The sequence below is a fragment of the Oncorhynchus clarkii genome, chromosome 20 (genome assembly GCF_045791955.1).
Source record: "Oncorhynchus clarkii lewisi isolate Uvic-CL-2024 chromosome 20, UVic_Ocla_1.0, whole genome shotgun sequence".
Taxonomy (NCBI): domain Eukaryota; kingdom Metazoa; phylum Chordata; class Actinopteri; order Salmoniformes; family Salmonidae; genus Oncorhynchus; species Oncorhynchus clarkii.
In genome coordinates, this window is record NC_092166.1 from 88,445,278 (window position 1) to 88,589,456 (window position 144,179).

Here is a 144,179-nt window from a genome sequence, read left to right on the forward strand (position 1 = left end):
TGTATCAGGAGGCTGTTAGTGGCAGAGACAGCTGCCACTGTGCCTCACTACTTTGTAACATTTGGTCAACGTGAGGACATCACAAAGAGAGCTGGGCTGTTGAACTCGGTGCACTAATCACAGCAGAACAGATATCATGTGAACTTCAATAGCTAGACGGAGTATTCAGTATGGAGTGTGTGAACCGGCATTGTTAGCATCCCTGCCTTTCATTTCATGTGGATTGATTTGAGACTGGTTCAGCCAGCAAGCAGACACTAGCTATCGAACGGCAACACGTTAGCTACAGTACCAATTACACTACCAATTGCACTACCAATTACAGTACCAACATTTCATAAATACTGATTCTACCACCACAAAACAGCTTAGCTAGATGTAGAATCAGGAGGTAAAGTCTTGCTCATGAAGAGAAATGTCAATATTAGCTACAGATTTGTAGTTTTTGGTAAGATCAGACTTGAGGATGGAAGGGGGTTCAGTGGACGGTGTCACCGCGGTAACGTTTTTAAAAAAATGTTACGACAGCATTATCATATTGTAGCCAAACATATTTTTAGCTATCCCATGAGTGGTTGCAAGTTATCAGACAAATCAGTGCAGACGGACATCGCACTGACGTGAGACAATGGAGGCTGTAGATCTACCAGAAATCTGTTAGTGGGAGGATAGTGTTGGGTCTGACCCCCTCTACCCCCTGTCCCTAGATGGTTCGATCAAATCATTGCAGGGGCTGCTGGCAGATGGTCTGGCTATTTGGAATGACAGAAGGGGGACGGGCTGTTGAGTTGACAGCACAGCAGAGGAGAGGAGTGGAGTGGGGCGGGAGTGGAGAGGAGAGGAGAGGAGAGGAGAGGAGAGAGGGTGGGAGGAGAGGGAGAGGGTTGGAGGAGAGGGGAGAGGGAGGGAGGAGAGGAGAGGGAGAGGGAGGGAGGAGAGGAGAGGGAGAGGGTTGGAGGAGAGGGGAGAGGGAGGGAGGAGAGGAGTGGGGCGGGAGAGGAGAGGGGAGAGGGAGGGAGGAGAGGAGAGGAGAGGAGAGGAGAGGAGAGGAGAGGAGAGGAGAGGAGAGGAGAGGAGTGGGGCGGGAGAGGACAGGAGAAAGGGAGGGAGGAGAGGGGAGAGGGAGGGAGGAGAGGAGAGGAGTGGGGCGTGAGAGGAGAGGAGAGAGGGAAGGAGGAGAGTGGAAAGGGAGGGCGGAGAGGAGAGGAGAGGAGAGAGGGAGGAGAGGGGAGAGGAGGAGAGGAGAGGAGAGGAGTGGGGCGGGAGAGGAGAGGAGAGGAGAGAGGGAGGGAGGAGAGGGGAGAGGGAGGGAGGAGAGGAGAGGAGTGGGGAGAGGGAGGAGAGGAGAAAGGGAGGGAGGAGAGGAGAGGAGAGGGGAGAGGGAGGAGATGAGAGAGGGTGGGAGGAGAGGGGAGAGGGAGGGAGGGAGGAGAGGAGAGGAGTGGGGCGGGAGAGGAGAAGAGAGGAGAGAGGGTGGGAGGAGAGGGGAGAGGGAGGGAGGGAGGGAGGGAGGGAGGGAGGGAGGGAGGGAGGGAGGGAGGGAGGGAGGGAGGGAGGGAGGGAGGAGAGGAGAGGAGAGGAGAGGGGAGAGGAGTGGGGCGGGAGAGGAGAGGGGAGAGGGAGGGAGGAGAGGGGAGAAGGAGGGAGGGAGGAGAGGGGCGGGAGAGGAGAGAGGGAGGAAGGAGAGGGGAGAGGGAAGGAGGGAGGAGAGGAGTGGGGCGGGAGAGGAGAGGAGAGGAGGGAGGGAGGAGAGGAGTGGGGCGGGAGAGGAGAGGAGAGAGGGAGGAAGGAGAGGGGAGAGGGAGGGAGGAGAGGAGTGGGGCGGGAGAGGAGAGGAGAGGAGAGGAGAGGAGAGGAGAGGAGAGAGGGAGGGAGGAACTTTCTTACTTGATCTTTGGCCTTTGACCTTAACGCCTGGTGACCAGGTGGATGTAAACATGCTGATTCAGAACCGTTTTGAAATATAGATTTGCCATTCTGATTTCTGCAATTTATACTTTTATTTTATATGAATCATGTTATACGAAAAATTTGACTTCTAGCAACTAGTAACTGCTTGGTCCTCGCCTGGTAGGAACCAATAGCAGCTTGGTCATCGCCTGGTAGGAACCAGAAGCAGCTTGGTCCTCGCCTGGTAGAAACCAATGGCAGCTTGGTCCTCGCCTGGTAGGAACCAGAAGCAGCTTGGTCATCGCCTGGTAGGAACCAATAGCAGCTTGGTCCTCTCCTGGTAGGAACCAATAGCAGCTTGGTCCTCGCCTGGTAGGAACCTGAAGCAGCTTGGTCATCGCCCGGTTGGAACCAATAGCAGCTTGGTCCTCGCCTGGTAGGAACCAATAGCAGCTTGGTCATCGCCTGGTAGGAACCAGAAGCAGCTTGACCATTGCCTGGTAGGATCCAATAGCAGCTTGGTCCTCGCCTGGTAGGAACCAATAGCAGCTTGGTCATCGCCTGGAAGGAACCAATAGCAGCTTGGTCATCGCCTGGTAGGAACCAATAGCAGCTTGGTCATCGCGTGATATGAACCAATAGCAGCTTGGTCATTGCCTGGTAGGAACCAATAGCAGCTTGGTCCTCGCCTGGTAAGAACCAATAGCAGCTTGGTCATCGCCTGGTAGGAACCAATAGCAGCTTGGTCATCGCCTGGTAGGAACCAATAGCAGCTTTGTCCTCGCCTGGTAGGAACCAATAGCAGCTTGGTCATCGCCTGGTAGGAACCAATAGCAGCTTGGTCATCGCCTGGTAGGAACCAATAGCAGCTTGGTCATCGCCTGGTAGGAACCAATATCAGCTTGTTCCTCGCCTGGTAGGAACCAATAGCAGCTTGGTCATCGCCTGGTAGGAACCAGAAGCAGCTTGACCATTGCCTGGTAGGATCCAATAGCAGCTTGGTCATTGCCTGGAAGGAACCAATAGCAGCTTGGTCATTGCCTGGTAGGAACCAATAGCAGCTTGGTCCTCGCCTGGTAGGAACCAATAGCAGCTTGGTCATCGCCTGGTAGGAACCAATAGCAGCTTGGTCCTTGCCTGGTAGGAACTAATAGCAGCTTGGTCATCGCCTGGTAGGAACCAATAGCAGCTTGGTCATCGCCTGGTAGGAGACTACTCAGCCACTCAGAAGCCGACCATACGGCTGTTAGCTCCTTGGAACTAACATGGTTAATGAGGCTTTCTGGTTTTGTGACGAAGTCATCCTAGGAAGACGTTTACTGTGTTGCAGCTTGAAATTAGAGATACTGTAGACTCTGAACAGTGAGGGTTAGTGGGGGGTTCCTGGGTTTACAGCAGTGGTTCTCAAAATATGGGTCGCGACCCCATGTGGGGGATAGCAGGAGAATTTCCAAAATCCTGAAGAAATATACAGTGGGGCAAAAAAAGTATTTAGTCAGTCACCAATTGTGGACAGTACTCCCGTCTCCTGCCTGGTCATTTCTCCACAACACAAATATAACACCCCCGTCCCCGCAGGAGGCCTTTTGCCTTTTGGTAGGCCGTCCATTGTAAATAAGAATTTGTTCTTAACTTGCCTAGTTAAATAAATAAAAATACTACAAGTTATTTGTCCCTCGCCAATCAAAATAAACCACATTATTTTTCAAATTTTAAATAGCAGCATGCTGCTAGTGTTGTTGCCAGCTAGCCAGCATAAAGTATATAATAGCAACGATTAAAACATTCCCAAACCAGAAACTGTGGATTGATGGCAGCATTTGCGTGAAACTGAAAGCATGAACCACTGCTTTTAATCAGGGCAAGGTGACCGGAAACATGACCGAATACAAACAGTGTAGCTATTCCCTCCGCAAGGCAATCAAACAAGCTAAGCGTCAGTATAGAGACAAAGTAGAATCTCAATTCAACAGCTCAGACACAAGAGGTATGTGGCAGGGTCTACAGTCAATCACGGATTACAAAAAGAAAACCAGCCCCGTCACAACCAGGAAGTCTTGCTCCCAGGCAGACTAAATAACTTTTTTGCCCGCTTTGAGGACAATACAGTGCCACTGACACGGCCCGCAACCAAAACATGCGACTCTCCTTCACTGCAGCCGACGTGAGGAAAACATTTAAACGTGTCAACCCTCGCAAGGCTGCAGGTCCAGACGGCATCCCCAGCCGCGCCCTCAGAGCATGCGCAGACCAGCTGGCTGGTGTGTTTACGGACATATTCATTCAATCCCTATCCCAGTCTGTTGTTCCTACATGCTTCAAGAGGGCCACCATTGTTCCTGTTCCCAAGAAAGCTAAGGTAACTGAGCTAAACGGCTACCTCCCCGTAGCACTCACTTCCGTCATCATGAAGTGCTTTGAGAGACTAGTCAAGGACCATATCACCTCCACCCTACCTGACACCCTAGACCCAACTCCAATTTGCTTACCGCCCAAATAGGTCCACAGACGATGCAATCTCAACCACACTGCACACTGCCCTAACCCATCTGGACAAGAGGAATACCTATGTGAGAATGCTGTTCATCGACTACAGCTCGGCATTTAGGGGTTAAATATGGGTCTGAAGACTCTAAAGGATTAACACAAGAGATATTGAAAAATAGCTGTTAAAAAAAGCCTTATAATATGGTAATGTGGTAACGCCTGTTGATCTGGCCAATCTGAAGCTGAGCCCAGAGCCCGGCCATAGTATTTGCTTCGGGGACCGAGTGGCGCAGCGTCTAAGGCACCGCATTGCAGTGCTAGTGGTGTCACTACAGACCCGGGTTCGATCATGGGCTGTATCACAACTGGCCCAGCGTCGTCCGGTTTAGGGGAGGGTGAGCTCGAGGTAAGCCATCATTGTAAATAACAACTTGTTCTTAACTGACTTGCCGAGCTAAATAAAAGTTAAGTTATTATTATTATTTTTAAATATTTTGAGTCATGGGATGCATCCCAAATAGCACCCTATTCCAATGGGCCCTGGTGAAAAGTAATGAGCAATAAAAGGGACAGGGTGCAGTTTGGGACAGAAACATGTTGGGACACCTCCGTTACCTCTGATGATTGTGTTGGTGGAAACCATTCAGCCAGGCTCTAATTGGAGGGAATCAACCAATTACATGTAACAGTATAACTTTAGACCATCCTCTCGCCCATACCCGGGCGCGAACCAGGGACCCTCTGCACACATCAACAACAGTCACCCACGAAGCATCAATACCCATCGCTCCACAAAAGCCGCGGCCCCTGCAGAGCAAGGGGAACCACTACTTCAAGGTCTCAGAGCAAGTGACGTCACCGATTGAAACGCTATTTAGCGTGCACCACCGCTAACTAAGCTAGCCGTTTCACATCCGTTACATACACATAAACAAGCAGAGAAACTGTTAAGCTTTCACAGATGTTTCCTCTCCTCCTTCACCTCTATAAACAGATAAGTGTGGGTTGTATTTACACTGGTTGCCCTTTTCTCATGGTAACGGACCATCAATTCAAATCTTGCTGCTGTGATTGCACATAGTGGTATTTCGCTTAACAGATATTTGAGTTCATCAATGTTTAAATTGTTTTCAAATTCTTTGTGGGTCTGTGTAATCTGAGGGAAATATGTGTCTCTAATATGGTCCTACATTGGGCAGGAGGTTAGGAAGTGCAGCTCAGTTTCCACCTCATTTTGTGGACAGTGTGCACATAGCTTGTCTTCTCTTGAGAGTCAGGTCTGCCTACGGTGGCCTTTCTCAATAGTAAGGCTATGCTCACTGAGTCTGTACATAGTCACAGTGGTCATGCCACTGTGTACTCTGTTTAGGGACACATAGCATTCCAGTTTGCTCTGTTTTTTGGTTGATTATTTCCAGTGTGTCAAGTAACTATCATTTAGCTTTCTCATAAGTTGGATGTGGCGGGCTGGGAGGTTGTCAGAACCCTGAGGGTTCCTTCCTGTCCTCTCAGTGGGCAGTAGGAGGGTTAACCAGCCCGACCAGTCAGAACCCTGAGGGTTCCTTCCTGTCCTCTCAGTGGGCAGTAGGAGGGTTAACCAGCCCGACCAGTCAGAACCCTGAGGGTTCCTTCCTGTCCTCTCAGTGGGCAGTCGGAGGGTTAACCAGCCCGACCAGTCAGAACCCTGAGGGTTCCTTCCTGTCCTCTCAGTGGGCAGTAGGAGGGTTAACCAGCCCGACCAGTCAGAACCCTGAGGGTTCCTTCCTGTCCTCTCAGTAGGCAGTAGGAGGGTTAACCAGCCCGACCAGTCAGAACCCTCAGGGTTCCTTGCTGTCCTCTCAGTGGGCGGTAGGAAGGTTAACCAGCCCGACCACTCAGAAGGAGAGGCTATACTTTCCACTACCAACAAAGCATTTGCTAAACTCTGCCATCACTGATCCTGCCCATGGCCCAAGCTTCCAGAACAACAGTTGGTGGTTTACCAGTTGTTTTTGACGAGCAGAGCGGTGCTGCAGTTAGACACCTCCTGTTGGGTGTATCAGGTGGCAGAGCAGCAGACACCACGTGTCAGGTTATGAAAAATAAATATGTTGTAGGGGTTGATCCATTTTTCATAAGGGAACGTCTGAAATGTCAGTGGAAATGGCTAACTTCAGAAGCCTTTTAAAACCTCAAATACAGTACACGTTTTACGGTTACTCCATCTGTGAGTCAATTTGTAACAGTTGGCTGTGTTTGTCCCAAATGACACCCTATTCCCTATATAGTGCACTACATAATGACACCCTATTCCCTATATAGTGCACTACATAATGACACCCTATTCCCTATATAGTGCACTACATAATGACACCCTATTCCCTATATAGTGCACTACATAATGACACCCTATTCCCTATATAGCGCACTACTTTTGAGAGTCAGGCGACAGAATAGGCGACCAATCACATGTGTTTTAGGGGTATAAAGAGTGTAAAACATACCACTAAGATAATGATTCAGAAAAAAGTCCAGATGTAGTATCTTAATTTGATCACCCTGTTTCAGGAGAACAATGCAGGAAATGTTTAACTTGTAGTGTATTTGAGGTTTCAAAAAGGCTTCTGAATTCAAAGTCATTTCCACTTTGAAATTTCAGACTTGCGTTTCCCTTACAAGAAATAGATCAACCCCTACAAACATATCCATGATTTATAATCCACAAAATAATTCAAATTTCCTGTTGCTGCAGGATTATTTTCCTACTGGAGCAAACTGGCCCAAATAGAGAGCAATAGTAACGGTGTATTTTTGTAGGCATTAACTTGTAGACATTAACTTGGCCAAAGCCTGGGGAAATGAAGGAGTTTTTTGTAGGGGAACTCACTTCTGGGTTTTAGGACTACAAGCTGGCAAGTTCTATTAAGATTCTACATCTATAGTGGCCTACATAGGGCATAGGGTGCCATTTGGGACCGCCCCTGTGTCTTAGCAGGACCAGATAGATACAGTAGATCAGGGACACAGTGTGTGCTAACCAGTGCTTGACTTGGACTGAAATAAGCACTCATTGTGGGTACCGGCACTGTTTATATGAAGGTGCAGGAGCTCCACTATACTGTTGAGATTCTATAAGAGGAACAGGAGCTCCACTATACTGTTGATCTGATATTCTATAAGAGGAACAGGAGCTCCACTATACTGTTGATCTGATATTCTATAAGAGGAACAGGAGCTCCACTATACTGTTGATCTGATATAAGAGGAACAGGAGCTCCACTATACTGTCGATCTGATATAAGAGGAACAGGAGCTCCACTATACTGTTGATTTGATATAAGAGGAACAGGAGCTCCACTATTCTGTTGATCTGATATAAGAGAAACAGGAGCTCCACTATACTGTTGATCTGATATAAGAGGAACAGGAGCTCCACTATTTTGTTGTTCTGATATAAGAGGACTTGGAGCTCCACTATACTGTTGATCTGATATAAGAGGAACAGGAGCTGAGAGGAATTCTATGAACATCCTCGGGTGGGTCACAAACCATTGCCTTTTGATGTTTGATTGATGGAACTCACATTATCACAAGTGACCACATACTTTGGCAAATCCTCTCTAAACAGACCCCTCTCATCATCCTGGATGAGAGCCCCGTAGAGAGTCTCTAAAAAGTTGAGTAGATGCTGGGTGTTGTATGGCCCTATAAGGGGGATATGGGTTAGGACACCATGCTCCGAAATAGCAGCACACATGGTAATATTTCCTCCCCGTTGGCCTGGCAAATCTATAGTAGCTCTGTGACCGATGATATTCTGACCCCGCCTTCTGCATTTGGTCAGGTTGAAGCCAGCCTCATCCACGTATACAAAGTTGTGAGAGGGTTCACTTGATTCCAACTCCATTATATGCTATATCCCAGAACACACAGTTGAATTTGTTTTGGTAAGGAAGAGTGACATAAAATGTACATATATTGCATGTTCCTTCCACAGCAATGGAAATGTGTGCAGTTTATGCTTACTGTACTATGTATCACTATAAAATGTTGCTGTAAAGTAGTTACATAGATATATATTTTACCTGTACATACTGGTATCGTAGCTCCTTAACTCTGTCCTCATTCCTTTGGAATGGTACACGGTACAGCTGTTTCATACTCATCTGGTTTCTATGCAGCACCCTGTCGATGGTTGAGATGCTAACCATATGGATGTTTTCAAATACATTGTTGTCTTCTATAATGGTCCTTTGTATTTCCCTGAGTCTCGTGGCATTGTTTACTCGGACCATGGTGCAAATAGGCTCCTCCTGTTGAGGTGTGAAAAGGCGTCCTCTGCCACCGGTTTGAGGTAATCTTGCAGTCAGTCCTATGTGGGGAAAAATGCAGTGATGCATCGCACACTTTCACATAGACAAAAACTATGCGAACACACATTTTACTGTAAAACATACAGGTGAGTGCATGTAAGGTGCAGTATGTATCTGTATAGAGTATTTCTGTATGCTGTGAAATACAAAATGGACTACTGTAATATGAAGCATTGTAGGAAGTATACAGTATACTGCTTATATACAGTAACAGTGCACTCACTGTACATTGGTGGACATACCTGTTCTCTCTTCTAAACGTTTTAACTATTGAGGACACGGTTGATCTCCCAATATTCAGCTGCACCCTTCGACCCGCTTCAGCCATTGTAAGGCCATGATTGACAACATGGTCTACAATAGTGGCTCTTATGTCATCAGATATGCGCCTATGTCCTCTTCTGCCTCTTCCTCTGTTTTGCCTTCCACCACGCACCCTTGCTCCTCTTCTTCCTCGTCTTGGCTGTTGACCTGGTCCATCCATTATTGGAAAATTGCAACTCTGTGTTGTTGTCTGTCTATTTATGCTTGCCAATTGATTCTTCATGAGATGCACCTTTGAGCAATTTAGACAACTGGTTGATTGTTGGTTGAACTAGCACTTTACATTCCTTCATGAGTGATGGTCAATTTCACCTGCACGATTCATCAATTCACATGTTTGTACAAAAGATCTAATAGAAATGTGTAAAACTATGCTTGACAGTTTGACAAATACTTAAACAATTTAGCATGTAATGGCTTATGCAAGGAACTAATGCCTAGATGTTTTGAGGGGTAAGACTATTCAAAAGAGAACCATCTACTATATTTTGATCAACATGACATGAGCAATTGATAATGTGGAAAAAAGCTGACACTTGTACATTATCAATTGCAATTTGTTCAAAGGAATACGAAATTGCTTTAATGATGTGCACAAGTGACTAGATTATTTGGAATTTGTACAAGTAGTATCAAGAATTGCACTTTTGATCTAAGAAATGTACCAAAGCGACTGAGAAAAACTGTAATAAATTGCATATTCACAGACTGAAAGGCAACAGCTCCTCATTACATTTTTTATGAGCAGAAGAGATTATAGAGATGGTTCCAAAGTTTAAAAACTGTCTGTCTGTCTGTCTGTCTGTCTGTCTGTATGTCTGTCTGTCTGTCTGTCTGTCTGTCTCTGTCTGTCTGTCTGTCTGTCCACCCGTCCGTCCACATCTGTAGTTAGTGACTGTAGAGTTGTAGACCTTGCATGGAGAGTGGAGCAAAGGCCAGCCTGAAGAGAAGACATTATGGCAAAGCTGGGGCAGCTGTTGCTGGGCAGGTCAGACCATGAGGACAAGAAAATGTCCTCATTGTCCTGCCTGGGCCAGGCTGCAGGCTGCAGGCTGCAGTTGGCATGGTGAGTGAATTCCTCCCTCCCTCCACACAATGAATAAATAACAGCCAGGCTAAGTTCTCTGACCTGGGCAGCAGAGCAGGCAGGGCCAGAGGCAGCTGGAGGAGGTAGCAGACCTGGGATTGGGCTTTCTGGCACACTCCCAGTTGCTCCAGTCAGCAGGTTATATCTGCCTTTCTTAGTATGTCTGTCTTGTCTGTCTGTCTGTTTGTTTATCTGTCTTTCTGTCTGTTTGTCTGCCTTTCTTTCTGTATGTCTGACTGTCAGCCTGTCTGACTGTTTGACTGTTACTACATGATTCCATGTGTGTTATTTCATAGTTTTGATATCTTCACTATTATTCTACAATGTAGAAAACAGTAAAATAAAGAAAAACCCTTGAATGAGTAGGTGTGTCCAAACTTTTGACTGGCAATGTACAGTGTGGGAAAAAAGTATTTGATCCCCTGCTGATTTTGTACGTTTGCCCACTGACAAAGAAATTATCCATCTATAATTTTAATGGTAGATTTATTTGAACAGTGAGAGACAGAATAACAACAAAAAATCCAGAAAAACGCATGTCAAAAATGTTATAAATTGATTTGCATTTTAATGAGGGAAATAAGTATTTGACCCCTCTGCAAAACATGACTTAGTACTTTTTGTCCCACTCCTCTTTGCAGATCTTCTCCAAGTCATTAAGGTTCCGAGGCTGACGTTTGGCAACTCGAACCTTCAGCTCCCTCCACAGATTTTCTATGGGATTAAGGTCTGGAGACTGACTAGGCCACTCCAGGACCTTAATGTGCTTCTTCTTGAGCCACTCCTTTGTTGCCTTGGCCATGTGTTTTGGGTCATTGTCATGCTGGAATACCCATCCACGACCCATTTTCAATGCCCTGGCTGAGGGAAGGAGGTTCTCACCCAAGATTGTCCCTTTGATGCGGTTGATGCGGTGAAGTTGTCCTGTCCCCTTAGCAGAAAAACACCCCCAAAGCATAATGTTTCCACCTCCATGTTTGACGGTGGGGATGGTGTTCTTGGGGTCATAGGCAGCATTCCTCCTCCTCCAAACACGGCGAGTTGAGTTGATGCCAAAGAGCTCCATTTTGGTCTCATCTGACCACAACACTTTCACCCAGTTGTCCTCTGAATCATTCAGTTGATCATTGGCAAACTTCAGACGGGCATGTATGTGTGCTTTCTTGAGCAGGGTGATCTTGTGGGCGCTGCAGGATTTCAGTCCTTCACGGCGTAGTGTGTTACCAATTGTTTTCTTGGTGACTATGGTCCGAGGTGCCTTGAGATCATTGATAAAAATCAAATCAAATCAAATTTTATTTGTCACATACACATGGTTAGCAGATGTTAATGCGAGTGTAGCGAAATGCTTGTGCTTCTAGTTCCGACAATGCAGTAATAACCAACAAGTAATCTAGCTAACAATTCCAAAACTACTACCTTAAAGACACAAATGTAAGGGGATAAAGAATATGTACATAAAGATATATGAATGAGTGATGGTACAGAGCGGCATAGGCAAGATACAGTAGATGGTATTGAGTGCAGTATATACATATGAGATGAGTATGTAGACAGAGTGGCATAGTTAAAGTGGCTAGTGATACATGTATTACATAAAGATACAGTAGATGATATAGAGTACAGTATATACATATACGTATGAGATGAATAATGTAGGGTATGTAAACATTATATTAGGTAGCATTGTTTAAAGTGGCTAGTGATATATTTTACGTCATTTCCCATCAATTCCCATTATTAAAGTATCTGGATTTGAGTCAGTGTGTTGGCAGCAGCCACTCAATGTTAGTGGTGGCTGTTTAACAGTCTGATGGCCTTGAGATAGAAGCTGTTTTTCAGTCTCTCGGTCCCAGCTTTGATGCACCTGTACTGACCTCGCCTTCTGGATGATAGCGGGGTGAACAGGCTGTGGCTCGGGTGGTTGTTGTCCTTGATGATCTTTATGGCCTTCCTGTGACATCGGGTGGTGTAGGTGTCCTGGAGGGCAGGTAGTTTGCCCCCAGTGATGCGTTGTGCAGACCTCACTACCCTCTGGAGATCCTTCCGGTTGTGGGCGGAGCAGTTGCCGTACCAGGCGGTGATACAGCCTGATAGGATGCTCTCGATTGTGCATCTGTAGAAGTTTGTGAGTGCTTTTGGTGACAAGCCGAATTTCTTCAGCCTCCTGAGGTTGAAGAGGCGCTGCTGCGCCTTCTTCACGATGCTGTCTGTGTGGGTGGACCAATTCAGTTTGTCTGTGATGTGTACGCCGAGGAACTTAAAACTACTACCCTCTCCACTACTGTTCCATCGATGTGGATAGGGGGGTGTTCCCTCTGCTGTTTCCTGAAGTCCACAATCATCTCCTTAGTTTTGTTGACGTTGAGTGTGAGGTTATTTTCCTGACACCACACTCCGAGGGCCCACACCTCCTCTCTGTAGGCCGTCTCGTCGTTGTTGGTAATCAAGCCTACCACTGTTGTGTCGTCCGCAAACTTGATGATTGAGTTGGAGGCGTGCGTGGCCACGCAGTCGTGGGTGAACAGGGAGTACAGGAGAGGGCTCAGAACGCACCCTTGTGGGGCCCCAGTGTTGAGGATCAGCGGGGTGGAAATGTTGTTGCCTACCCTCACCACCTGGGGGCGGCCCATCAGGAAGTCCAGTACCCAGTTGCACAGGGCGGGTCGAGACCCAGGGTCTCGAGCTTGATGACGAGCTTGGAGGGCACTATGGTGTTAAATGCCGAGCTTTAGTCGATGAACAGCATTCTCACATAGGTATTCCTCTTGTCCAGATGGGTTAGGGCAGTGTGGTTGAGATTGCATCGTCTGTGGACCTATTTGGGCGGTAAGCAAATTGGAGTTGGGTCTAGGGTGTCAGGTAGGGTGGAGGTGATATGGTCCTTGACTAGTCTCTCAAAGCACTTCATGATGACGGAAGTGAGTGCTACGGGGCGGTAGCCGTTTAGCTCAGTTACCTTAGCTTTCTTGGGAACAGGAACAATGGTGGCCCTCTTGAAGCATGTAGGAACAACAGACTGGGATAGGGATTGATTGAATATGTCCGTAAACACACCAGCCAGCTGGTCTAAGCATGCTCTGAGGGCGCGGCTGGGGATGCCGTCTGGGCCTGCAGCCTTGCGAGGGTTGACACGTTTAAATGTTTTCCTCACGTCGGCTGCAGTGAAGGAGAGTCGCATGTTTTGGTTGCGGGCCATGTCAGTGGCACTGTATTGTCCTCAAAGCTGGCAAAAAAGTTATTTAGTCTGCCTGGGAGCAAGACTTCCTGGTTGTGACGGGGCTGGTTTTCTTTTTGTAATCCATGATTGACTGTAGACCCTGCCACATACCTCTTGTGTCTGAGCTGTTGAATTGAGATTCTACTTTGTCTCTATACTGACGCTTAGCTTGTTTGATTGCCTTGCGGAGGGAATAGCTACACTGTTTGTATTCGGTCATGTTTCCGGTCACCTTGCCCTGATTAAAAGCAGTGGTTCACGCTTTCAGTTTCACGCGAATGCTGCCATCAATCCACGGTTTCTGGTTTGGGAATGTTTTAATCGTTGCTATGGGAACGGCATCTTCAACGCACGTTCTAATGAACTCGCTCACCGAATCAGCGTATTCGTCAATGTTGTTGTCTGACGCAATACGAAACATATCCCAGTCCACGTGATGGAAGCAGTCTTGGAGTGTGGAATCAGATTGGTCGATTGAACAGACCTCAGCGCGGGAGCTTCTTGTTTTAGTTTCTGTCTGTAGGCAGGGATCAACAAAATGGAGTCGTGGTCAGCTTTTCCGAAAGGAGAGCGGGGCAGGGCCTTATATGCGTCGTGGAAGTTAGAATAGCAATGATCCAAGGTTTTTCCAGCCCTGGTTGCGCAATCGATATGCCGCGTGGTTATTATTAAACATCTTTAAGAAAGATGACAACGAACAATACAAAAACACTAAACGTAACGTGAAAAACCTAAACAGCCTATCTGGTGCAAACAAACACAGAGACAGGAACAATCACCCACGAAACACATTTAAAGAATATGGCTGCCTAAATATGGTTCCCAATCAGAGACAACGATAAACACCTGCCTCTGATTGAGAACCACTCCAGGCAACCATAGACTTTCCTAGACTACTTCACTAACCACAATCCCATAACCTACAAAAAAACCCAGACAAGACAAACACATAATTCACCCATGTCACACCCTGGCCTGACCAAAATAATAAAGAAAACACAAAATACTAAGACCAGGGCGTGACAGCATGTGACAAATACAATTTGATTTGAGGACTGTACAAGACAGGTTATTTACTTTACTAAACGCTAGCTAGGTTGTGTTCATTGTTGCATCCCATATACTGTATGTAAAATCATTCCTTGAATTTAGATGATTAGAATTTACCCATGATACATCACGGTTGTGCTCTCGAACACGGCTTCTGACACGGTAGCCGGCAGACGCCTCGGTGGAAACGGAGTCCCTAGAGAAAGAAAGATCAAGATGGTGGAAAAAATAGGAGTTGGTTTGTTAATGAATGAGTCATTGTCTGTTCTTTTGAGTTTTGAAGTTGAGTCTTTACCTGACAAAGAGAAGTTAGGATATATAAGTTGTCCTGTACGAGCGTATGTGCCGAATACATTACGGTGTTATTATGGTCATGTGGCAGCAGTGTGTAGGAGGGAGGGTCCAAGGTGTGAGAAATATGCAGAAGGGAATGAGACAAAGGAATGTGTAGTATTGGGGAAAGTAGTGGAATGTGTGAATTGTAGGGATGCCCATGGAGCTGGTGGATCACACACATCCCGTGCGAGAGAGGCAGGTTGAGGTTTCCAGGGTCAGAGTAGACCAGAAGTTGTCATATGCTGAGGCAGTGAAGAAAGTAGAGGAAGATGGGTTATAAGGGAGGAGTGGTGAGAGTAGTAGAGATATACCAGTACAGAGGGATAGGACAAAAAAATGATGAAGTTTCAGTAAGATTGGATTTTTAGCATTTATAGCTAAACAACCAGGTTGTGGTGGCAGCTGCAGAGAGGTGTTTGGGTGTGTGAGACTTAACAGCAGAACACATGGTGTGTTAAGTGGTGATGTCCCATCCTTTCAGGGTGATGGCATGAGGTAGGAATAAATACTTTTCATTAGTGGAGTAGGGGGGGGGGGTGTTAATTTTATTTTGTATAATTTTGAAAAGAGTGAGTATAGTATTAGATGGTATGCTATTTATTTAGGACATATTTTTTTCTTCAAGTAAAGTATTTAGGGAGTTGTACTCCAGTCTTGTAGGGGGCGGTAATGCAACACATTGGATGCCAAGCGCCGTTAAACCTCAGAAGAAGAAGAAGTTAAACCTCAGAAGAAGAAGACTTCCAGAGGGCCGAGAGGAGAGTGGATCCAGCGTCCAAGGTAACGTCGGTTAACAAACATACATGTTTGCGCTTATACGCTGAGTTACAGCTGTGATTAATACACACACACACATATATATATATATCTGGCTCACCCGTGGAAGTTGGTGATTTCAGTGGTTGAATAGATCTCCCGTTGGTCGTTAGCTTAGCCACCGTGTGGGTTGCTGTCTATTTAGCCACAAAGAAGCTACTTTACAGTTGGACAAAGTTGTATATGCGTTTCCTCTCTAACTAGTTTTTAGTCACGTTCAATGTTGTCTAACGTTAGTTATATCCGAACTAAGGGTAATGTTAGTTAAGTTGGCGAACTAGCTGGTTTACGAAGCTTTCTGGCTTCTATTGATACAGAATGAGGTGTTTGCTAAGAACTCACCTACATTTAGTTGTCTAACTAGAAGTTGTTAGTTAACTGGAAGTTGTTAGTTAACCAGGAACATTTGCTCAGTTGACTGTTTATTCGTACTAGAGTTACTATAGTCGTCAAAATAAGCTGCGTGGACTTTATAAAGATGTGTGAACATTATTATTCAGATGTGTTTAAATATATTATTCCCGATGTGTGGACATTTTTAATCAGTAAAATCAACCTAGTTGGCTGGTTTGCTACTCTAGCCAGGTAACGTTAGATAACATGACCTACTTATGGGCATGTGGCAGCAGTGTGTAGGAGGGAGGGTCCAAGGTGGCAGCAGTGTGTAGGAGGGAGGGTCCAAGGTGGCAGCAGTGTGTAGGAGGGAGGGTCCAAGGTGGCAGCAGTGTGTAGGAGGGAGGGTCCAAGGTGTGAGAAAGCTATATTTATTTGTCAGCTAGCAGCACTGATACACTACAAAATAGGATTAATGAGTTAACTAGGTAACTTTCATAGCTAAACAACCATCAATAACTATGGATTTTTCTGATTTAATTAAGAGAAACTTATGTATTTGGTTGAGTCAATTAGACTATGCCAATTGATTGCACAGTTAATTTAAAGGTTAAATAAAAATGTCAAAATATTTAGGCTAGTTAGGTGTCTAACTCATTGATGCTGCTTTGACACAGACTTTTAGCCAGCTAGATTTTGAAACTCAAATCTTAGCTAGCAGCTATCTGGCTAGATCGTATATTTCTCACAATCATGCTAGCTAGATAGCTGAGGAACCATGTTATTTCCTGAAATCAGTCGGTAGTCGTGCTTTAGCAGGTGACCTGTGGTAGGGGTCTTTCTCCATGAGGTCATCTGGAAATAGAAGGGTGTATTAGTCCTCAGAGGGTTTATTTATGAGCGCTGTTTAAGGTCAGAGGTGGTTGGAACAGCGGAAACACTGGTTGAGAGAGGATCAGAGCTACAGATGTGATTCTCCACTACCCTTACAGGATAGGTTCATTTTCAACCAACTTTAACTTGGCAACGCTATCTTCCTTCTCAAACGTATCTTCTAAAATATCTGTGTCCAGTTTCAGGTTGCTTCTTTGGAATTTAGAAAATGTTGTTATTGTTTTTTGCTCCATGAATGAATTCAGCAATGTGTAAGCTGCCCCCTTGTCTATATTACATCTTCTCTCAAGACTTTCTGTAATAGTGACAAGATACTCGATTGACCATGACGTTTTTTAAAACCAAAAATCGTACCATTCCACATCAATTCACAATGCAGAATAATGATTCTGTTATGTATGTTTGACCTCTAGGGTTGGAAAATGAAATCACGTCTACCTCAAGCCTTCAGACAGAACGCAGTAACAGTCACATGTCAATAGTGACATATGACAACTTTTCAGACGATTAAAAACAGTGCTGCATCAGGTCTTTTTCAGACAGAATTCTGCTCTTGTGTAAAATGTTCTGTAGGGTTTCCTTGATGACAACAATTGCCGCTGCTGTGTTTTCTATACATTTTTTTTTAAAGTTATGATGGCTAGATGTGTTTTATTTCTACTAAATGTCTTGGTAAGTCACGGTATTTAAGTACTTTTTTTAGGAGAGTGGTCTGCGTGCAGTCAAGCAGGCTGCACGCAGCAGCTCAATATTATTTGATTGACAGTTCTGGCTGCCTAGTGATGGACTTTACTTGATGTCACATGTCAGTTAAATCACTAGAGAATATTTTTTGTTGTTGTCGGCATTTAAAGAACGTAGTGTAGCCAACACTAAGAGACAGACATGCCGTAGCCGAGGCGCTTTCAAGGGGCCACATTCCATTATTATGTCTGAAAAGCGTGAGAGAAAACGTAGGGTATGCTCCTCTGGCCCGAAGACATCAGTGCCATGAATAGGCTAGGATATTCTACACTCAACAGACCAGACTGAGCAGACACGGGCACCATTCGTGAAGAGACCTGGCACCATTAGTGAAGAGCACGAGGCCAGTGCGAGGGAGAGGAAGGCAGAAGCCTGCTCATGTTTTGGTAATCTGCATCTCGCAATGTTTTGCATGCCTTGCAAATTCACTAAGTAGCCTAAAGTTGGCCTCTTCTTCCCCTCTGGTTTTATTTGAGTTATACAACTTCCCCTAGGCCTTTATACCCTGTCGGCTGTAACTTCCCCTAGGCCTTTATACTAGAGGTCGACCGATTATGATTTTTCAACACCGATACCGATTATTGGAGGACCGAAAAAGCCGATAACGATTAATCAGCCAATTTTTATTTATTTAATTATTTTATGTATTTGTAATAATGACAATTACAACAATACTGAATGAACACTTATTTTAATATAATGCATCAATAAAATCAATTTAGCCTCAAGTAAATAATTAAACATGCTCAATTTGGTTTAAATAATGCAAAAACAAAGTGTTGGAGAAGAAAGTAAAAGTGCAGTATGTACTATGTTAGATAGCTAATGTTTCAGTTCATTGCTCAGAACATGAGAACATATGAAAGCTGGTGGTTCCTTTTAATGAGTCTTCAATATTCCCAGGTAAGAAGTTTTAGGTTGTAGTTATTATATGAATTATAGGACTATTTCCCTCTATACCATTTTTATTTAATTAACCGTTGACTATTGGGTGTTCTTATAGTCACTTTAGTTTTGCCAGTGTAACAGAATAGCTTCCGTCCTTCTCCTCGCTCCTCCCTGGGCTTGAATCAGCAACACAACGACAACAGCCACCACATCGAAGCAGCGGGAAACAACCACCCCAAGGCTCAGAGCGAGTAGCGCGCGCTAACTAGCCAGCCATTTCACTTCGGTTACACCAGCCTCATCTCGGGAGTTGATAGGCTTGAAGTCATAAACAGCGCAATGCTTGATGCACAATGAAGAGCTGCTGGCAAAACGCACGAGAGTGCTGTTTGAATGTTTACGCACCTGCTTCTGCCTACCACCGCTCAGTCAGATACTTAGATACTCGTATGCTCAGTCAGATTATATGCAACTCAGGACATGCTAGATAATATCTAGTAATATCATCAACCATGTGTAGTTAACTAGTGATTATGATTGATTGTTTTTTATAAGATAAGTTTAATGCTAGCTAGCAACTTACCTTGGCTTACTGCATTTGCGTAACAGGCAGTCAGTCTCCTTGTGGAGTGCAACGAGAGAGAGGCAGGTCGTTATAGGCGTTGGACTAGTTCACTGTAAAGGTTGCAAGATTGGTTCCCCGAGCTGACAAGGTGAATATCTGTCATTCTGCCCCTGAACGAGGCAGTTAACCCACCGTTTCTAGGCCGAATGTGTTCTTAACTGACTTGCCAAGTTAAATAAAGATTAAATAAAGGTGTAAAAAAAGAAGGGGAAAAAATCGGCAAATCGGAGCCCAAAAATACTGATTTCCGATTGATATGAAAACTTGAAATCGGCCCTAATTAATCGGCCATTCCGATTAATCGGTCGACCTCTACTTTATACCCTGTCGGCTATAACTTCCCCTAGGCCTTTATAGACTGTCGGCTAGAACGCTGAAAATGTTTTGTGATAACTGCCTGAAAACGGTTATGGGATTTTTCTTAACGTTAAAGATCCCAACTGCGTTTAAAGTTTTAACATTAAAACGTTCACACCCCTAGTAGAAGTCCTCAATATCCATGTTAAAATGGGTTAAATCCATGATGTGTCCTCTCTCTATAACAACATTGATATCAAGTCGGGTTTTTTTTCAAAGTTTTGCTGAAATGCCACTTATGAGTGCATTCGTAACAACTTCTATTAGATCAAATAATCCAGCAAGGAGCATATTAGAAATTAAATAATTTTGTTGACCACACACTCTCATTGACCTCCATACACAAATTCTTCATTTTGTATGCTTATTTTTCATGGGCAGAGTAAAACCTCTCGCTTCGCGTCTTCCTCTGACTTCTTTCATTGATTGAGACAGGTGATTGTTATCATGACGTGGCACTTTGGGGTGGACCAACCTGTGTCGATCAAAGATTTGAAATCGACCAAACAGCACTGTTGGATTACTTCAGGGAGCGTTTTCAGAGCATTTTCTAAATTCAAACAAACCACCTGCAACTGGACACAGACATTATATATACCCATCTTCTTGAGACATGCAATTGAGATGTCTACCGTCTTAAACATTTTGAAGACATGTCAATGCTATGTCTTGAGACATTTTAGGAATGTTGGACTTTTTGAAATTCATGGAACATTCTTCAGTCAACTCGCAGTTGATGCAAGAAATGACAATCTGTCAAACCTGGAGGATTTACAAACTGTATTTTTTCTACTTGAGGTAAGCAAGCAAAGCATTTTAATGATGGTCTTTTCTGTGTAGTTTTATTAAATAGACTACATCTAAATGTTACATAGAAATAAAATATAGACAGTTGCAGTCGGAAGTTTACACTCAGGTTGGAGTCATTAAATCTCATTTTTCAACCACTCCACAAATGTCTTGTTAACAAACTATAATTTTGGCAAGTTGGGAAGGACATCTACTTTGTGCATGACACAAGTAATGTTTCCAACAATTAGTTACAGACTGATTATTTCACTTATAATTCACTGTATTCACTGTATCACAATTCCAGTGGGTCAGAAGTTTACATGCACTAAGTCTACATGCTTACATGCCTTTAAACAGCTTGGACAATTCCAGAAAATGATGTCATGGCTTTAGAAGCTTCTGATGGGCTAATTGACATCATTTGAGTCAATTGGAGGTGAACCTGTGGATGTATTTCAAGGCCTACCTTCAAACTCAGTGGCTCTTTGCTTGACATCATGGGAAAATCAGAAGAAATCAGCCAAGACCTCAGAAAAACATTGTGGACCTCCACAAGTCTGGTTGATCCTTGGGACCAATTTACAAATGCCTGAAGGTACCACTTCCATCTGGACAAACAACAGTACCCAAGTATAAACACCATGGGACCACGCAGCTGTTATACCACTCAGGAAGGAGATTCATTCTGTCTCCTCGAGATGAAAGTACTTTGGTGCGAATAGTGCAAATTAATCTCAGAACAACAGCAACTGACCTTGTGAAGATGCTGTAGGAAACAGGTACAAAAGTCCTTAAACACGAGTCCTTTTTCGACATAACCTGAAAGCCGCTCTGCAAGGAAGAAGCCACTGTACCAAAACCGCCATTAAATAAAAGCCAGGCCGCGGTTTGTAACTGCACATGGGGACAAAGATTGTACTTTTTGGAGAAATGTCCTCTGGTCTGATGAAATAAAAATAGAACTGTTTGGTCATAATGACCATTGTTATAGTTGGAGGAAAAAAGGGGGAGACTTGCAAGCTGAAGAACACCATCCCAACTGTGAAGCATGGAGGTGGCAGCATCATGTTGTGGGTGTGCTTTGCTGCTGGAGAGACTGGTGCACTTCACAAAATAAATGGCATCATGAGGGAGGAAAAGTATGTGGATATATTGAAGCAACATCTCAAGACATCAGTTAAAGCTTGGTCACAAATGGGTCTTCCAAATGGACAATGACCCCAAGCATACTTCCAAATGTGTGGCAAAATGGCTTAACTTAAGGTATAGGGGGCAGCATTTTCCCTTTTGGATAAATAGAGTGCCCAATTTCAACTTCCTGCTACTCATGCCAGGAATATAAGATATGCATATTATTAGTAGATGTGGTTAGAAAACACTGACGTTTCTAAAACTGTTTGAATCATGTCTGTGAGTATAACATAACTTATGTAGCAGGCAAAACCCAGAGGACTAACTGTTCAGATTTTTTATTTTTTTTGCCTCCCGCTTCCACTGGATGTCACCAGTCTTTGGAATTTGGTTGAGGTTATACATTTGTGCAACGAAGAAGAAGCACATCCTGGAACAACGTTACACTATTGAGAGTTGCGCAAGTAAAAAGGAGCATGGTTTGTTTACTTGCTGTATTGAACACAGATAGCCCCGTCTACAACTTGATCGATTATTAACGTTTAAAAATACCTAAAGTTGTATTACAAAAGTAGTTTGAAATATTTTGGCTAAGTTTATAGGCAACTTTTGAAATGTTTTGTAGTGACGTTGTGTTTTTTGGCAGTTTTTTTTCTAGATCAAACGCGTCAAATAAATGGACATTTTGGATAAATATTGATGGAATTAATCGAACAAAAGGACCATTTGTGATGTTTAGGGGACATTGGAGTGCCAACAAAAGGAGCTCATCAAAGGTAATGCATGTTTTTTATATTTTATTTCAGCGTTTTGTGTAGCGCCTGCAGGGTTGAAATATGCTACTCTCTTTGTTGACAAGGGACTATCATCAGATAATAGCTTCTAATGCTTTTGCCGAAAAGCTTTTTAAAATCTCAAATGTTGGCTGGATTCACAACGTGTAGCTTTAATTTAGTATCTTACATGTGTGATTTAATAAATGTTTGATTTTTATATTATTTGAATTTGCCGCCCTGCATTTTCCCAGTTTTTTTTCCCAAGTGGGACGCAAGCGTCCCCTATACCATGAGAAGTTAAGGACAACAAAGTCAAGGTATTGGAGTGGCCATCACAAAGCCCTACCTCAATCCTATAGAAAATTTGTGTGCAGAACTGAAAAAGTGTGTGCGAGCCAGGAGGCCTACAAACCTGACTCAGTTACACCAGCTCTGTCAGGAGGAATGGGCCAAAATTCACCCAACTTATTGTGGGAAGCCCGTGGAAGGCTGAAACGTTTGACCCAAGTTAAACAATTTAAAGACAATGCTACCAAATACTAATTGAGTGTATGTAGACTTCTGACCCACTGGAATTGTTATACAGTGTAATTATAAGTGAAATAATCTGTCTAAACAATTCATGGAAAAATTACTTGTCATGCAGTAGATATCCTAACCGACTTGCCAAAACTATAGTTTAACAAGAAATTTGTGGAGTAGTTGGAAAAAAAGGGTTCAACTGTGCGTGTGTGTTTATATAAACAGACAGACCCAGTCAAAAATGTACATCATTCAAGGGTTTTTGTTTACTTTTCGATTTTCAACATTGTAGAATAATTGTGAAGACATCAGAATTACGAAATTACACACATGGAATCATGTAGTAACCAAGAAAGTGTTAAACTAATCAAACTATTTTTATTTTAGATTCTTCAAAGGAGCTACCCTTTGCCTTGACAGCTTTACACACTCTTGGCACTCTCTCAACCAGCTTCACCTGGAATGCTTTTCCAACTTTTCCAACAGTCATGAAGGAGTTCCCACATGCTGAGTACTTGTTGGCTGCTTTTCCATCACTCTGCGGTCCAACTCATCCCAAACCATCTTAATTTGGTTGAGGTCGGGGGATTTTGGAGGCCAGGTCATCTGATGCAGCACTCCGTCACTCTCCTTCTTGGTCAAATAGCCCTTACACAGCCTGGAGGTGTGTGTTTGGCCATTGTCCTGCTGAAAAACAAATGATAGTCCCACTAAGCGCAAACCAGATGGGATGGCGTATCGCTGCAGAATGCTGTGTTAGCCATACTGGTTAAGTGTGCCTTGTCACCAACAGAGATCATCGGTTCACCTACTCTGCATCACATAAAGACAGTGGTTGGAACCAAATATCTCCAATTTGGATTCATCAGACCAAAGGACAGCTTTACACCGGTTTAATGTCCAGTGCTCGTGTTTCTTGGCCCAAGCAAGTCTCTTCTTATTGGTGACCGTTAGTAGTGGTTTCTTTGCAGCAATTTGACCATGACCTGATTCACGCAGTCTCCTCTGCGTACCCTTTTTAGCTTACAACATGATTCCATATGTTATTTAATAGTTTACAATGTAGGAAATAGTAAAAATAAAGAACCCCTCCAATGAGTAGGTGTCAACTTTTGACTGGTAGTGTGTGTGCGCGCCTAAAATAAATTTGATAAATAGCTGATGCATGTATTGGTCAGGATGCCAACCTCGTGCTGCAGACTGGACTTATGACTGCTGAACTCCAAACATGGATAGTCTGATGCAAGACTGGATGCTTATCTGCTTCTTCCTTTTACATGTGCTTTGATAGTTATTGTGTAATGAACACGTCCTATTTGTCTTTTGACAGGATACGAGGATGGAAGACATCAGCTGTCACCCAGCAAATACAAGAGAGCACTGCATTTCAAAAAGAAACATACAATGTTCCCTTCTTCCCATGAGGACAGTGCTTAACTGATTCATGTCAAACAGGAAGCCCTCGGACGGCAAGGCTTTCTGCTTCAGGTGAGCTATTCAGAATTAAGGTACAATAAAATATCAGGTTAGAGGTGGAATTGTTATTGTTGTGTTTGATACGTACTGACATTGTATTTTCCTGCAGGTTAAGAGCAGCTCTGAGATCGCCCAACAAGATGACTATCTGTCTATAAAGACTTGAAGATAGTAGTTGTTGTTTGGTGCTCTGTTATTCTGGTCAATAAATCTTGATTACTTTGATTTGGTGTGCAATACAATTTGTGGATTTGTGACTTCTTGTGTGATTTTGATTTGTATTTATAACTAATAAAACATGAAAATAGCTTCTTGTCATAATGAAACACACTTCTACTTGGCATTTTCTGTATTGACTGACCTTCATGTCTTAAAGTAATGATGGACTGTCGTTTCTCTTTGCTAATTTGAGCTGTTCTTGCCATAATATGGACTTGGTCTTTTACCAAATAGGTTGATGTTCTGTATACCACCCCTACCTTATCACAACACAACTGATTGGCTCCAAACACTTTAGGAGGAATGTGAAATACATTCCACAAATTAACGCTAAATGAGGCACAGCTGTTAATTGAAATGCATTTCAACCAACCAACCAACCATGAAGCTGGTTGAGAAAATGCCAAGAGCGTGCAAAGCTGTAATCAAGGCAAAAGGTGGCTACTTTGAAGAATCTCAAATATAAAAATGAAGTTGATTTGTTTAACACTTATTTGGTTACTACATGATTCCATATGTGTTATTTCATAGTTTTAATGTATTCACTTTTTCTACAATGTAGAGAATATTAAAAATAAAAACCCTGGATTGAGTAGGTGTGTCCATACTTTTGACTGGTACTGTATCTCAGTACCACAGTGCATTTTGAATGTATTCAGACCCCTACCACATTTTGTTATATTACATTGAAGAAATACGTTCTAAAATGAATTAAATAAATTTACACACGATACCCCATAATGCATGTGCAGACCAGCTGGCTGGAGTGTTTACGGACATCTTCAAATGCAGGATGGCCACCATTGTTCCTGTGCCCAAGAAGGCAAAGATCACTGAACTAAATGACTACCGCCTCGTAGCACTCACTTCTGTCGTCATGAAGTTAAGGATCATATCAACTCCACCTTACCGGCAACCCTAGACCCATTTCAGTTTGCACACCGTCCCAACACGTCCACAGACGATGCCATCGCCATCACACTGCCCTTTCCCATCTGGACAAGAGGAATACCTATGTAAGAATGCTGTTCATTGACTTTTGCTCAGCATTCAACACCATAGTATTCTCCAAGCTCATCAGTTTGGAGGCTCAACCCCGCCCTGTGCAACTGGGTTCTGGACTTCCTGACGGGCCACCCCCAGCTGGTGAAGGTACAAAAAACACTTCTCTGATCCTTAACACAGGTGCCCCACAAGGGTGCGTGCTCAGCCCCTTTCTGTACTCCCTGTTCACCAACGACTACCATACAGTAGTGGGCTTGATTACCAACAATGACGAGACAGCCTGAAGGGAGGAGGTGAGGGCCCTCGGAGTGTGATGTCAGGAAAACAACCTCTCACTCAATGTCAACGAAACAAAGGAGAAGATCATGGACTTCAGGAAACAGCAGATATACAGTGCCTTGCGAAAGTATTCGGCCCCCTTGAACTTTGCGACCTTTTGCCACATTTCAGGCTTCAAACATAAAGATATAAAACTGTATTTTTTTGTGAAGAATCAACAACAAGTGGGACACAATCATGAAGTGGAACGACATTTATTGGATATTTCAAACTTTTTTAACAAATCAAAAACTGAAAAATTGGGCGTGCAAAATTATTCAGCCCCTTTACTTTCAGTGCAGCAAACTCTCTCCAGAAGTTCAGTGAGGATCTCTGAATGATCCAATGTTGACCTAAATGACTAATGATGATAAATACAATCCACCTGTGTGTAATCAAGTCTCCGTATAAATGCACCTGCACTGTGATAGTCTCAGAGGTCCGTTAAAAGCGCAGAGAGCATCATGAAGAACAAGGAACACACCAGGCAGGTCCGAGATACTGTTGTGAAGAAGTTTAAAGCCGGATTTGGATACAAAAAGATTTCCCAAGCTTTAAACATCCCAAGGAGCACTGTGCAAGCGATAATATTGAAATGGAAGGAGTATCAGACCACTGCAAATCTACCAAGACCTGGCCGTCCCTCTAAACTTTCAGCTCATACAAGGAGAAGACTGATCAGAGATGCAGCCAAGAGGCCCATGATCACTCTGGATGAAGTGCAGAGATCTACAGCTGAGGTGGGAGACTCTGTCCATAGGACAACAATCAGTCATATATTGCACAAATCTGGCCTTTATGGAAGAGTGGCAAGAAGAAAGCCATTTCTTAAAGATATCCATAAAAAGTGTCGTTTAAAGTTTGCCACAAGCCACCTGGGAGACACAGCAAACATGTGGAAGAAGGTGCTCTGGTCAGATGAAACCAAAATTGAACTTTTTGGCAACAATGCAAAACGTTATGTTTGGCGTAAAAGCAACACAGCTCATCACCCTGAACACACCATGCCCACTGTCAAACATGGTGGTGGCAGCATCATGGTTTGGGCCTGCTTTTCTTCAGCAGGGACAGGGAAGATGGTTAAAATTGATGGGAAGATGGATGGAGCCAAATACAGGACCATTCTGGAAGAAAACCTGATGGAGTCTGCAAAAGACCTGAGACTGGGACGGAGATTTGTCTTCCAACAAGACAATGATCCAAAACATAAAGCAAAATCTACAATGGAATGGTTCAAAAATAAACATATCCAGGTGTTAGAATGGCCAAGTCAAAGTCCAGACCTGAATCCAATCGAGAATCTGTGGAAAGAACTGAAAACTGCTGTTCACAAATGCTCTCCATCCAACCTCACTGAGCTCGAGCTGTTTTGCAAGGAGGAATGGGAAAAAAATTCAGTCTCTCGATGTGCAAAACTGATAGAGACATACCCCAAGCGACTTACAGCTGTAATCGCAGCAAAAGGTGGCGCTACAAAGTATTAACTTAAGGGGGCTGAATAATTTTGCACGCCCAATTTTTCAGTTTTTGATTTGTTAAAAAAGTTTGAAATATCCAATAAATGTCGTTCCACTTCATGATTGTGTCCCACTTGTTGTTGATTCTTCACAAAAAAATACAGTTTTATATCTTTATGTTTGAAGCCTGAAATGTGGCAAAAGGTCGCAAAGTTCAAGGGGGCCGAATACTTTCGCAAGGCACTGTATGTGTTGTTTAAAAAAAAGATACTTCCGTGTATTGATTTTAAGAAAGGCATTAGTGTTTATGGTTAGGTACATTTGTGCAACGAATGTGCTTTTTTCGCAAATGCTCTTTGGTTAAATCATCACCCGTTTGGCAAAGTTGAAGTAGGCTGTGATTCAATGATAAATTATCAAGCACCGCAATGATTATATGCAACGCAGGACAAGCTAGATAAACTAGTAATATCATCAACCATGTGTAGTTAACTAGTGATTATGTGAAGATTGATTGTTTTTTTTATAAGAGGTTTAATGCTAGCTAGCAACTTAACTTGGCTCCTTGGTAGCCACAAGGTCCTTTTGACACTGCACTCGCGTAACAGGTGGTCAGCCTGCCACGCAGTTTCCTCATGGATTGCAATGTAATCGGCCATAATCGGCATCCAAAAACGCAGATTACTGATTGTTATGTGAAATCGGCCATGCAGATTAATTGGTCGACCTCTAGTCTATATAAGGTCCAACAGTTGACAGTGCATGTCAGAGCAAAATCCAAGCCATGAGGTCAAAGGAATTCTGTCGAGGCACAGATCTGGGGAAGGGTACCAAAACATTTCTGCAGCATTGAAGGTCCCCAAGTACATAGTGGCCTCCATCATTGGTAAATGGAAACCACCAAGACTCTTCCTAGATCTGATCTGTCTTCCGGGCCAACCTGAGCAATCGGGGCAGAAGGGACTTGGTCAGGGAGGTGACAAAGAACCCAATGGTGCCTCTGCCAGAGCTCCAGAGTTCCTCTGTGGAGATGGGAGAACCTTCTAGAAGGACAATCATCTTTACAGTTCTCCACCTATCAGACCTTTATGGTAGAGTGGCCAGATGAAGTCACTCCTCAGTAAAAGGCACATAACAGCCTGCTTGGAGTTTGCCAAAAGGCACCTAAAGGTCTCTCAGACCATGAGAAACAAGATTCTCTGGTGTGATGATACCAAGATTGAACTCTTTGGCCTGAATGCCGAGCCTCACGTCTGGAGGAAACCTGGCACCATGACTACGGTGAAGCATGGTGGTGGCAGCAGCATGCTGTGGGGATGTTTTGTAGAGACAGGGACTGGGAGACTAGTCAGGATCGAGGGAAAGATGAACGGCGCAAAGTACAGAGAGATCCTTGATGAAAACCTGCTCAGGACCTCAGACTGGGTCGAAGGTTCACCTTCCAACAGGACAATGACCTTAAGCACACAGCCAAGACTATGAGGAGTGGCTTTGGGACAAGTCGCTGAATGTCCTTGAGTGGCCCAGCCAGAACTCGGATCGAACATCTCTGGAGAGACCTGAAAATAGCTGTGCTGCAACTCTCCCCATCCAACCTGACAAAGCTGACAGGATCTGCAGAGAATTTTTTAAAAACCTTTATTTAACTAGGCAAGTCAGTTAAAGAACAAATTCTTATTTACAACGACGGCCTAGGAACAGTGGGTTAACTGCCTTGTTCAGGGGCAGAATGACAGATTTTTACCTTGTCAGCTTGGGGATTCAATCTAGCAACCTTTTGGTTATTGGCCCAACCCTCTAACCAATAGACTACCTGCCGCCCCGAAAAGAATGGGAGAAACTCCCCAAATACAGGTCTTACCAAAGAAGACTCAAGGCTGTAATCTCTGCCAAAGGGTCTGAATACTTATGTAAATGTGATATTTCATTATTGTGTGTAGTTTGATGAGGGGGAAAAAACGTTTTAATCCATTTTAGAATAAGGCTGTAACCTAACAAAATGTGGAAAAAGTCAAGGGGTCTGAATGCACTATAATATATTTAATCAGATGGGGGCTCCCTTGTCTCGCGGGGGGTGATTGCTCCGTCACTGCTTATAACTAACTATATGTTAACTATCTAAGATTTGTCAAATAAATTATATTCAGCTCAGGGCTCCAACTATGTATTAGGTTTTCTAACTTGCTAGCTAAGCAGCTAGATGTCAAGATCAAGCTTCTTGGTTACAGCAGAGACAATCAATCCCCTCTTGGATCGAGATCCATGCTGCCTAAATTGTTTTGTGTGAACCCCCCCCCGCCCCAAAATACCGGCCCTTTGTGCACTTCCGTTAATACCAAACAACTCTATATGGTAGAGAAACATTATGACATTATGAAAATATAGATACCGCCCAACCCTAATGACCACCTCCTAAAATACCCTCCAATCAGAGATAATGCAGGTCCTGAGGAGCCTGAGTTCCCCTCTGTCTGCATGCTGCCTCCTCCTCAGTGTCCTTTTCTGTTAGAGCCTAACCGTTTCCTTACATATTCCTTACATATCTCCTATACATCTAATCTCTCCTTCTACTCTGACCTCTGATCTCTCCTTCTACTCTGATCTCTCCTTCTACTCTGACCTCTTTCTGAACTCTCCTACTCCTCTGACCTCTGTCTGATCTCTCCTTCTACTCTGATCTCTCCTTCTACTCTGACCTCTTTCTGACCTCTCCTACTCCTCTGACCTCTCTGATCTCTCCTTCTACTCTGACCTCTTTCTGACCTCTCCTACTCCTCTGACCTCTCTCTGATCTCTCCTACTACTCTGACCTCTCCTACTACTCTGACCTCTCTCTGATCTCTCCTACTTCTCTGATCTCTCCTACTACTTTGACCTCTGTCTGATCTCTCCTACTCCTCCGACCTCTCCTACTACTCTGACCTCTGTCTTATCTCTCCTACTCCTCTGACCTCTCCTACTAATCTGACCTCTGTCTGACCTCTACTACTACTCTGACCTCTGTCTGATCTCTCCTACTACTCTGACCTCTCCTACTACTCTGACCTCTGTCTGATCTCTCCTACTACTCTGACCTTTCTCTGATCTCTCCTACTACTCTGATCTCTCCTACTACTCTGACATCTCTCTGATTTCTCCTACTTCTCTGACCTCTGTCTTTGTGTTTCTTTCTTTCCCCAGGTCTGTTTGAGGGTGAATGGGGTGACAGCAGAAGAGAGGGTAATGGACTAGTACAGGGTGACAGGCTGCCAGGGAGCCGAGAGGAGGACGGGTGAAGAGTGGTGCTATTGGAGCTTTAGCTGCTAGCGGAACGCTGTTAGTGTGGGATGTTACGCTGGACGACCCACCTGGAAGGAGGGCCGCGGAGGGTGAACCATGCTGCTGTCTCCGTGGGACACAAGGTGTTCTCCTTCGGAGGGTACTGCTCTGGAGAGGACTACGAGACGCTGAGACAGATAGATGTACACATCTTTAACACAGGTAGGTTACTATTGTAGACTTTCTAAAGAACTGGTATGACTGTCTAGGGCTACATCAGTGCAACTGTGGATAATGTGTGTATGGGGACTGAGGAGCACTAGGATACACTGACACAGATAGATGTAAATGTCTTCAACACAGGTAGGTTGACGGAAATGGTACTGTGAAGGAAGTAGTTCAGGAAGCTATATTGAAACCAGTTAATCTTCATGTATGATTTCTGACATTACTGTCTTCTCTTGACCTAAATCACTAACACATTTTATCCTGAGGTTTTCCTTTACCTGTTGATATGTCTCCCTAAATCACTACCACTCTGGTCAGCTTAACGTGTGTATGTCCTATACCTGTTTATGTCTCCTAAATCACTACCACTCTGGTCAGTTTAACATGTGTATGTCCTATACCTGTTGATATGTCTCCCTAAATCAAATCAAATCAAATGTATTTATATAGCCCTTCGTACATCAGCTGATATCTCAAAGTGCTGTACAGAAACCCAGCCTAAAACCCCAAACAGCAAGCAATGCAGGTGTAGAAGCACGGTGGCTAGGAAAAACTCCCTAGAAAGGCCAAAACCTAGGAAGAAACCTAGAGAAGAACCAGGCAATGTGGGGTGGCCAGTCCTCTTCTGGCTGTGCCGGGTGGAGATTATAACAGAACATGGCCAAGATGTTCAAATGTTCATAAATGACCAGCATGGCCCAATAATAATAAGGCAGAACAGTTGAAACTGGAGCAGCAGCATGGCCAGGTGGACTGGGGACAGCAAGGAGTCATCATGTCAGGTAGTCCTGAGGGCTGGTCCTAGGGCTCAGGTCCTCCGAAAGAGAGAATTAGAGAGAGCACACTTAAATTCACACAGGACACCGGATAGGACAGGAGAAGTACTCCAGATATAACAGACTGACTCTAGCCCCCCGACACATAAACTACTGCAGCATAAATACTGGAGGCTGAGATGGGAGGGGTCAGGAGACACTGTGGCCCCATCTGAGGACACCCCGGACAGGGCCAAACAGGAAGGATATAACCCCACCCACTTTGCCAAAGCACAGCCCCCACACCACTAGAGGGATATCTTCAACCACCAACTTACCATCCTGAGACAAGGCCGAGTATAGCCCACAAAGATCTCCGCCACGGCACAACCCAAGGGGGGGGGGGGGGGGGGGGGGGCGCCAACCCGGACAGGAAGATCATGTCAGTGACTCAACCCACTCAAGTGACGCACCCCTCCCAGGGACGGTATGAAAGAGCCCCAGTAAGCCAGTGACTCAGCCCCTGTAATAGGGTTAGAGGCAGAGAATCCCAGTGGAAAGAGGGGAACCGGCCAGGCAGAGACAGCAAGGGCGGTTCGTTGCTCCAGAGCCTTTCCGTTCACCTTCCCACTCCTGGACCAGACTACACTCAATCATATGACCCACTGAAGAGATGAGTCTTCAGTAAAGACTTAAAGGTTGAGACCGAGTTTGCGTCTCTTGCATGGGTAGGCAGACCATTCCATTAAAATTGAGCTCTATAGGAGAAAGCCCTGCCTCCAGCTGTTTGCTTAGAAATTCTAGGGACAATTAGGAGGCCTGCGTCTTGTGACCGTAGCGTAAAACCTTGAAATCAGCCCTTGCCTTGACAGGAAGCCAGTGTAGGGAGGCCAGCACTGGAGTAATATGATCACATTTTTTGGTTCTAGTCAGGATTCTAGCAGCCGTATTTAGCACTAACTGAAGTTTATTTAGTGCTTTATCCGGGTAGCCGGAAAGTAGAGCATTGCAGTAGTCTAACCTAGAAGTGACAAAAGCATGGATTAATTTTTCTGCATCATTTTTGGACAAAGTTTCTGATTTTTGCAATGTTACGTAGATGGAAAAAAGCTGTCCTTGAAATGGTCTTGATATGTTCTTCAAAAGAGAGATCAGGGTCCAGAGTAACGCCTAGGTCCTTCACAGTTTTCCCTAAATCACTACCACTCTGGTCAGTTTAACATGTGTATGTCCTATACCTGTTGATTTGTCTCCCTAAATCACTACCACTCTGGTCAGCTTAACGTGTGTATGTCCTATACCTGTTGATTTGTCTCCCTAAATCACTACCACTCTGGTCAGCTTAACGTGTGTATGTCCTATACCTGTTGATTTGTCTCCCTAAATCACTACCACTCTGGTCAGCTTAACGTGTGTATGTCCTATACCTGTTTGATTTTGTTTAATAGATTCAATTGTGAAGCCTAGGTCAATAGATTAAATACAGTAGCCTCGTTCAATAAATCAAATCCTGTAGCCTAGTTCAAAAGATTAAATACAGTAGCCTAGTTCAATAGATTAAATTCAGTAGCCTAGTTCAATATATTAAATTCAGTAGCCTAGTTCAATAGATTAAATACAGTAGTGTAGCCTAGTTCAATAGATTAAATACAGTAGCCTAGTTCAATAGATTAAATACAGTAGCCTAGTTCAATAGATTAAATACAGTTGCCTCGTTCAATAGATTAAATACAGTAGCCTAGTTCAGTAGATTAAATACAGTAGCCTAGTTTAATAAATTAAATACAGTAGTGTAGTCTAGTTCAATAGATTAAATACAGTACAGTAGCCTAGTTCAATAGATTGAATACAGTAGCCTAGTTTAATAAATTAAATACAGTAGTGTAGCCTAGTTCAATAGATTGAATACAGTAGCCTAGTTCAGTAGATTAAATACAGTAGTGTAGCCTAGTTCAATAGATTAAATACAGTAGCCTAGTTCAATAGATTAAATATAGTAGCCTAGTTCAGCAGATTAAATACTGTAGTGTAGCCTAGTTCAATAGATTAAATACAGTACTGTAGCCTAGTTCAATAGATTAAATACAGTAGCTTAGTTCATTAAATTACATACAGTTGCCTAGTTCAATAGATTAAATTCAGTAGTGTAGCCTAGTTCAATAGATTGAATACAGTAGCCTTGTTCAATAGATTAAATAGAGTAGCCTAGTTCAATAGATTAAATACATTAGCCTCGTTCAATAGATAATGTAGCCTAGTTCAATAAATCAAATCCTGTAGTCTAATTCAATAGATTAAATACAGTAGTGTAGCCTAGATCAATAGATGAAATACAGTAGCCTCGTTCAGTAGATTAAATACAGTAGTGTAGCCTAGTTCAATATGTTAAATACAGTAGCCTAGTTCAATAGATTAAATTCAGTAGCCAAGTTCAATAGATTAAATACAGTAGCCTAGTTCAATAGATTAAATACAGTAGCCTAGTTCCGTAGATTAAATACAGTAGTGTAGCCTACTTCAATAGATTAAATACAGTAGCCTCGTTCAATATATTAAATACAGTAGTGTAGCCTAGTTCAATAGATTCAATACAGTAGCCTAGTTCAATAGATTAAATACAGTAGCCTAGTTCAATAGATTAAATACAGTAGTGTAGCCTAGTTCAATAGATTAAATACAGTAGCCTCGTTCAATATATTAAATACAGTAGTGTAGCCTAGTTCAATAGATTAAATATAGTAGCCTAGTTCAGTAGATTAAATACAGTAGTGTAGCCTAGTTCAATAGATTAAATACAGTAGCCTCATTCAATAGATTAAATACAGTAGCCTAGTTCAGTAGATTAAATACAGTAGCATAGTTCAATAAATTAAATACAGTAGTGTAGCCTAGTTCAATAGATTGAATACAGTAGCCTAGTTCAATATATTAAATAAAGTTGTGTAGCCTAGTTCAATAGATTGAATACAGTAGCCTAGTTCAGTAGATTAAATACAGTAGTGTAGCCTAGTTCAATAGATTAAATACAGTAGCTTAGTTCAATAGATTGAATACAGTAGCCTAGTTCAATAGATTGAATACAGTAGCCTTGTTCAATAGATTAAGTACAGAGCCTCGTTCAATAGATTAAATACAGTAGTGTAGCCTAGTTCAATAGATTAAGTACAGTAGTGTAGCCTTGTTCAATAGATTGAATACAGTAGCCTAGTTCAATAGATTGAATACAGTAGCCTTGTTCAATAGATTAAGTACAGAGCCTCGTTCAATAGATTAAATACAGTAATGTAGCCTCATTCAATAGATTAAATACAGTAGTGTAGCCTAGTTCAATAGATTGAATATAGTAGCCTAGTTCAATAGATTAAATACAGTAGCCTAGTTCAATAGATTAAATACAGTAGCCTAGTTCAATAGATTAAATACAGTAGCCTTGTTCAATATATTAAATACAGTAGCCTAGTTCAATAGATTATATAGTGTTGCTGTACTCTGTAGTAATACTAGTGTCTCTGTAGTAATACTAGTGTCTCTGTAGTAGTACTAGTGGCTATCTGTAGTAGTGCTAGTGGCTGTCTGTAGTAATACTAGTGTCTCTCTGTAGTAATACTCGTGTCTCTCTGTAGTGATACTCGTGTCTCTCTGTAGTGATACTCGTGTCTCTCTGTAGTGATACTCGTGTCTCTCTGTAGTAATACTAGTGTCTCTGTAGTAATACTAGTGTCTCTGTAGTAATACTAGTGTCTCTGTAGTAATATTAGTGTCTCTCTGTAGTAATACTAGTGTCTCTCTGTAGTAATACTAGTGTCTCTCTGTAGTAATATTAGTGTCTCTCTGTAGTAATACTAGTGTCTCTCTGTAGTAATACTAGTGTCTCTGTAGTAATACTAGTGTCTCTGTAGTAATACTCGTGTCTCTGTAGTAATACTAGTGTCTCTGTAGTAATACTCGTGTCTCTGTAGTAATACTAGTGTCTCTGTAGTAATTCCCGTGTCTCTCTGTAGTAATACTCGTCTCGGTCTCCTCTCTCTAGTTTCTCTGCGGTGGATGAAGTTGCCTCCAGTGAGAACAGGTGGTAGGGAACATGCCAGGGATGTCCCCTACATGCGTTACGGTCACACAGCCGTGCTGCTGGACGATACCATCTACATCTGGGGGGGTCGTAACGACACGGAGGGGGCCTGCAACGTCCTCTATGCCTTTGACATCAGTAAGTACACTTCAACGATTGCTTCGTCTATCAGCCTTCGTTGATGGTGATGTCACAAATTATGGTTTGGCGTATTTGAACTTGACTGCACCGCTGGTGTCTGGCAGCACACAGCAGGGCAGCGCAGTGAGCACACAGCAGGGCAGCGCAGTGAGCACACAGCAGGGCAGCGCAGTGAGCACACAGCAGGGCAGCGCAGTGAGCACACAGCAGGGCAGCGCAGTGAGCACACAGCAGGGCAGCGCAGTGAGCACACAACAGTGCAGCGCAGTGAGCACACAGCAGGGCAGCGCAGTGAGCACACAGCAGGGCAGCGCAGTGAGCACACAGCAGGGCAGCGCAGTGAGCACACAGCAGGGCAGCGCAGTGAGCACACAGCAGGGCAGCGCAGTGAGCACACAACAGTGCAGCGCAGTGAGCACACAGCAGGGCAGCGCAGTGAGCACACAGCAGGGCAGCGCAGTGAGCACACAGCAGGGCAGCGCAGTGAGCACACAGCAGGGCAGCGCAGTGAGCACACAGCAGGGCAGCGCAGTGAGCACACAGCAGGGCAGCGCAGTGAGCACACAACAGTGCAGCGCAGTGAGCACACAGCAGGGCAGCGCAGTGAGCACACAGCAGGGCAGCGCAGTGAGCACACAGCAGGGCAGCGCAGTGAGCACACAACAGTGCAGCGCAGTGAGCACACAGCAGGGCGACATGCCAAGTGGCCTATTCCCTGTTTGCCATAGCAAAATGTTAAATACATGTGGTAACTAGACTTACAGTGCATTCAGAAAGTATTCAAACCCCTTGACTTTTTTCCACATTTTGTTAAGTTACAGCCTATTTTAAAATTGATTAAAAAAATAGAAATCCTCAGCAATCTACACACAATACCCCATAATGACAAAGCGAAAACAGGTTTTTCAAAATATTAGCTAATTTATAAAAATAAATACCTTATTTACTTAAGTATTCAGACCGTTTGCTATGAGACTCGAAATGGAGCTCAGGTGCATCCTGTTTCCATTTATCATCCTTTACGATGTTTCTACAACTTGATTGGACTCCACCTGTGGTAAATTAAATTGATTGGACATCATTTGGAAAGACACACACCTGTCTATATTAGAGGTCGACCGATATGATTTTTTGTCGATACCAATACCGAATATTGGAGGACCAAGAATAGCCGATACCGATTAATCGGCCGATTTTGTGTGTGTGTGTGTGTGTGTGTGTGTGTGTGTGTGTGTGTGTATATATATATATATATATATACACTGCTCAAAAAAATAAAGGGAACACTTAAACAACACAATGTAACTCCAAGTCAATCACACTTCTGTGAAATCAAACTGTCCACTTAGGAAGCAACACTGAAGTGACAATAAATGTCACATGCTGTTGTGCAAATGGAATAGACAACAGGTGGGAATTATAGGCAATTAGCAAGACACCCCCAATAAAGGAGTGGTTTTGCAGGTGGGGACCACAGACCCCTTCTCAGTTCCTATGCTTCCTGGCTGATGTTTTGGTCACTTTTGAATGCTGGCGGTGCTTTCACCCTAGTGGTAGCATGAGACGGAGTCTACAACCCACACAAGTGGCTCAGGTAGTGCAGCTCATCCAGGATGGAACATCAATGCGAGCTGTGGCAAGAAGGTTTGCTGTGTCTGTCAGCGTAGTGTCCAGAGCATGGAGGCGCTACCAGGAGACAGGCCAGTACATAAGGAGACGTGGAGGAGGCTGTAGGAGGGCAACAACCCAGCAGCAGGACCGCTACCTCCGCCTTTGTGCAAGGAGGAGCAGGAGGAGCACTGCCAGAGCCCTGCAAAATGACCTCCAGCAGGCCACAGATGTGCATGTGTCTGCTCAAACGGTCAGAAACAGACTCCATGAGGGTGGTATATGAGGGCCCGACGTCCACAGGTGGGGGTTGTGCTTACAGCCCAACACCGTGCAGGACGTTTGGCATTCGCCAGAGAACACCAAGATTGGCAAATTCGCCACTGGCGCCCTGTGCTCTTCACAGAATGATCTGATATTACTATTGGTGTAATTAAGCATGATACTGGAGAATGATCTGATATCAAAATATCATTATTTTTTTAAACTCATTTTTCAAGGTAAGAAAATGTAGTCAAATCCTTGAATAGCTTTTCTTACTTTGAGAGAAAAAAAGGAGTAGTCTTTTGTAGTTGGGAATAGTAATCTCCAGGTGTCCTGGAAATTATTTGTATAGATTACTCCTTGAATTTGCCTTGTCTGTCAATCTTATCGATTTTGTATGACTTTGGTCACATAAGATAATAGTTCCTGCCTGGATTTCATCAAATATAGCTTCAATTCTATAAAAAAAAAAAAACATATTTGCCTCTCGGGGGATATACAATGAAATCGATGTGTATTTTTCACCATGTATGGTATAATTCAACATCAGAAAACGGCCTTCTTGGTTCATGTGCTGGGATATAAGAGAACATGGTGTATTGTTATTTATCAGGATGCCTACACCACTGCTGTTACTACAGTAGGTGGCAGTATAGGCCTCTCCAACCCAGCTCCTCTTTAAATGTTTGATGTATCCTTTTTTAAATGTAACTCAGGAAAACCACATCTACTGACAAGTCTTCGAAAACCATATGCTTTTTTTTACCCCAACATGAAGCCTGTGAACATTCCATGTATTTTGTTTGTCTTTACTTGTATAAAGTCAGTTAACCTTGTCTATCATCGAAAAAACAAATACAATTTTAGCAGAGGGCGGTAGACATTCCATGGAATGGGAGAGTCATGGTATGAATACGTAGTTATTGTATTCATCAGATAAAAATGTATTAGTTACATGTGACGAATACCTTACAGTGAAATGCTTACATACGAGCCTCTAACCAACAATGCAGTTCAAAAAAAAATATGAGTAAGAATAAGAAATAAAAGTAACAAGTAATTAAAGAGCAGCAGTAAAATAACAATAGCGAGGCTATATACAGGGGGGGTACTGGTACAGAGTCAATGTGGAGACGATATATAGGGGGGTACCGTTACAGAGTCAATGTGGAGGCTATATACAGGGGGTACCAAAACAGAGTCATTGTGCGGGGGCACTGGTTAGTTGAGGTAATATGTACATGTAGGTTGAGTTATTAAAGTGACTATAACAACAGAGAGTAGCAGCAGTATAAAACAGCGGGGGGGGGGGGGGGGGGGGGGCAATGCAAATAGTCTGGGTAGCCATTTGATTAGATGTTCAGGAGTCTTATGGCTTGGGGGTAGAAGCTGTTTAGAAGTCTCTTTGACCTTGACATGACGCTCCGGTACCTCTTGCGGTAGCAGAGAGAACAGTCTATGACTAGGGTGGCTGAAGTGTGATGTACTGGGCCATATGCACTACCCTCTGTAGTGCCTTGCGGTCGGAGGCCGAGCAGTTGCCATACCAGGTGGTGATGCAACCCGTCAGGATGCTTTCGATGGTGCAGCTGTGAAACCTTTTTAGGATCTGAGGACCCATGCCAAATATTTTCAGTCTCCTGAGGGGGAATAGGTTTTGTCGTGCCCTCTTCACAACTCTCTTGGTGTGTTTGGACCATTCTAGTTTGTTGTTGATGTGGACGCCAAGGAACTTGAATCTCTCCACCTCTTCCACTACAGCCTAGTCGATGAGAATGGGGACATGCTCGGTCCTCCTTTTCCTGTAGTTCACAATCATCTCCTTTGTCTTGATCACGTTGAGGGAGAGGTTCTTGTCCTGGCACCACACGGCCAGGTCTCTGACCTCCTCCCTATAGGCTGTCTCATCGTTGTCGATTGTTGTTGTGTCATCGGCAAACTTAATGATCGGGTTAAAGTCGTGCCTGGCCATGCAGTCATGAGTGAACAGGAGGTGCAGGAAGGGATTGAGCATGAACCCTGAGGGACCCCCGTGTTGAGTATCAGCGTGGCGGATGTGTTGTTACCAACCCTTACCACCTGGGGGCAGACCGTCAGGAAGTCCAGGATCCAGTTGCAGAGGGAGGTGTTTAGTCCCAGGGTCCTTAGCTTATTGATGTGCTTTGAGGGCACTATGGTGTTGAATGCTGAGCTGTAGTCAATGAACAGCATTCTCACATAGGTGTCCCTTTTGTCAAGGTGGGATAGGAAAGTGTGGAGTGCAATAGAGATTATATCATCTGTGGATCTGTTGGGGCGGTATGCAAATTGGAGTGGGTCTTGGGTTTCTGGGATAATGGTGTTGATGTGAGCCATGACTAGCCGTTCAAAGCACTTTATGGCTACAGACGTGAGTGCTACGGGTCGGTAGACATTTAGGTACGCTACCTTAGTGTTCTTGGGCACAGGGACTATGGTGGTCTGCTTAAAACATGTTGGTATTGCAGACTCGGACAGGGAGAGGTTTAAAATGTCAGTGAAGACACTTGCCAGTTGGTCAGCACATACTCTGAGTAGACGTCCTGGTAATTCGTCTGGCCCTGCGGCCTTGTGAATGCTGATCTGTTTAAAGGTCTTACTCACATCGGCTGCAGAGAGAGTGATCACACAGTCTTCCGGAACAGCTGGTGCTCTCATGCATGTTTCAGTGTTATTAGTCTTGAAGCGAGCATAGAAGCCAATGACTGATGTGGTGTACTCCTCAATTCCATCTGTAGAATCCCGGAACCTGTGGCTTAGCATCTGCTTCATCTGACCACTTTTTTATTGATCCAGTCACTAGTGCTCCGTGCTTTAATTTTTGCCGCTGTTCCGTCCTGCCGATACAGTGTATAACCGGCCAGCTGTTTGTTGGTAATGTCGTTGTTCAGCCATGACTCCATGAAGTTTAGTAGTTTAATCTTCCGCGTAGGTCATCAATTTTATTTTACAAAGATTGCAATTTTTCTTGCGGAATGGAAGGAAGTGGGGGTTTATTCGATCGCTTACGAGTTCTCAGAAGGCAGCCCGCCCTCGGGCCCCTTTTTCTCCACCTCTTCACGCAATTGACGGGGATCTGGGCCTGTTCCCGGGAAGCAGTATATCATTCACGTCGGACTCGTTAACCTCTAGTGACTCCCCATCCCGCATGAGGGAGCGTAATCATCGACTGACACTAATTCGCATAACGCAACGGATATAAATATTCCTAGAAAATATTCCTATTCATGAAAATCACGAGTGAAATATATTGAGACACAGCTTAGCCTTTTGTTAATCACCCTGTCATCTCAGATTTTCAAAATATGCTTTACAGCCGAAGCTAGACAAGCATTTGTGTACGTTTATCGATAGCCTAGCATAGCATTTTGTCCAGCTAGCAGCAGGTAACTTGGTCACGGAAATCAGAAAAGTAATCAAATTAAATAGTTTACCTTTGATGAGCTTCGGATGTTTTCACTCACGAGACTCCCAGTTAGATAGCCAGTGTTCCTTTTTTCCCAAAATATTATTTTTGTAGGCGAAATAGCTCCGTTTGTTCTTCACGTTTGGCTGAGAAATCGCCCGGAAATTGCAGTCACGAAAACGCAGAAAAATATTCCAAATTAGCTCCATAATATCGACAGAAACATGGCAAACGTTGTTTATAATCAATCCTCAAGGTGTTTTTCAAATATCTATTCGATAGTATATCCACCGGGACAATTGGTTTTTCAGTAGGACCAATTGGAATAATGGCTACCTCTGTATTTTACGCGAGAATCACTCTGGGAGCCATCAGGTGACCAGTTGCGCAATGTAGCCGCTCACGGGTATTCTTCAACATAAATGCATAAAACTACGTCCCAATGCTGTAGACACCTTGGGGAATACGGAGAAAAAGTAATCTGGTTGATAGCCCATTCACTGCTCAATAGGGACGCATTGGAACGCAGCGCTTTCAAAACATGAGGCACTTCCGGATTGGATTTTTCTCAGGCTTTCACCTGCAATATCAGTTCTGTTATACTCACAGACAATATTTGTACAGTTTTGGAAACTTTAGAGTGTTTTCTATCCTAAGCTGTCAATTATATGCATATTCTAGCATCTTGTCCTGACAAAATATCCCGTTATATTTCCAAAAATGAAAATACTGCCCCCTAGTCACAAAAGGTTTAAAGCAAAAAAAAAGGATTCTGCCATTCCGTGGTGAGTAATCGCAGTCTGATGTCCAGAAGTTATTTTCGGTCATAAGAGACGGTAGCAGCAACATTATGTCCAAAAAAGTAAAAACATATGTTACAAACAACGCAAAGAAACTAACAAAGAACTGTGGTCAGTTTGTATTATTTGTGAATGGAATGTAAGTGTTGTGGCTGGTGAGATTCTACTTGGGGAGAGTGAGTCCACCTAGAGACCGAAGTGAGATGAGTTGAGGCACCACACATACTTCAGGGAGTATTTATAAGTGTTTATTAATGTCCTTTAATTGTAAAATGGGCGATTGGGCATAAGGTCCTGCAGCAGTACTTTCAATAAGCAGGAACAAAAAATATAATTATAAATGAAGAGTCGATGTCGGAGTTTTCACACAAACAACTTTATTTTGAATAGCTTACGTATTGTGCATTTATAGAAGTCAACAACAATCAGATGAAACGGTGTTATTTAGCTTATAACATTTTATAACACTTGAATGAACAGTGACTTAGTCTTAAAACGAATAGGCCTTTTATCCTTAAGCTGTGCCTTATCTTATGGGTTAGGGTTAGGGTCCTTAAGCTATGCCTTATCTTATGGGTTAAGGTTAGGGTCCTTAAGCTATGCCTTATCTTATGGGTTAGGGTTAGGGTCCTTAAGCTATGCCTTATCTTATGGGTTAGGGTTAGGGTCCTTAAGCTATGCCTTATCTTATGGGTTAGGGTTAGGGTCCTTAAGCTATGCCTTATCTTATGGGTTAGGGTTAGGGTCCTTAAAACCTCTTGGAACTCCCCATACCGGATCCGGTATCAGGAATACAGACTCAAGCTCATTACCATAACGCAACGTTAACTATTCATGAAAATCGCAAATGAAATGAAATAAATATGCCATCTCGCAAGCTTAGCCTTTTGTAAACAAAACTGTCATCTCAGATTTTCAAAATATGCTTCTCAACCATAGGAAAACAATAATTTGTGTAACAGTAGCTAGCAAACAAAGGATTTAGCGTTAGCATTAGCGTTAGCATCCAGCACGCAACATTTCAACAAAAACATAAAAGCCTTCAAATAAAATCATTTACCTTTGAAGAACTTCTGATGTTTTCAATGAGGATACTCTCAGTTGGATAGCAGATGCTCAGTTTTTCCAAAAAGATTCTTTGTGTATTAGAAATAGCTCCGTTTTATACATCACATTTGGCTACCAAAAAAAAAACGAAAATTCAGTCCTCAAAACGCGAACTTTTTTCCAAATTAACTCCATAATATCGACTGAAAACATGGCAAACGTTGTTTAGAATCAATCATCAAGGTGTTTTTCACATATCTCTTCATTGATACATCGTTCTTGGACACATGCTTTCTCCCCTGAATCAAATGGTAAAGTGGAAGCAGCTGGCAATTGCGCACCGAATTCGACGCAGGACACCAGGCGGACACTTGGAAAATGTAGTCTCTTATGGTCAATCTTCCAATGATATGCCTACAAATACGTCACAATGCTGCTAAGACCTTGGGCGAACGACAGAAAGTGTAGGCTCATTCGTTGCGCAATCACAGCCATATAAGGAGAGAATGGAAAACAGAGCTTCAGAAATTCTGCTAATTCCTGGGTGATGCATCATCTTGGTTTCGCCTGTAGAATGAGTTCTGGGGCACTTACAGACAAAATCTTTGCAGATTCTGAAACTTCAGAGTGTTTTCTTTCCAAAACGGTCAAGAATATGCATAGTCGAGCATCTTTTCGTGACAAAATATCGCGCTTAAAACGGGAACGTTTTTTATCCAAAAATGAAATAGCGCCCCTAGAGATCCAAGAGGTTAAGCTATGCCTTATCTTATGGGTTATGGTTAGAGTCCTTAAGCTATGCCTTATCTTATGGGTTAGGGTTAGGGTCCTTAAGCTATGCCTTATCGCTGTCGAACTGTCAGAATCCTAAATGTACAATCAGATAAAACAAATGATTATTTATAACATTCTTTATAACAAGGAATATAACCCCCGGAGTAGTGAACTCAGCAGGATGACAGACCCTATTAACCTTTTTGCGGTCCTTATCATTGTTCTAGGAGGCTACACCAGATGTACCAAACAGGCCTTATCATTGTTCTAGGAGGCTACACCAGATGTACCAAACAGGCCTTATCATTGTTCTAGGAGGCTACACCAGATGTACCAAACAGGCCTTATCATTGTTCTAGGAGGCTACACCAGATGTACCAAACAGGCTTTATCATTGTTCTAGGAGGCTACACCAGATGTACCAAACAGGTTTTATCATTGTTCTAGGAGGCTACACTTTGGGTCAGTTTGTTTTGTAAGTGAAGATGCATTTTATGAAGAATAAAGCAGTCTAGTTTCCAGTGGAGCTCCAACGTCTCTCTGTATGTCTGTATGTCTGTCTGTGATGATGTGTTTCTCTGTGTGAGGTTAACGTGTCTATTTTGAACTTTAGACAACCACCGGTGGTTCATCCCTAAGATTTCTGGGACAGTTCCGGGGGCGAGGGATGGCCACTCTGCCTGCATCCTGGGGAAGGCCATGTACATATTTGGAGGATACGAGCAGCTGGTGAGTCCTAACCTCTAACCCAGACCCCTTTGTCCTGCTGAAGGCCATGCACTTCTTTGGAGGGTACGAGCAGCTGGTATTAGTGCTGAGCAATTAACCAACATTTTGGTTATTTTTCCTTTTTTAAACAACTAATTGACCCAAGTCAGTTCAATTATTTGAATTCTATTTCATAGAGTTTTTTTCTGTGAGCTTTGTGCTGTAGCCATAAATCAGATCAAGCCTGAACTGTGCGATGTTGTAGTTTATATAATATTCTACAAACTGTAGTTTAGCGCAGAAAACGTAGGAATTAACTACAATGACCATGATCCATTGTGCGGCCGCTTAACTTCTTTCGGATCTTTGGGATGCTAGAGTCCCACCTCGACAACATCCGGTGAAATTGCATTGCGCGAAATTCAAAAAACGAAAGTAGTAATATTAAACATTCAGAAAAATTCAAGTGTTATACACCATTCTTTAGCTTAGAATCTTGGTAATCGAACCGCTTTGTCCGATTTACAATAGGCTTCACGGCGAAAGCATAGCATTTGATTGTCTGAGGACAGCGCCTCACCCACTTCCCACATTAACATGAATTCATAACCTGCACAGGTGTCACAAAACTCAAAAATAGCTAAAATAAATCACTTACCTTTGAAGATCTTCATCTTTTTGCAATCCAAAGGGTCCCAGTTACACAATGAATGGTCGTTTTATTCAATAAAATCATTTATATCCCCAAAAAGTAAGTTTAGTTGCCGCGCTTCATTCAATAATCCACCGGTTTCCCCTCGTTCAAAATACATACAAAATGAATCCCAAACGTTACCAATATACTTCGTCAAAACAAGTCAAACAGCATTCCTAATCAATCCTCAGGTACCCTAATTTGTAAATAAACAATAAAATTTAAGATGGAAAATAGTATGTTCATTCCCGGAGATTAACTTGTTGATGCTACCCATCCCGGTAGCGGGATAATTGTCATTAGCAACCTCTGAATAGCATAGCGCCACAGTCAAATAATATTACAAAAAATATTCATATTCATGAAATCACAAGTGCAATATAGGAAAACAGTTTAACCTTTTGTTAATCCACCTGTGGTCTCAGATTTTGAAATGATGCTTTACAGCGAAAGCAATCCAAGCGTTTGTGTAAGTTTATCCATAGCATAGCATAGCATAACATTATGTACACTAAGCATTAAGTAGCTAGGTCACGAAAATCAGAAAAGCAATCAAAAAAATAGTTTACCTTTGATGATCTTCGGATGTTTTCACTCACGAGACTCCTAGTTACACAACAAATGTTCCTTTTGTTCCATAAAGATAATTTTTATACCCAAAATACTGACATTTGTTTGTCGCGTTATGTTCAGAAATCCACAGGAAAGAGCGGTCACGACAACACAGACGTATATACCAAATAATATCCTTAATGTCCACAGAAATATGTCACGTTTTTTATAATCAATACTCAGGTTGTTTTTAAAATATATATTCGATAATATATCAAGTGTAGCTATTTTTTTTTAAATTTTTTGTTGTTGTTGAATTTTTTACCCCTTTTTCTCCCCAATTTCGTGGTATCCAATTGTTGTAGTAGCTACTATCTTGTCTCATCGCTACAACTCCCGTACGGGCTCGGGAGAGACGAAGGTTGAAAGTCATGCGTCCTCCGATACACAACCCAACCAAGCCGCACTGCTTCTTAACACAGCACGCATCCAACCCGGAAGCCAGCCGCACCAATGCGCCGGAGGAAACACCGTGCACCTGGCCACCTTGGTTAGCGCACACTGCGCCCAGCCCGCCACAGGAGTCGCTGGTGCGCGATGAGACAAGGACACCCCTACCAACCAAGCCCTCCCTAACCCGGGCGACGCTAGGCCAATTGTGCATCGCCCCACGGACCTCCCGGTCGTGGCCGGTTACGACAGAGCCTGGGCGCGAACCCAGGAACTCTGATGGCACAGCTGGCGCTGCAGTACAGCGCCCTTAACCACTGCGCCACCCGGGAGGCCGTGTGTAGCTTTTTCAATAGTACCGGGAGGAACAATGGCCTGTGACTCCTGTGGCAGTGCGCGCTAACCAAGGTTGCCAGGTGCACGGTGTTTCCTCCGACACATTGGTGCGGCTGGCTTCCGGGTTGGATGCGCGCTGTGTTATAATCTCCACCCGGCACAGCCAGAAGAGGACTGGCCACCCCACATAGCCTGGTTCCTCTCTAGGTTTCTTCCTAGGTTTTGGCCTTTCTAGGGAGTTTTTCCTAGCCACCGTGCTTCTACACCTGCATTGCTTGCTGTTTGGGGGTTTAGGCTGGGTTTCTGTACAGCACTTTGAGATATCAGCTGATGTACGAAGGGCTATATAAATACATTTGATTTAATTTGATTTAAGAAGCAGTGTGGCTTGGTTGGGTTGTGTATCGGAGGACGCATGACTTTCAATTTTCGTCTCTTCCGAGCCCGTACGGGAGTTGTAGCGATGAGACAAGATAGTAGCTACTAAAAACAATTGGACACCACGAAAAATTGGGGAGAAAAAGGAGTAAAATTCAATAATAAAAAAAATTAAAAAATACATTACCTTTGACGATCTTCATCTTTGTGCAATCAAATGGGTCCCAGTTACACAATGAATGGTCGTTTTGTTTGATAAAGTCCTTCTTTATATCCCATATATGTCAGTTTATTTGGTGCGTTTGATTCAGAAATCCACCTGTTCCAACTCGCCTACAAAGGAATCTAAAAAGTTACCTGTAAACTTCATCCAAACAATTCAAACAACGTTTCTAATCCAACCTCAGGTACCCTAATATGTAAATAATTGATACAATATAAGACGGAATAAACTGTGTTCAATACCGGAGAAAAGAGGAGCATGAGGAACTCATTCACACACACCAAAATACTAGAGTCCTTGTGAGGGATACTTTGAAAGAATACGAATACTTCTTAATTTTTCAAAAAACATGCATGAAACAATTTCTAAAGACTGTTGACATCTACTGGAAGCCCCTAGGAACTGCAATCTGGGTCCTAATTATTAGACTTTCCCATAGCAAAGCATTGAAAAGTCCAATGACCTCAAAAAAATAATTCCTGGATGGATTGTCCTCGGGGTTTCGCCTGCCAAATCAGTTCTGTTATACTCACAGACATTATTTTAACAGTTTTAGAAACTATAGAGTGTTTTCTATCCAATACTAACAGGCAGTAACAGGCAGTTTACTTTGGGCACCTGAGTAACAGGCAGTTTACTTTGGGCACCTCAGTCATCCAAACTTCCGAATACTGCCCCTTGGCCTTAAAAGGTTTAACATGTCCCGTCTGTGCAGAGCAATAATTATGCCCCGTTTACATCGTGTGTATTTCATTACGTCATCTTCACAGTTTTGCCTCGCGACTGAATGGACAACTGTAGTTTTTGTAGCGCCAAATGGAGGAGAACATGTCTCTCGTGAGAGATCGCAACATTTTGGGAGATTGCAAAATTTGATCTTTTCATTCAAGACATATAAGTATATTGTTTCAGGTTATAAAACATGTTTCTTTAGCTACTTTTTCCTCAATTTGATTCTCTAACTTTATAGCAAGTCAAGTTAGCTTGTACTGCAGAGCAGCTAGCTAGCTAAAATCTAGGCTAGGTTGACGATACCATTGTAGCTAGATAAAATCTAGGCTAGGTTGAAGATACCATTGTAGCTAGCTAAAATCTAGACTGGGTTGAAGATACCATGTAGCTAGCGACCTCCACCTAATAAATATCATCAAATACAAATGACATCAGAATAAACGTAAACTTAAACAGGAGGCAACAGTCATATCATATAATTGGCCTAACAGCCAATGTGTATTTTTAAACATTACTATTAAAATAGTCCTCACTTATAGGAATTGGTAATTGTTTCAAAGTTGCTAGCTATTCCATAAAGCCATCAACAAAAACCAAATGTTCATATCCTCAGTTTCGGTAACTTTTTATTCTTTGACAGACTCAGGCAGGACTGAAGACGACGCAAAATTGAACATTGCAGTGTCCATCTGCACGGTGCTGTTGCGTTTTCACTCCATTGTGGATTTCTCAATTTAAATGCATGGCATTCAGCGTAACGTAACTGAGTGCTTATTGGAAATGTGAACGAGGCTCGAAGCCTCTGTTTTCGGTGATAGCTTTATGGGATAGCTAGCAACTTGTAAACCATTACCCATTCCTATAAGTGAGTACTATTTTAATCGTAATGTTAAACAATACACATTGGTTGTTAAGCCAGTCATATGATATGCCTCCTGTTTAAGTTTATTGTGATGTTAATGAAGTTTGTTTATAATAATAATTTATAATAATCATTAGGTGGTCGCTAGCCACAATCTATCTTCAACCTAGCAGAGCTTTTAGCCAGCTATCTGCTCTGCATTGCAAGTTAGCTTGACTTGCTATAAAGTTAGAGAAACAAGTTGAGGAAAAAGTAACTAAACATGTTTTATCACCTGAAACAATATATTTATCCTGTCTTGAATGAAAATGCCATATTTTGCGATCTCTGACGAGAGACAGGCTCTCCTCCATCTTGTGCTGCAGACACTACAGTTGTGGGGCAAGACTCTGTGAAGATGACAAACGGCAATGTAAACAGGGCATAATTCTTGTTCCGCACAGACTGGACATGTTTAAGCGGGAGGCAATGGATCATGGTCATTGTAGTTAATTACCATGTTTTCTGCGCTAAACTACAGGATGTAGAATATTGATATTTTGGAAACTACAACTCCCTACTACATCGCACAGTTCAGGCTTGAGCTGATTTTTCTCTACAGAAACTGCACATCGAGCTCACAGAAAAAAACTACGAAATGGAATTCAAATAATTGAACTGATGTCGGTCAGTAAGTTATTTTAAAACCGAAAAATAACCAACATTTCGGTTAATCGCTCAGCAATAATATACATCACTATGTAAACGGGGCATGAGAGAAGTGCGAACGCGCGATTGAGAGAGATAGAAAGCAGTTGATCTTGATACTTTTATGACTGCTGAATACAAACTACATCTTATTTACATTGAAGAACTACTAAAATAGAGATTTTGTCAGACAGCAGCAGCTGACTTGGAAGGAAATAATAAAGTCATCAAATAAAACAAATATTTGATTAAAGTGATGTGAATAACTGATGGTTAATGAGTGATCAGCAGTCATGAGCAGTCACTACCATCATGGGACTTGTATTAGTACTTTTATTCTGTGTTACAGCATTCAACCCACAGTGCATTTAATGTCCATTTAAAAAAAAATTAAACAGAAAACCTTCATAATTTTTCAATAATCGAACCGACCTCAAATCACTAATCGCTCACCAGTAGCTAGTAAGAGTACTAACTGGGGGGGCGCTAGAGAGCGTGCTATGGAGTAGACGTGCTTTGCTAGAGCTCCGCTCCATTTTGAAACAAACTAGTATTTATCTTAACCTCTCACGACCTATAACTTCAAACAAATATGACAAAGGGAAAAGGCACCAGAAAAGGGTGCGCTAAACAAGATCATTTGAATGAGATAGACAACGAACCAATTTCAACGTCACCAACCCACGAGGAGTTAGCTGAAGAGGCTAGCTTCCAAGAGTTCCCCACAGAGCCTACGCAAAGTGACATACTGGCTGCCATAAACTCGCTAAGCAAGAAGGTGGACACAAGGTTGGCTGATATCTCAAAGAGTATTGGGACTTTGGCCGAAACTGTGAAGGCAACTCAGAGAAGGGTGCATGAGGTTGAGCAGACGACAGTCAATCACGAGGCCAGGCTACAGGTCATAGAGAAACAGTTCAAAAATTACAACAAAACCCTGAAAGCCCGACTGGAAATGCTCGAGTCGCATTCAAGACGCCAGAACATCCGAATATGTGGCATCCAGGAGGACACTGAGAAAGGGAAACCCACTGAATTTGTCTCGGAGCTGATACCGGCCCTGCTGGGGAGTGAACACTTCAAAACGGCCATCCTGATCGACCGCGCACACAGATCTCAGGCAACGAAGCCGGCCAAGGGCGGGCCACCAAGGCCATTCATTGTACGGCTGCACTATCCCCAGACCAGGGATCTCATCCTCAAGCTGGCTAGTCAAAAGTTCCCCTTTAACTTCAACGGAGCCAGGGTGTCTTTCTACCCAGATCTTACCTTGGAGGTGAGGAACCAACGGAAAGAGTATGATGAGGTACGCAACAAATGCAGGGCGGCCAACATCCGATATGGATTCCTCTTCCCAGCCCAGTTTAAGGTGACAGGATCAACACGTACGTTTGACAACCCAAAAAAGGCCGATCTGTTCTTGACAAGCAAGCTCCCTGGCTGAGGATATAGAACGGCTGTGTCAGCCGGCTAAATGACCAAATACAGGCCAGGAATGTGTTTGGATTTCCGGACTATGTCTTTTCGATTAGAAGATCAGAATTTGGGACTTATGATTGATGATAATGCTAATATAGCATTGTTTGGCACATCATGTTTTAGCGCCACTCACCCCCTAACGTGAGAGTTAAGTGTTAAGTGTTATTTAATATTAGCGTATATGCGGAGCATCTATAGACGACGTGTTAGTTCAAGCTGTATGTCTAGACACCCTAAGGTTTGTATGTTAGCCAAGGAGTGCTTCGTTTGGGGAAGTCACTCAGTAAAGGGACGGGAGGGGGGATGGGGTCTGTGTTTTATGTTCACGTTTATTATTAGTACAGGTGGCATGACAAGCTCCCGCACGGCGGGACGTTTGTCTTCTGAGTTTTGTATGACAGCAACAATTTTCTCTAAAATAAGAAATGCCACATAGTGACAGAGCACAGAGTAGACCATGTGGAATAAAGATAGTCAGCTGGAACTGTAACGGCTTAGGGCATGTGGTGAAACCAGCTAAGGTTCTCTCTCATCTTAAATCACTGGTTGCTGACATAGTGTTTCTTCAAGAAACTCATATTAAACACTCCGCTCAGGCCAAGCTACGAGTCGGCTGGATCGGTCAGATATACCAGTCTAACTTTGATGCAAAAGCGAGAAGGGTAGCAATCCTGATAAGGAAAAACATTCCGTTTGTTTACTCATCCTCGATTTCAGATCCTAATGGTCGGTATATTATTGTGGCTGGTACACTGAATTCGAAACCAGTAACCTTGGTCAATTTATATGGACCCAACTTCGATGATCCATTATTTTTTCAAAGGGTATTTAAGGACATACCAAATATCTCGGATACAAGTGTTATTGTTGGAGGGGACTTTAACTGTACGTTAGATCCTCTTTTAGATAAACAGCTATCAAGGTCACTTCAACAATCAAATGCCAGTGTCTGTCTAAATACATTGATGACAAACCTTAACATTGTCGATATTTGGAGACTGACGCACCCAACAGACAGGGATTACTCTTTCTTTTCATCAGTTCATAAATCATATTCCAGAATTGACTATTTTTTTGGACTCCAAACTAATTTTAGCAGCTGAGTCGGATACCTATCACCCAATTCTAATTACGGACCATTCTCCTGTGTCCATGGTGCTGAAACTCGACAATATGTCGACAGGTCGGCGACCGTGGCGCTTAGACACATACCTGCTGAAAGATTAGGCTTTTTGTCAGTATTTGAAGGAGCAGATTACCTTTTTCCTCGGAACTAACGACACGGGGGATGTTGACGACTCCACCCTTTGGGAATCTCTAAAGGCTGTGATTAGAGGTTACATTATTTCTTATACATCAGAGAGGAAGAAACGCGCCAATACTAGGCTGAGAGAAATTGAAAGAGAGTTAGGGGAACAGGAGAACGTTTTTAGGACGAATTCCTCATATACAGTCCTTGAGAAGATCACAAAGTTAAAATATGAATACAATACCATCCTTTCGAAACGGGTGGGCTCTTTACTTGCTAGAACGCAACAAAGTTATTTTGAACTGGGTGACAAACCACATAAATTATTAGCAAGACAGCTAAGGCATGTACAGGCATCTAGAGCTATTCACAAAATTAAAGACAAGAAGGGTAAAATAATAAATGCTTTGCGCAGTTTTACTCAGAGCTATACCAATCAAAATGTGATGCTACTGATCCACACACTATGGAACGCTTTCTCGCTGAATGTGAACTTCCTAAACTAGACAGGGGGGCAGCTGCTGCACTTGATGCAGGGATAACTTCAGAGGAAATTAACACAGCGATAGCACAATGTCCAAACAGCAAGGCCCCTGGGCCCGATGGATATGTAATAGAATTCTATAAGAAGTACTGCACCAGTCTAGCTCCACTTATGTTGCGAATGTTTAAACAATCCAAAGAAAATGCCAAACTCCCTCAAACACTGTATGAGGCTACAATAGCACTGATCTTGAAAAAAGATAGGGATTCCATGGAGATGTCGTCTTATCGCCCCGTGTCGCTACTCCCCATAGAAAACAAGGTGTTGACAAAGATATTGGCAAACCGATTGAAAACATATATTTCTGACATCATACACCCTGACCAGACAGGTTTTAGGTTTCAATCCGTTTGACCGGATTGAGTGGAAGTATATGATGTCGGTTCTGGAGCACTTCGGGTTCGGAAAGGAATTTATTAATTGGATAAGAATTATTTATGCACACCCAATGGCGTCCGTGGTAACCAATCAAGAAATTTTGCAGTCAGTCCGCTTGTTCAAGGGGTGCCGACAGGGGTGCCCTATTTCGCCTGCTCTCTTCACTGTAGCCATGGAACCCCTTGCTACTCGCATTCGTGCATGTGCCGATATAGCTTCTGTTAAAATAAAGGACACACAGCACAAAATTTCCCTATATGCAGACGATGTTCTTTTGTTTTTGTCCAAGCCTAAAACTTCTATTCCACCCTTACTTAACTTGATAAACACATTTGGCTCCTTCTCTGGCTACAAGATAAACTGGCAAAAAAGTGAGTTGATGCCAATATGGATGTGGTGGATATGCAATTTCTGCAATCTACCCCGTTTAGAACAGTGATGGACAAGTTCACAAGCCTTGGCATTGTAGTGACAAGAGACCTTGATCAGCTATTGAAAGCGAATTGGGACATGAAAATATATCATCTTAAACAAAATATAGATTTTTGGAAAACTCTGCCTATCTCCTTGGTTGGTCGTATAAACGCTATTAAAATGGTTGTCCTACCCAGGTTTCTCTACCTCTTCCAATGTCTACCCAATTTCATACCACAAAGCTATTTTAAGAAACTGGATTCAATAGTAACTCCATTTTTATGGGATAACAAGGCAGCCAGAATTTCAAAGAAGCATTTATGCAAGTACAAAATAGAGTGGGGCTTTGGCCTTCCTCACTTTAAACTGTATTATTGGGCTGCTAATCTGAACATTGTGTCATTCTGGAGGGAAAGTTCACCTGCGATGAGACAGAAGGATATGCCTGCATGGCTTTTGATTGAGCAGGCCTCCTGTCAACGTTCCTCACTCCCTGCACTTGTTAATAGCCCATCATATGTGAAAAAATCCACTTATGACTCTAACCCAGTCATTTGTCATACGCTTAGGATCTGGAAACAGATTAGGTATTTCCTTAACATACCCACTGTATACATTGACAGCCCGATTTGCCTGAATCATGCTTTCCACCCCGCATTGGATGATGTGGTGTTTTCACAGTGGAGGGAGAAGGGGCTCACAACAATTGGTAATCTATACATAGATGGTCGGTTAGCTTCATTTCAACAATTACAGGGAAAGTTCAACATGCCAACAACACATTTTTTCAGATACCTCCAAATCAGGAATTTCGTAAGGACACATATCCCACAGTATGGCATGAAGCCAAATAGTCCTACATTAGATAGCTTGATCCTTGTCAAACCCCATTCAAAAGGGTCGGTCTCTAGACTGTATGATGTGCTACAGGCCCACATAGAGGTATCCACAGACACCATTAAAAGGGCTTGGGAACAAGAACTTGGGTCAGAAATCTCAGATGAGGACTGGGTAGAAGCTCTCAGGAATATAAACCACAGTTCAGTGAATGCCAGACACAACCTTGTACAGTTTAAGGTGATACACAGGTTACATTACTCAAAAGTAAAACTGCATAAAATATTCCCGGACACCTCACCACTGTGTGAGAGGTGCAAGCAGGATGAGGGGACGTTGACCCACTTATTCTGGACATGTCCTAAGTTACATGTTTACTGGGCTCTCATTTTTGATTACTTATCTAGAGCCTTTGATAGAGTTCTAGCCCCAGACCCATTGACCGCTCTGTTTGGTACAGTTGATGGGAATAACCACGAAGGGAAAGCTGTCTCTTTGTACTCTATTAGCCAAGAGGCTCATATTGCAATTTTGGAAACTGGAGACTGTACCTACCTTTGAAATGTGGTTACGGGATTTAGGGAATGTAATACATATGAAAAGATTCGATATAATACCTCCAATAGAAGTCCAATGTTTTACAAAATATGTCAGCCGATACTGGATAAATGGTCTAGTCCCGCTTCATAACTGGGTTGACGATCTGCTGCTACTCTGTGCTGTACTCCACTCAGTATTTATTTTGGGCTTAACTACACTGCTTGTAATGACTATATGCTGTCTTCCTATACATGTACCACCTAATAGGATTTTGTTTTATTTTGTGTATGTGTGAGTTAAGTTTTGTTTTGTCCTCTAAATGTGCCATCCCATTCAACAGTACAATGAATGTCATTGTTAGTATTGCTGTCTTTTTTATTAGATTTTTTATTGTAAAATAATAAACATATTATTATTTTTTAAAAGAGTACTAACTGAACCATAGATGCATATCTCTATTCTCTCTGCATAACATGGCAGTGAATGAGTTACCAACAGAAGCTCTCTCACTTCTGTTTCCTGTATGATGTTGCCATGACATTCTCCTGTCCTCTCGTCTCCTTTTCTCTCTTCTGTTCCAGGCTGACTGCTTCTCCAATGACATCCACAAGCTGGACACCACAACCATGGCCTGGTCACTAATCAATGCAAGGGTGAGTTACCTTACATTTGAGTCTTTTAGTAGTAGACGCTCTTATCCAGAACGACTTACAGTGGGGACTGCATACATTAATGTACTTCTTCGTACTCGTCCCCCGTGGGAATTGAACCCACAACCTTGGCGTTTCAAGCGCCATGCTCTACCAACAGATTTCAATTTTTGGGCATTTCTAGTCCAGTGCAGTGGTCTTATTGAGCAAATATAACAGCGGCCTTTCACCATCCGTTGGGAGACTAGAAGCACTAAAAGTCTGGGAGAGAAGATTATACACAGCACAAAACTTTAGGAACACCTTTAGCCAATAGAACAGCCTCAATTTGTCGGGGCATGGACTCAAGATGTCGAAAGCGTTCCACAGGGATGCTTCGTTTTTTACCCTGACCCTACCCTGTCGTGTTTTAGTTTTCACCCTGACCCTACCGTGTTTTAGTTTTCACCCTGACCCTACCCTGTAGTGTTTTAGTTTTCACCCTGACCCTACCCTGTAGTGTTTTAGTTTTCACCCTGACCCTACCCTGTAGTGTTTTAGTTTTCACCCTGACCCTACCCTGTAGTGTTTTAGTTTTCACCCTGACCCTACCCTGTCGTGTTTCAGTTTTCACCCTGACCCTACCCTGTCGTGTTTTAGTTTTCACCCTGACCCTACCCTGTAGTGTTTTAGTTTTCACCCTGACCCTACCCTGTAGTGTTTTAGTTTTCACCCTGACCCTACCCTATAGTGTTTTAGTTTTCACCCTGACCCTACCGTGTTTTAGTTTTCACCCTGACCCTACCCTGTAGTGTTTTAGTTTTCACCCTGACCCTGACCCTACCGTGTTTTAGTTTTCACCCTGACCCTACCGTGTTTTAGTTTTCACCCTGACCCTACCCTGTAGTGTTTTAGTTTTCACCCTGACCCTACCCTGTAGTGTTTTAGTTTTCACCCTGACCCTACCCTGTCGTGTTTCAGTTTTCACCCTGACCCTACCCTGTAGTGTTTTAGTTTTCACCCTGACCCTACCCTGTAGTGTTTTAGTTTTCACCCTGACCCTACCCTGTAGTGTTTTAGTTTTCACCCTGACCCTATCCTATAGTGTTTTAGTTTTCACCCTGACCCTACCCTACCCCATCTCTCTACCTGGGCAGAGCCCTCCATCTCTCTGCCTGTTCAGAGCCCTCAATCTCTCTACCTGGGCAGAGCCCTCCATCTCTCTACCTGGGCAGAGCCCTCCATCTCTCTGCCTGGTCAGAGCCCTCCATCTCTCTGCCTGGTCAGAGCCCTCCATCTCTCTACCTGGGCAGAGCCCTCCATCTCTCTACCTGGGCAGAGCCCTCCATCTCTCTACCTGGGCAGAGCCCTCCATCTCTCTACCTGGTCAGAGCCCTCCATCTCTCTTCCTGGTCAGAGCCCTCCATCTCTCTACCTGGTCAGAGCCCTCCATCTCTCTACCTGGGCAGAGCCCTCCATCTCTCTGCCTGGGCAGAGCCCTCCATCTCTCTACCTGGTCAGAACCCTCCATCTCTCTACCTGGGCAGAGCCCTCAATCTCTCTACCTGGGCAGAGCCCTCCATCTCTTTACCTGGTCAGAGCCCTCCATCTCTCTACCTGGTCAGAGCCCTCCATCTCTCTACCTGGGCAGAGCCCTCCAGAAGGCCAATACATAGTGTTTGACTCTTCCCATCCACTCAACCCTGAATTCCAGCTCCTTCCCTCTGGACACAGACTACCTAAGGTAAAAAAAATAGGGCCAAGTTCTCTTTTCTTCCGAATGCTATTCTGCAACTTAACAAATGTTGGACTAATTGCACTTAGCACTTGCACTATGAATTTGCAGTTATCCTGCCTATTGCCTTGTAAATGTCCTTTGCTATTTATTGTACATGTTTAGATGTTGAGAGATGAATTGCCTCTTTGAGGACATTAAAGTTTTCTGAATCTGAAATCGTGCCACTATGATCACCAACCCTCTCCACCTCTCCCAACTCCTCTCCCCAGGGTTCTCATGCCACCATCATCACCAACCTTCTCCCAACTCCTCTCCCCAGTGTACTCCTGCAACCATCATCACCAACCCTCTCCCCCTCTCCCAACTCCTCTCCCCAGTGTACTCCTGCCATCATCATCACCAACCCTCTCCCAACACCTCTCCCCAGGGTACTCCTGCCATCATCATCACCAACCCTCTCCCAACTCCTCTCCCCAGGGTACTCCTGCCATCATCATCACCATCCCTCCCCCAACTCCTCTCCCCAGGGTACTCCTGCAACCATCATCACCAACCCTCTCCCCCTCTCCCAACTCCTCTCCCCAGGGTACTCCTGCCATCATCATCACCAACCCTCTCCCAACTCCTCTCCCCAGGGTACTCCTGCCATCATCATCACCAACCCTCTCCCAACTTCTCTCCCCAGGGTACTCCTCCCATCATCATCACCAACCCTCTCCCAACTCCTCTCCCCAGTGTACTCCTGTCACTATCATCACCAACCCTCTCCCAACACCTCTCCCCAGGGTACTCCTGCCATCATCATCACCAACCCTCTCCCAACTCCTCTCCCCAGGGTACTCCTGCCATCATCATCACCATCCCTCCCCCAACTCCTCTCCCCAGGGTACTCCTGCAACCATCATCACCAACCCTCTCCCCCTCTCCCAACTCCTCTCCCCAGGGTACTCCTGCCATCATCATCACCAACCCTCTCCCAACTCCTCTCCCCAGGGTACTCCTGCCATCATCATCACCAACCCTCTCCCAACTCCTCTCCCCAGGGTACTCCTGCCATCATCATCACCAACCCTCTCCCAACTTCTCTCCCCAGGGTACTCCTGCCACTATCATCACCAACCCTCTCCCCCTCTCCCAACTCCTCTCCCCAGTGTACTCCTGCCACTATCATCACCAACCCTCTTCCAACTCCTCTCCCCAGGGTACTCCTGCCACCATCATCACCACCCCCTCCCCCTCTCCCAACTCCTCTCCCCAGTGTACTCCTGCCATCATCATCACCAACCCTCGCCCAACTCCTCTCCCCAGTGTACTCCTGCCATTATCTTCACCACCCCCTCTCCTAACTCCTCTCCCCAGGGTACTCCTGCCACCATCATCATCAACCCTCTCCCCCTCTCTCAACTCCTCTCCCCATTGTACTCCTGCCATTATCATCACCAACCCTCTCCCAACTCCTTTCACCAGGGTACTCCTGCCATCATCACCAACCCTCTCCCCCTCTCCCAACTCCTCTCCCCAGTGTACTCCTGCCACTATCATCACCAACCCTCTCCCCCTCTCCCAACTCCTCTCCCCAGTGTACTCCTGCCATCATCATCACCAACCCTCTCCCAACTCCTCTCCCCAGTGTACTCCTGCCACTATCATCACCAACCCTCTCCCCCTCTCCCAACTCCTCTCCCCAGTGTACTCCTGCCACTCTCATCACCAACCCTCTCCCAACTCCTCTCCCCAGTGTACTCCTGCCATCATCATCACCAACCCTCTCCCAACTCCTCTCCCCAGTGTACTCCTGCCACTATCATCACCAACCCTCTCCCAACTCCTCTCCCCAGTGTACTCCTGTCGCTATCATCACCAACCCTCTCCCAACTCCTTCCCAGGGTACTCCTGCCATCAACATCACCAACCCTCTCCCAACTCCTCTCCCCAGTGTACTCCTGCCACTATCATCACCAACCCTCTCCCCCTCTCTCAACTCCTCTCCCCAGTGTACTCCTGCCACTATCATCATCATCAACCCTCTCCCCCTCTCCCAACTCCTCTCCCCAGTGTACTCCTGTCACTATCATCACCAACCCTCTCCCAACTCCTTCCCAGGGTACTCCTGCCATCATCATCACCAACCCTCTCCCAACTCCTCTCCCCAGTGTACTCCTGCCACTATCATCACCAACCCTCTCCCCCTCTCCCAACTCCTCTCCCCAGGGTACTCCTGCCATCATCATCACCAACCCTCTCCCAACTCCTCTCCCCAGTGTACTCCTGCCACTATCATCACCAACCCTCTCCCCCTCTCCCAACTCCTCTCCCCAGTGTACTCCTGCCACTATCATCACCAACCCTCTCCCCCTCTCCCAACTCCTCTCCCCAGTGTACTCCTGCCACTATCATCACCAACCCTCTCCCCCTCTCCCAACTCCTCTCCCCAGTGTACTCCTGTCACTATCATCACCAACCCTCTCCCAACTCCTTCCCAGTGTACTCCTGCCATCATCATCACCAACCCTCTCCCAACTCCTCTCCCCAGTGTACTCCTGTCACTATCATCACCAACCCTCTCCCAACTCCTTCCCAGGGTACTCCTGCCACCATCATCACCACCCCCTCCCCCTCTCCTAACTCCTCTTCCCAGTGTACTCCTGCCACCATCATCACCAACCCTCTCCCCCTCTCTCAACTCCTCTCCCCAGGGTACTCCTGCCATTGACTGACTGTATAGTTCCCCTAAGGAAAAGCACCTTTAGTAAATCTGCATTCTCTGTGAGAGCTCCCCATGTCTGGAATACACTGCCATCAGACACACATAACTGCACCACATATCACACTTTCACAAAATGCTTGAAGACATGGCTAAAGGTCAATCAGATTTGTGAACATGGTCCCTAGCTGTGTGTTGCCGCTTTCCATATTGTCTGTTGTCTGTAGCTTGTGAGGTGTGGAAACACTTTGTTGCTTTTATGAATTTTGTCTTGCTGCTTTTTGTTTTATGTTGCTCTGTCTGTATGCTATGTCTTGCTTGTCCTATGTTGCTCTGTCTGTATGCTACGTCTTGCTTGTCCTATGTTGCTCTGTATGCTATGTCTTGCTTGTCCTATGTTGCTATGTCTTGCTTGTTCTATGCTGCTATTGTCTATATTGTAATTGTTTTTAATAACCTGCCCAGGGACTGCGGTTGAAAATTAGCCGGCTGGCTAAAACCGGCACTTTTACTGAAACGTTGATTAATGTGCACTGTCCCTGTAAAAATAAAAATAAACTCAACTCAAACTCAACTCATTATCATCACCAACCCTCTCCCCCTCTCCCAACTCCTCTCCCCAGTGTACTCCTGCCATCATCATCACCAACCCTCTCCCAACTCCTTCCCAGGGTACTCCTGCCACTATCATCACCAACCCTCTCCCAACTCCTCTCCCCAGTGTACTCCTGCCATCATCATCACCAACCCTCTCCCAACTCCTCTCCCCAGTGTACTCCTGCCACTATCATCACCAACCCTCTCCCAACTCCTCTCCCCAGTGTACTCCTGCCACTATCATCACCAACCCTCTCCCAACTCCTCTCCCCAGTGTACTCCTGCCACTATCATCACCAACCCTCTCCCCCTCTCCCAACTCCTCTCCCCAGTGTACTCCTGTCACTATCATCACCAACCCTCTCCCAACTCCTTCCCAGGGTACTCCTGCCATCATCATCACCAACCCTCTCCCAACTCCTCTCCCCAGTGTACTCCTGTCACTATCATCACCAACCCTCTCCCCCTCTCCCAACTCCTCTCCCCAGTGTACTCAAATCAAATCAAATCAAATGTATTTATATAGCCCTTCGTACATCAGCTGATATCTCAAAGTGCTGTACAGAAACCCAGCCTAAAACCCCAAACAGCAAGCAATGCAGGTGTAGAAGCACGTCACTACTCCTGTCACTATCATCACCAACCCTCTCCCTCTCTCCTCTTCTCTCTGTACTCTCAGGGAACTCCATCACCACTAAGTCTCTCCTCCCCTCTCTCCTCTTCTCTCTGTTCTCTATAGGGAACTCCATCACCACTAAGTCTCTCCTCCACTCTCTCCTCTTCTCTCTGTTCTCTCTAGGGTACTCCATCACCACTAAGTCTCTCCTCCACTCTCTCCTCTTCTCTCTGTTCTCTCTAGGGAACTCCATCACCACTAAGTCTATCCTCCCCTCTCTCTTCTCTCAGGGTACTCCATCACCACTAAGTCTCTCCTCCCCTTTCTCCTCTTCTCTCTGTTCTTTCTAGGGTACTCCATCACCACTAAGTCTCTCCTCTCTCTCCTTTCCTGTCTTCTCTCTGTACTCTCAGGGAACTCCATCACCACTAAGTCTCTCCTCCCCTCTCTACTCTTCTCTCTCTTCTCTCAGGGTACTCCATCACCACTAAGTCTCTCCTCCCCTCTCTACTCTTCTCTCTCTTCTCTCAGGGTACTCCAGCTCGTTGGAGGGACTTCCACTCTGCCACCATCGTTGGCACTAAGATGTTTGTGTTTGGAGGCAGAGCAGATCGCTTCGGTCCGTTCCACTCTAATAATGAGATCTACTGCAACAAGATAAAGGTGTTTGATACAGAGACCAACAGCTGGCTGAACACTGCTACTGCTCAGCTCCCACCAGAGGGACGACGTAGCCACTCAGCCTGTAAGAGACAGACAGACACAGCGTAATGGCACACACAAACACCCGTTGCATTTTTCAACCCTTTACCTTGTATTGTAGTTTAATGGCAGTGTTGAATAAAAGGCTCATGTCAATGCATTCATTATAGGAAAACTGTCTGAATTCAAATGTTCCATCTTTCTTTTCTGTAATTATGTTCTGTTGACTGCGGTTCTCTTCTCTGTGACCTTTCAGTCTCCCTGTCACATGGGGGGTGTCTTTAGGACCCCACTGTTCCTGTTGGGGTGTCTTTAGGACCCCACTGTTCCTGTCGGGATGTCTTTAGGACCCCACTGTTCCTGTCGGGGTGTCTTTAGGACCCCACTGTTCCTGTTGGGGTGTCTTTAGGACCCCACTGTTCCTGTTGGTGTGTCTTCAGGACCCCACTGTTCCTGTTGGGGTGTCTTTAGGACCCCACTGTTCCTGTTGGGGTGTCTTTAGGACCCCACTGTTCCTGTCGGGGTGTCTTTAGGACCCCACTGTTCCTGTTGGTGTGTCTTCAGGACCCCACTGTTCCTGTTGGGGTGTCTTTAGGACCCCACTGTTCCTGTTGGGGTGTCTTTAGGGCCCCACTGTTCCTGTCGGGGTGTCTTTAGGACCCCACTGTTCCTGTCGGGGTGTCTTTAGGACCCCACTGTTCCTGTTGGGGTGTCTTTAGGACCCCACTGTTCCTGTCGGGGTGTCTTTAGGACCCCACTGTTCCTGTCGTTGTGTCTTTAGGGCTCTTCCTTTGTTACTCACCATATGATTTATTATTTTTCTAAAACAAAAAGACAGATCTCCTAAATGGTCATGTTCTATTCATTTTCCTTTCTCTCCTCCAGTTTCCTGTAACGGGGAGCTGTATATATTCGGGGGCTACAACGCTCGTCTGGACCGACACTTCAACGACCTTTGGAAGTTCAACCCAGGTGATAAACCATTAAAAAAAAAAATAGATCCATTTTAAATTGTGAGGTTTGGTAGGACAGACAGGGGGCTAGTGTTGGGTTGGTAGGACAGGCAGGGAGTTAGTGTTGGGTTGGTAGGACAGACAGGGAGCTAGTGTTGGGTTGGTAGGACAGGCAGGGAGTTAGTGTTGGGTTGGTAGGACAGACAGGGAGCTAGTGTTGGGTTGGGTTGGTAGGACAGGCAGGGAGCTAGTGTTGGGTTGGGTTGGTAGGACAGACAGGGAGCTAGTGTTGGGTTGGTAGGACAGACAGGGAGCTAGTGCTGGTTTGACAGGGCAGGGATGGAGCTGGTGTTGGTTTGACAGAACAGGGCAGGGATGGAGCTGGTGTTGGTTTGACAGGACAGGGATGGAGCTGGTGTTGGTTTGACAGGACAGGACAGGACAGGGATGGAGCTGGTGTTGGTTTGACAGGACAGGGATGGAGCTGGTGTTGGTTTGACAGGACAGGACAGGACAGGGATGGAGCTGGTGTTGGTTTGACAGGACAGGGATGGAGCTGGTGTTGGTTTGACAGGACAGGGATGGAGCTGGTGTTAGTTTGACAGGACAGGGATGGAGCTGGTGTTGGTTTGACAGGACAGGACAGGACAGGGATGGAGCTGGTGTTGGTTTGACAGGACAGGGATGGAGCTGGTGTTGGTTTGACAGGACAGGGATGGAGCTGGTGTTGGTTTGACAGGACAGGACAGGACAGGACAGGGATGGAGCTGGTGTTGGTTTGACAGGACAGGGATGGAGCTGGTGTTAGTTTGACAGGACAGGGATGGAGCTGATGTTGGTTTGACAGGACAGGGATGGAGCTGGTGTTGGTTTGACAGGACAGGGATGGAGCTGGTGTTGGCTTGACAGGACAGGGATGGAGCTGGTGTTGGTTTGACAGGACAGGCCCCAGTATTTTGGCCCATTCCTCCATGCAGATCTCCTCTAGAGCAGTGATGTTTTGGGGCTGTTGCTGGGCAACACAGACTTTCAACTCCCTCCAAAGATTTTCTATGGGGTTGAGATCTGGAGACTGGCTAGGCAACTCCAGGACCTTGAAATGCTTCTTACGAAGCCACTCCTTCGTTGCCCGGGCGGTGTGTTTGGGATCATTGTCATGCTGAAAGACCCAGCCACGTTTCATCTTCAATGCCCTTGCTGATGGAAGGAGGTTTTCACTCAAAATCTCAGGATACATGGCCCCATTCATTCTTTCCTTTACACGGATCAGTCGTCCTGGTCCCTTTGCAGAAAAACAGCCCCAAAGCATGATGTTTCCACCCCCATGCTTCACAGTAGGTATGGTGTTCTTTGGATGCAACTCAGCATTCTTTGTCCTCCAAACACTACGAGTTGAGTTTTTACCAAAAATTCTATTTTGGTTTCATCTGACCATATGACATTCTCCCAATCTTCTTCTGGATCATCCAAATGCTCTCTAGCAAACTTCAGACGGGCCTGGACATGTACTGGCTTAAGCAGGGGGACACGTCTGGCACTGCAGGATTTGAGTCCCTGGCGGCATAGTGTGTTACTGATGGTAGGCTTTGTTACTTTGGTCCCAGCTCTCTGCAGGTCATTCACTAGGCCTCCCCTTGTGGTTCTGGGGTTTTTGCTCACCGTTCTTGTGATCATTTTGACCCCACGGGGTGAGATCTTGCGTGGAGCCCCAGATCGAGGGAGATGATCAGTGGTCTTGTATGTCTTCCATTTCCTAATAATTGCTCCCACATTTGATTTCTTCAAACCAAGCTGCTTACCTATTGCAGATTCTGTCTTCCCAGCCTGGTGCAGGTCTACAATGTTGTTTCTGGTGTCCTTTGACAGCTCTTTGGTCTTGGCCATAGTGGAGTTTGGAGTGTGACTGTTTGAGGTTGTGGACAGGTGTCTTTTATACTGATAACAAGTTCAAACAGGTGCCATTAATACAGGTAATGAGGTGAGGACAGAGGAGCCTATTAAAGAAGAAGTTACAGGTCTGTGAGAGCCAGAAATCTTGCTTGTTTGTAGGTGACCAAATACTTATTTTCCATCATAATTTGCAAATTAATAAATAAAAAATACATTCATTTTCTGGATTTTTTTTCTCATTTTGTCTGTCATAGTTGAAATGTACCTATGATGAAAATTACAGGCCTCTCTCATCTTTTTAAGTGGGAGAACTTGCACAATTGGTGGCTGACTAAATACTTTTTTGCCCCATTGTATTTTTACATTTACATAGAATATAGCTGTAGATGTTTCATTCAGACCCACCTCCCACTGAAATGGCATGGTGTAGTGGATATACAAGGTTTTACTATACATGCCTACACGTGATTGTGTATGTTTGTCTGAGTGTTTAAATGTATTTGTTTGTGTGCGTGTGTTTTGTGTGTGCTTGTGCGTGAACACATGTCCTCCAGAGACGTTTTCGTGGAAGAAGGTAGAGCCGCAGGGTAAAGGTCCGTGCCCCAGGAGGAGACAGTGCTGTTGCATGGTGGGAGATCGGATCATCCTGTTTGGAGGAACCAGGTAATAGGGTGTAGTGTTGAGTACACATTGTAGTAGTAGTTAGCAGTAGTAGGTGGTGGTAGTAGTAGTTAGCAGTAGTTAGTAGGACACGTAGTAGTAGTGTTTAGGACATGTAGTAGTAGTGTTTAGGACACGTAGTGGTAGTGTTTAGGACACGTAGTGGTAGTGTTTAGGACACGTAGTGGTAGTGTTTAGGACACGTAGTGGTAGTGTTTAGGACATGTTGTAGTAGTGTTTAGGACATGTAGTAGTGGTGTTTAGGACATGTAGTAGTAGTGTTTAGGACATGTAGTAGTAGTGTTTAGGACATGTAGTGGTAGTGTTTAGGACACGTAGTCGTAGTAGTGTTTAGGACACTTAGTAGTAGTGTTTAGGACACGTAGTAGTAGTGTTTAGGACACGTAGTAGTAGTGTTTAGGCCACGTAGTAGTAGTGTTTAGGACACGTAGTAGTACTGTTTAGGACACATAGTTTTTAGGACACTTAGTAGTAGAAGTAGTATTAGTGTTTAGGACATGTAGTAGTAGCGTATGTAGAAGTAGTGTTTAGGACATGTCGTAGTGGTGTTTAGCACACGTAGTAGTAGTGTTTAGGACATGTAGTAGTAGTGTTTAGGACATGTAGTAGTCGTGTTTAGGACACGTAGTAGTATTGTTTAGGACATGTAGTAGTAGTGTTTAGGACACGTAGTAGTAGTGTTTAGGACACGTAGTAGTAGTGTTTAGGACACGTAGTAGTAGTGTTTAGGACACTTAGTAGTAGTGTTTAGGACACGTAGTAGTAGTGTTTAGGACATGTGGTGTTTAGGACACGTAGTAGTAGTGTTTAGGACATGTAGTAGTAGTGTTTAGGACACGTAGTATTAGTGTTTAGGACTTGTAGTGTTTAGTGCACTTCGTACTAGAAGTAGTAGTGTTTAGGACAGGTAGTAGTAGTGTTTAGTACATGTAGTGTTTAGTACACTTAGTAGTAGAAGTAGTATTAGTGTTTAGGACACGTAGTATTAGTGTTTAGGACACGTAGTATTAGTGTTTAGTACACTTAGTAGTAGTAGTAGTGTTTAGTACACTTAGTAGTAGAAGTAGTAGTAGTGTTTAGTACACGTAGTATTAGTGTTTAGTACATGTAGTGTTTAGTACACATAGTAGTGTTTATTACACATAGGAGTAGTGTGTAGTAGTAGTGTTTAGTACACTTAGTAGTAGTAGTAGTAGTAGTGTTTAGTACACATAGTAGTGTTTATTACATGTAGGGGTAGTGTGTAGTAGTAGTGTTTAGTCCACTTAGTAGTAGTATTAGTGTTTAGTACACTTAGTAGTAGTAGTGTTTAGTACACTTAGTAGTAGAAGTAGTAGTAGTGTTTAGTACATGTAGTGTTTAGTACACATAGTAGTGTTTATTACATGTAGGAGTAGTGTGTAGTAGTAGTGTTTAGTACACTTAGTAGTAGTAGTAGTGTTTAGTACACTTGGTAGTAGTAGTGTTTAGTACACTTAGTAGTAGAAGTAGTAGTAGTGTTTAGTACACTTAGTAGTAGTAGTGTTTAGTACACTTAGTAGTAGTAGTAGTGTTTAGTACACATAGTAGTGTTTATTACATGTAGGAGTAGTGTGTAGTAGTAGTGTTTAGTCCACTTAGTAGTAGTAGTAGTGTTTAGTACACTTGGTAGTAGTAGTGTTTAGTACACTTAGTAGTAGAAGTAGTAGTAGTGTTTAGTACACTTGGTAGTAGTAGTGTTTAGTACACTTAGTAGTAGAAGTAGTAGTAGTGTTTAGTACACTTAGTAGTAGTAGTGTTTAGTACACTTAGTAGTAGTAGTAGTAGTAGTGTTTTGTACACTTAGTAGTAGTAGTAGTAGTAGTAGTGTTTAGTACACTTAGTAGTAGAAGTAGTAGTATTGTTTCGTACGCTTAGTAGTAGTAGTAGTAGTAGTGTTTATTACATGTAGGAGTAGTGTGTAGTAGTAGTGTTTAGTCCACTTAGTAGTAGTAGTAGTAGTGTTTAGTACACTTAGTAGTAGTAGTAGTAGTAGTAGTGTTTAGTACACTTAGTAGTAGTAGTAGTAGTAGTGTTTAGTACACTTAGTAGTAGTAGTAGTAGTTGTGTTTAGTACACTTAGTAGTAGAAGTAGTAGTATTGTTTCGTACGCTTAGTAGTAGTAGTAGTAGTAGTGTTTATTACATGTAGCAGTAGTGTGTAGTAGTAGTGTTTAGTCCACTTAGTAGTAGTAGTAGTGTTTAGTACACTTGGTAGTAGTAGTGTTTAGTACACTTAGTAGTAGAAGTAGTAGTAGTGTTTAGTACACTTCGTACTAGAAGTAGTAGTATTGTTTCGTACGCTTAGTAGTAGTAGTAGTAGTAGTGTTTAGTACACTTACTAGTAGCAGTGTTTAGTACACTTAGTAGTAGTAGTAGTAGTGTTTATTACACTTAGTAGTAGTAGTAGTAGTAGTGTTTAGTACACATAGTATTAGTAGTAGTGTTTAGTACACATAGTATTGGTAGTAGTGTTTAGTACACTTAGTAGTAGTAGTTGTAGTGTTTTAGTAAACTTGGTAGTAGTAGTAGTTGTAGTGTTTAGTACACTTAGTAGTAGTAGTAGTAGTGTTTGGTATGATAGTAATTTAGTTCAGTTATCTTTGTTGGCCATCTTGAAGCATATGGGGACAGCAGACTGTAATAGGGAGAGATTGAATATGTCCGTAAACACATCAGACAGCTGGTCTGAGCATACTCAGATGGCGCGGCTAGAGATGCCATCTGGGCCAGCAACCTCGCGATGTACCCGTTTAAATGTCTTACTCACGTCGGCCACCGACGCGGTAGTGGGCCGCGTCGGTGGCACTGCCTTAAAGCGGGCAAAGAAGGTGTTTAGTTTGTCTGGACGTCGGCTGATTTTCTTTTTGTAGTCTTTGATTGTCTGTAGACTCCGCCACATCTCGTGTCTGAGCCGTTGAATTGTGATTCCACTTTGTCCCTATACTGACATGTCGCTTGTTTGATTGCCTTGCGGAGGGAATAACTACACTGTTTGTATTCGCCCATATTCTCCGTCATCTATCCATGGTTAAATGAGGTGGTTCGCGCTTTCAGCTTTGCACGAATGCCGCCATCTATCCACAGTTTTTGGTTAGGATAGGTTTAATAGTAAAACTAGGTACAGAATCTCCTATGCACTTCCTTATAAACTCACTCACCGAATCAGCGTATAAATCTATATTATTCTCTGAGGCTGCCCGGAACATGTCCCAGTCCGCGTGATCAAAACAATCTTGAAGTGTGGATTCCAATTGGTCTGACCAGCGTTGAGTGGTCCTTGTCACGGGTACATCCTGTTTGAGTTTCTGCCTATAGGAGGGGAGAAGCAAAATGGAGTTGTGGTCAGATTTGCCGAACAGAGGGCGGGGTAGGGCCTTGTATGCATCAAGGAAGTTAGAGTAAATGTCCTTAAGGCCCCAGCCTCAAGGGCTCCATGTCTGGGGCAGCAGTGTGAGAGCCAGCCCATGTCCAGAACAGCAGTGTAACTAACATGTTGTCTCCTTTCCACAGCCCATGTCCAGAACAGGGGATGGGAGATGAGTTTAACCTTATGGATCATTCTGACCTCTACATACTAGACTTCAGTAAGTATCCCCTCTCTCGTTCTCACTCTCTCTCACTCTCTCTTTCAATTCAAAGGTCTTTATTATTTATTTATTTTTAACTTAACCTTTATTTAACTAGGCAAGTCAGTTAAGAACAATGATGGCCTACCAAAAGGCCTCCTGTGGGGTTGGGGGCTGGGATAAAAATATAGGACAAAACACATCACAACAAGAAAATGAATGAAAAGCATACCCATAACATGATTCAGCCATGCTTGAAAATATGAAGTGGTACTCAGTGGTGCCTTTCAAGTCAAATTGTATTTGTTACATGCGCAGAATACAGTGAAATGTTTACTTCAAAGCCCTTAACCAACAATGCAGTTTTAAGAAAATAAGAATAACAAATAATTAAATAACAATAGCTGGGCTATATACAGGGGTACCAGTACAGAGTCAATGTGCGGGGGCACCATTGTTGAGATAATTGAGGTAATATCTACATGTAGGTAGAGTTATTAAGGTGACAATGCATTGATAATAACAGAGAGTAGCAGCAGCGTGGGGGGGGGTAATGCAAATAGTCTGGGAAGCCATTTGATTAGTTGTTCAGGAGTCTTATACAGTGGGGCAAAAAAGTATTTAGTCAGCCACCAATTGTGCAAGTTCTCCCACTTCAAAATATGAGAGGCCTGTAATTTTCATCTAGGTACACTTCCAATATGACAGACAAAATGAGATGAAAAAAAATCCAGAAAATCACATTGTAGGATTTTAAATTATTTTATTTGCAAATTATGGTGGAAAATAAGTATTTGGTCAATAACAAAAGTTTATCTAAAAAATACACCTGTATTTTTGTAGTGACTGGGTATTTTTTTTTTGTAGTGACTGGGTATATTGATATACCATCCAAAGTGTAATTAATACAGGTGAAGTCTTAGCCAAATAAATTTCAACTCAGTTTTTTACAATTCCTGACATTTAATCCTAGTAAAAATTCCCTGTCTTAGGTCAGGTAGGATCACCACTTTATTTTAAGAATGTGTAATGTCAGAATAATAGTGGAGAGAATGATTTATTTCAGCTTTTATTTCTTTCATCACATTCCCAGTGGGTCAGACGTTTACATACACTCAATTAGTATTTGGTAGCATTGCCTTTAAATTGTTTAACTTGGGTCAAACGTTTCGGGTAGCCTTCCACAAGCTTCCCACAATAAGTTGGGTGAATTTTTTTCCCATTCCTCCTGACAGAGCTGGTGTAACTGAGTCAGGTTTGTAGGCCTCCTTGCTCGCACACGCTTTTTCAGTTCTGCCCACAAATTTTCTATGGGATTGAGGTTTGTGATGGCCACTCCAATACCTTGACTTTGTTGTCCTTAAGCCATTTTGCCACAACTTTGGAAGTATGCTTGAGGTCATTGTCCATTTAGAAGACCTAAGCTTTAACTTCCTGACTGATGTTGCTTCAATATATCAGAGCAGCTCACAGATTACTGCACCTGTACACCATCCATAATTTAGCCCAAACAACTACCTCTTTCCCCACTGTATTTTATTTTATTTATTTTGCTCCTTTGCACCCTATTATTTTTATTTCTACTTTGCACATTCTTCCACTGCAAATCTACCATTCCAGTGTTTTACTTGCTATATTGTATTTACTTTGCCACCATGGCCTTTTTTTTGCCTTTACCTCCCTTATCTCACCTCATTTGCTCACATCGTATATAGACTTGTTTCTACTGTATTATTGACTGTATGTTTGTTTTACTCCATGTGTAACTCTGTGTTGTTGTATGTGTCGAACTGCTATGCTTTATCTTGGCCAGGTCGCAATTATAAATGCGAACTTGTTCTCAACTTGCCTACCTGGTTAAATAAAAGTGAAATAAAAAATAAATAAATATCCACATAATTTTCCCTCCTCATGATGCCATTTCTTTTGTGAAGTGCACCAGTCCCTCCTGCAGCAAAGCACCCCCCATAACATGATGCTGCCACCCCCGTGCTTCACAGTTGGGATGGTGTTCTTCGGTGTGGAAGCCTCCCCCTTTTTCTTCCAAACATAACTTTGGTCATTATGGCCAAACAGTTCTATTTTTGTTGTAATTTCAGAAAATGTCCATAATACACTCTTTACAAAACATTAATTACTCCTGCTCTTTGCATGACAGACTGGCCAGGTGAATCCAGGTGAAAGCTATGATCCCTTATTGATGTCACTTGCTAAATCCACTTCAATCGGTGAAGATGGAGGTGGAGGAGACAGGTTAAATAAGGATTTATTAGCCTTGAGACAAGTGAGACATGGATTGTGTATGTGTGTCATTCAGAGGGTGAATGGGCAAGACAAAATATTTAAGTGCTTTTGAACAGGGTATGGTAGTAGTTGTCAGCTGCACCGGTTTGAGTCAAGAACTGCAACCCTGCTCGGTTTTTCACGCTCAACAGTTCCCCGGGTGTATCAAGAATAGTCCACCACCCAAAGGACATCTAGCCACCTTGACACAACTGTGGGAAGCATTGGAGTCAACATGGGCCAGAATCCCCGTGTGAACTCTTTCGACAACTTTTGGAGTCCATGTCCCAACGAATTAAGGCTGTTCTTATGGCAACTCAATATTTGTGTTAATGTTTGGAACACTCAGTTTATATCTGCAGTTATAGTGGAAGGATAGTGTTTCACAGTATTACTTACCTGCCCGTGTTGTAATTGGCTGTGATATTGGCCTGTTGATTTCTCCCACCAGAGCGAGAGAACAGTTCTTGACTGTTTGTTGTTGTCCAGTGTAAATCTATTGTTTTTTTTCTTATTTTTTGTATATATTTCAATCTCTTTTTCCATTTATTAATTAAATTAACCTTCCGTCAACCCGCCTCACCCTATGTGATACGGATCTGCTATTTTTAGACCTTATAGAACCTACATCAGAAGCTAACCAGCTAATTAGCTATTGAGTCATTGTTAGCCACTGCTAGGGGCCTTTACCTTTAGCTCAGTCTGCACAGCGCGATATCAACCCTGAGCATATCGGACTGCTTTTCTCCACTCGGCTACACAGCTGATGCCTCCCGGACTCTTCACTAACACGACTAGAAGCCACTACATCACCGGATTCCTGCCGTAAGCTCTGGACCTTTGCATCGGATCATCGCAGCTAGCTGCCACCGATTTGCTATAGTGGCTAACTCCCTTGTCTCGAAGCTAGCATCAGTTAGCCGCGAGCCAGGCGCATCTCCTGACTAGCAAACAAAATGACTCCAGCTACAACACCTATTTTGCCAATTGGCTTGGACCCTTTGTCGACACGGACCCATCACGGCTGGTCTATCGGCGTAATTCCATCCGATGTGCCCTCAACCGGCACTTGCCGGACGTCGGTGAAGACGCTTCTGCTATGCCCGGCCTGCTAACTTTACGGACGCCGTGTTTCCCGCTTGCTAGCGTAGTAATAAGTACCTAACGGCTTCCCTGTTTCATCTATTGCTGTTCACTGGACCCTATGATCACTCAGACTTCCGGCGCCGACAGAGATTGCCGCCTCGCTTCGCGTTCCTAGGAAACTATGCAGTTTTTTGTTTTTTTACGTGTTATTTCTTACATTAGTACCCCAGGTCATCTTAGGTTTCATTACATACAGTCGAGAAGAACTACTGAATATAAGATCAGCATCAACTCACCATCAGTACGACCAAGAATATGTTTTTCGCGACGCGGATCCTGTGTTCTGCCTTACAAACAGGACAACGGAGTGGATCCTATGCAGCGACCCAAAAAAACTACTCCGAAAGAGAGGGAAACGAGGCGGTCTTCTGGTCAGACTCCGGAGATGGTCACACCGTGCACCACTCCCTAGCATTCTTCTTGCCAATGTCCAGTCTCTTGACAACAAGGTTGATGAAATCCGAGCAAGGGTAGCATTCCAGAGGGACATCAGAGACTGTAACGTCCTTTGCTTCACTGAAACATGGCTCACTGGAGAGACTCTATCCGAAGCGGTGCAGCCAACGGGTTTCTCTACGCATCGCGCTGACAGAAACAAACATCTTTCTGGTAAGAAGAGGGGCGGGGGCGTATGCCTCATGGCCAACGTGACATGGTGTGATGAAAGAAACATACAGGAACTCAAATCCTTCTGTTCACCTGATTTAGAATTCCTCACAATCAAATGTAGACCGCATTATCTACCAAGAGAATTCTCTTCGATTATAATCACAGCCGTATATATCCCCCCCCAAGCAGACACATCGATGGCTCTGAGCGAACTTTATTTAACTCTCTGCAAACTGGAAACGATTTATCCGGAGGCTGCATTCATTGTAGCTGGGGATTTTAACAAGGCTAATCTGAAAACAAGACTCCCTAAATTTTATCAGCATATCGATTGCGCAACCAGGGGTGGAAAGACCTTGGATCATTGTTACTCTAACTTCCGCGACGCATATAAGGCCCTGCCCCGCCCCCCTTTCGGAAAAGCTGACCACGACTCCATTTTGTTGATCCCTGCCTACAGACAGAAACTAAAACAAGAGGCTCCCACGCTGAGGTCTGTCCAACGCTGGTCCGACCAAGCTGACTCCACACTCCAAGACTGCTTCCATCACGTGGACTGGGAGATGTTTCGTATTGCGTCAGATAACAACATTGACGAATACGCTGATGCGGTGTGCGAGTTCATTAGAATGTGTGTTGAAGATGTCGTTCCCATAGCAACGATTAAAACATTCCCTAACCAGAAACCGTGGATTGATGGCAGCATTCGTGTGAAACTGAAAGCGCGAACCACTGCTTTTAATCAGGGCAAGGTGTCTGGTAACATGACCGAATACAAACAGTGCAGCTATTCCCTCCGCAAGGCTATCAAACAAGCTAAGCGCCAGTACAGAGACAAAGTAGAATCTCAATTCAACGGCTCAGACACAAGAGGCATGTGGCAGGGTCTACAGTCAATCACGGACTACAGGAAGAAATCCAGCCCAGTCACGGACCAGGATGTCTTGCTCCCAGGCAGACTAAATAACTTTTTTGCCCGCTTTGAGGACAATACAGTGCCACTGACACGGCCTGCAACGAAAACATGCGGCCTCTCCTTCACTGCAGCCGAGGTGAGTAAGACATTTAAACGTGTTAACCCTCGCAAGGCTGCAGGCCCAGACGGCATCCCCAGCCGCGCCCTCAGAGCATGCGCAGACCAGCTGGCCGGTGTGTTTACGGACATATTCAATCAATCCCTATACCAGTCTGCTGTTCCCACATGCTTCAAGAGGGCCACCATTGTTCCTGTTCCCAAGAAAGCTAAGGTAACTGAGCTAAACGACTACCGCCCCGTAGCACTCACATCCGTCATCATGAAGTGCTTTGAGAGACTAGTCAAGGACCATATCACCTCCACCCTACCTGACACCCTAGACCCACTCCAATTTGCTTACCGCCCAAATAGGTCCACAGACGATGCAATCTCAACCACACTGCACACTGCCCTAACCCATCTGGACAAGAGGAATACCTATGTGAGAATGCTGTTCATCGACTACAGCTCGGCATTCAACACCATAGTACCCTCCAAGCTCGTCATCAAGCTCGAGACCCTGGGTCTCGACCCCGCCCTGTGCAACTGGGTACTGGACTTCCTGACGGGCCGCCCCCAGGTGGTGAGGGTAGGCAACAACATCTCCTCCCCGCTGATCCTCAACACTGGGGCCCCACAAGGGTGCGTTCTGAGCCCTCTCCTGTACTCCCTGTTCACCCACGACTGCGTGGCCACGCACGCCTCCAACTCAATCATCAAGTTTGCGGACGACACAACAGTGGTAGGCTTGATTACCAACAACGACGAGACGGCCTACAGGGAGGAGGTGAGGGCCCTCGGAGTGTGGTGTCAGGAAAATAACCTCACACTCAACGTCAACAAAACTAAGGAGATGATTGTGGACTTCAGGAAACAGCAGAGGGAACACCCCCCTATCCACATCGATGGAACAGTAGTGGAGAGGGTAGCAAGTTTTAAGTTCCTCGGCATACACATCACAGACAAACTGAATTGGTCCACTCACACAGACAGCATCGTGAAGAAGGCGCAGCAGCGCCTCTTCAAACTCAGGAGGCTGAAGAAATTCGGCTTGTCACCAAAATCACTCACAAACTTCTACAGATGCACAATCGAGAGCATCCTGTCGGGCTGTATCACCGCCTGGTATGGCAACTGCACCGCCCTCAACCGTAAGGCTCTCCAGAGGGTAGTGAGGTCTGCACAACGCATCACCGGGGGCAAACTACCTGCCCTCCAGGACACCTACACCACCCGATGTCACAGGAAGGCCATAAAGATCATCAAGGACATCAACCACCCGAGCCACTGCCTGTTCACCCCGCTATCATCCAGAAGGCGAGGTCAGTACAGGTGCATCAAAGCTGGGACCGAGAGACTGAAAAACAGCTTCTATCTCAAGGCCATCAGACTGTTAAACAGCCACCACTAACACTGAGTGGCTGCTGCCAACACACTGACACTGACTCAACTCCAGCCACTTTAATAATGTGAATTGATGGGAAATGATGTAAATATATCACTAGCCACTTTAAACAATGCTACCTTATATAATGTTACTTACCCTACATTATTCATCTCATATGCATACGTATATACTGTACTCTATATCATCGACTGTATCCTCATGTAATACATGTATCACTAGCCACTTTAAAATATGCCACTTTGTTTACATACTCATCTCATTTGTACATACTGTACTCGATACCATCTACTGTATCTTGCCTATGCTGCTCTGTACCATCACTCATTCATATATCCTTATGTACATATTCTTTATCCCCTTACACTGTGTACAAGACAGTAGTTTTGGAATTGTTAGATTACTTGTTATTACTGCATTGTCGGAACTAGAAGCACAAGCATTTCGCTACACTCGCATTAACATCTGCTAACCATGTGTATGTGACAAATAAAATTTGATTTGATTTGACTCGGCTACATAGTTGATGCCTGCTGGACTGTTCATTAATCACGGTACTCCATTTTGTTTTATTTTGTTTATCTGTCAGCCCCAGCCTCAAACTCAGGCCCTGTGTGTAGTTCACTGACCCTCTCTGCCCATTGATCACCATTTTACCTGTTGTTGTTGTCTTAAGCTGATTAGCTGTTGTTGTCTTAGCTAGCTCTCCCACTCAACACCTGTGATTGCTTTATGCCTTGCTTTATGTCTCTCTCTAATGTCAATATGCCGCCAACTTTATGGTTTTTACTTTCTAATTCCGTTTATATTTTTAGTTTTCCCTCGCTCAACTTTTTTCATTCAACTTTTTCAATAGCAGAATATTACAGCCAATCACAACACTGGCGGTTAAGTAATACTGTCAAACACCATCATTCCATTATTACTGAAGATATATTATGGACATTTTCAGGAAATACAATGCAAAAATACGACAAAATTCCTACTGGTTCCACCTTTAACAAGCTAACTTTCTACTGAATCAGTCTTTACCCCCCTCTGACTTTCTACTGAATCTGTCTGAACTCTACCCCCCCGACCTTCTACTGAATCAGTCTGAACTCTACCCCCCCCCCCCCGACCTTCTACTGAATCAGTCTGAACTCTACCCCCCCGACCTTCTACTGAATCAGTCTGTACTCTACCCCCCCTCTGACTTTCTACTGAATCTGTTTGAAATGTACCCCCCTCTAACCTTCTACTGAATCAGTCTGAACTCTACCCCCCTCTGACCTACTGAATCAGTCTGAACTGTACCCCCCTCTGACCTTCTACTGAATCTGTCTGAACTGTACCCCCCCTCTGACCTTCTACTGAATCTGTCTGAACTGTACCCCCCCCCTCTGACCAATCTTCTGAATCTGTCTGAACTGTACCCCCCCTTCTGACCTTCTACTGAATCTGTCTGAACTGTAAACCCCCCCCCCCTGACCTTCTACTGAATCTGTCTGAACTGTACCCCCCCTCTGACCTTCTACTGAATCTGTCTGAACTGTACCCCCCTCTGACCTTCTACTGAATCTGTCTGAACTGTACCCCCCTCTGACCTTCAACTGAATCTGTCTGAACTGTACCCCCCTCTGACCTTCAACTGAATCAGTCTGAACTCTACTCCCCCCGACCTTCTACTGAATCAGTCTGAACTCTACCCCCCCGACCTTCTACTGAATCAGTCTGAACTCTACTCCCCCCGACCTTCTACTGAATCAGTCTGAACTGTACCCCCCCCCCCCTGATCTTCTACTGAATCCGTCTGAACTCTACCCCCCTCTGACCTTCTACTGAATCTGTCTGAACTGTACCCCCCCTCTGACCTTCTACTGAATCTGTCTGAACTGTACCCCCCTCTGACCTTTTACTGAATCTGTCTGAACTGTACCCCCCTCTGACCTTTTACTGAATCTGTCTGAACTGTACCCCCCTCTGACCTTCAACTGAATCTGTCTAAACTGTACCCCCCTCTGACCTTCTACTGAATCAGTCTGAACTGTACCCCCCTCTGACCTTCTACTGAATCAGTCTGAACTCTACCCCCACTCTGACCTTCTACTGAATCAGTCTGAACTCTACCCCCACTCTGACCTTCTACTGAATCTGTCTAAACTGTACCCCCCTCTGACCTTCTACTGAATCAGTCTGAACTCTACCCCCACTCTGACCTTCTACTGAATCAGTCTGAACTCTACCCCCACTCTGACCTTCTACTGAATCAGTCTGAACTCTTCCCCCCTCTCACCTTCTACTGAAGATGTTTAATAGCTCAAATAAATTGACTCTCTTTGTGTGAATGATTATATTAGAGCTATAATACCTCCTGTGACTCATCATGTTAAAGGTGTTTTTGTCTCCTCCTGTACCAGGTCCTAATCTGAAGACATTATGCAAGCTAGCTGTTATTAACTACAGTCTTGACCAGGGTGGTCTACCACACGACATCAGGTAATTCTTCATTTTCTTTCCTACTCGTCCTCCTCTCTTCTCTCTCCTTCCCTTCCTTTTATCCTCCTTTTCACTCTTCCTCTTTTCTCTTCTTCCTCTTCCTCATCTTCCCTCTCGTCCTCTTATCTCCCATTCCTCATGAAACCAGACATATTGTCTATTCTCTTCTTCTCTCCTTCTTCTCCCCATCTCTCCTCTTCTTCTCGCCATCTCTCTTCTTCTTCTCGCCATCTCTCTTCTTCTCTCATCTCTTCTCTCCTGTTCATCGCTCCATATATCTTCTCCTCTTCATCGCTTCATATCTCTTCTTCTCTTTTCTCTTCTCTCTTCCACTTCTTCCCCCAACCAGTACTCATATGGGTTATTTTATCACCCCTTTATATTCTTGTTACTATTGCACAGCCTTGCCAGTGTCTCGTCCGATAATATGGTCATCGTTTTATATTCCACGCTTGACTACTAATGTTCTGATAATGTTCTGCATGTCAGCTGCTACCACTACTACGAATGTTTTGTTAATGTTCTGCATGTCAGCTGCTACCACTACTACTAATGTTCTGATAATGTTCTGCGTGTCAGCTGCTACCACTACTACTAATGTTCTGTTTGTCAGCTGCTACCACTGCTACTAATGTTCTGATAATGTTCTGCGTGTCATCTGCTACCACAACTACTAATGTTCTGATAATGTTCTAGATGTCCGCTGCTACCACTACTACTAATGTTCTGATAATGTTCTAGATGTCCGCTGCTACCACTACTACTAATGTTCTGCTAATGGTCTGCGTGTCAGTTGCTACCACTACTACGAATGTTTTGTTAATGTTCTGCATGTCAGCTGCTACCACTACTACTAATGTTCTGATAATGTTCTGCGTGTCATCTGCTACCACAACTACTAATGTTCTGATAATGTTCTAGATGTCCGCTGCTACCACTACTACTAATGTTCTGATAATGTTCTAGATGTCCGCTGCTACCACTACTACTAATGTTCTGCTAATGGTCTGCGTGTCAGTTGCTACCACTACTACTAATGTTCTGATAATGTTCTGCGTGTCAGCTGCTACCACTACTACTAATGTTCTGCTTGTCAGCTGCTTCCACTACTACTAATGTTCTGATAATGTTCTGAATGTTCTGCATGTCAGCTGCTACCACTACTGCTAATGTTCTGCTTGTCAGCTGCTTCCACTACTACTAATGTTCTGATAATGTTCTGAATGTTCTGCATGTCAGCTGCTACCACTACTACCAATGTTCTGATAATGTTCTGATAATGTTCTGCATGTCAGCTGCTACCACTACTACTAATGTTCTGCATGTCAGCTGCTACCACTACTACCAATGTTCTGATAATGTTCTGTATGTCAGCTGCTACCACTACTACGAATGTTCTGATAATGTTCTGCATGTCCGCTGCTACTACTACTGCTAATGTTCTGCATGTCAGCTGCTACCACTACTACCAATGTTCTGATAATGTTCTGTATGTCAGCTGCTACCACTACTACGAATGTTCTGATAATGTTCTGCATGTCCGCTGCTACCACTACTACTAATGTTCTGTATGTCAGCTGCTACCACTACTACCAATGTTCTGATAATGTTCTGTATGTCAGCTGCTACCACTACTACGAATGTTCTGATAATGTTCTGCATGTCCGCTGCTACCACTACTAACAATGTTCTGATAATGTTCTGATAATGTTCTGCATGTCAGCTGCTACCACTACTACCAATGTACTGATAATGTTCTGTATGTCAGCTGCTACTACTACTACTAATGTTCTGATAATGTTCTGCATGTCAGCTGCTACCACTACTACCAATGTACTGATAATGTTCTGTATGTCAGCTGCTACTACTACTAATGTTCTGATAATGTTATGCATGTCAGCTGCTACCACTACTACTAATGTTCTGATAATGTTCTGCATTACAGCTGCTACCACTACTACCAATGTTCTGATAATGTTCTGCATGTCAGCTGCTACCACTACTACTAATGTTCAGATAATGTTCTGCATGTCAGCTGCTACCACTACTAACAATGTTCTTATAATGTTCTGATAATGTTCTGCATGTCAGCTGCTACCACTACTACCAATTTACTGATAATGTTCTGTACAGTGCCTTGCAAAAGTATTCGGCCCCCCTGAACTTTGCGAACTTTTGCCACATTTCAGGCTTCAAACATAAAGAAATAAAACTGTCTTTTTTTGTGAAGAATCAACAACAAGTGGGACACAATCATGAAGTGGAACGACATTTATTGGATATTTCAAACTTTTTTAACAAATCAAAAACTGAAAAATTGGGCGTGCAAAATTATTCAGCCCCTTTACTTTCAGTGCAGCAAACTCTCTCCAGGAGTTCAGTGAGGATCTCTGAATGATCCAATGTTGACCTAAATGACTAATGATGATAAATACAATCCACCTGTGTGTAATCAAGTCTCCGTATAAATGCACCTGCACTGTGATAGTCTCAGAGGTCCGTTAAAAGCGCAGAGAGCATCATGAAGAACAAGGAACACACCAGGCAGGTCCGAGATACTGTTGTGAAGAAGTTTAAAGCCGGATTTGGATACAAAAAGATTTCCCAAGCTTTAAACATCCCAATGAGCACTGTGCAAGCGATAATATTGAAATGGAAGGAGTATCAGACCACTGCAAATCTACCAAGACCTGGCCGTCCCTCTAAACTTTCAGCTCATACAAGGAGAAGACTGATCAGAGATGCAGCCAAGAGGCCCATGATCACTCTGGATGAACTGCAGAGATCTACAGCTGAGGTGGGAGACTCTGTCCATAGGACAACAATCAGTCATATATTGCACAAATCTGGCCTTTATGGAAGAGTGGCAAGAAGAAAGCCATTTCTTAAAGATATCCATAAAAAGTGTCGTTTAAAGTTTGCCACAAGCCACCTGGGAGACACACCAAACATGTGGAAGAAGGTGCTCTGGTCAGATGAAACCAAAATTGAACTTTTTGGCAACAATGCAAAACGTTATGTTTGGCGTAAAAGCAACACAGCTGAACACACCATCCCCAACGTCAAACATGGTGGTGGCAGCATCATGGTTTGGGCCTGCTTTTCTTCAGCAGGGACAGGGAAGATGGTTAAAATTGATGGGAAGATGGATGGAGCCAAATACAGGACCATTCTGGAAGAAAACCTGATGGAGTCTGCAAAAGACCTGAGACTGGGACGGAGATTTGTCTTCCAACAAGACAATGATCCAAAACATAAAGCAAAATCTACAATGGAATGGTTCAAAAATAAACATATCCAGGTGTTAGAATGGCCAAGTCAAAGTCCAGACCTGAATCCAATCGAGAATCTGTGGAAAGAACTGAAAACTGCTGTTCACAAATGCTCTCCATCCAACCTCACTGAGATCGAGCTGTTTTGCAAGGAGGAATGAGAAAAAATGTCAGTCTCTCGATGTGCAAAACTGATAGAGACATACCCCAAGCGACTTACAGCTGTAATCGCAGCAAAAGGTGGCGCTTCAAAGTATTAACTTAAGGGGGCTGAATAATTTTGCACGCCCCATTTCTTCAGTTTTTGATTTGTTACAAAAGTTTGAAATATCCAATAAATGTCGTTCCACTTCATGATTGTGTCCCACTTGTTGTTGATTCTTCACAAAAAAATACAGTTTTATATCTTCATGTTTGAAGCCTGAAATGTGGCAAAAGGTCGCAAAGTTCAAGGGGGCCGAATACTTTCGCAAGGCACTGTATGTCAGCTGCTACCACTACTACTAATGTTCTGATAATGTTCTGCATGTCAGCTGCTACCACTACTACGAATGTTCTGATAATGTTCTGCATGTCAGCTGCTACCACTACTACGAATGTTCTACTAATGTTCTGCATGTCAGCTGCTACAACTACTACAAATGTTCTGATAATGTTCTGCGGTTCAGCTGCTACCACTACTACTAATGTTCTGCGTGTCAGCTGCTACCACTACTACCAATTTACTGATAATGTTCTGTATGTCAGCTGCTACCACTACTACGAATGTTCTAATAATATTCTGCGGGTCAGCTGATACCACTACTACTAATGTTCTGATAATGTTCTGCGGGTCAGCTGCTACCACTACTACAAATGTTCTGATAATGTTCTGCATGTCAGCTGCTACCACTACTACCAATTTACTGATAATGTTCTGTATGTCAGCTGCTACCACTACTACGAATGTTCTAATAATATTCTGCGGGTCAGCTGATACCACTACTACTAATGTTCTGATAATGTTCTGCGGGTCAGCTGCTACCACTACTACAAATGTTCTGATAATGTTCTGCGGGTCAGCTGCTACCACTACTACTAATGTTCTGCATGTCAGCTGCTACCACTACTACCAATGTTCTGATAATGTTCTGCATGTCAGCTGCTACCACTACTACTAATGTTCTGCATATCAGCTGCTACCACTACTACTAATGTTCAGATAATGTTCTGCATGTCAGCTACTACCACTACTAACAATGTTCTTATAATGTTCTGATAATGTTCTGCATGTCAGCTGCTACCACTACTACCAATTTACTGATAATGTTCTGTATGTCAGCTGCTACCACTACTACTAATGTTCTGATAATGTTCTGCGTGTCAGCTGCTACCACTACTACTAATGTTCTGATAATGTTCTGCGTGTCAGCTGCTACCACTACTACGAATGTTCTACTAATGTTCTGCATGTCAGCTGCTACCACTACTCAAATGTTCTGATAATGTTCTGCGGTTCAGCTGCTACCACAACTACCAATGTTCTGATAATGTTCTGCATGTCAGCTGCTACCACTACTACTAATGTTCTGCATGTCAGCTGCTACCTCTACTACCAATGTTCTGATAATGCTCTGTATGTCTGCTGCTACCACTACTACTAATGTTCTGATAATGTTCTGCGTGTCATCTGCTACCACTACTACCAATGTTCTGATAATGTTCTGATAATGTTCTGCATGTCTGCTGCTACCACTACTACTAATGTTCTGCATGTCAGCTGCTACCACTACTACCAATGTACTTATAATGTTCTGTATGTCAGCTGCTACCACTACTACAAATGTTCTGATAATGTTCTGCATGTCAGGTGCTACCACTACTACCATTGTTCTGATAATGTTCTAATAATGTTCTATATGTCAGCTGCTACCACTACTACTAATGTTCTGCATGTCAGCTGCTACCACCACTACCAATGTACTGATAATGTTCTTCTTGTCAGCTGCTACCACTACTACTAATGTTCTGAAAATGTTCTTTGTGTCAGCTGCTACCACTACTACTAGTGTTCTGATAATGTTCTGTATGTCAGTTGCCACCACTACTACTAATGTTCTGCATGTCAGCTGCTCCCACTACTTCTAATGTTCTGATAATGTTCTGCATGTCATCTGCTACCACTACTACTAATGTTCTGCATGTCAGGTGCTACCACTACTACTAATGTTCTGCATGTCAGGTGCTACCACTACTACTAATGTTCTGCATGTCAGGTGCTACCACTACTACCACTACTACTAATGTTCTGCATGTCAGGTGCTACCACTACTACTAATGTTCTGATAATGTTCTGTGTGTCAGCTGCTACCACTACTACTAATGTTCTGATAATGTTCTGCATATCAGCTGCTACCACTACTACCAAAGTACTGATAATGTTCTTCGTGTCAGCTGCTACCACTACTACTAATGTTCTGATAATTTTCTTCGTGTCAGCTGCTACCACTACTACTAATGTTCTGATAATGTTCTGCATGTCAGCTGCTACCACTACTACTAATGTTCTGCTTGTCAGCTGCTACCACTTATACTAATGTTCTGATAATGTTCTGCTTGTCAGCTGCTACCACTACTACTAATGTTCTGCTTACTAATGTTCTGCTACCACTTCTACTAATGTTCTGTATGTCATCTGCTACCACTACTACTAATGTTCTGATAATGTTCTGCATGTCAGCTGCTACCACTTCTACTAATGTTGTGATAATGTTCTGCATGTCAGCTGCTACCACTACTACTAATGTTCTGATAATGTTCTGATAATGTTCTGCATGTCTGCTGCTACCACTACTACTAATGTTCTGCATGTCAGCTGCTACCACTACTACCAATGTACTTATAATGTTCTGCATGTCAGGTGCTACCACTACTACCATTGTTCTGATAATGTTCTAATAATGTTCTATATGTCAGCTGCTACCACTACTACTAATGTTCTGCATGTCAGCTGCTACCACCACTACCAATGTACTGATAATGTTCTTCGTGTCAGCTGCTACCACTACTACTAATGTTCTGAAAATGTTCTTTGTGTCAGCAGCTACCACTACTACTAGTGTTCTGCATGTCAGGTGCTACCACTACTACTAATGTTCTGCATGTCAGGTGCTACCACTACTACTAATGTTCTGCATGTCAGGTGCTACCACTACTACCACTACTACTAATGTTCTGCATGTCAGGTGCTACCACTACTACTAATGTTCTGATAATGTTCTGTGTGTCAGCTGCTACCACTACTACTAATGTTCTGATAATGTTCTGCATATCAGCTGCTACCACTACTACCAAAGTACTGATAATGTTCTTCGTGTCAGCTGCTACCACTACTACTAATGTTCTGAAAATGTTCTTTGTGTCAGCTGCTACCACTACTACTAGTGTTCTGATAATGTTCTGTATGTCAGTTGCCACCACTACTACTAATGTTCTGCATGTCAGGTGCTACCACTACTACTAATGTTCTGCATGTCAGGTGCTACCACTACTACTAATGTTCTGCATGTCATGTGCTACCACTACTACCACTACTACTAATGTTCTGCATGTCAGGTGCTACCACTACTACTAATGTTCTGATAATGTTCTGTGTGTCAGCTGCTACCACTACTACTAATGTTCTGATAATGTTCTGCATATCAGCTGCTACCACTACTACCAAAGTACTGATAATGTTCTTCGTGTCAGCTGCTACCACTACTACTAATGTTCTGATAATTTTCTTTGTGTCAGCTGCTACCACTACTACTAATGTTCTGATAATGTTCTGCATGTCAGCTGCTACCACTACTACTAATGTTCTGCTTGTCAGCTGCTACCACTTATACTAATGTTCTGATAATGTTCTGCTTGTCAGCTGCTACCACTACTACTAATGTTCTGCTTACTAATGTTCTGCTACCACTTCTACTAATGTTCTGTATGTCAGCTGCTACCACTACTACTAATGTTCTGATAATGTTCTGCATGTCAGCTGCTACCACTTCTACTAATGTTGTGATAATGTTCTGCATGTCAGCTGCTACCACTACTACTAATGTTCTGATAATGTTCTGATAATGTTCTGCATGTCTGCTGCTACCACTACTACTAATGTTCTGCATGTCAGCTGCTACCACTACTACCAATGTACTTATAATGTTCTGTATGTCAGCTGCTACCACTACTACAAATGTTCTGATGATGTTCTGCATGTCAGGTGCTACCACTACTACCATTGTTCTGATAATGTTCTAATAATGTTCTATATGTCAGCTGCTACCACTACTACTAATGTTCTGCATGTCAGCTGCTACCACCACTACCAATGTACTGATAATGTTCTTCGTGTCAGCTGCTACCACTACTACTAATGTTCTGAAAATGTTCTTTGTGTCAGCAGCTACCACTACTACTAGTGTTCTGATAATGTTCTGTATGTCAGTTGCCACCACTACTACTAATGTTCTGCATGTCAGCTGCTCCCACTACTTCTAATGTTCTGATAATGTTCTGCATGTCATCTGCTACCACTACTACTAATGTTCTGCATGTCAGGTGCTACCACTACTACTAATGTTCTGCATGTCAGGTGCTACCACTACTACTAATGTTCTGCATGTCAGGTGCTACCACTACTACCACTACTACTAATGTTCTGCATGTCAGGTGCTACCACTACTACTAATGTTCTGATAATGTTCTGTGTGTCAGCTGCTACCACTACTACTAATGTTCTGATAATGTTCTGCATATCAGCTGCTACCACTACTACCAAAGTACTGATAATGTTCTTCGTGTCAGCTGCTACCACTACTACTAATGTTCTGATAATTTTCTTTGTGTCAGCTGCTACCACTACTACTAATGTTCTGATAATGTTCTGCATGTCAGCTGCTACCACTACTACTAATGTTCTGCTTGTCAGCTGCTACCACTTATACTAATGTTCTGATAATGTTCTGCTTGTCAGCTGCTACCACTACTACTAATGTTCTGCTTGTCAGCTGCTACCACTACTACTAATGTTCTGATAATGTTCTGCATGTCAGCTGCTACTACTACTGCTAATGTTCTGCGTGTCAGCTGCTACTACTACTACTAATGATCTGCATTTCAGGTGCTACCACTACTACTAATGTTCTGCATGTCAGGTGCTACCACTACTACTAATGTTCTGATAATGTTCTTATAATATTCTGCATGTCAGCTGCTACCGCTACTACTAATGTTCTGCATGTCAGGTGCTACCACTACTACTAACGTTCTGCATGTCTGGTGCTACCACTACTACTAATGTTCTGATAATGTTCTTATAATGTTCTGCATGTCAGCTGCTACCACTACTATTAATGTTCTGATAATGTTCTGCATTTCAGCTGCTACCACTACTACTAATGTTCTGCATGTCATCTGCTACCACTACTACTAATGTTCTGATAATGGTCTGCGTGTCAGATGCTACCACTACTACTAATGTTCTGATTATGTTTTGCTTTTCAGCTGCTACCACTACTACTAATGTTCGGATAATGTTCTGATAATGTTCTGCATGTCATCTGCTACCACGACTACTAATGTTCTGATAGTGTTCTGCGTGTCAGCTGCTACCCCTAATACTAATGTTCTGATAATGTTCTGATAATGTTCTGCATGTCAACTGCTACCACTACTACTAATGTTCTGCATGTCAGCTGCTACTACTACTAATGTTCTGATAATGTTTTGATAATGTTCTGCATGTCAGCTGCTACCACTACTACTAATGTTCTGCATGTCAGCTGCTACCACTACTACTAATGTTCTGATAATGTTCTGCATGTCAGCTGCTACCACTACTACTAATGCTCTGCATGTCATCTGCTACCACTACTACTAATGTTCTGATAATGGTCTGCGTGTCAGTTGCTACCACTACTACTAATGTTCTGATAATTTTCTTTGTGTCAGCTGCTACCACTACTACTAATGTTCTGATAATGTACTGCATGTCAGCTGCTACCACTACTACTAATGTTCTGATAATGTTCTGCATGTCAGCTGCTACTACTACTGCTAATGTTCTGCATGTCAGGTGCTACCACTACTACTAATGTTCTGCATGTCTGGTGCTACCGCTACTACTAATGTTCTTCATGTCAGGTGCTACCACTACTACTAATGTTCTGCGTGTCAGCTGCTACTACTACTACTAATGTTCTGCATGTCAGGTGCTACCACTACTACTAATGTTCTGCATGTCTGGTGCTACCGCTACTACTAATGTTCTTCATGTCAGGTGCTACCACTACTACTAATGTTCTGCATGTCTGGTGCTACCGCTACTACTAATGTTCTGCATGTCAGCTGCTACCACTACTACTAATGTTCTGCATGTCATTTGCTACCACTACTACTAATGTTCTGATAATGGTCTGCGTGTCAGTTGCTACCACTACTACTAATGTTCTGATTATGTTCTGCTTTTCAGCTACTACCAATACTACTAATGTTCTGATAATGTTCTGTTTGTCAGCTGCTACCACTACTACTAATGTTCTGATAATGTTCTGCGTGTCAGCTGCTACCACTAATACTAATGTTCGGATAATGTTCTGCATGTCAGCTGCTACCACTAATACTAATGTTCTGATAATGTTCTGCATGTCAACTGCTACCACTACTACTAATGTTCTGCATGTCAGCTGCTACTACTACTAATGTTCTGATAATGTTTTGATAATGTTCTGCATGTCAGCTGCTATCACTACTACTAATGTTCTGCATGTCAGCTGCTACCACTACTACTAATGTTCTGATAATGTTCTGCATGTCAGCTGCTACCACTACTACTAATGCTCTGATAATGTTCTGTATGTCAGCTTCTACCACCACTACTAATGTTCTGATAATGTTATGCATGTCATCTGCTACCACTACTACTAATGTTCTGCATGTCAGCTGCTACCTCTACTACTAATGTTCTGATAATGTTCTGATAATGTTCTGCGTGTCAGTTGCTACTACTACTACTAATGTTCTGCATGTCAGCTGCTACCTCTACTACTAATGTTCTGATAATGTTCTGCGTGTCATCTGCTACCACTACTACTAATGTTCTGCATGTCAGCTGCTACCTCTACTACTAATGTTCTGATAATGTTCTGATGATGTTCTGCGTGTCAGTTGCTACCACTAATACTAATGTTCTGATAATGTTCTGCATGTCAGCTGTTTCCACTACTACTAATGTTCTGATGATGTTCTGCGTGTCATCTGCTACCACTACTACTTATGTTCTGCGTGTCAGCTGCTACCACTACTACTAATGTTGTGATAATGTTCTGCATGTCAGCTGCTACCACTACTACTAATGTTCTGATAATGTTCTGTATGTCATCTGCTACCACTACTACTAATGTTCTGATAATGTTCTGCATGTCAGCTGCTACCACTACTACTAATGTTCTGATAATGTTCTGCGTGTCATCTGCTACCACTACTACTAATGTTCTGCATGTCAGTTGCTACCACTACTACTAATGTTCTGATAATGTTCTGCGTGTCAGCTGCTACCACTTCTACTAATGTTCTGTATGTCATCTGCTACCACTACTACTAATGTTCTGATAATGTTCTGCATGTCAGCTGCTACCACTTCTACTAATGTTGTGATAATGTTCTGCATGTCAGCTGCTACCACTACTACTAATGTTCTGATAATGTTCTGTGTGTCATCTGCTACCACTACTACTAATGTCCTGATAATATTCTTATAATGTACTGCATGTCAGCTACAACCACTTCTACTAAAGTTCTGCATGTCAGCTGCTACCACTACTACTAATGTTCTGATAATGTTCTGTATGTCATCTGCTACCACTACTACTAATGTTCTGATAATGTTCTGCATGTCAGCTGCTACCACTACTACTAATGTTCTGATAATGTTCTGCGTGTCATCTGCTACCACTACTACTAATGTTCTGCATGTCAGTTGCTACCACTACTACTAATGTTCTGATAATGTTCTGCGTGTCAGCTGCTACCACTTCTACTAATGTTCTGTATGTCATCTGCTACCACTACTACTAATGTTCTGATAATGTTCTGCATGTCAGCTGCTACCACTACTACTAATGTTCTGATAATGTTCTGCATGTCAGCTGCTACCACTACTACTAATGTTGTGATAATGTTCTTTATGTCATCTGCTACCACTACGACTAATGTTCTGATAATGTTCTTATAATGTTCTGCATGTCAGCTACTACCACTTCTACTAATGTTCTGATAATGTTCTGCATGTCAGCTGCTACCACTACTACTAATGTTCTGCATGTCAGCTGCTACCACTTATACTAATGTTCTGCATGTCAGCTGCTACCACTACTACTAATGTCCTGATAATGTTCTTATAATGTTCTGCATGTCAGCTACAACCACTTCTACTAAAGTTCTGCATGTCAGCTGCTACCACTACTACTAATGTTCTGATAATGTTCTGCGTGTCATCTGCTACCACTACTACTAATGTTCTGCATATCAGCTGCTACACTACTACTAAAGTTCTGCATGTCAGCTGCTACCACTACTACTAATGTTCTGATAATGTTCTGCATGTCAGCTGCTACCACTACTACTAATGTTCTGATAATGTTCTGCGTGTCAGCTGCTACCACTACTACTAATGTTCTGATAATGTTCTGCATGTCAGCTGCTACCACTACTACTAATGTTCTAATCATCAGTCTCCCTCTGTGACCCTCATTCCCTCTAGTCTCCATCAGTCTCCCTCTGTGACCCTCAACCCTTCTAGTCTCTATCAGTCACCCTTAGCCCCTCTAGCCCCCTTTAGCGTCCCTCTCTGGCCCTTAGCCCCTCTAGCCCCCTTTAGCGTCCCTCCCTCGCCCGCAGCCCCTCTAGCCCCCTTTAGCGTCCCTCCCTGGCCCTCAGCCCCTCTAGCCCCCTTTAGCGTCCCTCCCTGGCCCTCAGCCCCTCTAGCCCCCTTTAGCGTCCCTCCCTGGCCCTCAGCCCCTCTAGCCCCCTTTAGCGTCCCTCCCTGGCCCTCAGCCCCTCTAGCCCCCTTTAGCGTCCCTCCCTGGCCCTTAGCCCCTCTAGCCCCCTTTAGCGTCCCTCCCTGGCCCTTAGCCCCTCTAGCCCCCTTTAGCGTCCCTCTCTGGCCCTTAGCCCCTCTAGCCCCCTTTAGCGTCCCTCCCTGGCCCTCAGCCCCTCTAACTCCCTTTAGCGTCCCTCCCTGGCCCTCATCCCCTCTAGCCCCCTCTAGCCCCATTTAGCGTCCCTCCCTGGCCCTCAGCCCCTCTAGCCCCCTTTAGCGTCCCTCCCTGGCCCTCAGCCCCTCTAGCCCCCTTTAGCGTCCCTCCCTGGCCCTTAGCCCCTCTAGCCCCCTTTAGCGTCCCTCCCTGGCCCTCAGCCCCTCTAGCCCCCTTTAACGTCCCTCCCTGGCCCTCATCCCCTCTAGCCCCCTTTAGTGTCCCTCCCTGGTCATCAGTCTCCATCAGCGTCCCTCCCTGGCCCTCAGCCCCTCTAGTCTCGTATTCGTCGTCAGCCTGCTCTCTGCTTCTCATGTTTCAACCTCCTTCCCTGGTCCGTACCCTCAGCCTAAAACCCTCAGCCATACAGCAGGACCCTCAGCCTAAAATTCAACCCTCCCTCATCCTAACCCTCAGCCTAATACTCCCTCCCTGGTCCTAACCTTAAGCCTAAAACCCTCAGCCGTGCAGCAGGACCCTCAGCCTAAAGTACTTCATCCCTGGTCCTAGCCCTCAGCCTAAAGCACTTCATCCCTGGTCTTTACCCTCAGCCATACAGCAGGACCCTCAGCCTAAAGTACTGCATCCCTGGTCCTAGCCCTCAGCCTAAAACAATCCCTCCCTGGTCCTAACCCTCAGCCTAAAGCTCTCCCGCCCTGGTTCTTACCATCAGCCATACAGCAGGACCATAAGCCTAAAACACTCCCTTTCTTGTCCTAACCCTTAGCCTGAAGAACTCCCTCGCTGGTCCTAACCCTCAGCCTAGAGAACTCCCTCCCTGTTCCTAACCCTCAGCCTAGAGAACTCCCTCCCTGTTCTTAACCCTCAGCCTATAGAACTCCCTCCCTGTTCCTAACCCTCAGCCTATTGAACTCCCTCTCTGGTCCTAACCCTCAGCCTATTGAACTCCCTCTCTGGTCCTAACCCTCAGCCTAGAGAACTCCCTCTCTGGTCCTAACCCTCAGCCTAGAGAACTCTCTCTCTGGTCCTAACCCTCAGCCTATTGAACTCCCTCTCTGGTCCTAACCCTCAGCCTATTGAACTCCCTCTCTGGTCCTAACCCTCAGCCTATAGAACTCCCTCCCTGGTCCTAACCCTCAGCCTATAGAACTCCCTCGCTGGTCCTAACCCTTAGCCTAGAGAACTCCCTCCCTGTTCCTTACCCTCAGCCTATAGAACTCCCTCCCTGGTCCTAACCCTCAGCCTATAGAACTCCCTCTCTGGTCCTAACCCTCAGCCTAGAGAACTCCCTCTCTGGTCCTAACCCTCAGCCTATTGAACTCCCTCGCTGGTCCTAACCCTCAGCCTATTGAACTCCCTCCCTGGTCCTAACCCTCAGCCTATAGAACTCCCTCGCTGGTCCTAACTCTCAGCCTATAGAACTCCCTCCCTGGTCCTAACCCTCAGCCTATAGAACTCCCTCTCTGGTCCTAACCCTCAGCCTATAGAACTCCCTCCCTGGTCCTAACCCTCATCCTATAGAACTCCCTCGCTGGTCCTAACCCTCAGCCTATAGAACTCCCTCCCTGGTCCTAACCCTCAGCCTATAGATTTCCCTCCCTGGTCCTAACCCTCAGCCTATAGAACTCCCTCCCTGGTCCTAAACCTCAGCCTATAGAACTCCCTCTCTGGTCCTAACCCTCAGCCTATAGAACTCCCTCCCTGGTCCTAACCCTCAGCCTATAGAACTCCCTCCCTGTTCCTAACCCTCAGCCTATAGAACTCCCTCCCTGGTCCTAACCCTCAGCCTATAGAACTCCCTCTCTGGTCCTAACCCTCAGCCTATAGAACTCCCTCCCTGGTCCTAACCCTCAGCCTATAGAACTCCCTCCCTGTTCCTAACCCTCAGCCTATAGAACTCCCTCCCTGGTCCTAACCCTCAGCCTATAGAACTCCCTCTCTGGTCCTAACCCTCAGTCCCACAGCAGGGCACTCAGCCTGTGTCTCTAACGGTCACTGTCTCTTTTTTAGGTGGGAGCTGAATGCCATGACCACCAACAGTAACATCAGCAGACCTATCTTCTCCTCTCATGGCTAAACTGACCCAGAACACCAGGGCTGAACTGACCTCAAAACTACCACAATACCAGAACACCAGGGCTGAACTGACCCAGAGCTACCACAGTACCAGAACACCAGGGCTGAACTGACCCAGAGCTAGCTGGCTGTCATAGTACCAGAAGATGATCCACCATCTGAGCTGGCCTTTGACGCTACTAGAACCTGGGAGAGAACCCTACGGTCTGGCCTTAACCAACTGCACTTAGCTCAAGCAGTATCAGGGCTGACTCCACCAGAACCTTAACGCTCTGAAGTCCTGTCAGTAAAACCATGTTTCTCTTAGTTATAGATCAGAACCTGTCTGGTTGTCCTAGGTCTGGTTCTCTACCTGCCAGGGCTGTTTGAATCTACTGGACCTGAAGACCTGGAGGCTGTCTGCCTGTCTGTTTTTACAGTACCATTTTGATCTGGTCTGGATTGAAGTTTTCTTCTTCCTTGGTCTATCTCGCTCTCTCTCTCTCATTTTCTCTCTCTCTCTCATTTTCTCTCTCTCTCTCATTTTCTCTCTCTCTCGCTTCTCTTGTTGTCCTCCTGGACACTATCAGGAGGGGATGAATGGTGCATTAGTATCTGGGTTTGTGTTGCTCTCTTTCTCAATGTGAATCACCTTGATCGTTTTACCAGTATTACGACAAGCAGAACATATTCTTCACTCAACACTGATTTCTCTTTCTTGAAAGAGTTGCAGAAGTGAATGCTGACATTTTGACATTTAGTTTTCTCTGCTCCGTACTCTCTCCTGACTGATCAAATGTCTGTGGAGGGGCACCCCTCCACCATTGGTTTTGTTTAACAGCTCATCAGGGAAGGGACAGAAGTTCTGAACTCCAAATGTCCTGAGTGGATAACTAACCTCTCTTCTCTCTGTGGAGGTGAAATACGTGTCATCCCACTGTACCAGCTGAGAGAATGCCTCTAGAATGCATCCGTCACAGCCAACCACCGTAGAACCCCATACGGCTGTGCTGCTCTCTGCTTACAGCTGACTCTAGAAGTTAGAATACGCTTAACAAAGTTAAAAGTTCCATTCATCTCCTGGTTAGTCTTTAACTGTCACTCATGCAACAGGTGAAGATTTTGGACTCACCACATGGAGCCTGCCTGTTGAACAAACCTAGAATACAACATTGGGTGTAGAGGACAGTACTATAGTACTATTCTATATTACGACTAGGGTAGTACAGCACTATACTGCTACTAGGGTACTATACTACTGGGTACTATAGTAATATACTACTGCTATACTACTAGGGTACTGTAGTATTAGGCTACTATAGTACTTTACTACTACTACTACACTGCTAGGGTACTATAGTACTATACTACTACTATACTACTAGGGTGCTATAGTACTATACTACTAGGGTACTATAATACTACTGTGGTATACTGTTACACTACTGGGGTACTATAGTATTATACTACTGGACTGTACTACAGTATCCTAGTAGTAGTATAGAATGATAGTACCCTAGTAGTACAGGGTACCGTAGTAATATACTACTACTAGGGTACTGTACTACTAGTATACTATACTACTTCAATACTAGGGTACTATCGTACTATACTAGAAACACCTGTCCTACACCTTCCTGACATTAGCCATATATTTTAGCCCAGGCAGAAGAACATTTAATTAACCCCTAGGTGCTTCCCTGCTGATCAACATACATACCTTCAGCCCCTGCTGATTAACATGCATACATTCAGCCCCTACTGTTCAACATGCATACCTTCAGCCCCTACTGATCAACATGCATACCTTCAGCCCCTGCTGATTAACATGCATACCTTCAGCCCCTGCTGAATAACATGCATACCTTCAGCCCCTACTGATTAACATGCATACCTTCAGCCCCTGCTGATCAACATGCATACCTTCAGCCCCTACTGATCAACATGCATACCTTCAGCCCCTACTGATCAACATGCATACCTTCAGCCCTACTGATCAACATACATACCTTCAGCCCCTGCTAATTAACATGCATACCTTCAGCCCCTACTGATCAACATGCATACCTTCAGCCCCTACTGATCAACATGCATACCTTCAGCCCCTACTGATCAACATACATACCTTCAGCCCCTGCTGATCAACATGCATACCTTCAGCCCCTACTGATCAACATGCATACCTTCAGCCCCTACTGATCAACATGCATACCTTCAGCCCTACTGATCAACATGCATACCTTCAGCCCTACTGATCAACATACATACCTTCAGCCCCTACTGATCAACATGCATACCTTCAGCCCTACTGATCAACATACATACCTTCAGCCCCTGCCCAAAGCCAAGGAGGTGGGATATTCTATTATGTTTATTTTTCTGTGCCAAATATATTTAGGTTTCATGCTAACCCAAATGGCCAATGGATGAGGACTAAAGCTAGAGTTCATCATCCTCCACCCTACCTGACCACCCTCCACCCTACCTGACCACCCTCCACCCTACCTGACCACCCTACCTGACCACCCTCCACCCTCCACCCTACCTGACCACCCTCCACCCTACCTGACCACCCTCCACCCTACCTGACCACCCTCCACCCTACCTGACCACCCGCCACCCTACCTGACCACCCACACCCTACCTGACCACCCTATACCCTACCTGACTCCTCTCTACCCTGCCTGACTCCACTCCACCCTACCTGACTACCCTCCCCCCTACCTGACCACCCTCCACCCTACCTGACCACCCTCCACACTATTTGACCACCCTATACCCTTCCTGACTAACCTCCACCCTACCTGACCACCTTACACCCTACTTGACCACCCTCCACCCTACCTGACCACCTTATACCCTACCTGACCACCCTCCACCCTACCTGACCACCCTATACCCTACCTGACCACCCTACCTGACCACCCTCCACGCTATGTGACCACCCTATACCCTACCTGACCACCCTATACCCTACCTGACTAACCTCCACCCTACCTGACCACCCTATTTGACCACCCTATACCCTACCTGACCACCCTACCTGGCCACCCTCCACGCTATTTGACCACCCTATACCCTACCTGACTCCCCTCCACCCTGCCTGACCACCCTATACCCTACCTGACCACCCTATTTGACCACCCCATACCCTACCTGACTCCCCTCCTTGCCTGACTACCCTATACCCTACCTAACCACCCTACCTGACCACCTTATACCCTACTTGACCACCCTCCACCCTACCTGACCACCCTCCCTGATCACCCTATACCCTACCTGACCACCCTATACCCTACCTGACCACCCTATACCCTACCTGACCACCCTCCACCCTACCTGACCACCCTATACCTTTCCTGACTACCCTCCACCCTAGCTGACCACCCTACCTGACTACCCTGCACCCAAATCAAAATCAAATCAAATGTATTTATATAGCCCTTCGTACATCAGCTGATATCTCAAAGTTCTGTACAGAAACCCAGCCTAAAACCCCAAACAGCAAGCAATGCAGGTGTATAAGCCCTTCCTGACTACCCTCCACCCTACCTGACCACCCTCCACCCTACCTGACCACCCTATACATTTCCTGACTACCCTCCACCCTAGCTGACCACCCTACCTGACTACCCTGCACCCTACCTGACCACCCTATACCCTACCTAACCACCCTATACCCTATCTGACCACCCTCCACCTTACCTGACCACCTTATACCCTACCTGACCACCCTCCACCCTACCTGACCACCCTCCACCCTACCTGACCACCTTATACCCTACCTGACAACCCTCCACCCTACCTGACCACCTTATACCCTACCTGACCACCCTACCTGACCACCCTATACCCTACCTGACCACCCTCCACCCTACCTGACCACCCTCCACCCTACCTGACCACCTTATACCCTACCTGACCACCTTATACCCAACCTGACCACCTTATACCCTACCTGACCACCCTATAGCCTACCTGACCACCCTATAGCCTACCTGACTACCCTCCACCCTACCTGACCACCCTCCACCCTACCTGACCACCCTATACATTTCCTGACTACCCTCCACCCTAGCTGACCACCCTACCTGACTACCCTGCACCCTACCTGACCACCCTATACCCTACCTAACCACCCTATACCCTATCTGACCACCCTCCACCCTACCTGACCACCTTATACCCTACCTGACCACCCTCCACCCTACCTGACCACCCTCCACCCTACCTGACCACCTTATACCCTACCTGACAACCCTCCACCCTACCTGACCACCTTATACCCTACCTGACCACCCTACCTAACCACCCTATACCCTATCTGACCACCCTCCACCCTACCTGACCACCCTATAGCCTACCTGACCACCCTATAGCCTACCTGACTACCCTCCACCCTACCTGACCACCCTACCTGACTACCCTCCACCCTACCTGACTACCCTCCACCCTACCTGACCACCCTATACCCTACCTAACCACCCTACCTGACCACCCTATAGCCTACCTGACCACCCTATACCCTACCTGACTACCCTCCACCCTACCTGACCACCTTATACCCTACTTATTTTGGTTTCATTTATTTATACCAAAGAAAACAAGTGACAGACAACAATACAGATCAAACCAAATCAATAATAAATGTTGTGCAGGTTGGAAGGGCTGATTTAAGAACAACACCTCCAAAAACAATATACAATACAGATGTAGACAAAGGTTTGTTTAAACAGATAACAAAACCTACTAATTATGAATGTATAAATGAATCAGTAATCATTAAACAAATAAATACATATTTTTGTTTTGTTTAGATGTGAGAGTTGGGCTATATGGAAGGGGTTACTGAGTAGTTTGGTTCATCAAGCTGACCTCCAGTCTTCACTTGAAGTTATTGAGGGATGATGATGTTTTGGCAATGAGAAGATAAGAATTCCAGAGTACCTCTGTATCTGATAGAGAATTGATTAAATGAGGTGTGACAGTGGGGAGGGTGAACGTTATATAGATTAATTTCATAATGAACCTGGAAGAATCCATTGAAGGGTTTAGGTCAACTGTCTTGGAGGTATGAGTATATGTAGATGAAAATGAATAATTGGTGTACATTAATGTTGTAAATAGACAAGATATTGAGTTTCTTAAACAAAGGTGTAGATGGAGCCAGGTAATTAGAGTAGGTGTCTAGTCATGCACATTTCTTTTGTATGATGAGTAATTTGTGTAGGTAGAAGGCATATCTACTGGCCCAGACAATATTCAAGTAAATGAGATATGGGTAACTGAAGCTCCAGTATAGAGATATGGGTAACTGAAGCTCCAGTATAGAGATCTGGGTAACTCAAGCTCCAATATAGAGATCTGGGTAACTGAAGCTCCAGTATAGAGATCTGGGTAACTGAAGCTCCAGTATAGAGATCTGGGTAACTGAAGCTCCAGTATAGAGATATGGGTAACTGAAGCTCCAGTATAGAGATCTGGGTAACAACAGCAAATTACTTTGTGAAGATGCTGTAGGAAACAGGTACAAAGTCATATAAGAGTCCTATATCGACATAACTTGAAAGGCCGCTCAGCAAGGAAGAAGCCACTGCTTCAAAACCGCCGTAAAATAGCCAGATTACGGTTTGTAACTGCACATGGGGACAAAGATGGTTCTTTTTGGAGAAGTGTCCTCTGGTCTGATGAAACAAAAATAGAACTGTTTGGCCATAATGACCATCGTTATGTTTGGAGGAAAAGGGGGAGGCTTGCAAGCCGAAGAACACCATCCCAACCGTGAAGCACAGGGGTGGCAGCATCATGTTGTGAGGGTGCTTTGCTGCAGGAGGGTCTGGTGCAAAAACAAAATAGATGGCATCATGACGGAGTAAAATTATGTGGACATATTGAAGCAACATCTCAAGACATCCGTCAGGAAGTTAATGCTTGGTCGCAAATGGGTCTTCCAAATGGACAATGACCCCACGCATACTTCAGAAGTTGTGGCAAAATGGCTTAAGGACAACAAAGTCAAGGTATTGGAGTGGCCATCACAAAGCCCTGACCTCAACCCTATAGAAATGTTTTGGGCAGAACTGGAAATGTGTTTGTGAGCAAGGAGGCCTACAAACCTGACTCAGTTACACCAGCTCTATCAGGAGGAATGGGCCAGAATTCACCCAACTTATTGTGGGAAGCTTGTGGAAGGCTACCCGAAACGTTTGACCCAAATTAAACCATTTATTCTGACATTTCACATTCTTACAATAAAGTGGTGTTCCTAACTGACCTAAGACAGGGAATCTTTCATTGTTGTTGAATGTTTGCGCTCACTCAAACACAAATAAAGATGCATTCTTTGGAGGCGGGACTGAGACAGGTAATGGCGGACTGAACAAAGATAAAAACGTAATATTCAATATCGGCAAGTTAGACTAAAATATTAGCACTACACAATCTGGTGTGTGATGACCTTCAATCTGGATAATAACACAAAACAAATCTTAAGACTAGAGACATTTATCGACAAATATTACGAAGACAAGCAACACCCAAACATGACGTAGGGTAAGACAGGGGAACCGATTCCAAAACGAAAACGTGACTCTTCTACAGGCACAGACAATTCAATATTTTCACCCCCTGTCACATTCGTCGTAACGAGGAGACCAAGGCGCAGCGTGATTGGAATACATTCTTCTTTTATTAAAACGAAGAACACTTAAACAAACTAACAAACAACAAAATGAACGTGAAGCTATGAACAACTAGTGCTGACATGCAACTACACATAGACAATAACCCACAAAATACCCAAGGAATATGGCTACCGAAATATGGTTCCCAATCAGAGACAACAATAAACAGCTGCCTCTGATTGGGAACCAATCTAGGCAACCATAGACATATAAACACCTAGATATACAAAAACCCCTGGACATACAAAAAACCCTCTACAATACAAAAACTACACATACCACCCTCGTCACACCCTGACCCCGGACTGGGGACCGTCGCTGGAGACCCCGGACTGTGGCCCGTCGTTGGAAGTTCCGGACTGTGGCCCGTCGTTGGAGGTTCCGGACTGTGGCCCGTCGGAGGAGGTTCCGGACTGTGGCCCGTCGTAGGAGGTTCCGGACTGTGGCCCGTCGTAGGAGGTTCTGGACTGTGGCCCGTCGTTGGAGGTTCCGGACTGTGGCCCGTCGGTGGAGGTTCCGGACTGTGGCCCGTCGTTGGAGGTTCAGTCTGTGAACTGTCGCCGGAAGCTCTGGACTGGGTACTGTCGCCGGACGCTCTGGACTGGGTACTGTCGCCGGATGCTCTGGACTGCCGACGCACACAGTAGGCCTGGTGCGTGGTGCCGGCACTGGTGGTACCGGGCTGGTGACATGCACCTCAGGGCGAGTATGAGGAGGAACAGGGCGTACTGGACACTGGTGGCGCACTGGTGGTACTGGGCTGGTGACACACACCTCAGAGCGATTGCGGGGAGGAGGCACAGGATACACTGGACCGTGGAGACGCATTGGAGATCCAGAACATAGAGCTGGCTCAATAAATCCTGGCTGGATGCCCATTCCAGCCCGGCAAATGCGAGGAGCTGGAATAGAGCGCACCGGGCTAGAACAGCGCACTGGAGACACCGTGCGCATTTCTGCATAACACGGTGCCTGACCAGTTACACGCTCCCCACAGTAAGCACGAGGAGTTGGCTCAGTTCTCCTACCCGCCAATCTCCTCGTGTGCCTCCCCCTCCCCCCAAAAACAAGATCTTGGGGCTGCCTCTCGGGCTTCCGTGCTAGCCGTGTACCTTCATATCTTCGCTGTTCCTCTATTCTCCTGTATTTCTCCTCGTAGTATCGCCGTTCCGCTTTCACTGCCTCTAACTCCTCCTTAGGACTGTGATACTCCCCCGGCTGTGTCCAGGGTCCTGCTCCATCTAATATCTCCTCCCAGATCCATCTCCCCATTATCCTCCTTTTCACGCTGCTTGGTCCTTGTTTGGTGGGTTATTCTGTCACGTTCGTCGTATCGAGGAGACCAAGGCGCAGCGTGATTGGAATACATTCTTCTTTTAGTAAAATGAAGAACACTAAAACAAACTAACAAAATGAACGTGAAGCTATAAACAACTAGTGCTGACATGCAACTACACATAGACAATAACCCACAAAATACCCAAGGAATATGGCTACCGAAATATGGTCCCCAATCAACGATAAACGACAACGATAAACGACAACGATAAACAACTGCCTCTGATTGGGAACCAATCTAGGCAACCATAGACGTATAAACACCTAGTAATACAAAAAACCCTAGCCATACAAAAAAACCTAGACAATACAAAAAACCCTAGACAATACAAAAACTACACATACCACCCTCGTCACACCCTGACCTAACCAAAATAATAAAGAAAACAAAGATAACTAAGGTCAGGGCGTGACACCACTGGGAATGGTAAAGGTCGAAACCGATTTTTTTAAATCAATAAATGACAAACTGTGTATACTTGAATTAGTCAGTAAGGATATAACAGAGTTGAAGGCAAGCCTTGAGATGATTGATTAAAAAGCTGCGACATTGGAGAAGGAAACACACGCTAAAAGGGACAGTCAATAAGATTGAAACTGAAGTGAATTAAATTAAAAAGGAGAACACCATTCTGAGAGAAGCCTTACTTGACATACAGACTAGATCCATGAGAGAGAATCCTGTTCCTGAATCTGTCATTAGAGAGTTCCTCCTTTACAGCGCTTCAGATTCCACGCGAAGCTATCGACAAATCCAACTCGAACATGTACACCGCTTCGGACAGAGAGGGCAGAGGTATGAATGAATTTGCTTCCTTTAAAGATAAATTAATGGTTAAAAGCCTGGGTAAAAGACTTGCTGCGACCAAAATTGGCATGAATGACATGTATCCAATTTTAAAATAAAATTTATTCAAAGGGAAACGAGTAGCTCTCGTCGTTGATAAACTATAAATTGATAACCAGTTGTTCAGAGACACAAAGACTACTCCATGGTTATTTTAAAAAATTACAAAGTCCTTATAGACGAGGAAAATAATGAAACAATTCTAGCCCGGTTATGGATTGTAATAATACAACAAAAAATATAGCTTTTCTGTCTATCTTCACATATAACTAATTGGAACACAAAAGCACTAATTCAACATGGTGAAGATAAAAACTCACTAAGCAGAAGGCACAGTATGTGTGGATGGTGTGGTGTGTGCTTATTTTTTATTTGTTATGTTTGGAAAAGTGTGCCGTTGAGTGAGAAATTAAATGGTTGCTGTTAGGAATTTTATGAAAAATGACTAAAAAATGTGTACATTTAAATAGAACTATAACTAATTAAACTCTACCCTGTTTTACAATATCTGATTAATAATGTTAGTTCCTAAGAAAATAGGTTATGTAGCATGGACAGGGGGTAATTGGAAATGATAACCAGTGTGGAAGAAGGAATGTATGTGTGTGTGTGTCTAAAGTAAGCAAAGAGGGTCATTAACCTATGTTTGAACCGACCCGGCTATAACTCTGTGGAGATAGAATAAGACAGGGAGAGCCCCTCCAGGTTTTCTGTATCTGGGGGGAACTGGAACTGTCTGCTAAGTGGTAATTAACTGTGGTGAGACTTCAGGAGATAATCCAGATATTGTGTGTAAGTGCATAGGGGGTTGGAATGGGTTGGAATGGACTTTTGAAGCTGCTTTGCCTTTGTCGGAGAAGAGGAGGGACATCTAAAATGCATCTAAAATGCTATTGGACAAAATGTGAGGTATATAAACTAATGTACATGGTATTATGACCAGAGTTCTCGAAAATAAACACTACTGATTAATTTTAAGACTGGTCTCTGTCCATTTTATGCAAATAAGTATCTTACAAATTCTTAGAAACGGATAGAGTGTTTTAATTGAATCGGTTAATGAATATATAGGAAATAAATTCCTCTAACAGTTGCATATCCTAGAACCAATGTATTGCTGTGAGCAGGGTTGTGAGAGCGCTTTCAATATTGGATATAATTTTTATAATGAATTATACATGAATTATTCATGTATTTATTTTCCTATCATGGTGCAACAGTTTTAAAATAAATTATATATGTAATTTATTTATTGTCCTATCATGGGGAAATACATTTTTTAAATAAATGATATATCTTGTTTATTTATGATCCTATATTAATGGTACGGTACACAACCCTTTACCCTAGACACCCACCTGAATGACCCAGACACTAAGGAGAATTCCCTAACTGTTTTATGGGTCTGCTGTAAGCGGTATGTATGCAGCCATAATGTGGTCAGAGACCTATAGCAGCACGGCCCCCTCAAGATTCTGAGCCTGCTTGGCAGGGTTGGTCCTGCAAAGCCAAAGCCCCCTAAAGGGAGAGCATATTATACAAGGAAATTCTCAAAGCTGCTAATGAGAACCTTGATGACCTTGTACCTAGCCGGTGGGAATTCCGGTGGGGTGCTCCCACCCAGGCAATGGCAGTGCTGGCAACACTAGCTGCAGTAACCCATGGGGAGGGGGTCACACTTGGACATTCAGAGAGGGGGTATATTATTGTGACCCTGGTGGCACAAAATCAAAAGTCTGATTGCATGGAGATGCTTGGGAATATGGTCAATACGGGGGACCGTGTTGTGGGTGTTTCAGGGAAATGTGTACATTTGACCTCCATCATCTAGGAAGTGACAATGGTTCATAAAATCTCTCCATTTCTGCCCAGTTTCTGCATGGTCTTGCAGACCTTCTCATACAGCTGCAACTGTATATGCATTTGTAAATCAGGACCTTTCTTGAGTTGGGCTCTGGGATGGTGCAACCGTTGAGAATGTGAGCCTATGGTTGTGTGGGGGGAAAGGGTTGAGTGTGTGGGTGTATGTGCGTATCCCACAACTGTTACGAAGGAGTAAAAGATGTTCGGGACAATAGAGGATGATTCACAGCTAGATACAGTGGGGAAAAAAAGTATTTAGTCAGCCACCAATTGTGCAAGTTCTCCCACTTAAAAAGATGAGAGAGGCCTGTAATTTTTATCATAGGTACACTTCAGCTATGACAGACAAAATGAGAAAAAAAATCCAGAAAATCACATTGTAGGATTTTTAATGAATTTATTTGCAAATTAGTCCTCCACTCGTTACCTGTATTAATGGCACCTGTTTGAACTTGTTAACAGTATAAAAGACACCTGTCCACAACCTCAAACAGTCACACTCCAAGCTTCACTATGGCCAAGACCAAAGAGCTGTCAAAGGACACCAGAAACAAAATTGTAGACCTGCAACAGGCTGGGAAGACTGAATCTGCAATAGGTAAGCAGCTTGGTTTGAAGAAATCAACTGTGGGAGCAATTATTAATTATTAATGGAAGACATACAAGACCACTGATAATCTCCCTCGATCTGGGGCTCCACGCAAGATCTCACCCCGTGGGGTCAAAATGATCACAAGAACGGTGAGCAAAAATCCCAGAACCACACGGGGGGACCTAGTGAATGACCTGCAGAGAGCTGGGACCAAAGTAACAAAGCCTACCATCAGTAACACACTACGCCGCCAAGGACTCAAATCCTGCAGTGCCAGATGTGTCCCCCTGCTTATGCCAGTGACTGCCCTACACCCTACCTGACTGCCCTACACCCTACCTGACCACTCTAGAACCTACCTGACTACCCTCCACCCTACTTGGTCAACCAACACCCTACCTGACCACCATACATTCTAGCTGACCACCCTCCACCCTACCTGACCACACTGTTTGAAAAAACTACACCCTACCTGACTACCCTCCACCTTACCTGACCACCCTAGAACCTACCTGACCACCTGTTACCCTACTTGACCACCCTGCCTGACCAATCTACAGCCTACCTGATCACCCTATTCCCTTCCTGACCCCCTTTACCTTACCTGACCACCCTTCAGCCTACCAGACCAACCTTCCTCACCATACTACACTCTAACTAATCACCATACACCCTAGCTGGCCCCAACCTACCTGGCCACCCTCCACCCTACCTGACCACCATACGGCCTACCTGATCACCCAACAGTCTATCTGACCACCCCACAGTCTACCTGACCACCCTACTGGCTACCTAATCACCCTAAAACCCTACCTGACCACCCTAAACCCTACCTGACTACCCTAAACCCTACCTGACTACCCTAAACCCTACCTGACTACCCTCCACCCTACCTCACTACCCTCCACCCTACCTGACCACCCTTTAGCCTACCTGACCATCTACCTCTCCACACTACCTGACCACCCTCCACACTACCTAACCATCCTAAACTCTACCGGACCATCCTACAGCCTACCTGACCACCCTACACTCTACTTGACCATTCTACAGCCTACCTAAACACCCTACTTCACCATACTACACCCTATTTGACCACCATACGGCCTACCTGCCAACCTACAGCCTGCCTGACCACTCGACCTATTCACCCTAATAACTACCTGACCACCCTACATTCTACCTGGTCACCCTACAACCTACCTGGTCACCCTACATACTACCTGGTCACCCTACATCCACCCTATCTGACCCCCTTGTACCTGACCTGACCACTCTACCTGACCACCCTCCACCCTACCTGACCACCCTCCACCCTACCTGACTGCCACACACCCTACCTGACCACCCTACAACCTACATGGCCGCTCTACAGCCTACCTGACTGCCATACAGCCTACCTGACCACCCTCCACCCTACCTGACTGCCCTACACCCTACCTGACTGCCCTACACCCTACCTGACTTCCCTACACCCTACCTGACTTCCCTACACCCTACCTGACTGCTCTACACCCTACCTGACCACCCTCCACCCTAACTGACTGCCCTACACCCTACCTGACTGCCCTACACCCTACCTGACTGCCCTACACCCTACCTGACCGCCCTACACCCTACCTGACTGCCCTACAACCTACCTGACCGCCCTACACCCTACCTGACTTCCCTACACCCTACCTGACCGCCCTACACCCTACCTGACCACCCTACACCCTACCTGACTTCCCTACAGCCTACCTGACTGCCCTACACCCTACCTGACTGCCCTACACCCTACCTGACCGCCCTACACCCTACCTGACCGCCCTACACCCTACCTGACTGCCCTACACCCTTCCATGACCTCCCTACCTGACAGCCCTACACCCTACCTGACTGCCCTACAACCTACATGGCCGCCCTACACCCTACCTGACTGCCCTACAACTTACATGGCCGCCCTACACCCTACCTGACTTCCCTACACCCTACCTGACCGCCCTACAGCCTACCTGACCGCCCTACAGCCTACCTGACTGCCCTACAGCCTACCTGACTGCCCTACACCCTACCTGACCGCTCTACACCCTACCTGACTGCCCTACAGCCTACCTGACCGCCCTACACCCTACCTGACTGCCCTACACCCTACCTGACTGCCCTACACCCTACCTGAACGCCCTACACCCTGCCTGACCACCCTACACCCTACCTGACCGCCCTACACCCTACCTGACTGCCCTACACCCTTCCATGACCTCCCTACCTGACAGCCCTACACCCTACCTGACCACCCTACCTGACTGCCCTACACCCTACCTGACTGCCCTACAACCTACATGGCCGCCCTATACCCTAACTGACTGCCCTACAACTTACATGGCCGCCCTACACCCTACCTGACTTCCCTACAACCTACATGGCCGCCCTACTGGCTACCTGACCACCCTAAACCCTACCTGACCGCCCTTTAGCCTACCTGACCATCTACCTCTCCACACTACCTGACCACCCTCCACCCTACCTGACTGCACTACACCCTACCTGACTGCCCTACACCCTACCTGACTGCTCTACACTCTACCTGACCGCTCTCCACCCTACCTAACTGCTCTACACCCTACCTGACCGCACTCAACCCTACCTAACTGCCCTACACCCTACCTGACTGCCCTACACCCTACCCTACCTGACTGCCCTACACCCTACCTGACTGCCCTACACCCTACCTGACTTCCCTACACCCTACCTGACCGCCCTACAGCCTACCTGACCGCCCTACAGCTTACCTGACTGCCCTACAGCCTACCTGACTGCCCTACACCCTACCTGACTGCCCTACACCCTACCTGACCGCTCTACACCCTACCTGACTGCCCTACAGCCTACCTGACCGCCCTACACCCTACCTGACCACCCTACACCCTACCTGACTGCCCTACACCCTACCTGACCACCCTACACCCTACCTGACCGCCCTACACCCTACCTGACTGCCCTATACCCTACCTGACTGCCCTACACCCTACCTGACTGCCCTACACCCTACCTGACTGCCCTACAACCTACATGGCCGCCCTATACCCTAACTGACTGACATGGCCGCCCTACACCCTGACCCTACAACCTACATGGCCGCCCTACTGCTACCTGACCACCCTACAGCCTACCACCTGACTACCCTAAACCCATAAACCCTGACTACCCTCCACCCTACTTCACTGCCCTCCACCCTACCTGACCACCCTTTAGCCTACCTGACCATCTACCTCTCCACACTACCTGACCACCCTCCACCCTACCTGACTGCACTACACCCTACCTGACTTCCCTACACCCTACCTTACTGCTCTACACCCTACCTGACCGCTCTCCATCCTACCTGACTGCTCTACACCCTACCTGACTGCTCTACACCCTACCTGACCGCCCTACAGCCTACCTGACTGCCCTACAGCCTACCTGACTGCCCTACTGCCTACCTGACTGCTCTACACCCTACCTGACTGCCCTACACCCTACCTGACTGCCCTACAGCCTACCTGACCGCCCTACACCCTACCTGACTGCCCTACACCCTACCTGGCTGCCCTACACCCTACCTGACCGCCCTACACCCTGCCTGACCACCCTACACCCTACCTGACCGCCCTACACCCTACCTGACTGCCCTACACCCTTCCATGACCTCCCTACCTGACAGCCCTACACCCTACCTGACCACCCTACCTGACTGCCCTACACCCTACCTGACTGCCCTACAACCTACATGGCCGCCCTATACCCTAACTGACTGCCCTACAACTTACATGGCCGCCCTACACCCTACCTGACTGCCCTACAACCTACATGGCCGCCCTACTGGCTACCTGACCACCCTACAGCCTACCTGATCACCCTAAACCCTACCTGACCACCCTTTAGCCTACCTGACCATCTACCTCTCCACACTACCTGACCACCCTCCACCCTACCTGACTGCACTACACCCTACCTGACTGCCCTACACCCTACCTGACTGCTCTACACTCTACCTGACCGCTCTCCACCCTACCTGACCGCACTCAACCCTACCTAACTGCCCTACACCCTACCTGACTGCCCTACACCCTACCCTACCTGACTGCCCTACACCCTACCTGACTGCCCTACACCCTACCTGACTTCCCTACACCCTACCTGACCGCCCTACAGCCTACCTGACCGCCCTACAGCCTACCTGACTGCCCTACAGCCTACCTGACTGCCCTACACCCTACCTGACCGCTCTACACCCTACCTGACTGCCCTACAGCCTACCTGACCGCCCTACACCCTACCTGACTGCCCTACACCCTACCTGACTGCCCTACACCCTACCTGACCACCCTACACCCTACCTGACCGCCCTACACCCTACCTGACTGCCCTACACCCTACCTGACTGCCCTACACCCTACCTGACTGCCCTACACCCTTCCATGACCTCCCTACCTGACAGCCCTACACCCTACCTGACCACCATACCTGACTGCCCTACACCCTGCCTGACTGCCCTACAACCTACATGGCTGCCCTATACCCTAACTGACTGCCCTACAACTTACATGGCCGCCCTACACCCTACCTGACTGCCCTACAACCTACATGGCCGCCCTACTGGCTACCTGACCACCCTACAGCCTACCTGATCACCCTAAACCCTACCTGACTACCCTAAACCCTACCTGACTACCCTCCACCCTACCTCACTGCCCTCCACCCTACCTGACCACCCTTTAGCCTACCTGACCATCTACCTCTCCACACTACCTGACCACCCTCCACCCTACCTGACTGCACTACACCCTACCTGACTTCCCTACACCCTACCTTACTGCTCTACACCCTACCTGACCGCTCTCCACCTACCTGACTGCTCTACACCCTACCTGACTGCTCTACACCCTACCTGACCGCCCTACAGCCTACCTGACTGCCCTACAGCCTACCTGACTGCCCTACACCCTACCTGACTGCCCTACACCCTACCTGACTGCCCTACACCCTATCCTGACCGCCCTACACCCTGCCTGACCACCCTACACCCTACCTGACCGCCCTACACCCTACCTGACTACCCTAAACCCTACCTGACTACCCTCCACCCTACCTCACTGCCCTCCACCCTACCTGACCACCCTTTAGCCTACCTGACCATCTACCTCTCCACACTACCTGACCACCCTCCACCCTACCTGACTGCACTACACCCTACCTGACTTCCCTACACCCTACCTTACTGCTCTACACCCTACCTGACCGCTCTCCACCCTACCTGACTGCTCTACACCCTACCTGACTGCTCTACACCCTACCTGACCGCCCTACAGCCTACCTGACTGCCCTACAGCCTACCTGACCGGCCTACACCCTACCTGACTGCCCTACACCCTACCTGACTGCCCTAAACCCTACCTGACCACCCTGCACCCTACCTGACTGCCCTACACCCTTCCATGACCACTCTACCTGACTGCCCTCTACCCTACCTGACCACCCTACCTGACTGCCCTACAACCTACATGGCCACCCTACACCCTACCTGACTGCCCTACACCCTACCTGACTGCCCTACATTCTACCTGACTGCCCTACAGCCTACCTGACTGCCCTACACCCTACCTGACTGCCCTACACCCTACCTCACTGCCCTACACCCTACCTGACCGCTCTACACCCTACCTGACTGCCCTACAGCCTACCTGACCGGCCTACACCCTACCTGACTGCCCTACACCCTACCTGACCGCCCTAAACCCTACCTGACTGCCCTGCACCCTACCTGACTGCCCTACACCCTTCCATGACCACTCTACCTGACTGCCCTACACCCTACCTGACCGCTCTACACCCTACCTGACTGCCCTACAGCCTACCTGACCGGCCTACACCCTACCTGACTGCCCTACACCCTACATGGCCGCCCTATACCCTACCTGACTGCCCTACAGCCTACCTGACTGCCCTACACCCTACCTGACTGCCCTACACCCTACCTGACTGCCCTACACCCTACCTGACTGCCCTACACCCTTCCATGACCACCCTACCTGACCACCCTACAACCTACATGGCCGCCCTATCCCTACCTGACTGCCCTACAACCTACATGGCCGCCCTATACCCTACCCGACTGCCCTACAACCTACATGGCCACCCTACCTGACTGCCCTACAAACTACATGGCCACCCTACTGGCTACCTGACCACCCTACAGCCTACCTGACCACCCTAAACCCTACCTGACTACCCTCCACCCTACCTCACTACCCTTTAGCCTACCTGACCATCTACCTCTCCACACTACCTGACCACCCTCCACACTACCTAACCATCCTAAACTCTACGGGACCATCCTACAGCCTACCTTTTAGATTAACTGTCTTCAAAGTAATGACTCGGGACGTCGGGTTTGATATGAAAGCTTCTTTTAGTAATAATACTTGTTCACGTTACATTTAACAACTTTAGATTCTACAGAGCAATGCAGGTAAGATGCTAGTGGAAAATCAGCTTAATCACTTTGCACCTGCACATAACTGGCGCGTTATCCCTCTCATTCCTGTCGCAAGGCATTCTGGAACTTGCAGTCAAAAGTGTAATTCAATACTAACCAATACAATTACATATTTAAATAACTGTAAAGAAATATCTTTAGATACAGCTCAATGAATTAACTTAAACATTAACTCTGTAACTGACCACCCTACACTCTACTTGACCATCCTACAGCCTACCTGACCACCATACGGCCTACCTGCCAACCTACAGCCTACCTATTCACCCTAATGCCTACTTGACCACCCTACATCCTACCTGGTCACCCTAAATACTGCACTCCACCCAATCTGACCCCTTCTACCTGACCTTACCACTCTACCTGACCACCCTCCACCCTACCTGACCTCCCTCCACCCTACCTGACCTCTATACACCCTACCTAACCACCCTACAACCTACATGGCCGCCCTACAGCCTACCTGACTGCCATACAGCCTACCTGACCACCCTACATCCTACCTGGCCGCCCTCCACCCTACCTGACTGCCCTACATTCTACCTGATGACCCTCCACCCTAACTGACTACCCTACACCCTACCTGACTGCCCTACACCCTACCTGACTGCCCTACACCCTACCGGACCGCCCTACACCCTACCTAACCGCCCTACACCCTACCTAACCGCCCTACACCCTACCTGACCGCCCTACACCATACCTGACCGCCCTACACCCTACCTGACCTCCCTACACCCTACCTGACTGCCCTACAGCCTACCTGACCACCCTATACCCTACCTGACTGCCCTACACCCTACCTGACCACCCTACCTGACTGCCCTACAACCTACCTGACTGCCCTACAACTTCTCTCTCTCTCAGACATAGAGACTGTCAGAATGCTCCACATGACTTCTATCACAGGAGGTTGGTGGCACCTAAATTAGGGGATAAGGGCTCATAGTAATGACTGTTATCTGGTTCTGTTATCTCAGGTCGTAAATTCCTGGTGGAGACTCTCTCCCCCTGATCATGCAGAAAGAGAGAGTACAGAGACAGAACAAGGGATTTCATATGGCAAACTCCTAAATCCCCAAAATGGGAATATGAAACAAAATGTCCACTTGTGGGCATGGTCCGTGGACACTTAAGGGATGGGTATGATGAGTGTGTTTCATTTGGTGACCTCAGAGAGGACAGGAAACGCATAATTATATATCTGAATGTGTACGTTTCTCAATTATGGGGTTTGCATCTAATTCTTGTATAAAATGAATGAGTAAAGATGAAGCTATTTGTGATGTAATGTGATGTTATACCTTTAATGTGAGATAATTGTATTCCCTTTAAAGTTTAACTAAGTCACTGGCCCGCCCCCGTGAACACAGACATGATCAGGCATCATAGAATCACCTTTTCTACTGTTACGAATAAAAAAGCCTCCCGAGGAAATCCTCTTGAGACCACGCATACTGAGGTGGCACAGGTTTGAGTACCAAGACGAAGCAAACTCACAGCATGAGCTGTGATTGCGAATAGTTATTGAATTCCTAACCATACCACATGGAGCATTGTCTACATGGCAGGAAAGGGTTCAACTCTGAGTCTTTTGATCCCTACAGAATAAGAGCTAATTTTAGATACTAATTACTAGTCTACAGCTAGAAATTATGAAAACCTGGGATGCGAAGAGAGACAACCGCTGAAACATCTATTATATGAGAACATTTCTGAATGGTACTCTGAAGTATCCATTCTAACCACAAAATACTTCAGGGAAGCAGAGAGAGAAAAAGAGAACTGACTCTCCAGCAGACGGACTGGATTCCAACATAAAAGTTCACGACACATGGCCGTAAATATATATTGAATTCAATTATTCCCGAATGAGTGAGCGTGCAAAGGATTAAAATTTCAATTAATATAATTGTCAACTGTGTGTTGTGAGCCCTTTTGTCTTTCCCGCTCTTTCTCAGTCCACGCCCACTTCCCAGTCCACCCCCCCTTCCCAGTCCACACCCACTTCCCAGTCCACACCCCCTTCCCAGTCCACACCCACTTCCCTTTGTCCACCAAGCCGTCATATCGGCTTAGCCCACTAGGGAATCTTCCCTGTCGTTTGTTTATGCATTTCTGTGATTATTTAATTAGTTAGTAAATAAATGATTAAGCCAATTGGTGTATGGATGATTCATAGTAAAGGCTGGGTTCATGCAGATAACCAACGATTTACGGCGTTTGGACTGACGTGAGGTAAATAATAATTCATTAATAAGAAGATTAATTGATCAGGTAATAAAATATCTGAAGAGTTATATTAGGAAATTATAACTTTTATACCTTTCTGACAGATAAAACCAGGCCAGAACTTGTCCGTAGGGCTGCCCAACCCTCGTCCTGGAGATCTACTGTCCTGTAGGTTTTCAGTCAAACCATAATTTAACATACCTGATTCAGCTAGTAAAGGTCTTGTTAAGCAGCTAGTTAGTAGAATCCGATGTGTTAAATTAGGGGTGGACTGAAAACCCACAGCATGGTAGATCTCCAGGAGAGGGTTGGGCAGCCCTGGTGTCGACCAATTTGGGTTTCCAATCACTCACAAAATTATTATTATTATTTATTTTTTTTCACCTTAATTTCACCAGGTAAGCTAGTTCAGAACAAGTTTTAATTTACAACTGCGACCTGGCCAAGATAAAGCAAAGAAGTGCGACACAAACAACAACACAGAGTTACATATGTAATAAACAAGCGTACAGTCAATAACACAATAGAAAAAAAGAAAGTCTATATACAGTGTGTGCAAATGGCGTGAGGAGGTAAGGCAATAAATAGGCCATAGTAGGGAAGTAATTACAAATTAGCAGATTACCACTGGAGTGATAGATGAGCAGATGATGACGTGCAAGTAGTGATACTGGTGTGCAACAGAGCAAAAAAGTAAATAAAAACAATATGGGGATGAGGTAGGCAGATTGGGTGGGCTATTTACAGATGGACTATGTACAGTGTTGGGGAATAATCAGAATAGAACATAGATAAGATGTTTTATTTTCATTATATGCTTGTGAGTTACTTCTCATCAGAATGTATCTTGTTGTACTATAGTGGTGGCCATTTGCAGTTATCTGTTCTCTGTCAGGTTTCAGTTACTTGGGCCGCAGAGAGGGGAGAGGTCAAGCTTGTCTTCATATGTAAACATATCTTTTAAACCAATTATCTCTTGGCTCCACAATGTCTGTGTGCCAGTCACTGTGTCTCTGTGATCTTGTCCAGGAGGGGTGTATTTGATATATGCCTGTTGATGAGGTGTTGTTTTATGGTCCTGAGACCGAGGTAAGAACATAGTTTAGGAGACAAAGCTGAACGATAATTTATAGCCAATGCTGTCTGGCTATGTGTGTCTTTGCTATAAAGAATCTCAGTTGCAATGTGTAAGGACTCTCACAGAATTCATTTATAGACACTGAATTGATCTGAGAGTCACAGGATTGTGATGGAGCTCATATAATTAAAGATGGACTTTATGACTAACTCTGACTTGTGTGTGGTTTGCTCTCATGATTTGGTAAATACAGGAAATTTCCACTACAACAGCTGCAGCGATCGGTTAGCTGCTCAGATAGCTGATGTTTAAAGTTAGTGAGGGAAATATAAGTCTCCGGCTTCAGCGATTTTTGCAATTCGTTTCAGTCACTGGCAGCAGAGAACTGGAAGGAAAGGCGGCCAAAGGAGGTTTATTTATTTACTTTTCTGCTCTTTTGCACACCAGTATCTCTACCTGCACATGACCATCTGATCATTTATCACTCCAGTGTTAATCTGCAAAATTATAATTATTCGCCTACCTCCTCTTGCCTTTTGCACACAATGAATATAGACTCTTTTTTTCTACTGTGTTATTGACTTGTTTATTGTTTACTCCATGTGTAACTCTGTGTTGTTGTCTGTTCACACTGCTATGCTTTATCTTGGCCAGGTCGCAGTTGTAAATGAGAACTTGTTCTCAACTAGCCTACATGGTTAAATAAAGGTGAAATAAAAAATATAAATAAATAAAAATACTGTATAGGCAGGCAACGGAAAAGTTCCCACATCAAAAATATCCCACTTCCTGGATGGATTTTCCTCATGTTTTCACCTGCAATATCAGTTCTGTTATACTCACAGACATTATCTTACCAGTTTTGAAAACTCTCGAGTGTTTTCTATCTAATACTACCATGCACATGCATATCCTAGCTTATGGGCCTGAGTAACAGGCAGTTTACATTGGGCACCTCCGTCATCCAATATTCAAAATACTGCCCTTTACCCAAGGGAGGTTTTAAAGACCTAGTAATCTTTTACATCAATAGCAGTCAATATTTAATCCTCACCTTATTTCGTCTCATCTGAATGTTGTAAATTATTGGTTATCTTTACCAACCCTGGCTAACAAGTTGAATCAGCAATACAAAATTTGGTTTGATTATTTATTTACTAAATACCTAAATAATCACAAAGAATTACATCGATGCAGAATGGATCATACATTGATTACAAATTATGGAAAACGTCCCTCGCGGACGGAACAGATACGACAGCTGGTTACGCAAAGATAGAGGGTTGGGTTTGAGTGAAAGAGCGGGAAGACTGAGGAGCAAAAAGGTTTTGTGTCTCTATCGGGCTGTAGGCAGTTATGCTATCGTAAATACAGTTTCTTATGCATTCTAAATAACCGCCCATTTGAAAAAGGAGAATGCAATAAATATTTACTCTAAGCTGCGCTTCGGAACATTGGTCGTAGATCGACGGCCGGGTGGTCCAGCATGGATCTCTGGTCCTCTGAAAAATGTCTAGTGGTGAACTGGAGCGTGGTAGAATGGATACTCTGTTCGTCCTCTCCTAGCCCACGTTTAGCGGGCGGAGAGGGTATCACTTCTTTAGTGAATAAGAGTTCAAAGTTCATACCAAGTTGCCATACTTTTAAGCTCATGCTATATTCTGGCTGGTATAGTCGAAATTCATCAAAGAGTTGTGTTCTTCTGACAAACCGTTCTCTCATTAAGAAGCTATAAAGAAGCTAAAAATTACATTTAATCTTTTCACAAATAGTTTCAAATTTAAACATTTAAATTGCAAAACAATTCCATGTGAATCTGATAACTAGAATGTGTAGATTTTCCAAGATAGAGTTTATGTTGTCCTTTCATCAATAATCATGTCTCAGACGTCAATTGAACTGACATATTCATTAAGTCCCAACGCATATTTTCAACTGGTTGCATTACGGAAATATGGTTCCGTTTCTCATCTTTTGATGCCACCAGACTCTCACTCAATGTTAACAAAGGCTTTACTAGAGTCACATTGGTAGAGTAGAGAGAGGAAAAAGTATTCACGGGGTCATAAACCTCCCCCATCAGGCCAACGTTATAACAGGAGGCTCGGGCAAGTAGCTGCGGGGGGTGCGGAGCTGTTGGCCAGAGGTTGGGGTAGCCAGGAGGAAAGCATGGCCAGTCGTAGAGAAATGCTTATTTAAATTTTCGATTATCATGGATTTATAGGTCATGACCGTGTTACCTAGCCTCAGAGCAGTGGGCAGCTGGGAGGAGGTGCTCTTGTTCTTCATGGACTTTACAGTGTGGTTATCGATGGTATCAAAAGCAGCACTAAGGTCTCGGAGCACGAGGACAGATGCAGAGCCTTGGTCTGATGCCATTAAAAGGTAATTTACCACCTTCATGAGTAAGGTCTCAGTGCTAAACCAGACTGAAGCGTTTCGTATACATTGCTTGTCTTCAGGAAGGCAGTGAGTTGCTGCGCAACAGCTTTTTCTAAAGATTTTGAGAGGAATGTGAGATTCGATATAGGCTGATAGTTTTTGATATTTTCTGGGTCAAGGTTTGGCTTTTTCAAGAGAGGCTTTATTACTGCCACTTTTAGTGAGTTTGGTACACATCTGGTGGATAGGGAGCCGTTTCTTATGTTCAACATAGGAGGGCCAAGCACAGGAAGCAGCTCTTTCAGTTGTTTAGTTGGAATAAGGTCCAGTATGCAGCTTGAAGGTTTAGAGGCCATGAATAATTTCATCAATGTATCAAGAGATATAGTATTAAAAAAACTTGAGTGTCTCCCTTGATCCTAGGTCCTGGCAGTGTTGTGCAGACTCAGGACAACTGAGCTTTCGAGAAATAGACAGATTTAAAGAGGAGTCCGTAATTTGCTTTCTAATAATCATGATATTTTCATCAGAGGTTTCTGAATTTATCACTGCTGAAGTGAAAGCCATCCTCTCTTAGGGAATGCTGCTTTTTAGTTAGCTTTGCGACGGTATCAAAAATAAATGTTGGATTGTTCTTATTTTCCTCAAAGTTGAAAAAATAGGATGATCGAGCAGCAGTGAGGGCTCTTCGATACTGCACGGTGATGCGGTAGCACAAAAAAGGGCTCTGATGACACCTCCTTCGCTGGGTCAGCACACACAGTCACCGCAGGCTCCGTCTCTTGAGTGGGGGCCGGATAGCTGGCCCGAGGAGATGCCTTGCATTCGGGCACCGCCCCCAGAAAGGGGAGAGAGTGGGCCATCGACGGAACAAGGAAGAGCTAGACTAGCAGTAGAATTTGAATGGGTTAAACTGATGCAGGAGTTGGGGATAGAGGATGCATCTGTCATTAGTAATGTTTCACAGTAACATGTCAAACTGACCCTTTACAGAAATAGCTCGCCACAAGGTTAGAATATGACTCAGTGCTAAAGCCGACCTGGTCCTGAAAAGAGTATATAAGGAGAATGCCTTCCTTAAGAGGGCATGATAGTGCTACTTGACTTATCACCGACAGACAGCTCGTGATACTTCAACTATTATCAACCTAAAAGGTCATATCTGACTTTCATACTCTAGAACAATTGTATCTCTTGACTTCTGATTTCTGAACGAGACATACTGAGACAACTACCCTCCACACTCCTCGTGCTGAATAAATCTACCTCCTAACCGAGGTGGGTGAATAGCAACAGTGGTGTTATAAGGGGGTTTTGTCTCGAACCGTTATCTTCACTAATCAGTAAATATTAGTACAAACTTCTAGTAGGAGAAACAGATACTAAGTGATTGGATAAGCCTCTGGAGAAATTGTGAGTGGAAGAACATACTCTTTGGGGACCAACCAGGTCAACCTGCACTAAGGTAATTAACCGTTTGTTGTAATAAGGCATTAATAAAGTGTTTTGATGATTGTTGATGTTATAGATTAAGGACAAAGAGGAAACTGTAATAACGTGTACAACTGTGTGACTTGCAAACATTGAATAAAAGTAGAAACTAGACCCAAAACCCTAGGGGAGAGAATGCCTCTGACACTCCCGTTCTGTTGGAACAAGTCTAGTTTCTACACAAAATACAATTTATAGGATTGGACAGCCAACTCATTTATATTGTAAAAAGCAAAGTTACTCTGTATTAATATTCAAGCAGTATTAACCAACGGGTGTAGGCATTACATCGTAAATCGTTTGTCTAGATACTAGCGTGATTGGGAACCCTATAAGAGCAATGGCGAGTTGAAGAGTCTACTCTTTGAGAACCCTATAAGAGCAATGGCGAGTTGAAGAGTCTACTCTTTGAGAACCCTATAAGAGCAATGGCGAGGTGAGGAGTCTACTCTATAAAAGGTAAATAGGCATTAAATCGTAAATCGATTTACAACCTATTTTATGGTTTATGTCTAGATACAAGAGTCTTTGGGAATCCTATAGAGCAATGGCGAGTTGAAGAGTCTACTCTTTGGGAACTAAAGATGCCTGGTAAAGGTACTCTAAGTCTGATTGATATTATCTAAGATCCCGAAACATGCCTAACGGCACCACAAAGGCTAATCTCTGAATAAAAGGGCAGGATACATAACCAGGCCAGTCCGGCGGGCCTGTGAGTCACCTGTTAGCCGGGTGACATAAGAACTTGAGTGAGACGACTTGTATCACTCTCGATGGGGGTACCTTAACGGTTTTATAGCAAAATCCCCTACCGCGACAACAATACTGTCTTTCCAAGCTAATTGGAAGACTTCCAGTTTGGTGTAGCGCCATTTCCGTTCCAATTTTCAGGACTTTTGCTTCAGAGCTCAGGTATTTTCGGTATACCAGGGAGCTAGTTTCTTATGACAAATGTGTTTTCCTTTTAGGGGTGTGACTGCATCTAGGGTATTACACAAGGTTACATTTGGTTCCTCAGTTAGGTTGTTAACTGGTTTTTGTACTCTGATGTCCTTGGGTAGGTGGAGGGAGTTTGGAAGGGCATCTAGGAATCTTTGGGTTGTTGTCCGAGAATTTATAGCACAGCTTTTGATGATCCTTGGTTGGGGCCTGAGCAGATTATTTGTTGCGATTGCAAAAGTAATAAAATGGTGGTCCGATAGTCCAGGATTATGAGGAAAAACGTTAAAATGCACAATATTTATTCCACGGGACAAAACTAGGTCCAGAGTATGACTGGCATTGAATAGGTCCTGAGACATGTTGGACAAAAACCCACTTAGTCGATGATGGCTCCGAAAGCCTTTTTGAGTGGGTCTGTGAAATTTTCCATGTGAATATTAGTCACCAAAAATGTGAATATTATTATATGACTACAAGGTCCGATAGGAATTCAGGGAACTTAGTGAGGAGTGCTGTATACGTCCCAGGAGGCCTGTAAACAGTAGCTATAAAAAGTGATTGAGTTGAGCTGCATAGATTTCATGACTGGAAGCTCAAAAGACAAAAACGCAGTCATTTTTTTTGTAAATTGAAATTTGCTATCGTAAATATTAGCAACACCTCCACCTTTGCGGGATGCACGGGGGATATGGTCACTAGTGTAACCAGGATGAGAGGCCTCATTTAACACAGTAAATTCATCAGGCTTAAGCCATGTTTCAGTCAGGCCAATCACATCAATATTATGATCAGTGATTAGTTAATTGACTATAACTGCCTTGGAAGTGAGTGATCTAACATTAAGTAGCCCTATTTTGAGATGTGAGATATCACAATCTCTTTCAATAATGACAGGAATGGAGGAGGTCTTTATTTCAGTGAGATTGCTAAGGCGAACACTGCCATGTTTAGTTTTGCCAAACCTAGATCGAGGCACAAACACGGTCTCAATGGGGCTGAATACACTGGACTGTGCTAGTGGCAGACTCCACTAAGCTGGCAGGCTGGCTAACAGCTTGCACCCTATGTCATTGTGGACTTAAAGCCCTTTTTATGTTCATAGATAAGATGAGAGCACCCCTCCTGCTAGGATGGAGACCGTCACTCCTCAGCAAGCCAGGCCTGGTCCTGTTTGTGGGTGAGTCCCAGAAAGAGGGCCAATTATCTACCAATTCTATCTTTTGGCAGAAAACAGTTTTCATCCAGTGATTGAGTTGTGAGACTGCTCATCACTCCCCCTAACTGGGAGGGGGCCAGAGACAATTACTCGATGCCGACACACCTTTCTAGCTGATTTACACGCTGAAGCGATGTTACGCTTGGTGACCTCCAGACTGTTTCATCCTAACATCGTTGGTGCCAACGTGGATAACAATATCCCTATACTCTCTACACTCGCCAGTTTTAGCCTTAGCCACCACCATCTTCAGATTAGCCTTAACGTCGGTAGCCCTACCCCCTGGTAAACAGTGTATGATCGCTGGATGATTCATTTTAAGTCTAATACTGCGGGTAATGGAGTCGCCAATGACTAGAGTTTTCACTAATGGTGGGAGGCTTCGGCATCTCAGACCCTGTAACGGGTGGAGGAGATACCAGAGAAGGCTCGGCCTCTGACTATGACTAGTTGCTTAATGGGGAGAACCGGTTGAATGTTTCTGTCGGCTGAAGGAGCGACACCGGTTGAGCATTCCTACAGCATTTCCTTCCAGAAGCCATGATAAAATTGTCTGGCTGAAGGGACCCTGCGACGGGATTTATACTACTATCTGTACTTATTGGTGGCACAGACGCTGTTTCATCCTACACTGAAATCACCCTTGCCTAATGATTGCATCTGAAGCCGGGCTTGCAGCACGACTATCCTCACCATAAGGCGATCGTTCTTCTGTATGAGTACAGCAACTGCAATTAGAAGGCATAATGTTAATGTTACTCTCTGGTGGAGGTCCTGTAGAACCATGTCCAGATAAAGTGTCCGGGATGAAAAAGTTGTAAAAAAGGTTTTATTTTTATTTCACCTTTATTTAACCAGGTAGGCTAGTTGAGAACAAGTTCTCATTTACAACTGTGACCTGGCCAAGATAAAGCAAAGCAGTGCGACACAAACAACAACACAGAGTTGCACATAAACAAACGTACAGTCAATGACACAATAGAAAAATCTATGTACAGAATGTGGGAATGTAGTAAGATTAGGGAGGTAAGGCAATAAATAGGCCATCGTGGCGAAATAATTACAATTTCGCATTAACTCTGGAGTGAAGAAGAAGAAGATGATGATGAAAAAAGTTGAGCGAGAGGAAAAAATGTAAATATAAAACGGTAATTAAATTAAAAAACGTAAAGTTGGCAGGTAGCAAAGTAACGTTAGCAACAAACCGCACAGCAGCAGGTAAACAAGTCCACAAGTTGACCGGAAACGACATTGTGTTTTTTTCCTTAGCACTCTATAACTTTTACCTCATTTCTCCTATCAAGTTAAATGTGCAACCAGAGGGGAAAAAAGTCTAGACAACCTTTACTCTACAAACAGAGACACGTACAAAGGCCTTATCTTTACTATTTCTACATTAGAAGTAGAATCAGTAGAATCAAAACTATGGAATAACACATATGGAATCATGTAGTAACCAAAGAAGTGTAAACCTTTTTGGGATAGGGGGCAGCATTTTCACTTTTGGATGAATAGCGTGCCCAGAGTAAACTGCCTCCAACTCTGTCCCAGATGCTAATATATGCATATTATTATTAATTTTGAAGTTTAAAAAAAAAACTTTCTGTCCAAAAATGATGCAGAAAAATGTATCCATGCTTTTGTCACTTCTAGGTTAGACTACTGCAGAAAAATGTATCCATGCTTTTGTCACTTCTAGGTTAGACTACTGCAATGCTCTACTTTCCGGCTACCCGGATAAAGCACTAAATAAACTTCAGTTTGTGCTAAATATGGCTGCTAGAATCCTAACTAGAACCAAAACATTTTATCATATTACTCCAGTGCTAGCCTCCCTACACTGGCTTCCTGTCAAAGCAAGGGCTGATTTCAAGGTTTTACGGCTAACCTACAAAGCATTACATGGGCTTGCTCCTACCTATCTCTCTGATTTGGTCCTGCCGTACATACCTACACGTACGCTACGGTCACAAGACGCAGGCCTCCTAATTGTCCCTATAATTTCTAAGCAAACAGCTGGAGGCAGGGCTTTCTCCTATAGAGCTCCATTTTTATGGAACGGTCTGCCTACCCATGTTAGAGGCGCAAACTCGGTCTCAACCTTTAAGTCTTTACTGAAGACTCATCTCTTCAGTGGGTCATATGATTGAGTGTAGTCTGGTCCAGGAGTGGGAAGGTGAACGGAAAGGCTCTGGAGCAACGAACCACCCTTGCTGTCTCTGCCTGGCCGGTTCTCCTCTTTCCACTGGGATTCTCTGCCTCTAACCCTATTACAGGGGCTGAGTCACTGGCTTACTGGGGCTCTCTCATGCCGTCCCTGGAAGGGGTGCGTCACCTGAGTGGGTTGATTCACTGATGTGGTCATCCTGTCTGGGTTGGCGCCCCCCCCCCCCCCTTGGGTTGTGCCATGGCGGAGATCTTTGTGGTCTATACTCAGCCTTGTCTCAGGATGGTAAATTGGTGGTTGAAGATATCCCTCTAGTGGTGATGGGGCTGGGCTTTGGCAAACTGGGTGGAGTTATATCCTTCCTGTTTGGCCCTGTCCGGGGTGTCCTCAGATGGGGCCACAGTGTCTCCTGACCCCTCCTGTCTCAGCCTCCAGTATTTATGCTGCAGTAGTTTATGTGTCGGGGAGCTAGGGTCAGTTTGTTATATCTGGAGTACTTCTCCTGTCCTATTCGGTGTCCTGTGTGAATCTAAGTGTGCGTTCTCTAATTCTCTCCCTCTCTCTTTCTTTCTCTCTCTCGGAGGACCTGAGCCCTAGGACCATGCCCCAGGACTACCTGACATGATGACTCCTTGCTGTCCCCAGTCCACCTGACCGTGCTGCTGCTCCAGTTTCAACTGTTCTGCCTTATTATTATTATTCGACCATGCTGGTCATTTATGAACATTTTAACATCTTGGCCATGTTCTGTTATAATCTCCAACCAGCACCGCCAGAAAGAGGACTGGCCACCCCACATATGCTCTCTCTAATTCTCTCTTTCTTTCTCTCGGAGGAGGACCTGAGCCCTAGGACCATGCCCCAGGACTACCTGACATGATGACTCCTTGCTGTCCCCAGTCCACCTGACCGTGCTGCTGCTCCAGTTTCAACTGTTCTGCCTTATTATTATTCGACCATGCTGGTCATTTATGAACATTTGAACATCTTGGCCATGTTCTGTTATAATCTCCACCCGGCACAGCCAGAAGAGGACTGGCCACCCCACATAGCCTGGTTCCTCTCTAGGTTTCTTCCTAGGTTTTGGCCTTTCTAGGGAGTTTTTCCTAGCCACCGTGCTTCTACACCTGCACTGCTTGCTGTTTGGGGTTGTAGGCTGGGTTTCTGTACAGCACTTTGAGATATCAGCAGATGTATGAAGGGCTATATAAATCAATTTGATTTGATTTGATTTGAAGTTTCTAAAACTGTTTGAATTATGTCTGTTAGTTTAACAAAACTCATAAGGCAGGCAAAAACCTGAGGAGAAATCGAAACATGAAGTGAGAAATCTGAGGCTGGAATGTACTCAACACAGTTCCCATTGAAATCCGATTGAGATATTAATGATGTTACTACTTGATGATGTTTCTACTTGATGATGTTTCTACTGTGTTGTGGGACTGAATGACAGCAGAATGAATCAGGTGTTCGGCAGTCAGCCATTTTCTGGTCACGCACATTCCACATGATAACGACCTGCGTTCCATGGCTCCTGAAGATACAAAGGAATACTCCGGTTGGAACTTTATTGAAGATTAATGTTAAAAACATCCTAATGATTGATTCTGTACTTAGTTTGAAATGACCAGAATGAGCGTTTGGATATGTTTACCAAACGCGCTAACAAAAGTAGCTAATTGGACATAAATAACGGACATTATCGAACAAATCAAGCATTTATTGTGGACCTGGGATTCCTTGGAGTGCATTCTGATGAAGATCATCAAAGGTAAGGGGGCTATTTTGACTTGATTGTTCTGAGCGCCATCTCAGATTATTGCATGGTTTGCTTTTTCCGTAAAGTTTTTTTGAAATCTGACACAGCGGTTGCATTAAAGACAGGTATATCTACAATTCCATGTGTATAACTAGGATTATCATCTACATTTATGATGAGTATTTCTGTTGAATCGATGTGGCTATGCAAAATCACTGGATGTTTTTAGAACTAGTGAATTTAACGCGCAAATGTAAACTCTGTTTTTTTAATATAAATATGAACTTTATCAAACAAAACATACATGTATTGTGTAACATGAAGTCCTATGAGTGTCATCTGAGGAAGATCATCAAAGGTTAGTGATTCATTTTATCTCTGTTTGTGGTTTTTGTGACTCCTCTCTTTGGCTGTAAAAATGGCTGTGTTTTTCTGTGACTAGGTGCTGACCTAACATCATCGTTTGTGGTGCTTTCGCTGTAAACCCTATTTGAAATCGGACACTGTGGTGGGATTAACAACAAGAATACCTTTACATGTATGTTTGAGGAATTTTAATTATGAGATTTCTGTTCTTTTGAATTTGATACCTGGCCGTGTGGTGCCAGGACAACAACCTCCCCCTCAACGTGAGCAAGACAAAGGAGCTGATCGCAGACTACAGGAAAAGGAGGACCGAGCCCGTCCCCATTCTCATCGACGGAGCTACAGTGGAGCAGGTTGAGAGCTTCAAGTTCCTTGGTGTCCACATCACCAACAAACTAGAATGGTCCAAACACACCAAGACAGTTGTGAAGAGGGCACGACAAAACCTATTCCCCCTCAGGAGACTGAAAAGATTTGGCATGAGTCCTCAGATCCTCAAAAGGTTCTACAGCTGCACCATCGAGAGCATCCTTACTGGTTGCATCACTGCCTGGTATGGCAACTGCTTGGCCTCCGACCGCAAGGCACTACAGAGGGTAGTGCGTCTGGCCCAGTTCATCACTGGGGCCAAGCTGCCTGTCATCCAGGACCTCTATACCAGGTTGTGTTAGAGGAATGCCCTAAAATGGTCAAAGACTCCAGCCACCCTAGTCATAGACTGTTCTCTCTGCTACCGCACGGCAAGCGGTACCGGAGCGCCAAGTCTACATCCAAGAGGTTTCTAAACAGCTTCTACCCCCAAGCCATAAGACTCCTGAACATCTAATAAAATGGCTACCCAGACTATTTCCTTTGCCCCCCTTTTAGGCTGCTGCTACTCTGTTATCTATGCATAGTCACTTTAATAACTCTACCTTCATGTACATATTACCTCAATTACCTTGACTAAGAGGTGCCCCTGCACATTGACTCTGTACCGGTACCCCCTGTATATAGCCTCACTATTGTTATTTTACTGCTGCTCTTTAATCATTTGTTATTGTTGTTTTATTTTGTATTTTTTTATTTTTACCTGCATTGTTGGTTAGGGCTTGTAAGTAAGAATTTCACTGTAAAGTATTGTATTCGGCACATGTGAAAAATACATTTTGATTTGCTATAATGTGGATAAAGAGTTACTTGTGTAACAGAACACAGAGGGTATTCTTTAATAGAAGCCTCTCAAACATAATCCAGGTAGAATCAGGAATTCCCCAGGGTAGCTGTTTAGGCCGCTCGCTTTTTTCAATCTTTACTAACGACATGCCAATGGCTTTGAGTAAGGCCAGTGTGTCTATGTATGCTGATCACTATACACGTCAGCTACTACAGCAACTGAAATGACTGCAACACTTAACCTTTTGCGTGTAGGGGGCAGTATTTTCATTTTTGGCTAAAAAACATACCCATTTGAAACGGCCTATTTCTCAGCCCCAGAAACTAGAATATGCATATAATTGTCAGATTAGGATAGAAAACACTCTAAAGTTTCCAAAACTGTAAAAATATTGTCTGCGAGTATAACAGAACTCATATTGCAGGTGAAAGCCTGAGGAAAATCCAATCAGGAATGCCCTCTTATATTGAAACCTCTCTGCATGCCTATCCTCCATTTAAAGGGATATCAACCAAATTCACTTTTTCTATGGCTTCCCTAAGGTGTCAACAGTCTTTAGACATAGTTTCAGGCTTTTATTTTGAAAAATGAGCGTGAAAGATCACATTGTGTAAGTGGATAGGTGGGGGCTCTCAGGGTGAGTTTTGCGCTATAGAGTAAAGCGGCCATTGTTCCTCCCGGTACTATTGAAAAGAGCTACACACTCGGTTGATATATTATCGAATATATATTTTAAAAACTACCTGAGTAATGATTATAAAAAACATTTGACATGTTTCTGTGGACATTATGGATATTATTTGGAATATACTGTACGTCTGCGTTGTCGTGACTGCTCTTTCCTGTGGATTTCTGAACATAACGCAACAAACAAACGTCGGTATTTTGGGAATAAAAATTATCTTTATGGAACAAAAGAAACATTTGTTGTGTAACTGGGAGTCTCGTGAGTGAAAACATCCAAAGATCATCAAAGGTAAACAATTGTTTTGATTGCTTTTCTGATTTTCATGACCTAGCTACTTAATGCTTAGTGTACATAATGTTATGTTGCATTATCGATAAACTTACACAAACGCTTGGATTGCTTTCGCTGTAAAGCATCATTTCAAAATCTGACACCACAGGTGGATTAACAAAAGGCTAAACTGTGTTTTCCTATATTGCACTTGTGATTTCATGAATATTAATATTTTTTAGTAATATTATTTGACTGTGGCGCTATGCTATTCAGCGGTTGCTGATGACAATTATCCCGCTACCGGGATGGGCAGCGTCAACAAGTTAACAAAGAGCTGCAGTTAGTTTTGGAATGGGTAGCAAGGAATAAGTTAGTCCTACATTTTTTCAAAACTAAAAGCATTGTATTTGTGACAAATCATTCACTAAACCCTAAACCTCAACTACGTCTCGTAATGAATAATGTGGAAATTAGGCTAGATGAGGTGACTAAACTGCTTGGAGTAACCCTGGATTGTAAACTGTCATGGTCAAAACATATTGACACAACTGTAGCTAAGATTGGGAGAAGACTGTCCATAATAAAGCGCTGCTCTGCCTTCTTAACAACACTATCATCAAGGCAGGTCCTACAGGCCCTGTTTTTTTTTGGTAACACAAAGAAGGACTTGGGAAAATTACAGTTGGCTCAGAACAGGGCAGCACGTCTGGCCCTTAAATGTACATGGAGAGCTAACATGAATGACATGCATGTCAGTCTCTCCTGGCTCAAAGAGGAAGAGAGATTGACTTCATAACTACTTGTATTTATGAGAGGTATTGACAAGCTGAAGGTACCGAGCTGTCTGTTTAAAATACTAGCACACAGCTCAGACACCCATGCATACCCCACCCACAAGACATGCCACCAGAGATCTCTTCACAGTCCCCAAGTCCAGAACAGACTATGGGAGGTGCACAGTACTACATAGAATAGTGACTACATGGACCTCTATTCCACATCAGGCAACTGATGCAGGCATTAGAATCAGATTTAAAAAGCATGTTAAAACACACCTTATGGAACATTGGGAACTGTGAAGCAACACAAACATTGGCACAGACACATGCATACAAACACATGATAACATACACACATACACATGGATTTTGCGTTGTAGATATGTGGAAGTGGAGTGTGGGCCTGAGGGCACACAATTAGTGTGTTGTGAATTCTTTGGTAAATGTGTTGTAATGTTTTTAAAATTGTATAACTGCCTTAATTTTGCCGGACCCCAGGAAGAGTAGCTGCTGGGATCCATAACAAATACAAATCACTGTTCGTAATGGCAGTAGCTGTAATCTCCAATACATCACTGTTCGTAATGGCAGTAGCTGTAATCTCCAATACATCACTGTTCGTAATGGCAGTAGCTGTAATCTCTCTTTACCTCTAATTTCCTTGTTTCCTTTTCCTCTCCATCCCTCATTCATTATACTCAGTACTAACCAGGCAGGAGATTGTTACAACAGTGTTAAGGTTATCAGTTGTAGGTGAATGGTGTTATGGATGTGAATCCTTACCATTATACCCCCCCCCCCCCCCCCCCTAATATCAGATTACAACATAGGAGAATCGTAGGCTATTTCCTTTGTAATTCTTCTTAATTAAAAAGACTCCACTGAATTCTAATTATAAAATTAAATCAACTCAATAACCGGTAAATTACTACATAAGCATTGAACGGCCCCTGTACTGAAACCCACAGGAGAGCAATAAACCACAGCAGATCAGGGGTCTTGTATATACATAATACTAGATCAAATAATGACATAGAAAACCAATTTCATTTAATGCCAAAGCGTTTTGTTTCAAATGTAAATCTTTTTAATTCTCTGTGTGGTATTCCTGAATGACTACATTGCGGACCATGCCAGATCTTACAAGCCTGGATAGGTTTAACATATCAGCATTCCATATCGTGTGATAAAGTAAGCTGATGCTCACAGCCATTAGTTAATGGAATGTTTGCAATGCAGCCAGCTTGGAACGTGCCCATCAGCTCCCAACTCTGTAGTGCCAATGACTCCAATATTCAACTGATTAAAACTGAATTGTCCACTACAGCACAGGAACAACCATCTGTTGTTATATTCTAATAATGCAAGTATTTATCTTAACCTGTATTTTACTTCTTGTTTTTTGTTTAATTATAAAACATTCATTATTCATTAAATCTGCAGGGAAATGAAGCCTTTAACAGAGTCTAGAGATCCTGTTCTTTACACCAGAATAGGTTGTCTTTAACAGAGTCTAGAGATCCTGTTCTTTACACCAGAATGTGTTGTCTTTAACAGAGTCTAGAGATCCTGTTCTTTACACCAGAATGTGTTGTCTTTAACAGAGTCTATAGATCCTGTTCTTTACACCAGAATGTGTTGTCTTTAACAGAGTCTAGAGATACTGTTATTTGAATCCACAGAGGAAAGTCTTTAATTTGCAGAGTCTGGAGATACTGTTCTCTGAATCCACAGGGCAAATATTAAGAGTCTAGAGATACTGTTATTTACACTAGAAGATGTTGTCCATGTCACCATATTATCCTTAAGGAGAGTTTCCACTGTGTTCCAATGATAATATACATTCAGATTGGTATTATAATCTTCTTTGTATCAAGGTTCTTCATAAACATTCTCCATGTCTCTGCTCTATACTCCATAAGGATCCTGCGTCCCTTTGATCAGTGACAATATCCATACACTGCTTTATGTTCTATTAGAAGTGTAAAGTGTCCCTCTGATCAGTGATAATATCCATACACTGCTTTATGTTCTATTAGAAGTGTAAAGTGTCCCTCTGATCAGTGATAATATCCATACACTGCTTTATGTTCTATTAGAAGTGTAAAGTGTCCCTTTGATCAGTGATAATATCCATACACTGCTTTATGTTCTATTAGAAGTGTAAAGTGTCCCTCTGATCAGTGATAATATCCATACACTGCTTTATGTTATATTAGAAGTGTAAAGTGTCCCTCTGATCAGTGACAATATCCATACACTGCTTTATGTTCTATTAGAAGTGTAACGTGTCCCTCTGATCAGTGATAATATCCATACACTGCTTTATGTTCTATTAGAAGTGTAAAGTGTCCCTCTGATCAGTGATAATATCCATACACTGCTTTATGTTCTATTAGAAGTGTAAAGTGTCCCTCTGATCAGTGATAATATCCATACACTGCTTTATGTTCTATTAGAAGTGTAAAGTGTCCCTCTGATCAGTGATAATATCCATACAAGGTTTTTCACATGATTTTGACCATTGCCCTGTAGAGTCCTGATGGTCATACATGATATTGGTACATCCATGTAGATTTTGGTCAGAGTCAGATGTTCCTGTGTGTCCCGTGTATAATATCCTGAGGGGCATACATACATGGTATGATCCTGGTCTCAGTCATGTATGTTGACATGTAGTTGTGACCTCTGGCAGAGGGAGGGGCAGGGCTGTCTGGTCCGGGAGGACCACCTGCGGGTGAGCGGTCATCACTATAGAAACAGGGCGTCCAAGACCCTGGTTACCATGGTGATGTGGTACAGAGTTCCTCTGTCGTTCCAACCCGAAAGCAGGAGGAGTGTTCGGTATCTGCTTCCTGTACTGGACGAAGCTACAGGTCTTTAGTATGATAGCTAACACATTCTTCCCTATCAGGATCCCACTGACCCGGGCATCCCTATACAGCAGCATGTTACAGCCTCTGATCAATAAGGTTAAAATATTAATGGTGACCAGGCTGAGGATAGGATATAGCATCATCTTGTGTGGGACTATATTGATGCCCTGCATGGAGATCTCACTAAGAGAGACACAGGGAAGGACTAGCAACAGGATGTAACAATAGAAGAACATCAGTCCTTCAGCCCACAGAGGGAGACCTTTCTTCAGGGGTTCCCAGAGATTAGCCTGAATATCCAGGATATCTAGCAGGTCCACCACCACCCAGAACAACCTGAAGACCAGAGAGGAACAAGATCATAAAACAGAAGATGTCTTTATTGTCCATTAACTTGCAAAGAATGAACAAGTCTTAAAGCTCACAACCCCCATCCCCCAGGACACACAAACACACACCCAGATGGAATGGGTCAGGTCAGTACTACCTGTTAGAATGGGTCAGGTCAGTACTACCTGTTAGAATGGGTCAGGTCAGTTCTACCTGTTAGAATGGGTCAGGTCAGTTCTACCTGTTAGAATGGGTCAGGTCAGTTCTACCTGTTAGAATGGGTCAGGTCAGTACTAACTGTTAGAATGGGTCAGGTCAGTTCTACCTGTTAGAATGGGTCAGTTCAGTACTACCTGTTAGAATGGGTCAGGTCAGTACTACCTGTTAGAATGGGTCAGGGGCAGTTCTACCTGTTAGAATGGGTCAGGTCAGTTCTACCTGTTAGAATGGGTCAGGTCAGTACTACCTGTTAGAATGGGTCAGGTCAGTACTACCTGTTAGAATGGGTCAGGTCAGTTCTACCTGTTAGAATGGGTCAGGTCAGTACTACCTGTTAGAATGGCACAGGGGCAGTTATACCTGTTAGAATGGGTCAGGTCAGTTCTACCTGTTAGAATGGGTCAGGTCAGTACTAACTGTTAGAATGGGTCAGGTCAGTACTACCTGTTAGAATGGGTCAGGTCAGTACTACCTGTTAGAATGGGTCAGGTCAGTACTACCTGTTAGAATCGGTCAGGTCAGTACTACCTGTTAGAATGGGTCAGGTCAGTACTACCTGTTAGAATGGGTCAGGTCAGTACTACCTGTTAGAATGGCCCAGGGGCAGTTCTACCTATTAGAATGGGTCAGGTCAGTTCTACCTGTTAGAATGGGTCAGGTCAGTACTACCTGTTAGAATGGGTCAGGTCAGTTCTACCTGTTAGAATGGGTCAGGTCAGTACTACCTGTTAGAATGGGTCAGGTCAGTACTACCTGTTAGAATGGGTCAGGTCAGTACTACCTGTTAGAATGGGTCAGGTCAGTTCTACCTGTTAGAATGGGTCAGGTCAGTACTACCTGTTAGAATGGCCCAGGGGCAGTTCTACCTATTAGAATGGGTCAGGTCAGTTCTACCTGTTAGAATGGGTCAGGTCAGTACTACCTGTTAGAATGGGTCAGGTCAGTTCTACCTGTTAGAATGGGTCAGGTCAGTACTACCTGTTAGAATGGGTCAGGTCAGTACTACCTGTTAGAATGGGTCAGGTCAGTACTACCTGTTAGAATGGGTCAGGTCAGTTCTACCTGTTAGAATGGGTCAGGTCAGTTCTACCTGTTAGAATGGGTCAGGACAGTACTACCTGTTAGAATGGGTCAGGACAGTACTACCTGTTAGAATGGGTCAGGTCAGTTCTACCTGTTAGAATGGGTCAGGTCAGTACTACCTGTTAGAATGGGTCAGGACAGTACTACCTGTTAGAATGGCCCAGGGGCAGTTCTACCTGTTACGCAGCTCCTCTTTCTTCTTGGACGGCTGTACGTACTCCATATGGTCTATTGCCACGAGACCAACAAACAGCACCGGGACACAGACTGAGAGGAGTAGGGTCAGGGCCTTACGGGCCAGAGCATCCAGAGACTTCCTGTCAGCCTTATAGTTCTGGTACACAAAGTACACCTGGAAAAATAACCAATAAAATGTATTTTATATAGCCCTTTTCATATCAGCAGTTGTCACAAAGTGCTTTACAGATTTTTTACAAACAAATTCTTATTTTCAATGAGGGCCTAGGAACAATGGGTTAGCTGCCTGTTCAGGGGCAGAACAACAGAGTTGTACTTTGTCAGCTCGGGGATTTGAACTTGCAACCTTTTGGTTATTAGTACAATGCTCTAACCACTAGGCTACCCTGCCACCCCAGATACATAGTATCACGCCTACTTCTGCTCCCTCCCTCCTGCGCTCAATGTGGTCTGTCTCCCAACCACCGGTCCTGGCAACCCACATTGTGCACACCTGGCAACCATCATTGCGCACACTTGCTCCCCATCGTTACACACACCTGGACTCCATCACCACCCTGACTACTCTCCCTTCATATAGCCCTCAGTAGCTTCTGTCATCAGGCAATATTGGTTTTGGTTACGTTCAGTACGCTGCTTCTGTTTTTGTAGTTTCCTCATGTTTATTATTATTAAACTCAACTTCTGCTTCCTGATTCGCTGTGTATACGTTACAGAAAACTGCCTCTCAAAAACAAAGAAGCAGCAGAAGTTAAGGATATCTCCCATATAGTCGACGAACAGGAACACCTACTGCGTCAACACTATGATCAGCTGGGTTCGGGTAATGGATGAGGTCCTTCACATTCTCCACCACCTCGACAACACCTGAGAAGATTGATCTCCAACTAGTGGAGGACCATGATTCGTCCCAGAGAGCCAGTCCACCAGCCCATCCAGCGGTCCGCCCAGGTCAACGATGCCCTGTTGTCCCTCCCGGACAAATATGACTCCATCGAAATGCCGTGGCTTCCTACTCCAGTGCTCTCTTTATTTCACCCACCAGACAGGAGCCCCCACCACCGAGATGTCCAAGGTTGCCATGGTAATTTCCCTGCTGACCAGACGGGCTTTGGAGTGGGCTACGGTTCCTATTGTGGTCAGGAGGGGCACCAGCTTCAGCAGTGTCTGGTTCGTTCCAACCCGGGGTCCAAAGGGACCCGCAATCATCCATCTCCCAGGGTAGGCATGAGTATTCCATCATTATTGCTTTCTGCAAAACGCTTCCTGGTTTCCATTTCACTGGCTGGCTGTCCCTCATGTGTTGTCCCTAAAGCTCTAGTGGACTCTGGTGCCACAGGTAATTTCATCACATCGCAGCACCATTCAACATCACCGTGGGACCCCTGCACCAAGAAAGCCTTCCCTCATCACTGAGGCACCTGTACATAGTCATCCTCTGCCTCCTGTGGCTCCAACGTCACGGCCCCATACTTAATATTTATTTTCCAACATAATTTGCAAATAAATTCATTAAAAATCCTACAATGTGGTTTTCTGGATTTTTTTTCTAATTTTGTCTGTCATAGTTGAAGTGTACCTATGATGAAAATTACAGGCCTCTCATCGTTTTAAGTGGGAGAACTTGCACAATTGGTGGCTGACTAAATACGTTTTTGCCCCACTGTATATATAGTTTAAACTGACAGATTTTATTGGGGATGTTTCTATTATGCTATTTAGTTTTATGCGGCAGCGCGGACATCGACCTTCATTTTTTTAAATATAATAGAACAACATTAAAGAAAGGATTGTTTTATTTATTTTACCTTTATTGAAGTCAGTTAAGAACAAATTCTTATTTACAATGACGGCCTACCCCGACCAAACCCTAACCCGGACGATGCTGCGCCAATTGTGCGCCGCCCTATGGGACTCCCAAGCACGGCCAGTTGTGAAACAGCTTGCAATGGAACCAGGGTCTGTAGTGACGCCTCTAGCACTGAGATGCTGCACCACTCGGGAGCCCAATTAAACAAAAAAGGAAACAACAAAATGACAACAAAACTAAAAATGCCTTGTAAATACCTTGATCTCCAGGACAAAGATATAGAGGAACCAGAGTATCATGGCACAGCCTCGCTTGGCTGTCCGTACCTCGGCCCCGACCCAAACCGCCACGTACCGCAACACGATGAGGAAGCAGAGGTCCCCTACCATCACCATGATACAGATACCTGTTCCCCAGAAAAATGTATTGTTAATAATAATAATAGTACAAGTTGGTTTAGAATTGTGTTTTTGTCTCATTCTCCTGCACTATGGTTGTTAGAATTGTGTTTTTGTCTCATTCTCATTCTCCTGCACTATGGTTGTTAGAATTGTGTTTTTGTCATTCTCATGCTCCTGAATTGTGTTAATAATTCATTATTATGTCCTATGAATTTTATGCTTCATTTGTAAACACGGCACCCTTGTAAAAGAGACATCGGACTCAATGGAACTTCCCTGACTGAATATAGGTTTCATAATAATAATAATAATACCTATCTTCTTGGTCCCGTGGTTCTGTTCCACCAGATAGGCATCGATCAGGGCCATACTGCTCATGATCAGCAGGGTGGACAGGCAGATATGGGGCTGGTTGGTGGGAGGAGGGGGCACCATCATGACTGGGGCAGGAGGAGGTCTGTTAGGGAGAGTGTAGGGTGGTCCTCTGCTAAATAAAGGCAGGTTAGACTGTTACAGTAGACGGTAATGCCTAGTTAAATAAATAAAACAAATGTTCCACTCCATGGCTGGGGTTTTCACAGGGGGAGGGAGGAGGGGTTAGGAGAAGATTTGTGGAGGAGGGAGGGATTAGGAGATTTGTGGAGGAGGAGGAGGGAGGGGGTAGGAGGAGATTTGTGGAGGAGGGAGGGATTAGGAGATTTGTGGAGGAGGAGGAGGGAGGTGGAAGGAGGGGGTAGGAGGAGATTTGTGGAGGAGGGAGGGATTAGGAGATTTGTGGAGGAGGAGGAGGGAGGGGGTAGGAGGAGATTTGTGGAGGAGGGAGGGATTAGGAGATTTGTGGAGGAGGAGGAGGGAGGTGGAAGGAGGGGGTAGGAGGAGATTTGTGGAGGAGGGAGGGATTAGGAGATTTGTGGAGGAGGAGGAGGGAGGTGGAAGGAGGGGGTAGGAGGAGATTTGTGGCTGTTACTGTTAGAGAGTGTTACTCCCTTCCCTGTTTTAGCTGTTACTGTTAGAGAGTGTTACTCCCTCCCATGTGATTGATGTTACTGTTAGAGAGTGTTACTCCCTCCCCTGTGTTGGCTGTTACTGTTAGAGTGTGGTGGTCCCCCTCTCTTGGTCAACAGCCAGGTTACTAATAGGATTTCCACAGATCAATCAATCCTGGGCGAGAGGCTGAAGCAGAGACATCTCTGAGCCAGAGACACCTACAGACAGACATGCAGTGACCCAGAGTTAGTAAATTGTGTTGCTTGGCAAGAGGTCTGTAAACAAACAACATGCCTCACCACCGGCGATGTGATCAATCTGAGTTACTGTATTCTAATATCCTATAATATCCTCTACAGTTTCCCCCTTTTAATTATAATACCAAAGGTTTATTTTAATTAACATTGCAAATGTGCTGCAATATTTTTTGAGTTGGGTTTTCCTATCGGTGCACTGAGTGGCTGGAGAGAGAGAGAGCAAGAGAGAGCGAAATAGAGAGAGAGCGAAATAGAGAGAGCAAAATAGAGAGAGACCGAGAGAGAGCAAAATAGAGAGCGAAATAGCGAGAGAGAGAGCAAAATAGAGAGACAGAGAGAGAGAGAGAGAGGCAGGCTACTTGTCTACTTACTTGTGTCTGTCTGTCTTGTGTCTGTCTGTCTCGTGCTCATTTGTGCTGATAGCTTCCATCCATTGAGCTGTTCAGAGCCCAGTGGTGGTGAGGTTGTAGGTTCAGAATCCTCCGAGCCCAGTGTTGAGGTCCAGAGAAGTGGTTAGGAGTCCAGTGGTTATAGGTTCAGAGTCTTGTGTTGGGGTCCAGAGAAGAGGTTAGGAGCCCAGTGGTTATAGGTTCAGAGTCCTCAGAGTCCAGTGGTTATAGGTTCAGAGCCCTTAGAGCCCAGTGGTTATAGGTTCAGAGCCCTTAGAGCCCAGCTATAATCCATCAGAAACCCGAGAGCTGCTTCTCGCTCATGTTAATAATCCAACAGTCGTGGATATGTCTTTAAGCTGGTGAGAAATACCAAAATATCCTAGTGATGATCCACATAGCAGTCAGACTGAATCAGAGATGTTGTCTTAATGGTCAAAGACCCTTTCAGTTTATACAGACGCCATATTATCCTTGTTTGAAGCTCCACTCACGACCACATCAAAAGAAAAGCTATTCCTGGTGAAAAACAAGTCCCAACGGATTGTTGTCATCCTCAAAAAAATATAGTTGTCTGTCTGTCTGTCTGTCTGTCTGTCTGTCTGTCTGTCTGTCTGTGTGGTGGGTTGTCGAGAATCCTTTGAATGCAGCGAGTGTCCTCCTCAGATCCGCAGGCCAGTGTGTTTGTAATAGAAAAAGGGTGTGTGTGTTCTGGGTGGGTGTGTATGTGTGTGTGTCTCTCAGCTGTCTAGGTGGGTGTCTCTCACTGAGTCTCTGACCCCAGGTAGTTTCATGGTCACGGTGCCTCTCTCTCTCTCTCCTCCTGCCAGGATGTTACAACAGGAGCAACAGGACCGGTAGCTCCTCTGTCTTCTCAGTCCTCAGCATAGTCTGGTCCGTCTGCCACATCTCTGCTAGAATTGGTACTGCCTCTCCTCTCTATCTGCTCTGACTGACTCCTTTGGTTGTTTGTCCTTCTCTTCCTTCTCTTCCTCCTGCTGCTGCTCCTATAAAGGCACAAGCTGAGTGACGCTGACACCCGGTAGACCACAGCTGCAGAGAGAGAGGGAAGGAGGGAGGAGAGAGAGACACGTATCCAGGAGCGGAGGGAAAAGCAGGGAAGAAGAACCAGCATTGTGCAGCTTCAATGAATGGTGCTCTCTCTTTCTCAAATAAAATTGAATAAAATGGTATTTGTCACATCCACCAACTACAACAGGTCTCCACTTTACCGTGAAAATGCTTGCTTACAAGCGCTTCCCAACGATCCAGAGTTAAAAAATAACAATAAAAAGACAAATAGTAAAACATGAGGAATAAAATACACAATAATGGAGCTATTTACAGGAAGTACCAGAGCACTATGGAGATATATACAGGAAGTACCGGATCACAATGGAGCTACTGTATATACAGGAAGTACCAGATCAATGTGGAGCTATATACAGGAAGTACCAGATCAATGTGGAGCTATATACAGGAAGTACCAGATCAATGTGGAGCTATATACAGGAAGTACCAGATCAATGTGGAGCTATTTACAGGAAGTACCAGATCAATGTGGAGCTATATACAGGAAGTACCAGATCAATGTGGAGCTATATACAGGAAGTACCATATCAATGTGGAGCTATATACAGGAAGTACCAGTACCAGATCAATGTGGAGCTATATACAGGAAGTACCCGTACCAGATCAATGTGGAGCTATATACAGGAAGTACCAGATCAATGTGGAGCTATATACAGGAATTACCAGTACCATATCAATGTGGAGCTATAAACAGGAAGTACCAGTACCAGATCAATGTGGAGCTATATACAGGAGGTACCAGATCAATGTGGAGTTATATACAGGAAGTACCAGTACCAGATCAATGTGGAGCTATGTACAGGAAGTATCAGATCAATGTGGAGCTATATACAGGAAGTACCAGTACCATATCAATGTGTACAGGAAGTACCAGATCAATGTAGAGCTATCTACAGTACAGGAAGTACTATGTCAATGTGGAGCTAGCTACAGTAAAGTAAATACCTGATCAATGAGAAGCTACAGTGTATACTGTATACAGGAAGTAACACATCAACGTGGAACTATATACAGGAATTACCAGGTCAATATGGAGCAACATACAGGCAGTATCAGATCAATGTGGCACTATTTACAGGAAGAACCAGTACCAGATCAACGTGGATGTGTAGTTGAAGTCGGAGGTTTACAAGCACTTAGGTTGGAGTCATTAAAACTCGTTTTTTTAGCCACTACACAAATTTCTTGTAAACAAACTATAGTTTTGGCTAGTCGGTTAGGACATCTACTTTGTGCATGACACAAGTACTTTTTCCAACAATTGTTTACAGACAGATTATTTCACTTATAATTCACTGTATCACAATTCCAGTGGGTCAGAAGTTTGCATACACTAAGTTGACTGGGCACTTAAACAGCTTGGAAAATTCCAGAAAATTATGTCTTGGCTTTAGAAGCTTCTGATAGGCTAATTGACATCATTTGAGTCAATTGGAGGTGTACCTGTGGATGTATTACAAGGCCTATCTTCAAACTCAGTGCCTCTTTGCTTGACATCATGGGAAAATCAGCCAAGACCTCAGACAAAAATTGTAGACCTCCAAAAGTCTAGTTCATCCTTGGGAGCAATTTCCAAACGCCTGAAGGTACCACGTTCATCTGTACAAACAATAGTACGCAAGTATAAACACCATGGGACCACACAGCCATCATACCGCTCAGGAAGGAGACACATTCTGTCTCCTAGAGATGAACGTACTTTGGTGCGAAAAGTGCAAATCAATCCCAGAACAACAGCAAAGGACCTTGTGAAGATGCTGGAGGAAACAGGTACAAAAGTATCTATATCCACAGTAAAATGAGTCCTGTATCAACATATCCTTAAAGGCAGCTCAGCAAGGAAGAAGCCACTGCTCCAAAACCACCATAATAAAAGCCAGACTAGGGTTTGTAACTGCACATGGTGACAAAGATCGTACATTTTGGAGAAATTACCTCTGGTCTGATGACACAAAAATAGAACTGTTTGGCCATAATGACCATCGTTATGTTTGGAGGAAAAAGGTGGAGGCTTGCAAGCCGAAGAACACCATCCCAACCTTGAAAGCACGGGGGTGGCAGAATCATGTTGCATCTATATTATCCGGCGTCGTCGTTCAGGCAAGTCCCGGTGAAACATAAGATGTTTTTAATGTCCCGTTGGTAGGATAGTCGTAATCACGCTGACAACATCATTCTGTATTCTTCTGGCCCTTCTTTGGATACTGTGTTATCTAACCTCCAGACGAGCTTCAATGCCATACAACTCTACTTCCGTGGCCTCCAACTGCTCTTAAATGCAAGTAAAACTAAATGCATGCTCTTTAACCAATCACTGCCCGCACCTGCCCGCCTGTCCATCATCACTACTCTGGACAGGTCATACTTAGAATATGTGGACAACTACAAATACCTAGGTGTCTGGTTAGACTGTAAACTCACCTTCCAGACATTAACCTCTCTAGGGTAGGGGGCAGCATTCTGAATTTTGGATGAAAAGCATGCCCAAATTTAACGGCCTGCTACTCGGGCCCAGAAGATATGATATGCATATAACTGGTAACTAGATTTGGATAGAAAACACTCTAAAGTTTCCAAAACTGTTAAAATAGTGTCTGTGAGTACAACAGAACTGATTTAGCAGGCAAAAACATGAGAAAAATCCATTCAGGGAGTAGTTTTTGTTTTTGTTTTGTAGTTTCTATTCAATGCCATTACAGTATCCATTGACTTAGGACTCCTATGCCTTTCACTAGATGTCAACAGTCTTTAGAAATCGTTTCAGGCTTGTATTCTTATAAATGAGGGACTAAGACCAGTCTGAACGAGTGGACCCTAACGTGTCGCAGAGTTTTTCAGGCGCATGTGCATTTCTTGTTTACCTTTTATATTGATGACGTTATTGATGACGTTATTGAATATAAACATCGTTTGACATGTTTCTATGAACTTTACGGATACGATTAGGATTTTTTGTCTGATTGTTTTGACTGAGTTTGAGCCTGTGGATTACTGAAGAAAACGTGCCAACAAAACAGAGGTTTTTGGATATAAAGAGACTTCATCGAACAAAAGGAACATTTATTGAGTAAATTAATGTCTTCTGATTGCCACCATATGAAGATCATCAAAGGTAAGGGATTAATTTTATCTCTATTTCTGAGTTTTGTAACGCTTCTGCTTGGCTGGTTACTGTTTGTAATAATTTGTCAACTGGGCTATGTTCTGGGCTAGGTATGTTCTGGTCTAGGTATGCTTTCGCCGAAAAGCATTTTATAAATATGACACTGTGGTTGGTTTAACAATAAGTTAATCTTTAAACCTATGTAAATGTTTTGTTTTCTGAATTTTTATAATGAGCATTTCGGTAATTGAATTTGGAGCTCTGCAACCTCACTGGATGTTGGCCAGATGGGACGCTAGCGTCCCACATACCCTAGAGAGGTTAAGGGGGTGATAAGTTTTTGAAAAAATTTTCACATTTTTTACTTTTGACTTCCTATGAAATCATATTGCAAATGGACAAAACAAGCTTCAATGCCATACAACTCTCCTTCCGTGGCCTCCAACTGCTCTTAAACGCAAGTAAAACTAAATGCATGCTATTCAATCGATCACTGCCCACACCTGCTCGCCCGTCCAGCATCACTACTCTGGACGGCTCTGACTTAGAATACGTGGACAACTACAAATACCCTGGTGTCTGGTTAGACTGTAAGCTCTCCTTCCAGACTCACCTTAAGCATCTCCAATCCAAAATTAAATCTAGAATCGGCTTCCTATTTCGCAACAAAGCATCCTTCACTCATGCTGCCAAATATATCCTTGAAACCTGACCATCCTACCGATCCTCGACTTCGGCAATATCATTTACAAAATAGCCACCAACACTCTACTCAACAAATTGGATGCAGTCTATCACAGTGCCATCTGTTTTATCACCAAATCCCCATATACTTCCCACCACTGCGACCTGTATGCTCTCGTTGGCTGGCTCTCGCTTCATACTCATTGCCAAACCCCTGGCTCCAGGTAATCTACAAGTATTTTCTAGGTAAAGCCCCGCCTTATCTCAGCTCACTGGTCATCATAGCAGCACCCACCCGTAGCACTCTCTCCAGCAGGTATATCTCACTGGCCACTGGTCACCCCCAAAGCCAACACCTCCTTTGGCCGCCTTTCCTTCCAGTTCTCTGCTGCCAATGACTGGAAGGAACTGCAAAAATCACTGAAGCTGGAGACACATATCTCCCTACCTAGCTTTAAGCCCCAGCTGTCAGAGCAGCTCACAGATCCCAGCACCTGTATATAGCCCATTTGTAAATGGCCCATCCAACTACCTCATCCCCATACTGTATTTGTTTATTTATCTTGCTCCTTTGCACCCAGTATCTCTACTTGCGCATTCATCTTCTGCACATTTTCCTTTCCAGTGTTTAATTGCTATATTGTAAATACTTCGCAACCATGGCCTATTTATTTCCTTACCTCCCTTATCTTACCTCATTTGCACACAGTATATAGACTTTTTTCTTACTGTATTATTGACTGTATGTTTGTTTTATTCCATGTGTAACTGTGTTGTTGTATGTGTCGAATTGCTTTGCTTTATCTTGGCCAGGTTGCAGTTGTAAATGAGAACTTGTTCTCAACTAGTCTACCTGGTGTGAGCGGACCAAGTAATTGGGCGTCACTCTAAAGCGGGAAGGTGGAATAAACGAGTCAGGAGTAAGTTTTCTTGATTGAACACAGTTCTCTATTGAGGACACAAACACTCCAACATAATCAATGATTAGGGTTAGGGTTAGGAAAAAACATACATCTTCTTCTCCAGATGAAACAAGAACATAATAGGATTATCTTTAAACTACAACAAAAAGTCACGGGATTGTCACCATCTTAGTGGTTCTTCCTGGATAGCTCCTCTCTCTCGGTGGCCATCTTCCAGAGATAGTTTTTCCCCCTCCTCTGCTGGTTCCATTCTCTCTCTTATAGGGGAAGGAGAGTATGTCATTAGTACTGTCAGCTGTGCTTAATTGCCTCTGGTTACCTTGCCTCCCATGCCTTGTTGGGCTACTATCCATGAGCCCAGCCTGCCCTCTGGTGGTCCTTCCACACTGGTGAAATAAAATAAAAATAAAAAAATCAGAGATGTCATAGATGTTCTGTATGTTTTCCAATGACTACAAGTTGGCCAATAATACGGAGGGAAGTGGTGGTTTACTTACTCGTCTGCGAATTCGTACAAGCCACCCCGCTCTCCTCCCCCTTTTCTTCCATCTTTTCTTCACGCTGATGACAGGGATTTGGGCCTTGACTTGACCTTCGGACTCCTTAAAGAAAAAGTATTTGTCCAGTTCGAGGTGAGTAATCGCTGTTTTGATGTCCAGAAGCTATTTTTGGTCATAAGAGACGGTAGCAGCAACATTATGTACAAAATGAGTTACAAACAATGTGAAAAAAGTAACAAAATGGCTCAGTTGGTTTGGAGCCCGTTAATCGGCAACCATTCCCTCCGGAGTCATTATACACTAATATGTTGGATATTTGTTAAAAACTCTGCCATGTGTTGAATATATGTCAACAACTAGGCAAATGGGTTGGATATTTGTCAACAACTCTGCCATGTGTTGGATCTTTGTCTACAACGATATTAGCATCTTATTGTGCCCCTCCGCCCACGTTTTAAGTGAGAATAGGTATTGATCTGAAGCTGTAAAATAAAGGAAATTCACATGAGCACCAAAATGCCTACTCCACCCATGCTCTACCAAGGTTTCAAATCAAATCAAAGTTTATTTTTCACGTGCGCCGAATAGAACAGGTTACAGTGAAATGCTTTCTTACAGGCTCTAATCAATAGTGCAAAAAAGGTGTTAGGTGAACAATAGGTAAGTAAATAAATAAAACAACAGTAAAAAAAACAGGCTATATACAGTAGAGAGGCTATATACAGTAGAGAGACTATATACAGTAGCGAGGCTATAAAAGTAGCGAGGCTACATACAGACACCCGTTATTCAGGCTGATTGTGGTAGTATGTACATGTAGATATGGTTAAAGTGACTATGCAAATATGACGAACAGAGAGTAGCAGTAGCGTAAAAGAGGGGTTGGCTGGTGGTGAGTGGCAGGACACAATGCAGATAGCCCGGTTAGCCAATGTGTGGGAGAACTAGTTGGTCGGCCCAATTGAGGTAGAATGTACATGAATGTATAGTTAAAGTGACTATGCATATATGATAAACAGAAAGTAGCAGCAGCGTAAAAAGATGGGTTGGGGGGGGCACACAATGCAAATAGTCCGGGTAGCCATTTGATTACCTGTTCAGGAGTCTTATGGCTTGGGGGTAAAAACTGTTGAGAAGCCTTTTTGTCCTAGACTTGGCACTCCAGTACCGCTTGCCATGCGGTAGTAGAGAGAACAGTCTATGACTGGGGTGGCTAGGGTCTTTGACACATTTTAGAGCCTTCCTCTGACACCGCCTGGTGTAGAGGTCCTGGATGGCAGGCAACTTAGCCCCAGTGATGTACTAGACCATACGCACTACCCTCTGTAGTGCCTTGCGGTCAGAGGCCTTGCAATTGCCGTACAAGGCAGTGATGCAACCAGCCAGGATGCTGTTGATGTTGGAGCTGTAGAACCTTTTGAGGATCTCAGGACCCATGCCAAATCGTTTTAGTTTCCTAAAGGGGGAATAAGCTTGGTCATGCCCTCTTTACGACTGTCTCGGTGTGTTTGGACCATTGTAGTTTGCTGTTGATGTGGACACCAAGGAACTTGAAGCTCTCAACCTGCTCCACTACAGCCCGTCGATGAGAATGGGGCATGCTCGGTCCTCCTTTTCCTGTAGTCCACAATCATCTCCTTAGTCTTGGTTACGTTGCGGGACAGGATGTTATTCTAGCACCACAATGCCTACTCCACCCATGCTCTACTAAGGTTTTCCAGAACACAGCTTTGACCTACAACAGTGGCTACTGTAATTAAATCAAATCAAATTGTATTGGTCACATACACATGGTTAGCAGATGTTACTGCTAGTGTAGCGAATTGCTTGTGATGCTGTATGTTGGTATTGTACTTCAAACTATGTGTAAGAAGGTTTCTTAGGGTTCCAACCTTCTCAAACAGCCTGTCTAGGAGTGACTAGGCATCAGGATAGATAACAATAAGTGTAAATTAACAAACCGAACAGCAACAGCAAATGTTGTGTGTGAGTGTGTGTGTATGTGTGTCTTTTCACTCTGAAATCACACCTGCAGCTGTCACGCCCTGACCGTAGAGCTTTTTATGTCTCTATTTTGGTTTGGTCAGGGTGTGATTTGGGTGAGCATTCTATGTTCCTTTTTCTATGTTTTTGTATTTCTTTGTTTCTTTGTTTTGGCTGGGTATGGTTCTCAATCAGGGACAGCTGTCTATCGTTGTCTCTGATTGGGAACCATACTTAGGTAGCTTTTTCCCACAGGGTTTTTGTGGGTAGTTCATTACTGTTTCGTGTTTTGCACCTTTCAGGACTGTTTCGGTGATCCCCTTTGTTATTTTGTTATTAGTGTTCAGTTTTAATAAAGTAAGCATGAACACTTACCACGCTGGGCTTTGGTCCGATGATTCCTCATCTTCCGACGACGAATACCGTTACAGTAGCCCAGTACATGTGACTATTAAACAATGAATTTCTGAATGTGTGAGGGATTTGTGTGAGAGTGACAGCGTAGTGTGTGTGTGATTGTGTATATGGTATGTATATAAAGTGAGTGTGCGTAGGGTCAGTGCGGATAATTTGGGTGTCATTAATTGACTATTTAGCAGTCTGGCTATTTAGCAGTCTTATTGCTGTCTCAGAACCTGCTGCCTCAGAGCCTCCAGTACTGTTTCTCCCCACCCTGCCCTTGGTCTGCTTCCCCCTTTCTCTCCCTTCTTCCACCTGTATTTCGTCACCCCCTTCCCCTCCGTCTCTCTGCCTCCATCCTTTCTCCTTTTCCTCCCCCTCCCCCTCTAATCCCTCTTCCATCCTTGTGTATTACGAAGCCAAGCTCAATGATATAAAGAATAATGGAAAA

General features: G+C 44.4%; 2 protein-coding genes across 3 annotated transcripts; one reads left to right on the forward strand and one right to left on the reverse strand.

Moving 5' to 3' along the window:
* Nucleotides 1-15,453: 15,453 nt before the first annotated feature.
* Nucleotides 15,454-96,933, forward strand: LOC139377021 (kelch domain containing 3). Of its 2 annotated transcripts, XM_071120092.1 has the most exons (13): nt 15,483-15,526; nt 23,955-24,112; nt 24,210-24,301; nt 30,280-30,579; nt 35,371-35,547; nt 44,081-44,196; nt 55,112-55,183; nt 61,346-61,559; nt 62,402-62,488; nt 64,914-65,022; nt 68,571-68,644; nt 77,484-77,562; nt 92,078-96,933. In XM_071120092.1, the coding sequence occupies exons 4-13, from the start codon at nt 30,426-30,428 to the stop codon at nt 92,142-92,144; spliced, it is 1,149 nt and encodes a 382-aa protein (XP_070976193.1). In that variant the 5' UTR covers nt 15,483-15,526; nt 23,955-24,112; nt 24,210-24,301; nt 30,280-30,425; the 3' UTR covers nt 92,145-96,933. The 2 variants fall into 2 exon arrangements, with proteins under 2 accessions (XP_070976194.1, XP_070976193.1); XM_071120093.1 differs by lacking the exons at nt 23,955-24,112; nt 24,210-24,301 and having other exon boundaries at nt 15,454-15,526.
* A 32,005-nt stretch (nt 96,934-128,938) lies between these two features.
* On the reverse strand, nt 128,939-134,045 carry LOC139375752 (transmembrane protein 121-like). Its single transcript, XM_071117570.1, has 4 exons — nt 133,726-134,045; nt 133,268-133,416; nt 131,179-131,354; nt 128,939-129,706 (listed from the first exon to the last, which is right to left on the reverse strand). The coding sequence occupies exons 1-4, from the start codon at nt 133,847-133,849 to the stop codon at nt 129,154-129,156; spliced, it is 1,002 nt and encodes a 333-aa protein (XP_070973671.1). The 5' UTR covers nt 133,850-134,045; the 3' UTR covers nt 128,939-129,153.
* Between the last annotated feature and the right edge of the window lie 10,134 nt (nt 134,046-144,179).

Bases quoted from the DNA above. Each gene is read 5' to 3' on its own strand.
- LOC139377021 (XM_071120093.1), top strand. From the start codon at position 30,426: ATGTTACGCTGGACGACCCACCTGGAAGGAGGGCCGCGGAGGGTGAAC. The intron at 30,580-35,370 runs GTAGGTTACTAT...TCCTCTCTCTAG, and splicing joins TGTACACATCTTTAACACAG to TTTCTCTGCGGTGGATGAAG. The intron at 68,645-77,483 runs GTAAGTATCCCC...CTCCTGTACCAG, and splicing joins CCTCTACATACTAGACTTCA to GTCCTAATCTGAAGACATTA.
- LOC139375752 (XM_071117570.1), bottom strand. From the start codon at position 133,849: ATGATGGTGCCCCCTCCTCCCACCAACCAGCCCCATATCTGCCTGTCC. The intron at 133,417-133,725 runs GTATTATTATTA...TCTGGGGAACAG, and splicing joins CCACGGGACCAAGAAGATAG to GTATCTGTATCATGGTGATG. The intron at 131,355-133,267 runs GTATTTACAAGG...TTATTTTTCCAG, and splicing joins TCTTTGTCCTGGAGATCAAG to GTGTACTTTGTGTACCAGAA.